Raw genomic sequence first — 114399 nt, forward strand, 5'->3', positions numbered from 1 at the left:
ATTCACCATGGTAATGACCTGTTAACTATGAAACTGCAGATGTCAAATATTTCCAGGAGGGCTGGGTACAAAGGACCATCTGTCCACCTGAGCACAGGTGGGCAGTGCAAACCCTATGGCCAGCAGAGGTATACCATCTCCTCAGATGTTTCTCAAAGCCCTGCTTCCAATGGCGGGGGGGGGCAGGGGGTGGAAGGGAAGGAATATATTCCAATTTTTTTTTCCTTGGCTCAAGGTGACAATCTCTCCTTGAAGCTTTGGACATGGAATGTCTTTTTTGACTGGGAGCATGTTAAGGCCTGTTGGTTTCTTCAACATGTCTGGTGGTGGTAATTATTACAGACTTGGGAAACCTTTTTCCAGGTAGGCATGTCAAGGCCTCAGTCTGAGTGACTGAAATCACACATGCACAGGCAGTAAGACTTAAATCTGCTGGTCTGGACTTAATGCAAGTCCACAAAGACAAGGTTGATCAAAAAGGCAAACGTGAAAGGTCTGGGGCTCTTCTCATGTTGTGTCCAATTTCAGAAACATGCCCACTGGGAAAAGCTTTGACCTCTGACCCTGCACAAGGCAACCAGGTACGAGATCTTTAAGATTAGGCTATTTACCAAATTTTAAAACTTTAATCCTGTAACATTAAGAAAGCGCTGATACCAAGTGGGACTAAAAATGACCCCTTTTTGAGCCTTCCCTAGGCAGACCTTCCTGAAGTGTGTGGAGCCTGACTCAGAATGCCCACCCCAGGGAGCACTCAAGAGTTCCACACAAAGGGGATTCAGAAGGTACAGGCCATGGTGACAGGTTCTCCAAACAGCAGCCCTCACTGCAAACCACACAGGCCTGTGCTGTGATGTCCCCTTGACCCAGTTCAGGGTCAGAGTGACGCCAGCTCCCTTACCCTTGCCTGCAGCACTGTCACCACCAACGCGGCTGTGCTTGGTTTTCATGTTATTACCATTTCAAATTTTCCCACATGTGACACACGAGCCATTTATCTGGAGGGCACCCCACTCCCTGCTCCTAGTAGACATGCAGTGACTTTGGAACAGAGGCTGAGAAGAATGACTGTTTATAAACATTTGGAATTTTATTTAAAAAAAAAAAAAGACATCACAACCATGAACATTGTTACAGTTAGTTAGAGGCCTTCTTGGTTCTCCACAATGATACTGAGCATGCTCACAAGGGGTTCCCACTGTTTAGTCTTAAACAACCATCTTTAAAAGGAAAAAAAAGAACTCCGCACACTACCATTTAACTTGTTTTAATGTTTCTTCACAAATGGTGAAAAATACTAAAGTACAGACAAGGAATAATCATAATGTTGTGGCCAACATTATAAATATGGAATTATAAATTTAAAACATTTTCTGGTTTAAAAAATAAATCTGGTAGTCAATGCAGCTCTGCGGGGTCTCTGCATCTAGTAGGGCCGGTCTCTGCGTTCCTGACGGTGTTCACCTCTGTAAGTCGGAAAAGGGGGTGGAGAGGAAACAGGTTAAAATGGGGTATGGAGTGGAAGCCCCCCTTCCCCCACCGGAGTTCTGGGCTGAGCTTCCCACTTGCTAACATTGGACTGCTCCAGGCAAAGATGGCCAGGGGCTGCCCCCAGCTGGTTTTCACCACCACATACTTATCCATTTTTCCAGGTCCTCCACGCCCGCCTCGTCTTCCTCCCATCTGTTCCATCAAAGGTCCAGGAGGAACCCCAGGGCCACCTCGTCTTCCTCCACCAAAGCCACCTCGGTCCATGCCTCGGCCGCCACGGAAGCCACCTCTGTCTCCACCACGACCACCTCTGAACATTCCACCACCAGGACCCCCGCGATCCATGAGGCCACCTCTTCCTCCCCGCATGCCACCAGGGCCACCTCTGCCACGGTCACCGCCTAGGGAAAGAACAGGAAAAGACTGATCAGTGGCAAGAGAGAGAGAATGGGTGGATGCAGAGATCCTCAGGCTGCCTAGGATCTGCTCTTCTCCCAGAGCAGACACAAAGATCCAAAATTTGATCTGACACTGGGGTCAGTCACCATTTAGAAGAGATAATGGAACTTAAAGAGCCCCAGCACTGCACTCTGCACTCACTGAAACCACCGACCTAGTTCTTAGTGGGCGCTGTAGATTACCAAGCCAACAAAGTTTAACAGAAGGTTTAGTACCACGAAGCTGAGGAGACACTCCCCAAACCTGTACCTACCCGGGGGTGGAAAGGGTGGCGGGAGGAAGCCTTCAGGCTTCGGGGCCTTACACTGGTTGCATTCTGTTCTCCAGGCGAAGTTCTGGTTTCCACACCCCCTGCATAAAATCATATCAACAGAAATCACCAATTAATTGAAGCTGAACAAACAAAGGTGACATGTAAGTAGGCACACACTGTACTCCATCAAAAACAATGGGTCTTGGGTTAAACACCATTAAGAGGACGTGTCCACTGAAAATATACTCATGCCTGACCTGTGGTGGTGCAGTGGATAAAGCGTCGACCTGGAAATGCTGAGGTCGCTGGTTTGAAACCCTGGGCTTGCCTGGTCAAGGCACATATGGGAGTTATGCTTCCAGCTCCTCCCCACCTTCTCTCTCTGTCTCTCTCACCTCTCTCTCTCCCTCTCTCCCTTTCTCTCTCCTCTCTAAAATGAATAAATAAAATTAAAAAAAGAAAATATACTCAGGTAGCAATGCACCCATAGGACCAGCGTTGATCCACCAAAATGTCTGTACAACCACATACATGTGGACCCTATCCAGTGACCTTTAGAAGGTTCTGAAGCAGCTGGTAATGATGATTAGGCGACCCCCTACCCAACAGATCAATGAGTCATCATTATGCTCCTTAAGATAAAGAACCCCCCCCCAAAAAAGAAATAAAGAACCCACCATTCCTCTTCAGAATGGGAGTGAGGTAAGATGTAGAGTGACTCACTAGTAGCACCAATCTGTGAAAAGAAGTACATACGGATTGGGGCACTGCCAGTCTCCAGCTCGGTGTTGGACATTTCCTCCTCCGGATGGGTTCCCCCGGGAACCCCGGGGCCCTCTTGGGGGAAAGCCGCCTCTGTCTCCTCCACGGCCTCCCATGCGACCCATGGGCCCCCCAGGGCCTCCTGGGCCCCCTGGACCTGCAATAAGAAACAGCAATCACCTCTTTGTAGCATTGGATTTGATATAGGGAAATACATAAGAAATACACCACTAAGGGCATTGCCCTATCACCTGCCCCAAACTTTCCCACAGGTCCAAGGACACAGCTCTGCACTTTGCATGTAGAGCTGCCCCTTAACGATGTGAGTTTGAATTGTGTGGTTAGGAACCCATGTATGTGGAGGATCAACTTGTTATGTGCAGATGCGGTATAGCCAATCTAAGCCCTGTGCTGTGCAAGGGTCAACTGCACATTACTTCAGTTAGCTCCCACAACAGTCGTATGAGGGCAGGTGTTTTCATACAGATAAAGAGACCAAAGCAGCAAAATGGCAGCAGCCCTGGGGCTGATCCAGGCAGAGCTCGCACTGGGATGCCAGCTTGCTTGACCAGCCAGGCCACGCTCTTTGCTTCCTTTTACCCCCATTGGCCTTTACTATCAGCATTCAGCAGTCTAGTACTGATTCTACATCCCTTTTTACTATTTCTAATTGGCTTGTCTTCACTCTAGAAATAAGCGTCTCAAAGACAAGTGTATTAAAAAACTTTCAAAACAGTACAGGAATACCTCCACGGAGCGGCGGCGGCATTCCCCTGCCCTCTCGCGGTGGCATGCCCCCCCGCATGCTGTTCATCGGAGGCTTCTTCCGAGCAAGAGAAACTTTAATTTTGCTCCCTTGAAAATCTTTCCCTGGAACAAGATAACAGAACACCCATTACTCCCAACCACCAACTCTTCTCTCGAGGGACTAGACCACCACTCCTGACCAACCCCGCCACCCTGCTGCACCAGTGTGCCTGCCCTGTCTTCTCTAAGAGATTTCCTGCAAGGCCAGAAAAGCCTTGGAAACATACTTAAAACCCCTCTGTGTTAAGAACAAAAAAAAAAAGCTGGAAAGGGACTGCTGCCCAGCACAGCATGAGAAGCAGGGACATGAAGTGTTCCGAAGAGGAGGGCCAGGACCTGTTGGACACTTTCAGGTTGGTTTTGCCTGTAGTGAAATTTCAGGGTCAATGTTGAGGTCGTATATATATATACTGCTCACAAAAATTAGGGGATATTTGAAATGAAGCGATAAAATACCCCTAATTTTTGTGAGCAGTAAACACTCAAATGTACAGTGGCTAAAATGTTCATGGAGTTTTCTTTTTTCATTTTTTTTTTTTTAACAGAGTGAGAGTCAGAGAGAGGGATAGATAGGGACAGAAAGAGATGAGAAGCATCAATCATTAGTTTTTCATTGTGACACCGTAGTTGCTCATTGATTGCTTTCTCATGTGCCTTGACGGCAAGCCTTCAGCAGACCGAGTAAGCCCTTGCTCAAGCCAGCGACCTTGGGTCCAAGCTGGTGAGCTTTGCTCAAACCAGATGAGCCTGTGCTCAAGCTGGCGACCTCAGGGTCTCGAACCTGGGTCCTCCGCGTCCCAGTCCGATGCTCTATACACCGCACCACCGCCTGGTCAGGCCATTGAGTTTTCGGTACCTTCTCTGTGCTCAGAGAACCACTTCAGAGAATCATGCCCCAATAGTCAAATATATTAGCAAAATCCTCTTACCATGCAAGCTGACACATGCAACATCTGGTACAAGGCCCTTTGTGTGCCCCAAAGCAGGCCGTTAAGAATGCAGACCCGTGACACTAAGGCTCTTACCATCAAACCATTCCACAGCAGCCTTGGCAGTTGGTGGGTCTTCATAGGACACTGTAGCATCGCCTTTGGGCTTTCCCGTTTCCTTGTCCAAGTAGATATGAATCATGGGCTGTCCGGTTCTCTTGTTCATCTAGGCATAAAATAGCATAGTTAGGCTGTGATCAGAATATACTAGTTTTTTTGGGAAAAAACTCCATGTGAAATTCAGAGAAGTCCCTCAAACTGTTAAAAGCACCAGTTTGTCACAGATACACATTCTGTAAGATGTTAATTTATCTGAGTAGAATTATGGGTGACTAATTTCCTAAACTGCTGCAACAAATACATACTTAAATGATCCCCACTCCCTAGATGTATTTTATCACAGGAACCAAATTAGGCTCAAATTTTCAAAGTGTGGAAGTGAACAGTATGGTCTGGGCTCCACTCCTCCCCCAGCCATCCCCTCCTGGTGTCCATGTACCTGTCCCAACATTTTCTACGTCCACTACAGGCACCCAGTGAGAGCAGCCACCTCTTAGAAGAGGCAGTCAGGCACAGATACCACCACGTAAGATATGACTTGCATAAAGTAAAAATAACCTTGAAATCATTAAGTACGGTATACAAGATTGTGCGTACACTAAAAGGATTCTTGATTAAGCCCAACACAGTTAATTTTTCCTCCAAAACTAGGACAGATCACTAGTTTCTCAGCTGAATACCAGATATAGTTGGCTTGAATTCAGGAGCCAAATAATTCAAGAATATGGCTTCATGTGTGTGTTTTCTATTAGATGCAAAAATGATCAAAGTCTAATCTATATGTTTATGTATCTAGTGATACTTGACTGATTATGGTCTTTTTTTTTTTTAAATGATATCCTTTTTTTAACATTTATTTATTCATTTTAGAGAGGAGAGAAGGGGGGGGGAGAGAGAGAGAGAGATAGAGAGAAGGGGGAGGAGCAGGAAGCATCAACTCCCATATGTGCCTTGACCAGGCAAGCCAGGGTTTTGAACCGGCAACCTCAGTGTTTCCAAGTTGACACTTTATCCACTGTGCCACCACAGGTCAGGCCTGATTATGGTCTTTTTTAAAAAAGGAGCAATGGTGATACATATATATGTAACTGTTTTTATAAGAAACATATACATTATGACAGAAAGAGCGGAATGAATGATGGGATATGTAGTTTTAAACTCTCCTTTATAAACAGAGACATAATATAATGTTTATGAGAAAAAAGACCACTCAGTATTATAAAATTATTAATTCTCAAATTGTCTTACAGATTCAGTAAACACTCAATTGGAGTTTTTAAGGAATATCATAAACTGATTCCAATATATATAAGGAAGAACAAGGAGTAAATAACAAAACATTCCTGAAGAAAAAGCAAAACAAAATAATGTGCCTTACTAGATACCAAGATTTAGCACGAATACATAGTAATTAACAGTGCCATTAATACAGATTAATACAAATTAACCAAAAGTATATGAGAGCCAAGAAATAGACCCAAGTATGGATGGAAATTTCTATGTGACAGATATAGCTTTATATACCACTGGGGAAAGGGTAGCTCTTTTAAAAAATGTTGCCAGAACTAAGGATCTTGCAAACAGAAAAAATAAAGACATATACCAGTAAGGAAAAAACTGTTAAGTTCAACTGTCTTAAAATTAAGAATTTCTGTTCATCCAAAGAAAATGAAAAAAGGGAGACATGAACTGGGAGAATTATTTTGCATTCAATCTAAACTTCAGATTCTAAAGAAAAGTGAGTATAATACAAATAAACATTTCATAGAAGATGGTATGCAGTTATAACAATTAGCAATTAGGAAAAAAGAAAATTGAAAAATCACACTTCCATTTTCTTCTACCAGATTAGCAAAGGTTGAGACATGATTCCTAGTAGTGGTAAGAATGTGTTCATCAGTAATACTGGTAGGCATCTAAGTGGTGGGCCATACTACTATCTTGTGAAGTTAAATGTACATAAACAATTTAAGCAATTTTATCCTCATCATTTGTGGATTCAATACTTGGAAATTTGCCTACTCACTAAAATTAAAAATTATAAACCCCAAAATCAGTACTAGTGGCACTTTTGTGGTTTCGCAGATATGCAGAGTTGCAAAAAAATTTAAGCTGCCTGATGTACATGCTCACTCAGCTAAGGTCACACAAGATAAAACTCTGCCCTCTCAATCCTCTCCCTCTCTACAGATGATCAGAGGATGGAGACTGTAGGGGACAGGGCAGGCAGTGTAAGAAGCTCCGACTCTGAGACCAGCTTGGTAAATCTGAATACCAACTTAGCAGTCAATACTTTTGAACCTCCCTGCTTTTTTTTTTTTTTACAGAGACAGAGAGTCAGAGAGAAGGACAGACAGACAGGAACGGAGAGATGAGAAGCATCATCAATTATTAGTTTTTCGTTGCGTGTTGCGACTTCTTAGTTGTTCATTGATTGCTTTCTCATATGTGCCTTGACTGCGGGCTTTCAGCAGACTGAGTAACTCCTTGCTGGAGCCAGCGACCCTAGGTCCAAGCTGGTGAGCTTTTTGCTCAAGCCAGATGAGCCCGTGCTCAAGCTGGCGACCTTTGGGTCTCGAACCTGGGTCCTTCCACAACCCAGTCCAACGCTCTATCCATTGCGCCACCACCTTGTCAGGCTGAACCTCCATGCTTTTTAAAAAAAAATTAAAAAATTTTCAACCTGGATTAAGAAAAAAAATTTTTTTTCACTGAATTTATTAGGATAACACTGGTTAATAAAATTATATAGGTTTCAGGTGTACAAATCTGTAACATCTTTTTCTGTCTGTACATACTTCTCTCCAAGGAGTAGTTCAGCATACACTAATCAGTGTTTGTACCAAGTTTTAGAACTTAGTTGTAAATAACAAGAAAGAACTGCATCAAAAAAAAAAAAAAAAAAAAGAAAAGAAAAAAGAAAAGAAAGAACTGCATCCACACAAGGCACTGACACAGTGCACCAGGAAGTGTGCACACAAATGCTCACTGCAGCATGGCTTATATACTAGAAACCCAGAGACAAACCACCCAACTGTTTATAGAGAATGTATGACTAACTTGTGATGTACTTAGCAGTACAGGATTCCCAAACTTTTTTTTTTTTTTTTTTCATTTTTCTGAAGCTGGAAACAGGGAGAGACAGTCAGACAGACTCCCGCATGCGCCCGACCGGGATCCACCCGGCCCGCCCACCAGGGGCGGTGCTCTGCCCCCCAGGGGGCGATGCTCTGCCCATCCTGGGCATCGCCATATTGCGACCAGAGCCACTCTAGCGCCTGAGGCAGAGGCCACAGAGCTATGCCCAGCGCCCGGGCCATCTCTGCTCCAATGGAGCCTTGGCTGCGGGAGGGGAAGAGAGAGACAGAGAGGAAAGCGCGGCGGAGGGGTGGAGAAGCAAATGGGCGCTTCTCCTGTGTGCCCTGGCCGGGAATCGAACCCGGGTCCTCCGCACGCTAGGCCGACGCTCTACCGCTGAGCCAACCGGCCAGGGCGGATTCCCAAACTTTTGAGCTTCTAACCAGGGGACTCTCCTTCCTGTGTCAAAACCGGTTTCTTAGTCTTCCCTAACAACCCCACCATCATTCCAGTAGCTCAGACCAAAACTTTCTGGCCACACCAGCTTCTTGAAATTGCCAGGCAATCTCCTGCCCAAGAATCTTTGCCTTGTTATTCCACCCATCATTCTGAAATACCTTCCCCCCTCTGACCTTTACAGATGGCTTCATTCCTCATTTTTTCCCTGCCTTTTTGCTGTATTTTCCTCTGTAACTCAGATGGTTAGAATGTGGTCGTGAACCACCAAGGTCGCGGATTTGATCCGCAGTCAGGGCACATACAAGAACCAATTGGTGAATGAACAACAAAGTGGAACAAATGAATGCTTCCCTCTTTTTTGCTCCCCTTTCCTCTCTAGAATCTATCAATTTAAAAAAAAGAGTAGGTTTGCCCTGGTCGGCCTGGCGTGCAGGAGTCCCGGGTTCGATTCCCGGCCAGGGCACACAGGAGAGGTACCCATCTGCTTCTCCACCCCTCCCCCTCTCCTTCCTCTCTGTCTCTCTCTTCCCCTACCGCAGCCAAGGCTCCAATGGAGCAAAGTTTGCCTGGGCGCTGAGGGTGGCTCTGTGGCCTCTGCCTCAGGCGCTAGAATGGCTCTGATTGCGGCAGAGCGATGCCCCAAGATGGGCAGAGCATCACCCCCTGGTGGGCACGCCGGGTGGATCCCGGTCAGACGCATGTGGGAGTCTGTCTGACTGCCTCCCCGTTTCCAGCTTCGGAAAAATACAAAAAAACCCAACAACAAAACAAAAACAAAAGAGTAGGTTTACAGTTGTATAAAAAAGACATGGAGGTTATGATTTTAATAACACAGGAACAAATGGTATTCTGTGTAATTGTAACTGCATACCTACTTTTGCCCACCCCTGTACATCCAGAAAAAAAACTTCAGAAACTGCTCTTATCAATTTAGTCTCTAAAATGTTCTATGGTTGGAAGATCCCCAGATTGTACAGTTATGCTTTTACTTACTTACCTTAACAACTCCACACTGCTTAAAGAAGTCTGCCAGATCATCTAGAGTCACACTGTCATTTAATCCTTGCACATAGATTGCACTGTTGTCAGAGTCTTCATCTGGATCAACAGGGGGGCCTTCCAGAAAAAAGAAGATGAAAGGAGTTACTATCATGTAGGTTTAGGGGCTCATTAACCAACTGGTCCCTACTGCCCAATGGAATTCATGACAAATTAAGCAAACTACCAACCACCATACTAACAAGAAAGCCATGGCACTTTAAAAAAAAAAAAATTATTTCTTGATTTTAGTGAGAGAAGAAGGGAGACAGGAACATTGATTTGTTCCTGTATGTGCCCTAAGGATCGAACTGGCAACCTCTGTGCTTCGGGATGACATTCTAACCAACTGAGCTATCCGGCCAGGGAATCCATGGCACTTTTGATTCACTTTGTTTAAGGCTATTATGATATTAGATAAAGGAAACCCCAAACTGCCCTCAACAGCAAGAATAAACATCATATTGATCTATCAAGCTGCTGAACTCTAACACACTTTTACTTTTGTGCTATTCATGTATAAGAGTGCAACGTAAAATACAAAATTGAACAATACCTAGATCAAGATCCGGTCCTTCGTCCATGGGTCCTGCCAACCAGGAAAGATCACATAAAATATTATTAGTGCACGTCTTGCAAGCTACAAACCTTACAAACACACATAACTATCTACTACACCACCATTTGATGGGGCTTCATTAAATTCAAAATGACCCGCACTGCTAAAATGGAGCAGTGCCCCTTTAACATTTGTGAAAGGTTTGCTAGGGTTTTTTTTTTTTCTTTGCTGGTTTGCTTTTAAACCATTAACCAAATACACTCTCAAAGCTTATGTGCCAAATTAGGGTTAAATTTAAGTAAAAAATTTTCCTCCAAATAAACCAAATTTTAAAAATGTATTCTCCCCCACATTACAAAAGCAGTTGCTCAATACTTCAAGTTACCCTTTGTTTTGTAACCATAGGTTAACCTTATTACCCCTAAGACAATGCCGGCAGTACCCATTAGTCTCTTTTGTATAGATCATTTTTAAACCACTTATGAAACTAATAAAAAATTATAGTTTTCTAAAAACTGACTTTATTTTTTTTAAACACTATCCATGGTAATACTCAAAAACTTACCACCAGGCTTATTGAAGCCACCTCGCTCTCCAGCGCTGCTGGGGGGATAAACGAAGAAATGAAGGCCTTTCCCTTTAAAAGCCAGTACCGCTCTGAGCCTTGCGGGGGCTCGTGGGGAAGAAGGGCACTGGCTAAACACATCTCCAAACAATGCATCTCTCTCATCTTGTCACTATGCCTTTCTTCAGGGCAGCTTGCTCAAATTTCCTTTATATACAACCTTGCTTGTCTGATTGTACACACCAGTGTGGTTGGTTCCTTTCATTTCAGGGGCTGGTATTAATAGTGCAATACTTGGCAAATGAGGGGGAAAAAATAGATCCCAAACACCCACCCCATCAGCTGAAAAACAGAGAGAGCTTGGTGTAGAGGGGAATAGCAAGCTGAGGCAACTTGAACCTTTTCCATGTTCATAAAGGTGCACCCTCAACCTCTCCCAGCAGAGAGCCAAGTGAGGCCCTGGGCTTCCTAACAAGTCACAGTATAATAAAGCAGGAAACAACTACATTAAATGTCTACAATACACACCAGAGGACACATCCAACCAATCTCCAGCATAAAGCTATACACATTTCAGGGCACTAAGGAATTTAACAATCTCTGTGAAAGAATAATTTATAACTAATACCAAGGCTCAATGGACTGGGGGTGCAACTTTATAGACATATCAGTTGAGAATAATAACAACAGCAGAACAGAGTTACTGCCTTACATACTTTAAAGGGGAAGGAAATAAGAATTGGGTCATTTTTTTCCTTTAAAATTAAATAAAGGCAGCTCCCCAGTGGGAGGCCCTGAGCTTTTTCTAACCAGTATTGCACCTTTAATACCTGAATATACAATTTCAAGCTGTTGCATGCAGCTTTGTCTCCTTTTTAAAAGTACACACCACAAAATGTTCTCTCTCTTTAAAAACAAAAGTTTACACTTTAAGGTTACACAATTCTAGTATTATACCTCCTCTGGTTCATTACCAAACAACAAGTATGCAGTTACCAAAGTTACAGAAGGATTCCATTTATACAATGAATACATTTTGTTAAAAATATTCTATGTATATTTTTCCTCTCCATATGGACACCGTGTCTAGTCCCACTTTTCATTATGCTGCCGGCTGAGTACTGAGTACGGGTACTTTTTAAGTATTGAAGTGTATACAAGGCTCTCACTTTGTAACCTGTAGCATATAAATGCGACAAAGCATGTTAAAAAGTTTCCACGTTTAACAGCCAATGAAAATAATCAAAATACTGAGGCAATGAAAAAGGGCATGTTAACAACATTTGAGTGCCTTACCTGCAGACGACACTGAAAACCATCATCACACCACAATAAAAAGAAAGGAGGGGGAAATGCCCCTGTCCTGTCCCCAAAGGATCCAACTGACTGCTTCACAGTCCGTTGAAAAACCTCAGGGGAAAGCCATAATTTTTTTCAATGGCTCCAGGAGACTTATCCAGAAAGAAGGGACCCCTCTACTAGTAATGTCTAGCAAAATCAGAATTATTACTTTGTAGTATTAAAATGAATAAATTTGAAATTGCTTTTGCAACCGAAAAATACCAAGACTTCTAGGTGATTGGAGACGTGATGATAGTAATTTCAAGCGTCTATGTCTATTTTAAAACATCCATAAAGTGAAACCTTTATGATGGAATGACATTCTTCAAATCAGAAGAGTGATTTTACTTTATACCAAATTGTTCATAAATTTTGCATGTTGTTGTAAAATAATTGTTTCTTCCACTAAAGATTTCACTAGACTTTTAAGTTATGCAGAATATGAAAAACAGTACTTTCAATCAGTATCTTTCAACAGTAGATTTTCTAATTCAAAAGTTAATTTTTAATCTATTTAATTTTAAAGCCCATTTCTATTACAAAAAAAAGGAATCTTATTCGACTTTTCCTTGAACCAACCAATCCAATTTATACTTAATAAAACATTCTGCATAACTTTTAAACTAGTTTATATCGGGACAGAACACACACAGAACTAAGCCTTCTGGATTATGTTAACCACCAACATTGTATTATACCTCAACTTCATTAAAGTACAGATACCAGGAAAGAGGGGATGGGAAAAAAGGGAGGGGGAGGGCAGGCACAGGCAGCAGGGTTATGTTATTGATCTAAACAGTTTTCTAAACCAGATTGTGCCATCAATCAAAATGGTCAAACCGATTTAGACTTCTTAAAATCTCCAATGGGGAATAATCCTATAATTAATGATATACATTAATCTATAAAACACTATTGGATTTTTCTGTGTAGCAGGTGCACCTCAGGCCATAGTTCAAGGATTACGGGACCAAGATCTTCCGCATTATGTTCAACAGTTCCGAGTACAAACAGAAAGAAGTTGGGGACAAACATTGTGGAAAACAGCTGCATTCCTTTTCTGCAGTATATACACCAGGTATTTCAAGACAACCATTCAGAGACAGTTAGTTAAAAACCTACATTGTTAGAAAGGTTGTGTGTGTTCCATCCCAAGTCTATTATTACCCGGAGAGGCTTTTCACCTCTGGAAACCATGAAGGGAACTGAAAGCTCTAATTTCAAAACCATTCTTTGTTCTCCCCAACCCAACCAAGTAGATTGGCAGGGAAAAAAAGCAAACTGCCACATAATATATGCCATAAAGGTGACATTTCCATGTTTTAGAAGATAGCATGGGCTCAACAGATTGTCCATGGAAATGCAGAAATAAATTTATTATGTCTTTCAGTCCCTTCTTTCCATTGAAAATCCTATGGATGAAACAAAATTAGGTAAAAGGAGAAAAGGTTTGCTCTTACCCCATTCCACCGCGTCCTCCTCCCCGCCCACCTCTGCTCATGCCTCCACGATCAAATCCCCCTCTTCCCCTGCCCCGGTTATCAGGGCCACTCATGCTCCGGTTCTCTCCTGGTCCGGAAAATCCTCCAGACTCCTGCCCATAAACACCCATGCTACTGGGGTGGTCCTGTCGGAATGAACCTGAGGAAAGAGTCACATCTGTAAGCCATGGACCAGCATTTACACCACTGCCTGTTGTATACTCTCCTGGAATCACAGACTTCTCAATTGCAAGGCAGTAACCAAGGCATCATCCTCTTTACACTTGATAAAGCACCCCTAATCATAAGCTCTTTTAAGTTCAACAAAAACTGCTGGTTCATCAAAGCTGAAGTAACCTTACATAGTAAGGTTAGCCTAGTAAACCTCTCCCAAAAAAACAAAAAGCCCTCTGGCCAATAGTTTACAGGGTTCTGTAACTAGTAAGAGGTCTCTAAAAGATGCTTCTTAAAACTACACTCAACAAACAAGAAGGGGCTTGTTTCTTAGGGGCTTAGCATGTTGCTAAGGCTGGGCTCCATCAAGTGGTACTACTTATTTCACGTTCTTAGTAAGACATGCCCATGACTGGAATTTAATTAAACAACAACCTGGGTAGAGATTCAACTGTGAAGACAGTTTGAGGTTTTTTTTTTACTTCTTCACAGAAATAAAACTATTCTATAGGAAGGATTTTCTTCCCCTTTTTAGGTGTAAATGTTTAAAACAAAACCAAAACATAGTATTTACTTGACTATCAAAATTGCAGTAGTGTTCAGTAACTACCTGCTCCCTGTCAGTGAGTTGCAGTGGGAGGCCATAAGGAATACTGGCTTCACTCACTGCCTTTAACCTCCTCAAAGAGAGCAGAGTGGTAGTAAAACACTTTTTCTAGTCAGTTATGAACTCTCTTCCCTTTTTTTCTTGCAAGGCATAGTAGTAACAATTAAATTGAAGAAAAGCACTGAAGTCTTTATTAGGACTATTACCCAAGATGTTATACACTCAAGATGCATCCTGGAGTCCAAAAGTAAACAATGGTAAAGAACATCTATGTTCAGAAACTCCAAACGTAATTAATCACTTTTATTTGGTTTTCTCTCTTAGCAACTCACTCTGCTGCCCGTAGCTGCTGCTCTGTTGGCTATATTGACTTGGAGCCTGGCTGTAGGATCCAGTTTGGGGGGGGTAACTAGTGGGCGGCTGCTGCCCATAGCTGCTTTGTTGACCATAGCTACTCTGCTGTCCATAGCTGCTCGGCTGACCATAGGTGTTCTGCTGAGAGTAACTGCTCTGATCATAACTAGTCGGCTGTGTAGAAGAATAGCTGAAAGAAAGAAAGAAAAAAAGCTTTTTAGTAAGGAGAAGCTTGTTTCTTTAAGCCCCCTAAATATAAGACATTCATAGCATATGACAGAAATTAAAAAAAAAAAAAGGTTACTTTCTACATACCAATAATTTGAATTTAAAATAAACAATTATACAAAGCTTTAAATGAGAGGGGAAAACTATTTTAAAAAATCCCAACTGTAAGACCCCAGCCGGTTGGCCCAGTGGTAGAGCGTCGGCCTGGCGTGCAGGAGTCCCAGGTTCAATTCCCGGCCAGGACGCACAGGAGAAGAGCCCATCTGCTTCTCAACCCCTCCCACTCTCCTTCCTCTCTGTCTCTCTCTTCCCCTCCTGCAGCCAAGGCTCCACTGGAGCAAAGTTGGCCCTGGTGCTGAGGATGGCTCTACGGCCTCTGCCTCAGGCGCTAGAATAGCTCTGGTTGCAGCAGAGCATTGCCCCCTGGTGGGCATGCCGGGTGGATCCCGGTCGGGTGCATGCGGGAGTCTGACTGCCTCCCCGTTTCCAACTTCAGGAAAAAAAAATAATAAAAATAAATAAATAATTAAATTAAAAAAAATATCCCAACTGTAGCCTGACCAGGTGGTGGAGCAGTGGATAGAGCGTTGGACTGGGATGCGGAAGACTCAAGTTCCAGACCCCGAGGTCGCCAGCTTGAATGTGGGCTCAGCTGGTTTGAGCAAAAAGCTCACCAGCTTCAGCCCAAGGTCAAGGCACATATGAGAAAGCAATCAATGAACAACTAAGGTGTTGCAATGCGCAATGAAAAACTAATGATTGATGCTTCTCATCTCTCCATTCCTGTCTGTCTGTCCCTGTCTATCTCTCTCTGACTTTGTCTCTGTAAAAAAACCCAACTGTATAATATACAACCCTTAGAGAGCCTCTCCTTTTACCCTCTACCCCAGGGGTTGGGAACCTTTTTGGCTGAGAGAGCCATGAACGCCACATATTTTAAAATGTAATTCCGTGAGAGCCAGACAACGACCTATGTACGTTACGCATTATTCAATAAAAATTTGGTGCCCCAGAGGACAGCTGTGATTGGCTCCAGCCACCCACAACCATGAACATGAGCAGTAGGAAATGAATGAATTGTAATACATGAGAATGTTTTATATATATATATTTTTTCATTTTTCTGAAGCTGGAAACAGGGATAGACAGACAGACTCCTGCATGTGCCCGACCGGGATCCACCCGGCACGCCCACCATGGGGCGATGCTCTGCCCATCCTGGGCGTCGCCATGTTGCGACCAGAGCCACTCTAGCGCCTGAGGCAGAGGCCACAGAGCCATCCCCAGCGCCCGGGCCATCTTTGCTCCAATGGAGCCTTGGCTGCGGGAGGGGAAGAGAGAGACAGGGAGGAAAGCGCGGCGGAGGGGTGGAGAAGCAAATGGGCGCTTCTCCTGTGTGCCCTGGCCAGGAATCGAACCCGGGTCCTCCGCACGCTAGGCCAACGCTCTACCGCTGAGCCAACCGGCCAGGGCCTATATTTTTAACGTTTTTTTTTTAACTTAAAAATTTGTCTGCAAGCCAGATGCAACCATCAAAAGAGCCATATCGGCTCATGAGGTATAGGTTCCCGACCCCTGCTCTACCCCATTTAAACAAGTCCTTCTCTGCCAGACCAGGTGGTGACGCAGTGGATAGAGCATCAGACTAGGATGAGGAGGACCCAGGTTCGAAACCCCGAGGTTGCTGGCTTGATCGTGGAATCATAGACACGACCCAACGGTTGCTGGCTTGAGTCCAAAGGTCGCTGGCTTGAGCAAGGGGTCACTTGCTCTGCTGTAGCTCCCCCACCCCCAGTCAAGGCACATACGAGAAAGCAGTCAATGAACAACTAAGGAGACAACGGAGCTTCAATGAAGAATTTATGCTTATCTTTCTCCCTTCCTGTCTGGCTCTTCTAATCTGTCCCTCTCTCTGTCTCCCTCTGTGTCACAACAACAACAAAACAAGTTATTCTCAACTCAATACAAGGCAGATTTGGGAGCCCAACAGGAGGTATACATGTGCGCTCAGGGAAGATGGCCTCCATAAAACAGACACTGAGGAAAAAAAGCAATTAAGTGTGTCACTCAGTTCCAAGTCTGCCTTGAACGATGACAAGGATTTTTCTGAAGGTACCAGGCCAGTTGGTGGTGTGTGTCCACATAAAACGGGAAAATTTTCTCTTGAAGAGTCATCTAGTTTCAAATTGCTTTGCTATATATATGTAGTTTCAAACTTTACGAAATACCAATTGTATATGAAATTTGGGCATTAATAAAGAAAAGATACCCTGGCCGGTTGGCTCAATGGTAGAGCGTCAGTCTGGCGTGCAGGAGTCCCAGGTTCAATTTCCAGCCAGGGCACACAGGAGAAGCACCCATCTGCTTCTCCACCCCTCCCCCTCTCCTTCCTCTCTGTCTCTCTCTTTCCCTCCCGCAGCCAAGGCTCCATTGGAGCAACGTTTGCCCGGGCACTGAGGATGGCTCTGTGGCCTCTGCCTCAGGCGCTAGAGTGGCTCTGGTCGCAACAGAGCATCGCCCCCCTGGTGGGCGTGCCGGGTGGATCCTGGTAGGGCGCATGCGGGAGTCTGTCTGACTGCCTCCCCGTTTCTGGCTTCAGAAAAATACAAAAAAAAAAAAAAAAAAAAAAAAAAAAAAAAAAAAAAAGGTGAATAAAGAAACTTCAGAATCAAGGCACTGTATGCAAGATGAATGTTAACCAAAAATATATTCTTACACAGAAATAAAACTTTAAAGAACTCCGGATGAACCATGCTAATGAAAAACAAACAAAAAAAATTGATAAACCTATTTGATTTTAGAGAAAAGGAGAGAGAAAAACATTGATATGTGTTCCACTTATTTATGCACTCAGTGGTTGACTCTTGTACGTACCCTGACCGGGACCGAACATGCCATCCTGGTGCATCAGGACAACACTCCAACTAACTAAGCTACCAGGTCAGGACAAAAAAACAGTTTAAAGTACAGTTAAACTGAGCTTTTATCACCATATTCCTCACCACAGCAGTAATGTATTCAAGATCCTCTCTTCATCAAGTGGACCTATTCTCACTTCCTAGGCTCTTTGGAAGAACTGCTCGAAGTCCTGCCCACTGTTACTTCAAGTTGTACAGACACCCACAGTCAGCTGTTTTTGCCTGTTGCATTTTGTGTAAATCAATGAAATGAGTGTAAACAGGTAGTTGTTTCCTCTAGCAAACTTTAGCACAATTCAGGCAATTCACTTGAAAACTTGCTTCAAATGAAATGAGCACAACTTGCAGTTCTTCCTAGACATTGTAGATACTGGTGTGGTTAACGTAAGACAAAGAATGCAAAACAAACAAACCTGTTACCAAAAGAAAAGGTCTTAGCTCAATGAACCTCTGAGTTGTTAAACATGAAATGTTTAAGGTAAAGTTCCTTTCTTTTTTAAAAAAAAATGTCCTGTAGCTTTACTTGCTTTCAAATACTTGTTTCTCAGCCCTGGCCGGTTGGCTCAGCGGTAGAGCGTCGGCCTAGCGTGCGGAGGACCCGGGTTCGATTCCCGGCCAGGGCACACAGGAGAAGCGCCCATTTGCTTCTCCACCACTCCGCCGCACTTTTCTCTCTCTCTCTTCCCCTCCCGCAGCCGAGGCTCCATTGGAGCAAAGATGGCCCGGGCGCTGGGGATGGCTCCTTGGCCTCTGCCCCAGGTGCTAGAGTGGCTCTGGTCGCAATATGGCGACGCCCAGGATGGGCAGAGCATCGCCCCCTGGTGGGCAGAGCGTTGCCCCTGGTGGGCGTACCGGGTGGATCCCAGTTGGGCGCATGCGGGAGTCTGTCTGTCTCTCCCTGTTTCCAGCTTCAGAAAAAAAAAAAAAAATACTTGTTTCTCAGCCATCTGAATTTTTTCTTAGCAAGAGAGAGAGACAAGAGAGGGACAGACAGGAAGGGAGAGAGATGAGAAGCATCCACTTGTACAGTTGCAACACCTTAGTTGTTCATTGCTTGCTTTCTCATATGTACCGCAACAGAGTGGGGGCCCTCCAGATGAGCTAGTGACCCCTTGCTCAAGCTAGTAACCATGGGATCATGTCTAAGATCCCATACTCCATCTGGCGACCCCGCAGTTTCGAACCTGGGTCCTCAGCGTCCCAGGTCTACACTCTATCCACTGCGCCACCACCTGGTCAGGCTCAGCCAACCTGAATTAACTGAGAGAGCAAAATCAAATAACCTAGAGCAGTAAAAATTTTGTTTGTACTTGGAGAGAAGAGTTATTGGCTGCCAGGTATGGCTATGGGAACCCAGGACTGAGGTTTTAAAGTAACAATATATAATCGGGTTATCACTGGGAGTCTGAGAATATGTATCACCTGAGCAAGCGAAGCAGGATGGTCCACAGCCTGAAAAAAACTTTTATTTTACTGGTTCACCTACCACAAGAACAAAGACACTGACCTGGTAGGAGGGTACGATGGCGGTGCCGTGACTGGCTGCATGGGGTAGCTCCCAGGTACCTGGGGATAACTGTAGTTACTCTGCCCATATCCCAGGCTGGGCTGGTTGTAACCCCCTGTGCTAGATTGAGGTTGACTAGTCTCAGCGGGTTTGTTACCATCCTGTGGTCTAAAAGGAGAAATAAAAGTGAGACTTTTTATTCTCAACCACCAAACTCTTGGGTAAGAACTCTAGAAATCTAAGAGCAATATGCAGTTAGGATTGAGTTGGGAGATAAATACAACTGTAAAATGAACTACATCAAACCCAGTGTCGGTCCAACTGTATTTGCGAAGAGAATACTAAGGAAGGGGATGAATTAATCACATCCACAGAAGAGACGTCAATGTGCTCCTTTCGTTCCATATTAATATAATAGCTCTAAAATGTAGTTACAGTATTTTGTGCTGCAAACTTAGATAATCTGAGAGGAGAGATAATTTGTTAGGAAAGAAAATGCTATTTCTCAAAAAGGACAGTTAAGAAACAAGACACTTTAACAATAATGCAAGTTTTAGGTTAGAGTAACATAATAAGTCCATGGCATTTACAGATTTGGACTACCTGTACATTTATGTTTGTCATTTATTAAGAACAAACCCACAATAAAACATTTTTAGCTTGGACTGTCATAACTTGCCTCAAAGTCTCCATAATGAAAAAATACCACCCCTACTCAGATGAACTAGGAAATATCCTTGTTAAGTGAGGAAAATCAGTCCCAAACCCAAGGGGAAAAAAACAGTGGTTTCTATCAGTTCTCTGCTCTAACATTTTTCAATAGCGCTATAGCAAAGTGAGCTGCCCCAAGAATCAGTAGGCAGACCAGAGAGGATGGGGAAGTACTGGTTTCTCCAAAGAGCTAAAATGGGTCACAAACCCACTCTTCTTTCCAGCAGAAAAGGGTATAGCTGTTACTGATCATGAGACAGATAGCTGTTTTAAAATGGCAAGGATTGAAAATTAAGGAAAAAGACACCAAAAGGGATGATTTATTAAAAAAAGTTACTATTGTACATAAAACCCTCCAGCTATCCAACAGGCTTGCGGATATCCTGTTGCAATGGAGCATCAAATGGGATTTCAAACATTTGTTAACACTTTTAAATGCTGATGTCAACTGGAACAGGGCACTACAGGAATCAGTTAGTTTACCTAACTACTGCACAGGCTGTCTAGCAGATTTAAACTATCAAGTAGCTCTGATTACTCACTGTGCATAGAAGTAATTTCATGAGTGTTTGCCAGAGCTAATTTCTTACCTCTACAGCAGACAAAAAGTCTAGGTTACAAGTTGATGTGTTGTTTATTCCCTAAAAAATCTTCTTTCAAATCAGAATTCAATGTTCCTTCAAGACTGTATGCAGAAGCCACCTAAGTGCATTGCCTAAAGCAAAGACCTGAAATCTTCTGTTAAGTAATAATTAATAATGTTTACCTGCTAATCAGTCATGGAGTATGAACTTTGCCCAAATTCACCCCATAGCAGGGTACCCAGTTAAGAATTTATAAATGCCTGTGGTTATTTAGATCACTGCGCCACTACATAATCTGGAGAAAATCATGTCAACTCCTTAGGCTGACTTTCCAGATATGAACATATCCTTTACTGACAATTGGACACATGACTGTTTCTTAAAACCATATGATGCCACCTCCCCTCCCCATCCCCACACTGTGTATTACCATGATTTTTACCAGAGAAAGCTGTTACCCATTCACAGGGCCAATAAAACCAAAGGTAAAAGCATCAAAAGTATAATTCTATCAGTTGTTCTGTTGTGAGAGAAACCACACACTCAATATTCTCCTCTCCTACCCCAATAGGTCTCTCTTCTGAGATTAAACCACCACTCACTGACAATTCTTATTCTGGCCCCTGAATGGCACCACTTCTCCACTAAATGGAGAATAATGTGTGATATCTTTTAGTACATTACTGTAAATGGCTAAGAACACAGTCAACACAGAAGAGTGTGTGAGAACCATTAAAAAGAAACCAAGTCATGGATTATCTAAGTGTGCACAGTTGCTCTCTCCCAAAAACTCCAGGTAGATGCACTGTAGAGTTAGGAAGAGGTGAACATGGCCTTACCTTGCAGGTGCAGTGGCTGCCGGCTGCTGCCCATAGGCCGGGTAAGCAGGCTGAGTGCCATATGCAGACTGAGCTGCATAGGAGGCCTGGGTGGTAGTGACCGTTGCAGTGGTGGTATCATAAGCACCAGTGCCATACCCCTGGACAGGCTGACTGTATGCCTGGGGGGCAGCTGGAGTAGAGTAACCTAAAACAAAAGAGAGCAATGTTAGCTTTCTGGCTCCTCAGAGATCTGCCTAGATACTAATTATCAGAACAATTTGTAAACCACCTACTTTCAACCATCACAATATTTAACCCCATTAAATATTTCCCTTTTAGTAAGAGTAGCAACAGTTCAATATTTAAAACTTAGATTCTCTTAAAACATCCAGTCTTCAGAAAAGCACATTTTTTGCTCTAAGACCACACCTAACAGAAAGGAGGGCAGAGTATGCTATAGAAAAGTGTTGGTATAGAAAACAGGGAGCCTCTGCTCCTCTTTCCCCAAGGATCTAACAGAAGACAAGTCTGCTTTTGCTAATTCTACACTGGTTTTACTACCAGGCCTCTTAACAAGTTTCTCAACTAAATATTCGAGAAAAGCCTCCCAACCAAGAATAAAAGGTCCCAGAGAAAGGGAAGTAAAAGGCAATGACATCAGTTCACGTTTACTATAAGAAAAGCGAAATTCTAGAAAATGTGCTTAATTTTTTAGTGGGAGATGTTAACCATTGATTGAATACATCTAAAAATTGCTAATTTTGTTTTAGGTAACAACTGAAAAAATGCTTGCTACCACATTAAGATATGAAGTGGCACATGAGTTATAAAGATACAATGCAGCCTGACCAGGTGGTGGCGCAGTGGATAGAGCGTCAGACTGGGATGCCGAGGACCCAGGTTTGAGACCTCGAGGTCGCCAGCTTGAGCGCGGGCTCATCTGGTTTGAGCAAAAGCTCACCAGCTTGGACCCAAGGTCGCTGGCTCGAGAGAGGGGTTACTCGGTCTGCTGAAGGCCCACGGTCAAGGCACATATGAGAAAGCAATCAATGAACTAAGGTGTCACAATGCGCAACAAAAAACTATCGATTGATGCTTCTTATCTCTCTCTGTTCCTGTCTGTCTGTCCCTGCCTATCCCTCTGTCTCTGTAAAAAAAAAAAAAGATATAATGCAGATTATATTTGCTTAAGTATAACCAACAAAGGTAATCCTATATTTAACTTCTTTGGTAAATTAAACTTTTTTTTAATTTTTTTTATTTATTCATTTTAGAAAGGAGAGAGAGAGGGGAAGAGAGCAAAGAGAGAGAAGGGGGGAGGAGCAGGAAGCATCAACTCCCATGTGCCTTGACCAGGCAAGCCCAGGGTTTCGAACCGGCGACCTCAGCATTTCCAGGTCGACGCTTTATCCACTGTGCCACCACAGATCAGGCTAAATTAAACTTTTAAAAAAAATTAAACTTAACTTAAACTTAGAAGTTGTTTTTTTTTTTTAAATCTTTTAAAAGTAAAGGTTTTCAGAAAATAAAACCATTTGTTTCTAGGCTGGACATCAAATGGCCCACTTCCATTCCTCTCTTAGTTCACTTACCACGAGCAACAAGGTCTTTTTCCTGCTCACCAATACTGGAGGGTAGACTCTAGAGCCCCCTTACTATTTCTCTAAACAAGTGTCACAGAGACCTGCTCTCAGAGACCAAGACAGATTCTTGTTCTAGTTCCTGCCTTTGCCAGACCAGGCAGAATCCATGTGTCCTTTCACCTGGAACTTGGGTTTGAAGCCTGACTACTCCCCTGCCCCCCACTCAAATCTGCAGCTCCTAACTTGAGTTCCTTTCCTGTGAGAGATGCTACAACCTTTCCTGCTGCTGGGTTTTCCTCCCTCCTAGTCAAAAAGCACAAGTAAGCCACACAATAAAGAGTCAGGTCTAGTGGTCAGCATTTATACCCTCAAAGAAAAATCTCACTGAAGTAAAAAAAAAGTTTCAGTGCTAAAAACAAATCCTGAATCAAGACTGCTGATTTTAGTTAAGATTTAGGACCTAAACTTCACAGGGCATAACTTTATTCTACATCCCAAACATTTTTGGGAAATTCTGAAATTATGTACAAGGATAGCAATTTTCTCCTCAGAACAAAACAGGAAGCCTCAAACAATGGAAGTTTTTTGAGTTGGCATGTTGTTCATTTGAACGTTTTATATTAAAACTTCTGTGCTGAGTCCTAACATCAATCATATAAAGCACTCATTTATTTAAATTTAACTGAAATCTAATTCCACCTACCCTATTACTCCTACACAGATATTTTTTTCCCTATGTGACAGGCCATCTACAAGATTTATAAGAAGAGCAATTAAAAACAAAAACAACAAAACAAAGTGATCAGGAAAATAACTGTCATAAAACTACACAGCAACAGAGCCTTGTAGTGATAAAGATTACAGTAAGAGAGAGGTTAATTAATAATCTTTTAATTAATCTATAGTACCAACACAAGCAGCCAAGCAAAATGGACAAAAATTAACAGAGCAAAATGATTTAATGACAATAAAAAAGGACCAACAGCAAAAAGACAACAGATCTACTATGTGCTGACAACTTTAAAAAAGGTACTAAAAAAATTACAAACAACCAAAATTTTTGTTCAGCTTGAACAGTAAAAATTCAAGTTCAAGATCTCTTTCCAATTAATAGAGATTTACATAGCCTCCCTTGGCATAAAATAATTTAAAATTCTAGAAGAGGAAAATTGTCTTTTTCCATTATTTCCAATAATTATTAAATTGACTTTTACAATCAATGTAAAGGCAGCATGAGGTAAGGAAAAAAATAGCAAGTGTGCTTGAACCCACTAGTAACTCTCAGGGTTCTACATAGTTTGGTTCAGTTTGTTTGCACATCAGGTTTAAATTTGGTTCCTACACACCAAAAGTTCAAGGGAGCATTAAGAGGGGTGTGTGTGAAGGGGTCCTCCATAAACCGTAAAGTGTATGCAAACATTCCTCATTATTAAGTTCAATCTCATGCTCATCAAAGTCACTGGTTTCTGTATTAGAATGTCTTATACTTTTTGTGATCACAGACTCTTAACAATGAGACTTTTTCAATCAATGACAATGTAAATACATTGAGAGTCTAGAAGACAACTGCATTTTCTGTAAGAGATTTTATCATGATCTAGATCTAGGGATTCCAGAGGCTAGATTATTTATTTTTAAATGTTTCAAAAATGGCTGAAGGTAGTAAAAAACTTCTAGTTATAAAATAAGTCATGGTGATAGCATGGTGATTAATAATACTGCATCATATAAAGCTGTCCCTTGGTTTTGGATTCCCTGTAATCTAAGGATGTTCAAGTTCCTTATATAAAATGGCATAGAACAATGCATATATATTTGAAAGCTGCTAAGAGCACAGATCTTAAAAGTTTTCATCAAAAGAAAATACATTATAACCATGTGTGGTGATGAATGCAACATACTATGGTGAACATTTCACAATATAGTAATATAAATCATTTTATGTTGTACACTTGAAACTGTTGTTAATCATATTCAATAAAAAATGTAATAGCGTGAATAAAGTTCAACTTAACAATTTCAAAATTCTCTGCTAAAATTCAACTACACAGTTCAACTTTTCCTAAAGTTGTAAATATCACTAACAAAAGTTTAAACATTTCCCAATCTATTCAAGATATGTATTAGCTAGATTAGGAAATACTCCCCATCAGTCCAGGACACAGTCACTCAATAAGCCAAATTACAAATAGGTTCCCCATACTAAAGACACTGAATCTAGTCTAAAAAAGTTTTTATATCTGTTAAGACTTCTGTATTAAATATTCTTTAATAATAACTAGTAGTAATAATAATAAAGATGGGAATGGGTGGGGAGAAGGTAGGTATCTTAAAACATTTACACAGCACTAACACAAAACTAATGTAAAATTTTCACATACTCCACTCTCAACCCCAGTATCTAAATAGTTTATTCTAATTGTTGTTTATTTTTTAGCTCCCTGAAATACTGTTTACATATGTGTATATACATGACATACTATGAATTAAAATAACTCATTAACACTTAAATATAAAATAAAATGTGTCCAGACTGGAAACCAACAGACAGACAAACATAATTAACATGCAGGGTGACAGTCTTCACCTCCAAATAAATCTAATCATGCATCTATCCTTTAGGAAATATGGGGAAATCAGCTGGGGAATAGTCATCTGAAATACCTTTGGAAAGGTGAACTTTTATTAAGGCTTGAAAAAAAAAAAAAAAAAGGTAAAATAAAACAAAGCAGAACCTTTCCCCAAATCACATAAAGAAAAAGACATGGATCTGCGAATGACACCTGAAGCAGTTTTCCATTAGCACCTTGTTGTGTATGATGTTAGAAAGTCTGAGAGTTAAACAATGAAAACACCTAGAGGGTTAACATTACAGGGTTAAACAAGATGGAAAGCATTTCCCATGCAAGAATGAGCAGGATAGTCAAACCTGTACTGGTCCCTTCTACTGTGGAAAGCACAAAACAAAAAGTAGAGGGTACACTATCAGATGAAGCAAACAGATGTAAAAATCAGTTTGATTTTTTTTTTAGCAGCTCAGTTTAAGAAGGCTCATTCTTACCCAGTATTAGCATTAGCATAATCTTTTTATATAGTCTCCATTTTGTTGTGAGATTATTCAATACACTGTATAAAATAGTTAAAAAGAAATGTTCTTTTCTCCCTTGGCATTTATCCCACCCACATTTTATTAGCTAGCTCTCAAAGAGAATATAAGGGAAAAGGAAAAATAGAAAAAAAATTGGCTCCTCCTAAGAATAAAGGATCCCCAAATGGCAAGATACACCAGAATATAAACCAAAGAGCATAAGTAACAAACTCCTTAGCAAACACCCTAGCTGGTGTGACTCAAAAGTATCTCCAAGGCAGGTTTTACCTGTGGGAGGCTGTCCGTAAGAAGTTGCATAGGCTGTCTGCCCATAGGTAGCAGTGGTCTGAGCCTGGGTATAGCTTACATCAGTGGGCTGTCCATAGGTTCCATAACTTTGTTGCCCATATGCCTGCTCGAAGAAAATGGATGCAAATACTTCATATATATAAACTTCGTATTTTAGCAAAAACAACCAAACCCAACTTACTTCTAAGTTTCTAAGTTGGGGAACCAAAGTTAAAATTACTGCTTTCAAGTAAAATGACTTTTAAAAGTGATCGCAGTATTATAAATATTTGTTTTATCTGATTCACTCATATTTTTGTGAAAAACAAAACGAAACAAATAAAAAATCCTACAAAAAAGAGTTCGTGAGATAATTAGAAGTGCAGTTAACTATACAGGAAACTAATACTCTCAAGGGATGAGCAATAAGGAAACAGGTGTATAATTTCCTGCACCAAGTGTAGCAGTTTTAGCAACTGGAAACAGTATTAGAAAGACAAAATTAAGGAAGAAAGCCTGACCAGGGGGTGGCGCAGTGGATATAACGTCGGACTGGGATGCCGAGGACCCAGGTTCGAGACTCCAAGGTCGCCAGCTTGAGCGCGGGCTCATATGGTTTGAGCAAAAGCTCTCCAGCTTGGACTCAAGGTCGCTGGCTTGAGCAAGGGCTTACTCGGTCTGCTGAAGGCCCACGGTCAAGGCACATAGGAGAAAGCAATCAATGAACTAAGGTGTCACAACGAAAAACCAGTGATCGATGCTTCTCATCTTTCTCCGTTCCTGTCTGTCTTGTCCCTATCTCTCTCTCTCTCTGACTCTCGCTGTCTGTTAAAAAAAAAACCACACACAAAAAATAAAAATGTGACTAAACTCTGTAGACAATTTTGAAAACCAGATTTTCAGCAGGACAGATTTCACTTTCAAGAAAATGAATTAGGCTCTGGCCAGTTGGCTCAGCGGTAGAGCGTCGGCCTAGCATGCGGAGGACCCGGGTTCGATTCCTGGCCAGGGCACACAGGAGAAGCGCCCATTTGCTTCTCCACCCCTCCGCCGCGCCTTCTTCTCTGTCTCTCTCTTCCCCTCCCGCAGCCAAGGCTCCATTGGAGCAAAGATGGCCCGGGCGCTGGGGATGGCTCTGTGGCCTCTGCCTCAGGCGCTAGCGTGGCTCTGGTCGCAACATGGCGATCCCCAGGATGGGCAGAGCATCGCCCCCTGGTGGGCAGAGCATCGCACCATGGTGGGCGTGCCGGGTGGATCCCGGTCGGGCGCATGCGGGAGTCTGTCTGACTGTCTCTCCCTGTTTCCAGCTTCAGAAAAATGCAAAAGAAAATGCAAAAAAAAAAAAAAAAAAAAGAATTAGAACACTGCATATCTCCTTAAGGTTACAATGTCAACAGCACTTTTTGAATTTGGACATCAGAAATACAGAAAACCTGGCAAAGAACGAGGTATCTTTCAGTTATGTAATATTTGCCAGACATCACATTTTGCCTGTCCTAGAAAGTTTCCATGGCAGAGTTATTAGTACTCATTTTAAACCACAGACCATTTCAAAATCTGAAGTCAGTTTGAGAACACTAGTAAGCTAATTTCTAGAATCTGTTGGCCTAGGTTAGGGGTCCCCAAACTACGCCCCCCTGAGGCCATTTATCCGCCCCCCCCCCCCGCCACACTTCTGGAAGGCGCACCTCTTTCATTGGTGGTCAGTGAGAGCATAGTTCCTATTGAAATACTGGTCAGTTTGTTGATTTAAATTTACTTGTTCTTTATTTTAAATATTGTATTTGTTCCCATTTTGTTTTTTTACTTTAAAATAAGATGTGTAGTGTGCACAGGGATTTGTTCATAACTTTTTTTTATAGTATGGCCCTCCAATGGTCTGAGGGACAGTGAACTGGCCCCCTGTGTAAAAAGTTTGGGGACCCCTGGCCTAGGTTTTTAAACAGACGCATGTACTGGAGAGCTCAGATGTTCCATAGCTATGTAGCTGTAAGAGCTGACCCATCATCCATTTACTATGTGCCATTGGCAAATGCCTTAACATCTATGCATTGCAACATTTTCATTTGCAAAATGTCATGATACCACCTTCCTCTGTTGACTGTTGTAGAACTGAGTAAAATAAATGTAAGTATAATTAAGTACATAGAGAAACCCAGCATAGAGCAGGGTACCTAACTTGAGAAATGACACCAGAAAAATACGGAGAGCTAGCAACTTCTCTTTTGTGGATGGTTTCATTTATAATGGCATTCCCACTGGGAAAGTTCTAAATGACTGGTTATTTTACAATTACAAGCACATTACACTTTTCTATTACCTAATTTTAAAAAAAGTTCTAGCCCTGGCTGGATGGATAGCTTAGTTGGTTAGAGCATCATCCTGACACACAAAGGTTGTGGGTTCGCTCCCGGGTCAGGGCACATAAAAGAACAGATTTGTGTTTCTGTCTGTCTGTCTGTCTGTCTGTCTCTCTCTCTCTCTCCCTTATCTCTCTAAAATCAATATAAATTTTTTAAAAAAATAAATAAAAATTTTAAAAGTTCCAATGGCTGATATAAACATTTTACTTGGGAATACAGCTACATATATTTATCTTAAAGATTACCTGGGTGGTCTGTGCATATCCTTGCGTGGGCTGAGCGGTGTAAGCACTATAGCTGTAAGAGAAATTAAATGCAAGAACTGAATACAGACATTCAGATTCCACTATGAAATTTTCCACAACTACAGCAGGTTCTGTACTCTAAAAACATCGATCACATAATATACTGTGTAAAAGACTGACTTACCCCTGCTGGGCTGCAGCTTGGCTGTAGGTACTGTAATCTAGAGAAAACAAGAGAAAATAAGTGTGAAGTCAGCAAAGACAAGAAGGGAAAAAAGGGGGAAGAAATTCAAGTGGCAGGAAGATGAATTCTTTCAACTGTTTAGAGGACTTAAAGGCCAGCAGAGATCCAAATGAGTCTTCTTTATTTCGTAACACCAACCCAAAAAATGAGTCTCAGCCAGTTAAACTCAGAAGGTTGAATAGAGTGCCAAATAATGAGGTCAAGATCAGCTGATCTGGCAGAGAAACTTTTTATGTTCCCATGACCATAGACTGTCATTTCAAATACCTGATCACCAACCTAAGACTAACAGAGAATAAGACAAACTAGTAAGATTCAAAGTTTTATCTTCATATAAAAAGGAGGCAGCCTGACCTGTGGTGGCACAGTGGATAGAGCGCCAACCTGGAAAGCTAAGGTCCCTGGTTCGAAACCCCAGGCTTGCCCAGTCAAGGAACATACGAGAAGCAATCAATGAACAACTAAAGTGAAACAACTATGATATTGCTTTCTCTCTCTCTAATTCATAAATAAGATCTAAAATAAGTAAATACCATAAAAAAGGAAAAAAGGATGCAAGTGGCATTAATGTTCAACACCAGACTTCTTATATTAATAGTCCTATCTCAGAAACTAGTTTTTTATTGCTCCCTCACTTTAGCAAATTAGACCAACCTTACTTAATTCCCAAGCAGGACTATGAAATGGAATGGCAGAAAACAGAAAAGTCATCTCAATCTAGTGTTTCAGAGGGTTTGCTGACTGTATCAGGGCTACATCTGTACAATAACTCAAAAGCTAGAACGTTATAAATCCCAGCAAAGCAGAGTGAAGGCAGACTCCTGATCACTGACAGAGAAAGCATTTAATCTTTTTAAAACTCAAAATGATTTTAATTTAAACTGCCACAATTTTTCTTCCCCTCTCTTCTTTTTCTAAGTAAAACTTCCTGTTATTTTCCTTTCCATAAGGGACAAAAAAATTCTGGCCCAGTAAAGTGTCTATAAGTAGTGAAAACAAATAGAAAATGATTAAGTTTTTACAGCACTACTGAATTAAACATATATATTTTATTTATTTTAAACATGTATTTATTTTAAAGTTAAAGTAATTATTTCTTAAAATTCTATCAATTCTTTTGCTCTCCACAAAAAATACATCTTATTCTGTTAGAAGACAGTACTACCGCCATTAGGGCCAAACAAAAAGGTTCTTTCTATTCCATTCAAATAATAGTACCTCATCTTAAAGCAACAGTTTGACATCAGAGCTTTCCATGCAGGGGGTTCCACTCCTACTCCATTCAAAAGCCTGCCTCAGAGCCTACCTGGCCTGAGAGCATTTTCCTGAATTCATCTCTTTTAAGTCAGTTCATCCTTCTACCTCTATACTATACCTGACTACTTTCTTTTCTTTGTACGCCGTGGACTCAAAACCCTGAATCATCAATATTATCAAAGCATTTGACCAAAGGATATGAATTGATTTGCCTAAAACAACCCGAAGGCATGTGAAGGTTAAACCTCAAGGTATTTTCAACAGCACTACAAGCTTTGCTCTCTCTGTGGCAATGAGAAAGTAAACTCAAATCATCTCCTTCCAATGTGGTATTCACAAAATAAACACACCAAGAAAGCATAAAAACATAAACATTTCAACCTACATTTTGCTGAGATTTCTGTGTGACATCGAAGTTCAATGTTTGCAGGAGAACTTTTATACAAGAGTGATTATGTAAAACATGAACTTGGCAAAGCTGGTATGTAACAAGCAATGTTCTCAGATCAGTGTAAAACTAGACTTAGCCACACATTGGTGCTCTAAAGGAGGTAGCAAATTTGTTTCATGAGAACTTATAGACCTAAGAGCACACACATTTATAGCTTCAAAAATGCTATAGTCACACACTGGGTCAGATTATTTAGCAATCAGTTATTTTTGTTTTTAACCTACAAAGGTGCAAATGAAGACCACTAAAAATGGAAGGCTTGAGAGAGAGGGGGCTGTGATCCACATGGGCCTATAGTGTGTGTGCAATGTTCTTTTCTTGATCTGACTGGGAGTTACTTGGTAGTTTGCTTTGTAATTCTTTGTTAAATGGACACATACTGTATTTTAGGTACTTTTAAATATATGACATAAGTGAGGAGAAAAAATACTTTACCCAAGAAAGTGGCTGTTTTAGGGTGGTCACTATCCAAACTGTATAGATTTAGAGCAGTGGTTCTCAACCTGTGGGTCGCGACCCACAGGTTGAGAACCGCTGATTTAGAGCTTTAAACTAGATAAGGAGTGCAAGTATGGAACAATTTTGTAGGTGCCAAAATGCTTTGCTTAAAGGTCAGAAGGGTTCAAAAAGCTCTGAAAAGGTCTAGCCAAACTCCTTTATTTTGAAGAAAAGGAAGCCAAAGTTCAGAAACTCCCCAAAGGTCCCACAGACCGCCCCACCACTGTGTCTACATAAACAGCAATTAGGAATTATAATATAGTAGTACATGGTGGGTAGCAGTAAACAGAGTCTGAGCAAAGTAGACATAAAAATCCTTGTCATATCTGATGAAAATTTCTACATACATATTTTGACTGTCCTTTAGAGAGGACGATCCCCCTTACAAAACTCAAACACTGCAGGGAAAAAGGAAAGTGGAAAGGGCTCTGAGGAAACCATTCCCCCCAGGACGGCTTGGACTGTGGTATTTCAAGAGTCCTATCTTTTCTAGGGGCACTCTGTATCCTGGCACCAAAAACCAGCATTTACCTGTCTGATTACTGAACATACAGCTGGGGCGAGTTCTTAAACTGCCCTTAAAAGTCGCTGGATTCTGGACTCAGTTCAATTACAACTCTGAAGGACCCACAGCACTTCCCGTCTTTCTCTGGTCTTCTCCCACTGCCTTTAAACCCTGGAGTGAGGCCGCCTAAGAATACCAAATGCCCCACCCCCCTTAATAACTTCAGGTTCGTGCAGCAACTGACTGCAAACTGCAGGTCATGTTTAGGTTACACGCAAAACCCTCCTTGCAGCAGGGACCCGACCACCCCCGCCCCGACATTACATTCGAGCTCCCACCCCGGGGCTCTCTCCAGGTCCGCTCCGCGCCTCCTTCCCTCTCCCGTTATCAATCCACAGAATTAACAAGCCAGTCGGTTTACCCTAGGGCGAACAAATGTGAGAGACGCCTGTTGAGGCCTAATTCAAATGCCAATTCGGGCCTTTTGTTTCTCCGAGGTCAAAGAAGCCAGACACATCTTTCCGCAAGGCTTTCTGGCCTCACACCCCGGTCCGGTCTTATTATACAACGGGTCTCCCTCGGCGTTGGCTGAAAAATTGCCCTGGGAAGCCACTTAATTGCTTTTTGGGGCGGGAAGGAGGTGAGATTAACGCTAAAAACGAAGAAGCCCGAGGGAACAGCCGACTTGGGGGGGGATTTCGAGGGGGAGCTCAATCCGTACAGAGCCCAGTCGGGCAGAAGTTCGGCCTGGGGCTAGAGCTCGCCAAGCGGGCAGGTAGGCGGCCCCGGCCGCGAGGATGACGGGGCTCTCGCTCATAGGCCGGCGCCCCTCGGCTCACAAGTCCGCTATGCCTTTTTTGTTTATTTGCGCCCCCCCCCCCCGTTTCTCGGTGACCAGACTCATCGCCCTTGGGCTTGGGCAGCCTCCCTGGAAACGGGGTGGGGAGAGCCTGAGGCCGCGTGCTCGCGGCTTTTCGAACCGTCCGGTTCCCCACCTCCAGTTTCGGGTCCTGGGCTCTACGCCTGCCCCCCCCCCCCCGCACGCGAGGCCCCAGAGGCCGCCGGCTCCGCCCACATGGCGGGCAGCTCGGAGCGCGAGGCCCGACGGACGCCACACAATGGAGGCCGCCCAAGGCTCCCCGCGCCCCCACCGCCGCGAGCCCTCGCACAGCGGGGGCGCTGGAAGGTTCCAGAACCGGCCTGCCAGGTGGGGGAGGGGAGAGAAACGCGGATCCTCGAGCTCGTCGGGCCTTGGCGGGTACCTCACACCCTTCTCAGAAACTCCATTCAGTCATTCCGGCCACTCCCAGAGGCAAACGACCCCCAACTCGAGTGTCCTGCCCGTCGCCGACGCGACCGCATTTTCCCCACACTCACCCGTGGACGCCATTTTCTCTCCTTCCTTCTCGTTCTCTCAACGTCCGTCTCCCTCTCGCTTTCCCTCTAGGCGCCGCACTGCGCAGGCGCGAAATCCGCAACCTTGGGCGCTACCATTGGGCCAAGCCACGGGGGTGGGGGAAGGAAGGATGAACTATAGCTTCTTCGTCCTCTCGCCCGCAACGCTTGCCTTAATCCTCTCTCAAAAGGCCGTGACGCGTGGGCTAAAATAGTACTGAAGGAACTGGAGCAGCAGATAAACGGGTCTTGGTATCACGGCGGAGTGATTCACCGCACGAGGCTAAATTGTTCGCAGTGGTCACGTCCCCTGGCACTAGGGACCGTCTCTGAAGAGTTTGCCTTGAAGGGAAACGGAGGCCGGCGGGAGGGCTGGGGGAAGGGACCTGGGCCTGGAACAACTGCTGACTAATTCGCAGACGGCGGGGGAGGGGGTACCGCGCCGGCCGGCCGACCGGGGTCTCGCGCTGCAGTGCAAGCAGAAGGGGCTCAGGGCGCTCGGGCCTCGGCGGGAAGCCAGAGTACCTACTCCCTGCTGGGGGCCTCGCCTGCCCTTCCGGGGGCGAGGGCGCGCCCCGCAGTGAGTACCCCGGAGACGTGGCCGGAGCCGGCGGGCTTGATGGAAGACCCCGAATTTAGTGCTCGGCCCCGAGAGCCCCCAGTAACGGTCGCGGTCGAGAAGGGCCTTTAATCTTCACTCATCTGATACCCTTGTTTTTACAGAAGGGGAAACTGAGGCCTAAGGATTTGGGGTAGTTTTCCTAAAGTCGCAGACCTGAGTACAACCTATTCCTTGGGACCTCCCACTCTCTCCATCACGCGGAAGAATCTTCCCGGTCCTTCCATTCCTAGTCTGTCCTGCGGCTTCCCAAAAAGGTAGGCAGGGTCCGATGGTGCATAGCCCCATTTTACAGATGAAAAGACTGTGGCCCCGACGGTTCAAGTCTCAGTTCTGTTTGTCCATGGGGGTGTCCTTCGCCCTTGCTAAGCCTAGTGAGGAGGGCGAATAGTTGTGAGGAGGCTTGCAAGTGGGTGCCATGGCTTCTGGTACGGGTGGCTCCTGACTGCTTTCCCGGACTCAACCTTCAACCCAGTCTCACCCAAATCCCTCGTCGGATGTGGTGCCAAGCTAGTGTCTTTCAGTGAGCACATAGAAAGCACCAGCTATGTGTGAGGAGCATCCTGGGGGACTTGGTAATGAGTAAAAGGGGTAACTCCCAGTCTCTCCTGCTCAGACCACCTGCCAGGGAGAAAGACAAGCTAAGCTGTGCGCATTGGCTGGGATAAGATCCGTGATGTAGGGGCAAGAGAAGGGGATGGGGATATTTCAGCTGGGCTTCAGAGGGTGCCAAGGCGTTTGCCCGTTGAAGATGGCGGCAGAGCAGCTTTTTACATTTTCCTGCAGGAAACTGGTAGGTGGGTTTTGATGCTTAGGTTGCCCTTGGCAAAGGAGCAGACGAGGTGGCCTTGTCGCTGAGATTTTGCTTCCTGCGCTGTGAAATCAGTTCAGTGGGACTCTTGAGACAGACAGGCCTGGCCAGAGGTGAGGGTGTTTAGCAGGGTTTGGAGGACAGGCTGGATATGAGGAAAGAGAACAGGAGGAAAAGCCTTGCCGTGTGGGCAGGGAATGGGCACGTTTGAAGGCCAGAGTTTGAACCGTGAGGTTGCAGCAGCTGCCTCCATGTTGAGGCCTCCTCTCGGGGCTAGTGGCTACATCTGCCTCTCACAATTAGCTGGGATGGCTACAGTTAAATGAGCAGGAGCTATGGGCTGCCTTAGTCATTCCTTTTTCTCATCCTAGGAAGAAAGGATTTTCTTAATCCCCATTTTACAGAAGAGGAAGGAAGATTGCCAGGGATATACAACAGGAAGAAGTGGGTACTGGAAGGTTCCTGTGAAAAGGAGGGTTAGGGCCACAGGGTCTGGGTTTAGGGCTCTGGAAGGGAACAGCTCAGTACATTGTCACTTTGAATGCACTCAGTGGGTGGAACTCCTGCTGCCCCTCCTCACACCCTTCTGTCCCACCCCTTCCCTAATCTCCCTGCCCTTTGGCTGGTCTCTCTACCCCTTGCCATCTGGAGATCTAAAGCAGGGCAGTGTGGCGGGGGTGGGGGTGGGGGTGTGTGTTGGGGTTGGTTTGCAGTGGGAGGGAAGCGGAGGAAAGCTAGAGAGGTCCTTGAATTTGCCTGGGGAGACTGTGTCCCTCATTTTGGGGGTTCAGGGCCTCAGTTCAAGTTCTCTGGCCCTGTACCCCTCACCCCAGGCTCTTCTTCAGGCCCCATCAGTGTTCAGGGCCCCTTTGGCCTGCCTTTTCCCCATCGTCACACACAGGCTGGGAGACTGGCAGGATGGCTAAGCACATGGTTAGGATCTGAGCTCCCCTATGGCCAAATTGCTGGGCCTGTCTCTCCAGCCTCAGTTCCTACGTCAGTAAAACGGAGCTGTTGGTAGGGTAATCAAAAGGAAGTCAGATAAAAGCTGCAATAATAACTGTTACTATTCTCCTTTATCCATAGTTCACAGCCCCAAGACGGCCCCTGACCACCTTCAACTGAGCTATGTGTGACAGAAGCCAACTGTCCCCAGCGCTGCCTCTTGCTTCCTCAGTCCTAATGTTGCTAATGAGCAGTCTGTGGCTGGTGGGGGCTGGCCCCAGCCTTACTCTGGCACCGGAGCTGTTGCTGGACCCCTGGCAGGGTGAGGACTGGCCACAGTGCCTTGGAGGAGGCAGGAGACTGGCTGTAGGGCCTGAGACCAGTTGGCAGGAGTGGCATGCTTCTTGCAGTGGTCAGGCAGGGATAGGACCTGGTACACCAGGGAGGGTCAGCCTTGGATGGGAGCATGCCCAGCTTATCCACATCCAAAGAGGGCAGAGGAGCTAGCAGAGGGGCAAGGGCGTATAGATAGGTTCTTTTCAGAAGGCTTCCCGTTCTGATGGCTTTCCACTGAGGCTTTTAGCTAAGCATAAGAATGGGGGAGAGGTGCTGGGAGTTTGAGGGGTGACTCTGGCCGAATACCTGTTTCCCAATAACAGCAGCTTCCATTTACATTTGAGGGACCCAGATGATGCTCACAGAGGTTAAGTGACTCATCTATAGTTGGTTGCTCTTGAGAAGACTGAGTGGTGGGTCTGGCTTGTTTTGTTTAACGCAATAGGGGAGCAGCCACAGTGTTTGGAAGCCCTTGGTTCCCTCCATGAGTGATTGCTGTCAGTGGGCAGACTTTAGCTCCTGGGGAGGGGAGGCTTAGCGGGTGGGCCTGGCAGAGGGTAGTTCCGAACTGGCATATCTGGGACATCCTAGGGGATTGGGGCCACTAACCTGGCACATAAACCCCTTCTCTCTCCTAGCACACCGGCTGCTGACCCATGCTCTGGGCCACAAGGCCCTTTCCAGCCTACTTTTGAGTCTGCTGCTCCTGCCTGTGCTGGGCTGGCAGCAGGAATTGCACCTGGGCACACTGCGGTTCCTGCATGCCTCCACCCTGCTCGCCCTGGCTGCTGGGCTAACGGCTGTGCTGCTGGCAGGACTTGGGGTGTCCAGTGCAGCTGGTGGCTGTGGGTACATGCCTGTCCACCTGGCCATGCTGGCGGGGCAGGGTTATTGCCCTAGACAGCCCCATGGAGCTCTGCCACCATGGCTATTGCCATGGCTGCTGCTTTCCCTGACACCGCTGCTCACCTCCGAGCCATCCTTCCTGCAGCTCTTCTGTGGCCTCCTTGCTGGCCTGGCCTGTATCCTTTGCCTGGACCCTGGGCCTTTGTGGACATGTGGGTTGCGGCTGGGACCCCAGGGTCCCTGGGAAAGAAGTGACACAAATGGGTCAGCCCCAACAGTGACAGAAAGCTGTGCACACATATTCCAGAAGCATCTCCAAGTCCTCTAGCCAGGGGGCACGTAGCCAGGTGGAAGTGCCAATTATTATTTAAAGGGGAACTCAGGAGGCCTGAGGTAGCGCAAGGAGGTACCTACCATGGACCACCCCAGTGGAGGTGGCATCTAAGCTGAGAAGTGCAGGATGAGGGGTTCAGTTAAAGAAAAGAGAGAAAGGAGAGAGTGGCCAGGCAGAGGGCGCACAGTGCAAAGGCCAGGGGTGAGAGTGAGCCGGGGCTCTCTGGGTGTTGAAAGGGGGAGCCACTTGTGGCTGGTGGTGCATGTGCATTAAACACAGGCTTTTGCTCCAAAGATACTTAACACCTGTTGAAGAAAACAGCGTAATCGGAGAGAACAGTGGGCACAGGCAGACACCCATAGCTGTTTAGGATTAGGGACATGAGCTGCTGAGGCCTTGCTGAATCCTGGAGCGGGGGGCATGTTGCTCTGCCTGAGAGGGGTAGGGGCATGTGGCAGTGGGCTCAAGGATGTGCCTCATCACAGACCTGGGCAGGTAGGTGGGGCTCTGTGAACAACTGGGCAGCAGTGGCTGCAACGGGACAAGACAGGTTTTTGGGATGAGGCACATCTGGCTCCACCCCTTACTGGCTGAGTAGCACCAGGCAGGTCTCTTTTCCTCTCGGAACTTCCATTGCTGACTAGGGTGACAACATATCCCTTGCAGGGCCATAGTGATGAGACATGAGGGAATGCCCATCATAAGCTTGGCGCAGGGCCTGGCATGTGGGGTGGGCTCCCTCATGGCTGGTTTTGGTTTTCCTTGACCAGATGCCCTTCCTTGGGCAGACAGATGCAGCCGGAGCCTTCCGGTGGCTGGAGCTCTCTGAGCTGCGTCTGCAGGCACTGCAGGAGGGCTTCCTGTGCAGGGCCTTGGCAGGGTGCTGGCCGCTCAGGCTCCTCCCAGCTCCAGGCAGTGTGGCTGAGCTGCCTGTCACCCATCCTGGAGTGAGGTGAGGCTGATGCCAAGGGCAGCAGGCCCGGTGGTAGAAGCTGTGGCCATGGCTGGCAGTCAGGCCCTCCTGTGCTTCTGCCCTCCAGGCTTTCCACCCCTGGACCTCCTTACATGGCCTCCTCTAGTCTCTGGTCCCACAGTGAAGGCTCAGCCCTATTCCCACCAGGCCTGGGGCCTGTGCAGCCCACCTGGGAGAGCTCCTCAGAGGTGGGCCTGGCCTGGACTGAGCCCAGCTTCCCCCCAGGGACTCCGCTGTGGGAAGCCCTAGATGAGCAGATGCTGCAGGAGGGCATCCAGGCCTCGCTCCTTGAGGGGCCAGCCCAAGTTCCCAACACTCCACTATGGCTGCCTACATCCTCCGTCTCCTCTCTACGGTAAGACAGGGTGGGTAGGGGTGGGGTCCCCTGGTGTGGGGCTGGAGGTGGCCCTGACACTCTCCCTGTCCCCTCCATCTCACAGGCTGCAGCAGCTGGAGCGTATGGGCTTCCCCACAGAGCAGGCAGTGGTGGCCCTGGCAGCCACAGGTCGTGTCGAGGGTGCCATGTCACTGCTGGTCAGCGGGGAGGTGGGTGCTGAGGCCTGGGTGACTCAGGGGAGGGGTGGGCCTGCCTACCCCAAGGGTCCTGGGCCCCCCTAGTATAGCAGGCCCTCACGTAACAAGATGTGTGGCCTATGGATGGGTAGCCCAAGTCCCAGCCGTGTGTGCCTAGTCACAGTGGGAGCAGGAGACACCCCGTCAGCAACCTGCACTGGTACTGTTTAGAATAAAAACCAGTTCACTTTTCAACCTGGACCCCTTTGGGAGCAGCAGTTGTATCTGACTCTTGTGTGTGGGCATAAATGAATGAACAGTGAACAAACAGCCAATTGTAGGAGTGCAGCTCCCTGATGAATGAATGAACAGTGAACAAACAGCCAGTTACAGGAGAGCAGCTCTCTGGTGTCCAGATATGGTCTACTATCCCTGCACCATGCTGCCTCTTTCTTCAGGAAGCTGTGTCCTCCACCTTGGGCCTTTGCTGGGCTGGACCCACTGCCGAGGAGCATTCTTAATCACTTGTTTCCCAGATAATTTTTACCCATCCTTTTTCTCAGCCTACACAGAAATAGCTCTCCAGGAAGCCTTCCCTGATTACCCAGGAATACTATCCCTTCACTGTGTCCCCACTGGACAGTGGCCAGTTCAGTCAGTCTCCTAGGCTTGGTCCACAGCAGGCTAGGAAGCTTGTGGCTGTGCAGTGCTGGGCCCCATGGCAGGAAGCGGTGGGTGAGGGTGCTGCCTGGGAGAAGCTTCCTCAGCTTTGAAGCAGCAGCTCCTCCCTCCTGACCCCGCCCCTCTCTGTCCCTCCCCCTTCCAGGGAGGGGAGGTACAGACAGAGCCAAGAGGGCAGAGGGTGGGGCATGGGTGTGAGTTTCAGGTGGGCTGGGGGAGGAGTAAGGCAGAGGGGCACCTGGAAGCTGGGCTGTTGGTCACCAGCTGGGAGCCAGAACCATCAGTTTTATTTCTTCAGTTGAGCAAACAGGCTCAGGAGAAGCTGCCCTGAGGTGTGGCAGCTCCTTGCTCCCCTGGCCTCTCAGAAGCCACAGCCATTGCTGACACCTGGCCGGGGGTGGCGTGGCCTGAGCCTCTGTTCTGCTCACCTACCCCCTTGTGCCGGCCCCCTCAGCCCTGTGCAGGCCAGCCTTAAACCTGCTTTGCAGGTGGGCAGTAAAGGCCACTGAGAAAAGGAAAGAGACCCTGGCCTTACCCTGCTGCCCCACATCAAAGTACACGCTGAAACCAGGCTGGGTGAGGAATCAGGCTGGTGGCCTTTATTGGCCGGTAGACACCTATCTCATGGTGTCTATCACAGGCTTTGTGGGAGCAGGTGGCTCCTCCCTTCCCATGTCCCCCCCATGGGAATGACTGGGGGTTTAGGGGACAGAACTGAGTCAAAGAGTCCACAACACCCTGTCAGCTCAGGCAGCTTGACCTCAGTATTGGGAACCCAGCACCGGAAAACGAGAGGAGGGGCGTGGGTGGACTCCTCCCAGGTTTGATGGGAAGGGAAGTGAGACTGCCCTGCCTCGGCAACCCTGCTAGCGCTGAGGGCGGGGCCAAGCTCATCTCTGGGCTCAGTGCCTGCAGGCCTGGATGCCTGGGCACCTGATGGGAGGACAGACACTCTGAACCTGCCACCCCCTCCCCACAGGCTTGCATTACCCCATTTCATAGAGGGAAGCAGGCCCAGGGTCCAAGCAGGGCCTACCCTCCCACTGGGCCACCTCTCCCTCAGGCCCCAGACCCTGTTCAGCCTCCTATGAGGCAGATGTGCCTAGGGTGCCAGGACCTAGATCCGCTTACCCCAAAGGCCTAGGTGGCAGAGGGACCCTGAGGACATTAATAAATATGGATGGGCGGTCCCTGGAGGCAGCTGGCAGAATCCAGGCTGGGAAGGGATGCCTGGCCTGGCCCACCCCGAGGGGCCGCCACTGCCCTCAGCCTCTCTCGTTGCGGCTCCTGGGGCCCACGATCTGGTAGTTGGTTGCGTGTCCTCCCCTCTTGCCCCGAAGGAGGTTGGGGGTGCCCGTGCCAGCAGGGCCTGCCCCTGACCCCTCTGGTTCTGCTGGAGGGAAGGAGAGAGGCTAGGTTAGTGAGGTCTGTGTGAGGCACCCACCTCCCCTTGGCCTTCTGGAGGAGTGGGGTGACTGGGCACTCGACCAGGTTCACTCTGCCCTGGCACCCAGGAGGCAGAGCTGTAGGAAAAAAGGGCATCTGCAAACTGGTTAATGTCCCCCACTACCCCTCAAGGAGTCATCAGCCCCCAACCCAGTGAGAGTACTCAGGGCCTCTATTTGATTTTCTGTCAAGTGGGGATAAATGAACCCACCATATTCTTGAAGTGCTTAGTGTATAGTCAGTGCTCCATAAAAATTTTTCTATATTGAGGTGAAGGTATGCCCTGAATCATCCCCATTTCACAGCTGGGTAAACTAAGGCCAAGGAACAGACTCACTTTTCCTCTCCTTAGATTAGGCCACTTGTGGGGAAGGATTAGGAGGGCCAGGATCTGCCCTTGACCTGTTCTGTGGCTCTGGGCAAACTAGACCTCTGCCGGGGCCTCAGTTGTCTCAGTTTCAGATATACTCTGAGGTCCTGGCCAATTCCTATACACTAAAGTCAGTTCCAATTTGGTGATGGTGGGATAAGCCCCAACCTGGAAATGAGCTGCACCTCAAGAACGAAATGAGTAATTGGCATTCTTGCCCCCTAAACAATTCCTATTCATCTTTCAAAACCCTGAGCAGGACCTGCCTCCTTTAGGAAGCCTTCTGTGACTATCACCTCAGTCCCTCTCAAAGCTAAATGAGCAGGTCAGCTAGGTCAGAAGAATGGGCTACTTTTCTAGAGGGAGAGCAGTGCTCAGGGAAAAGCCCCAGGATGGAGGACTAGACTAAGCCTCCAAAACCCTGTTCACAGGACACTTGGCCTGTGGTGAGCACCAGCTTCCTACTGAGGACACTACCAGGAGAGTGGGTTAGACCTCATTATCATTACTTGTTAAGTGCCCTGACCCACATACCCAATGTCTCATTCACCTCTGGACTGAGATTTGGGGGCCCTGGGGCAAATAAGCATGTGCCATCACAGTTAAGGGACATTTCATGCTTTAAATCAGGGAGCACAGGAGGAGGGTAGCACAGAGCTCAGGCTCCAACAACAGCTAGGGCCAAGTCCTGGCCCCAGGGCCCCCATGTGTCCCAGTTATGTGGCCTTGGGCAACTCACAGACCTTTGAGCCCCCACCTGGAATGTAGAGGACACACCCCCATTGTCACACCCTTTTTGTTCTAACATGACCAGAAGTGGAAAGTAGTTTTCACAGTACACACTAGATTATTGTGGTCACTAGGAGGTGACCTTCTGACCGGGTCTCCCGCAAGTCTGGTCACTGTGATTTGGTCATGAGATGCTGTTCTGACATGAATGGAAGGCCTTGGCTTCTTCTAGGCTCCACTCAGTCCATAGCAGAGCAGAAGTGTCAGTGAACCTCTGCCGATGGAACTGAAAGAGCCAGGACTTTAGAGGACAGACCTAGGGTGGACCACTAACCTCACCACCACTGTCCCTATGACCCAGGGGGAGTCACATGAGCCCTCTGAACCTCTTTCTTCATCTGTGAGATGAGCATGGTATGGCTTGCCTAGCAAGCTTGTAAGGACAGGAGGTGATCATTGTAAATCCCTCAGCCAGGTGGCTAGATGTGGGGCAGCTGTTACTATTGTCATTGTTCATTATATCCTAAACGTGTGCCCCGCCTGGGTCTTTAGTTAGCACCTGCTGTGCAGGATGGTCAGTGGGATGGTTTCATCTCCTTTGATCCCCTCCTCAAGCCACCCCTGCCAGGCCCACAACCAGAGCTCGCTTGTGGGATCTCTCTTCTAGGCCTGTGGCCACAGAGAGTGGACATGGGCCCTCCGAAGTGACCAGCACTTCCTCCCCGGGATGCTCTAGAGGGAGGGTGGGGTATAGATTCCAGAACATGACGTGTCTCTTCTGGCTCCTGCAGCCATCTTCCTATTTTAGTATATGTGCTGCCGAAGTGAGCACAGCAGCCATCTTCCTGAGAGGAGCTGGGGGCACCTGAAAAGGTGCTGAGAGCTGGGATTGGGTCCTTGGTCCTTGCTCTGTGAAAGGGAAGGAGGTCTGGGAGATGATCGGTTATGGTTCTAGAAGTTAGAAAAGCCATGTGGTGTGGTTAGAGGAGCACACTATATACCTTCCAACATCCAGGCCTCTGTCCACATAGGACTCTAAGGGTTACCCTTCCGCCTTCTCCTGGCACACTTGTTCTAACACAAGTGTCCCACCTTCCAGAAAGCTTTCCCCACTCCCCAGTGAAAAGTGACTGGTTCTCATCTCTGTACTTTGTTGCTCCTCTACCCCATGGCCCTTCTCTCTATAGCTGAGGATCCCCTGCCACTCTATGGGCAGCTCCCCAAGGCAGGTACCCTTGAGATCTGCTAAGTGCCTGCCAAGACCTGGCATTCAGTAGGTGCACCCTCTAGTTTTGCTGAATGAAGGAGGCTTGGCTCTAACCTTGGCCCTCTTTTGCATGGGGGGGCCTCAGTTCCCCCATTTGTAAAAGAGATAGGAGGTTGTTCATGAAGCCTGAGACCTGTGTGCACTGATGTGCTAGGACTGGGTTGTGAGGTGGGGGAAAGGGGCCGCTGTTGGGGCCTCTTAGCAGGTCGGTGAGGAATGTGGTTCTCCTTGAAGTCAGCCGATCTCTGCTTCTCTCCAGGGCCAGCCATTGACTCCAGGTTAATGGGGCAAGACCCTCTTAGCACCACCTTGATAAGCCAGGCACAAAGAGGGGTACTGACCACTTGATATCTAACCCTTCGAGGACTTTCTCAGATTGGGCCCTGACAGATCATGTAGCCAAATAATTTATCCCTAAGCAATTTCATGGAACAATCCCTCTAGGCTCTCTCTGGCCTCTTGGCTTTTGCCCATGCTGTTCTGCTGCCTTTTCACTCACCCCTGATCCTTGCCCTTCAGGGCTCCACTTAGCCAACACCTCCAACAGGAAGCCCTCCCTGAAATGCCTCTCACCCCTCACTGCAACCTGGGTCAGGGGCACTTGTGTGCTTTCACAGCTGCCTATACTCACTCCACTGTGATATTCCTCACCTTTGGTTTAATGGCCAGTCCCAGTGCTCCCCACTCACCCCCACAGCCTAAGCTCCTTGAGAGCAGGATTATGTCTGTCTTATCTGTTGGAGCCTGTGCCAGCAAGATGCCTGGCCCAGAGCAGGTGTTCATTCACTCAAGAACTAGTTACCAGAGCCTTCTCTGTGCCAGCCACCATTTGCTAGTTGGATGGAAGGACTAAAGAATGAGTGTCTGCTGGCCTGGGTCCAGGTTTGGGAGTTGCCGTCTGTGTCCCCACCTGCCTGCCCACCCTGCCATTACCTGGCCAGATGATGGCTTCCAGCAGGGTGACCCGTCTGGCCAGGAGCTCCAGCTGAGCCTGCTGCTGCAGGAAGCTCTGTAAGCTAGGAGCCTGATGGGAGATCGAGAAGAGCAGACGGTGCGAGTCCGGCCTCTGGGGGCTGGGCCGGGGAGCCGAGGGTGGGGTGTACGGGCCAGGTGCCAGCCGGCTTCAAGGCAGGAGCCTGGGTGTGAGTAGCTATTGAGACCTTGGTCTCCTAAGTGGGGACAGGACTTGCCTGGTTCCTCAAGTTACCAGATGGCTGATGGGTAGAGAACTGGTGGGTGAATTCCTGGGGTTAGAGTCTGGCTCTCTCAGGCCCCGAAAGGGACCTTCAGGAGAGGTTAGGAGGACCAGAGGGGAAACTGAAACTGAATATCTGAGGCCAGGAAATCCTGCCCTGAGAGCCTCTGGGGACTTATGGTGAGGGAGGATCAGAATTGGTGGGCAGTATATTACCCAGAGTCCCCTGGGGCCTTAGCCTGGCTCTGTCATTCACAGTCCCTTGCATTTCTGGAGTCCAGCTCCATAACCTATTGTCCCTGTGGGCCCGGAGACTGGCTCTGTTACCCACAATTTCTCTAGAGCTGAAACCTGATTGAAGTCTGGATCCATTACCCACAATCCTCCTGTGGGCCTGGGCTCTACCTTTATTACACATAATCACTTGCACTGTTACAATCTGGCTCTGTTACCCACAACCCCACTAGTCTAGAGTTTGGTCTTATTGCGCATAATTTCTTCCAAACTCGAAATCTGTCACCTCTGGTTTCCTCTGCAGGCCTGGAAACCACATTAACCATAATGCCTGGAGGCCCAGATTTCTCAGGCCCCCTTTACCTGTGGAGGAGGGACCAGTCATTGAGGGGTTAGGTGGTCTTATCCTCTCCAGCCTCAGGACTGGGCCCTGGAAGCTCCACCCTGGAGGGCCTGGGGAAGGCTGGTGGGCAGGGGCTGGGCTGTCTGTCCGTCTGTCTCTACTCACCATAGAGCCCAATCATTGTTTCCAAGATTAAAACCCTCTCAGCTAAAATCTTCAAAGCCTCGCGTAGTTGGTGCAACCCCTCCCCCTGCGGAGGAAAGAGACAGATGCAGCCGTGAAGGGGACAGGAGGGGGCCCTGCAAAAGCCTGTTGGTGGCCCATGCCCCACCCTGGTCATGCACCTGCAGCCTGCACCACCTGCCACAGCCCCGGGTCCATGGACAGCTGGGACAAGACCAGGAGAGGACAGGAGGGGGACAAAGCAGGCAGAAGCAGACTCCTAAGTTCTGATGGATCCCGGCTAGATGTTTTCTCCCACACCCCTGCAAATCCTGCTGCGCTGGGGGTCAGGGGATGCCAATCCACAGGGGCAGCAGTGCTGTCCCAGCGCCTGCCATGAAACCTGCCACAGAATGTGCCTTGGGAGTTGCCATAGAATCCTGCACCCCATCTCTAATATTCTTTTTTTCTCTTTTTTATTTTTTTTTTACAGAGACAGAGAGAGGGATAGATAGGGACAGAGAGACAGGAACGGAGAGAGATGAGAAGCATCAATCATCAGTTTTTCATTGCGACACCTTAGTTCATTGATTACTTTCTCATATCTTGACCGTGGGGCTACAGCAGACCGAGTGACCCCTTGCTCAAGCCAGTGACCTTGGGTCCAAGCTGGTGAGCTTTGCTCAAATCAGATGAGCCTGTGCTCAAGCTGGCTACCTCGGGGTCTCAAACCTGGGTCCTCCACATCCCAGTCCGACGCTCTATCCACTGCACCACTGCCTGGTCAGGTCCATCTCTAATAGTCTAAAAAGTGAAATACTTACTGTTTACCTCCATCAGTGGTAGAAATTGGGCTACTTACCAATATTCTTTCCATTCATGTCAAAATGAATATATACAAGTAAAATTAGAATATGTTTGAGTGGTGGTGTTGGGAAACTTTAAAATACTGGCAAAACTGAGGTGCTGGCCTGGGTACCCTTCTTCCCCATCCTTCTTACTCTGGATGCCTCCCTCCCAGGCTCCAGCTACTCTGGGGCCTGGCCCTCAGCCCCGCCCTCCCTTCTTTTTATTTATTTATTTATTTAAATTACAGAGACAGAGTCAGAGAGAGGGACAGATAGGGACAGACAGACAGGAACAGAGAGAGATGAGAAGCATCAATCATTAGTTTTTCGTTGCGACACCTTAGTTGTTCATTGATTGCTTTCTCATATGTGCCTTGATTGTGGGCCTTCAGCAGACCGAGTAACCCCTTGCTTGAGCCAGCAACCTTGGGTTGAAGCTGGTGAGCTTTTGCTCAAACCAGATGAGCCCCCACTCAAGCTGGCGACCTCAGGGTCTCGAACCTGGGTCCTCAGCATCCCAGTTCGATGCTCTATCCACTGCGCCACCACCTGGTCAGGCCCCACCCTCCCTTCTAAGCAGCATTTCCAACACCCAAGCCCAGGGATGTGGAAATGGGCCCACAAAGCCACCCTCCTAGGCCTCCCTGATCTGGGGCTCCCCAGTGCCACAGAGAACCAGCTGCTGCCAGGGGCTCATGCCAGACACCAGCAGCTGGCATTCACTTCCACTTGTTCTCAATCTGTCCTTTCTTTCCCCAGCATAGAGTCCCTAGTCTTGTCCAGATTCATGCTTCATACTCCTTTACTAGTCCAGAGTTAAGCAGGTTCTGGGACATAGATATCTTAATTCCAACAGAGCATCAGGATAGCAAACAGAACTATTCCAGCCCTGATACAACCGGGATCTTTCTGTGTTCTTTATTCAGTATGGAGCAAGTGAAGGGATGATGTATACTATGCATATTGCTATGGTTACAATCCAGTGCTTTAAAGTAGCTGCTATCCCAAAAATACCTAACAACTGAGAAGTCTCCCAATATATATTCGTGAGCCCACTTTGGTCATGCTGTGATCATTTGTTATGAGCCAGGCATCCTGTCCACATCATATGGATTGAGCTTCCCTTAGGCCAGACTGGCTATTGCAGCCTGGGGGTCACAGGGTCACCACAGGCTGTACACCAAAGTAATCCCTCTTCAGGTATTACAGGAGGAGGATGTAAAAATGGATGCCCTTCAAAATTATATTAAACTACTCCCAGCATGGACAGTGGGACAAGCTGACACTATGAGCCTCCTGATGAGATGCAGTAAGAAAGCACCACATCCTCCATGAGTGCTCCTGCCAAGAGTATTTAACCTGCATCTCATCACCAGGAAACCACCAGACAAATCTAGATGGGACATTCACAAAAAGATAGTCAAGAAAAAGAAAAAAAGGGCAGGGGGTCTATTCTAGGTTAAAAGAGACTAGGGACATGACAACCAAACATAATGCATGAATCTTGATTAGAAGTTAAAAAAGAAAACAGCTGTAAAAAGCATTTTGGGGACCACTGATCAAATCTATATATATTATATATAAAATGACATCCTTTTATTGAATTAATGTCAGCTTTCTTAGGTGTCACTTAAGTGGTATTGTGACTCTTTGGGAGAATGTCATAGTCTTTCAAGATACACGCTGATGTGTTAGGGGAGATGTGAATGAAGTTTGAACCTTACTTTCAAATGGAGTAGAGAAAAAAGGTCTATGAATATATAAAGGAAAAGATAGAGCAAATGTGGCAAAATACTACCTGGTCAGTTTAGAGGACGGGGAGAATAATCTTCATTGTACCAACACTTCTGCATACTTGAAAATTTTCAAAATAAAAATCTTGAAGAAAAATGTAAAAAAAGATCCTGCTATTTGGATTCCTCCCCGGGGGTGGGGGCTGCTGTTTGCACTGATGACTCCCATGGTCTCTTTCCCAGCCTGGCCTGAGTATACAGGGCCTGCTGGACACCCCGCTCTCGGTCATAACAGACATCTTCCATTTTTCATGGACAAAACAGTGGGCCTGCTTCTCCTGGCTCTCCTTTACTACTGTGTCTCCGTTAATTTTTTGCTCCCCCCTCACAGCCAAACTAGCATCCAAGTGTCTCTTAGCCCCATTGACATTAGTCAATCCTCATTGTCCCCACTCCCAGTTCCAAAGAGAACTATTCCAGCTCAGTTCCAGTCCCCACAGTCTCTTGCCAGGATGACCATGACAGCCTTCTACCTAGTCTCTCTCTGCCTTTCCCATTCATTCTCCACATGGCAACAGAGGGGTCTCCTGCAAACAAAAATCTGACCACGTCACTTCCCTGCTCATTATTATTTCGGTGACTCCCCACTGCCCATAAAACAAAGTTCAAATTCCTCACTATGGCCTCCTAAGTCCTGAAGGCCTTTGAGCTCTGTCTCACCTCTTGCCTGTCACACTCTGCCACTCCAAGTGTTTGCACATGACACTCCTGCTCCTCTCCCTGAATACCCTTTCCCTGGTTAATGTGTCTTTCAGGCCTCAGTACGGGTCTACACCAGGAGGATGCTAAATCCTCCCCTATCACAGCTGAGCTTCCCCTGTCCTATAGCTAGCTACTGGTTACTAGTCTGTCTCTCCTCCCCCCACCACCACTGTGCTACCCCGAGGGTGGGAACTCTGTCCAAATTGCATCTATGTCCACAGTGCCTGGGCTGCGGTCTGGCACCCATCAAGGAAGTGCTTGGGGAAATGTTAGCTGGTTCCCTTAGTCCTGAGAGCTGAAAAGCCTGCCAACAATTTGCTCTGAGGAGTTGGGCCTCAGTTTTTCCTGTCTGAATAAGAGTTACAAGCTTTGTTCTAGGCAGGCTGGCTCAGCCCAGCCACTCCTTAGCAGTGCCTCAGTGCCTGCCCATGGCCACTAGGTGTCTCTACTGAGCCACAGTGAGGCCAGAGGCTCTGAAAGCTTTGCTACGTGGAGTTGGTAGGTACAGTGTATATAGGGGTCCTCAGGGGCCCTTCCCCGCTCTTGACCTCATTCCCACCTGCCCCCAACAGAACTGCTTCCCCAGCCTCCAAAGCCTCATGCAGTCCCCAGCCCAGCAGGCCCCCTCCCAGGCAAGCGGCAAGCAGGGGCAGAAGAGCAGGTGGGTGAGGGGGAGGCAGGTGGATGGATAGGGGCCCTGCTACCTCTTGGGGCCCCACCCATAGGTAGTCCTGAGTTAGAGGCCTGATCTAGGATAGTTCAGGCATCTGTTCTGCTGGGATCCCCATGCAGGGATGGGGCTGCTTAGCTTAATTGAGACTTCACCTTCCTCCCGCCTTTCCTGGGCTGCGTAGAAAATGTGCTGAGAGGGGCCAGTGAAAGCGCTGAGGGGAGGCAGAGAGCTGGGCTCACGCTGCTCTACCTGACCCCAGCCTAGCTCATGCCCAAACTGACAGTGTACTTATGAGGCTCTGGAGCCATGCGGGGGTGGGGGCTGGGGGTGGGGTGGGACAAAAAGATGAAGGGGCAGCAGGAGCTGGCTGCCAGAAAGGTAGCAGGGCCCCAGAAGTCATGGAAAGACATGGGGGAGGACTCGTGCAGGGTGGGGGCTCCCACGGCTGTATCCATCACTGACCCCACAATCAGGAGCAGAGAGGGCAAGGCAGGAGCTGGGTGCTTCCCGTGTCCTAACTAGTACCTACCAGGAAGTAGGACATCCCAGCCAGACTGCACCAGGGAGGGGGTGGGGTAGAGGAGGGAGGCACAATATGAGCCTCCAAGAGAGCCCCCCAGTTGTTTCTCCCATAGGAGTGTCTGCCCCTACCACATCCATTTTCTAAATGTTTCCTATGTCAGTGCTGGTTTCCAAGTCTCTGCATTTTGGGGCTTTTGGTCTTCCCTCATTGTGTCTCTTGGGTAGATAGATTTCTGGCCCTGAAATTCATTCACTGCAACTATCTTCAATGATTATGAAGGTTTCTAGCACCCCACATGTGGTTGCTAGGCCCCCTTTCCCATTTACTCCATGTTTCCTGTGTATGTGACAGTTTCTAGGCCCCTCTTCCCTTTCTTCATGGGCTTCCTTTACGTATGGTGCTTTCTAGATTCCCTCATCTCATTTTTCATGGTTCTCCTGTGCCTATAACAGTTTCTAGGCGTCTCCTCACACTCCTCTTGAGTCTCCTATGTATGTGATGGTGTCTAGGATCTCATGTTAATTATAGTTCTTTTGTCATAGAGGAGTCTAGGTTCCCTGATCTCATTTACCATGTACATTATGTACATGACAGTTTATAGGCCTCTCTTTCCCTACTTCATGGAGTTCCTGTGTGTATGATGGTGTCTAGGTCCCCTGTACCTTTTAACCATAGGCTCCTGTGTACCTCAGCATTTCCATGTCTCCCTTCCTATGTGTCATGGCTTTCCTAAGGTACCATTTCCCCCTGTCCCATCCTCCTGTGTGGCTATTGTCTTCATGCTTCCCATTTTTCAGTAGACAAGGGAGCAGAAGCCCAAGCCCTTGCTTGTAGAGGGCTATGGAGGCAGGGGTTGCAGTCTGGACTGGGTCAGCCCAAACTGCCCAGGAACAGGCAGGGTCACCCTGGCCTGGAAAGGCCACAGAGGGAAGGCAGAGACAGGGACATGAAGACAGAGACAGAGAGCGTGGGGTCTGCTGATGAGGCTGGCCCTGCCCATTTGGGAGGGATAAGATAAGGGAGGGGGCTAGGGCTGAGAACTATCAAGGCTCCTCCCTGGGGGACTGGGTTGTTATGGGGGTTTGGCTGGGGTGCTCCCATTCCAAAATAATCTCCTGAGTGCCCCGGGCAGGAGGCAACAGTGGGAGGTCAGTGTGGGGCTGGAGCTTACCCAGTGGCTCTTCTCACCGGGGTCTCCTTTGGGGCCAGGCTCTCCCTGCAAGGAGAAATAGAAGTAGAGCAATGAGAGAGGGAAGGAGGAAAGGAGGAAAAAAGAGACATATTGAGAGAGTCTGAGAGAGGCAGAGATAGAGTGGCTTGTATTACATTAACAGTAGGAAAAAATGGAAAAAAAAAAACCCAACTAAACAGACAGCAATGGGAAGTGATAAAGAACAGCCAGATACTGGAGGATATTTGGTCTTTGAAAGAAGGAAACTGTACTGGGTGAAATCCATATATTTATAGCTTTACCTCTGAAGAGTAAACCCTAGCCTCCTCAGTCCAGCGAACAGCTCAAGCAGAAAATGTTAGTTTGTTTTTTTTAATTGATTTTTAGTGAGAGAGGAAGGGGGGGGGGAGAGAGAGAGAGAGAGAAAGAGAAAGAAAAACATCGGCTTGTTTGACTTGTTGTTCTGTTTATTCGTGCCATCGCTGGTTGTTTCCTGTATGTGCCCTGACTGGGGATCGAATCCACAACCTCAGCATGTTGGGACAACACTCCAACCAACTGAACTACTTAGACAGGGGCCTCAAGCAGAGGATGGAGACTGCCAAAGGAGGAGGAAACTGAGAGGAAATAACTGAAAGCAGGGAGCTACAGCAGGGGAATGAAATCTGCATAAATACTCCCCTTTAGTCCTTGGATTGTTCAGGAACTGTCCATCCTAAGGTCACAAAGCTGAGTTCAACCCACACCCTGGACCAAAAATCAACACTCTTCAGAGGAAGATAACAGAATCCTTCACTATTTAACAGATTCTTTTCATTATATTATCTATATTGTCCAAAATGCAATAAAAATTATTAGACATGTGAGAAACGTAGTTTTTCAAGAGAAAAGTCAAGTCAGTAGAAACAGATCCAAAGCCAACCCAGATGCTGAAATTAGCAGAAACAGTTTAAATTATCTATGATAAATATGTTAAAGAATCTAGTGGAATTAATACAATGGGTGATGAGCTGGGCAATTTCAGGTGGGATGTGGAAATTGTAAAAAAGAATCAAATGGAAATCCTGTAAGTAAAAATAATACTTGGCCTGACCTGTGGTGGCGCAGTGGGATAAAGCGTCGACCTGGAGATGCTGAGGTCGCCGGTTCAAAACCCTGGGCTTGCCTGGTCAAGGCACATATGAGAGTTGATGCTTCCAGCTCCCCCCCCCTTCTCTCTCTCTCTGTCTCTCCTCTTTCTCTCTCTCTGTCTCTCCCTCTCCTCTCTAAAAAAAATGAATAAAAAAACAATAATTTAAAAAAATAATACTTGAAATAAAAAATTCATTAACTGGGATTAACAGAAGATTGGCCATAACAGAAGAAAGAATCAATTAACTTGAACACAGATCAATGAAATAATTGCAGCTAAACCACAGAAAGTAGAATGATGGTTTTTTGTGTTTTTATTGTTTTTTTTTCCTAGTTGATTCAGTAGGTGAGTTATTACACACTCCTCGCCGGATTCCGACTTCCATGGCCACCATCCTGCTTGTTTTTGTTTTTAATTGACAGAGCCATGCCCTGGCCAGAGAGCTCAGTTAGTTAGAGTGTCAACCCAATATACAGAGATTGCAGGTTCGATATGTGATCAGGGCACATACAGGAACAGATTGATGTCTCTCTGTTTCTCCCTTCCTCACTCTCTACAAATCCATAAATTTAAAAAAACTGACAGAGCCTCAATAATTTGCGGGAGAGTATTAAGTGTAACTGGAGTCGCAGAAGGAGAGAAGAGAGCACACGAACAGAAAAAAAAATGTTGGAATAAATATTAACCAATTTCTTTTTTCAAATTTGATTTAAAAACAAAACAAAACAAATTACACTTTCCGGTCCAGCATACAAAGAGCTTAGACGTCACCATTCTGCCCTAACAAATAAAATGCTGAACAAACTGAAAAATCAACAACTCTTTTTAGAGCCATGAAAGATGTGAGTGCAGGGCAAACCTCTGCCTCCCAAAACGCAGAAACCGAAAGGCAGAGTCCACCGGAGAACCAGTGCCACGGTAAGAAAACCCAAACAAAACTGATGAATTGCTGGGGCTTTCGTGGGACAATTGTGAGAGTTAAAAATTCCAGGGAGACCTAATCTTCAGGGAGGCCTCCCTACTTTTGTGAGTTTTACCTACAGGAGCTCTACCAGGCCCTTACAGTGAATGTTGGAGAAAAATCCCCTCATGCTTTTAGCAGAGGGAAGGGAAAATGGAACCATTTTGAAACACACCAGAGCATTCTGCTCTTATCAAGGCTTGTCCTTGGAGAAACTATTTTATCACAGCCTAACCTGCCAGGGTCTTACTCAGAGCCTCATCGACCTGGGGTAACAAGATACCCAACTCTAGCTGGCTCCAGCTTTCCACATGTGGGAAGAAAACTACTCCCACTCCAGTGCCCTCCAGCCATCCTGTCCTACTCGAGGGGGAAAAGACGAAATAAAACTGAAAAGCACTGGTCACTGGTCAAGTTCCCAGTCCAGGGTCATAGGCTAAACCCAAGGACTGAGACCTAACTGTAGAACTGGAGAATGCCTCTGCCCCCGGCCCCTTACCACTCCATCACCAAAGGCCTATATACTACAGTTCCTTTTACCCACTATTTCATGTCTTTAAAAAAAAAAAAAATTATAAGGTGTACTAAAAGGCAGAAAACACCATTTAAGAAACTGAACAAATATCAGGACATGAGTCAGATATGGCACGAATGTTGGAATGATAGGCCAGAAAAATTTAAAACTACGATTAATACACTAAGGGCTTGAATGGAAAAAGGAGACAACATGGAAGAACAGATGGATAATGTAAGCAGAGAGATGGAAATTCTAAGAAAGAATCAAAAAGAAATGCTAGGCCCTGGCTGATTGGGTCAGCAGTAGAATGTTGGCCCGGCGTGTGGAAGTCCCAGGTTCGATCCCAGGCCAGGGCACACAGGCGAAGCGCCCATCTGCTTCTCCACCCCTCCCCCTCTCCTTCCTCTCTGTCTCTCTCTTCCCCTCAATGGAGCTGAGGCTCCATTGGAGCAAAGTTGTCCTGGGTGCTGAGGATGGCTCCATGGCCTTCGCCTCAGGTGCTAGAATGGCTCCAGCTGCAGCAGAGCAACGCCCCAGATGGGCAGAGCATCGCCCCCTGGTGGGCATGCCGGGTGGATCCCGGTTAGGCACATGCGGGAGTCTGTCTGACTGCTTCCCTGCTTCTAACTTCAGAAAAAAAAAAGAAATGCTAAAATTCAGTTGAAGGTCCTCTTCACAGAGTTACATATTTCAGGGCAATTACAGTCTTCCTAGGCCTCTTTAGAAATATTCCAACCCTACAAAAGGCCCTTTTTTTCTGGTAGCAGGAGTTATGGGCCAGAAATACAAACCTGGCAGAAGTTAAGCCATTTATCTCCCTGATCATCCCCACCCTGAAGTTCTACCTAGAGCAGAAAAAAAGTAATGAAAGCACTATCTGCAGTCACAGGTCCTTCAATTTCCTGGCCAAGATTTCATATTCTCCTGATATGTTTCAAGGAGAAAGTGACAGGGGAGGGACACATGGGGGCCTTCAAAAGGTCCTAAAAGGGTTCTATTTCTTAAGCCTGGTGTTGGGCACATGACCATATGATTTAGTATTATTGTTTAGTTTTCAGGTTCAAAATATTTTGCATGTATATATCTTTTTCCTGAGAGAGAGAGAGACAGACAGACAAGAAGGGAAAAAGATGAGAGGCATCAACTTGTTGTTGTGGCTCCTTAGTTGTTTATTGATTGCTTTCTCATATGTGCCTTGACAGAGGCTCCAGCTGAGCCAGTGACCCCTTGCTCAAGCCAGTGACCTTTGGTTTAAGCCAGTGACCTTGGGCTTCAAGCCTGTGACCTTTGAGCTCAAGCCAACTACCATGGGGTCATAGGACCCCATGCTCAAGCTAGCAATCCTGCACTCAAGCTGGATAAGCCTGTGCTCAAGCTGGTGACCTTTCATCCCTGGGTCCTCAGCATCCCAGCTGATGTTCTATCCACTGTGCCACCACCTGGTCAGGCGTTGCATGTATACATTTTTTAAAAGGAATATTAGATTTAAAAATAAATGTAACAGAATGAAGAATGCATTTTAAAGGGCTTGTTAGTAGACTGGACATGGCTGAGGAAAGAATATCTGAGCTTGAGAGTATGAAATAGATACTTCCAACACTGAAAAGCAAAGAGAAAAAAGGCTGAAAAAAGCAGAACAGACTATCCAGAACTGTGGGGTGACTACAGAAGGTATATAACATTCACAGACTGAAAAAGCCAGAGAAGAAAAAAGAAAAGAACAGAAGCAATGACTGAGAATTTCTTAGAAATGACTGAGAATGTCCCCAAATTGATAGACACCAAACCACAGTTCCAGGAAGCTCAGGGAACACCAACCAGGGTAAATGCCTCCCCCAAAACAAACAAAATCTCAGTGATGAACCCAAATCAGGATAAACACAAAGAAAAGCACACCCAACCACATCATGATCAATCTGTTGAAAAAACCAAGGGTAAAGAGCAAATCTTAAAAACTAAAGAAAACATAGACGGGAAACAACAAGAATGATGGCCACTTATGAGAAATTGTAATGGTTTATGTAAGCCAGAAGATCACGGGACATCTTCAAAGTGCTAAAAGGAGAGAAAACTGCCAACCTGTCATTTGACAGCCAGTGAAAATATCTTTCAAAAGTAAAGGTAAAATAGCCTGACCAGACGGTGGCACAGTGGATACAGCGTCGGACTGGGATGCGGAAGACCCAGGTTTGAAACCCCTAGGTCACCAGCTTGAGCGCGGGCTCATCTGGTTTGAGCAAAGCTCACCAGCTTGGACCCAAGGTCGCTGGCTTGAGCAAGGGGTTACTCAGTCTGCTGAAGGCCCACGGTCAAGGCACATATGATAAGACAATCAATGAACAACTAAGGTGTCGCAATGAAAAACTGATGATTGATGCTTCTCATCTCTTTCAGTTCCTGTCTGTCTGTCCCTATCTATCCCTCTCTCTGACTCTCTCTCTGTCTCCGTAAAAAAAAAAAGTAAAGGTAAAAAAAAGAGAGCTTTAGATAAGCAACAGCCGTGAGGATTTGTGGTCTGCAGACCCACACAAGAAAGGTTAAAGATTGACCTGGAGGCCCTGGCCGGTTGGCTCAGTGGTAGAGCATCGGCCTAGCGTGCGGAGGACCCGGGTTTGATTCCCGGCCAGGGCACACAGGAGAAGCGCCCATTTGTTTCTCCACCCCTCCGCCGCGCTTTCCTCTCTGTCTCTCTCTTCCCCTCCCGCAGCCAAGGCTCCATTGGAGCAGGGGTGGCCCGGGCGCTGGGGATGGCTCTGTGGCCTCTGCCTCAGGCGCTAGAGTTGCTCTGGTCGCAACATGGCGATGCCCAGGATGGGCAGAGCATCGCCCCCTGGTGGGCAGAGCATTGCCCCTGGTGGGCGTGCCGGGTGGATCCCGGTCGGGTGCATGCAGGAGTCTGTCTGTCTCTCCCTGTTTCCAGCTTCAGAAAAATGAAAAAAGAAAAAAAGAAAAAAAAGATCGACCTGGAAATGCTGAGGTCGCCGGTTTGAAACCCTGGGCTTGCCTGGTCAAGGCACATATGGGAGTTGATGCTTCCAGCTCCTCCCCCTTCTCTCTCTCTGTCTCTCTTTCCTTGCTCTCTCTCTCTCCTTCTCCTCTCTAAAAAAAAAAAAAAAAAAAGAAAGGTTAAAGGACAGTCTTTAGGCTGAAGGGAAGTGATACCAAGTGGAAATCTGGATCCACAGAAAGGTATAAAGAGTATCAGAAATGAGAAATACATCAGTAGTTGTAAAAGACTATTTTTCTTTGTTTTCTTCTTTAAAAATCAACTGTTCAAAGCAATAACAACTATATATTGTGGGGTTTACAACAAATGCAGAAGCAAAATAGCATCAGGACAGAAGGGGATGCAATTCGCTCAGCTGCAACGTTCCCACTTACATTTGAGGTGGCATAACATTAATTCAAGTAAACTGTGATCAGCCATGGGTGTGTGTGGTTATTTTAGAGCAAACATCAAAAAGAAGATAACATGAAGTGGTATTTAATAAGTTATTAGTAAAGGGGGGGGGAATAAAGAGATTGGGGTAAACATAGTAGATAACAAATGGCAAGATGGTTGACTTACACCCAACCATATTAACAACCAAACATATCATTAGTGTCTCCCTGGTGGTCTAGTGGCTAGGACTCAACACTTTCACCATATACCATTAAATGTAAGAGAACTCAACTGTCAGACTATTAAAAAAAAAAAGACTCAAGTCTGTGTTGTTTACAAGAGATACACTTAGAGACACAGATTGCAAGTTCAAAGAATTGGAAATGATATATCATGCAAACACTAAGCATAAGAAAGCTAGTGTGGCTATTTTAAAGTAAAAAAAAAAAGTAGAATTCAGGACAAAGAGTATTACCAGAGAGGAAGATATTCATTTCATAAAGATAAAAGGGCCAAGGAGACAATAAAATCCTAAACGCGTATATAGCTAACAACAAAGCTTAGAAATACATGAAGCAAAAATTGACCAAACTAAAGGAAGAAACAGACAAATCTATGATTATAGTTGAAGAGAAGGAGAAACAGAAGTACAGGGAGTTGGAGAAAGAGACAGAAGAAAAGAGAAAGAGAAACAGGTACAGAAACTGCGTGATGGAGGTGGCTTGACGCTGAGAGGCTAAGGAGACCCTGCAACAGGGAGGAAGGAGGAGATGGAGCATGCCCTGGACCAGACGGGGAGGGTCAGAGGCTCTGGCCATGGGGGAATGAAGCCAGGGCAGGGGTCTGTGCCTATGGGATCCTGGAGGGGGTGCTGTAGGTGGGCAGCATCACTCACCCGCTGTCCCATGGAGCCTTGGGGGCCTGGCTCTCCACGCAGTCCCTGTGTGGGATGAAGGAGAGGTATGAAGTGGGCTGTTTGGGTATCTGACCCAGGGCCCCCAAGCCTCTCCAGGGGCCAACTCGGTACTCACTCTTTCGCCCTTTTCTCCTGGGTAGCCGGAGATTCCTTTGGGTCCACTGGGGCCTGGGGGTCCCTGAGCAACAAGACAGGGCCTCAGCCTTGTGCTGGGTCAGAGTAAAATGGGCAGGGACTTGGGGGGAGAGGAGTCGAGGAGGGAGCTCCAGCTTGACATGGGCCCTTCACACATCCAATGACAGACATACAGTGGGAAGTTCATACAGCTGTGTTCGCAACTATGACTCTGGAATCAGTCTCCACCTTGATATGGAAGTTGCCCTGTGCCACAGCCCTAGGGCAGGTATCCCTCCCTCCCCTCCCTCCCTCCCTCCCTCCCTCCCTCCCTCCCTCCCTCCCTCCCACCCTCCCTCTTCCTTCCTTCCTTCCTTCCTTCCTTCCTTCCTTCCTTCCTTCCTTCCTTCCTTCCTCCCTCCCTCCCTCCCTCCCTCCCTCCCTCCCTCTCTTCCTCCTTTCCTTCTTTCTTCCCTTCTCTCTTTCTTTCTCCCTTTCTCCCTCTCTCTCTTTCTTTCTTTCTTTTTCTTTCTTCCTTTTGAGAGAACAGAGACAGACAGACAGGAAAGGAGATTAAAAGCATCAACTCATAATTGTGGCACTATAGTTGTTCATTGATTGCTTCTCATATGTGCCTTGACCAGGGAACTCCAACCCAGCCAGTGACCACTTGCTCAAGTCAATGACCTTGGGCTCAAGCCAGCAACCTTGGGCTTCAAATCAGTGACCTTTGGGCTCAAACTAGTGACCATAGGGTCAGGTCTATGATCCCACGCTCAAGTGGTGGCCTCTGGGTTTTGAACCTGGGTCTCAGCATCCCAGGTGGATGCTCTATCCACTGCGCCACAGCCTGGTCAGACATATCTCCACCTTCCTTGGCCTTAGGTGATAACACTGCTTCTTATTACATGGATTAAAAGAAAAGCTCTAAAGCTCTACAGAAAGTAGTATGAGCCTAACCAGGTGGTGGCGTAGTGGATAGAGCATTGGCCTGGGATGCTGAGGACCTAGGTTTGAACCCCCGGGGTCGCCGGCTTGAGCATGGGCTCACCAGCTTGAGCATGGGGTTGCTGGTTTGAGCATGGGATCATAGATATGACCCTATGGTCACTGGCTTGAGCCCAAAGGTCACTGGCTTGAGCAAGGGGCCACTGGCTTGGCTGGAGGCCCTGGGTCAAGGCACATATGAGAAAGTAATCAGTGAACAACTAAGGTGCCACAACTATGAATTGATGCTTCTCATCTCTCTCCCTTCCTGTCTGCCTGTCTCTTGCAAAAGAAAGAAAGTAGTTTGTATATTCAGTGCTCCATGAATGAATGAATGAACAAATGAAAGTGTGGATGTCCCTAGCCAGGTAGCTCAGTTGGTTGGAGTGTCATCTTGATATGCCAAGGTTGTGGGTTCGATCCCTGGTCAGGGCACATAGAAGAATCAACCAATGAATGCATATATAAGTAGAACAACAAAGTGATGTTTCTCTCTCTCCCTTTCTCTCCCTTCTTTTGTCTCTAAATTTTTTTTTAAAAAGTATGGATTGATGGATGGATGATGGATTGGGAATGGATGGATTGAAAGTTGACTGGGAGTACTTGGAGAAATACTCACTATAAGTCCAGGACTCCCAGGGATGCCCATGGGACCAGGAGGCCCAGGAGGACCTGAAATAAGATAGGATATCCTCAGGACCAAAACAGTACAATGGCAGGAAGTCTACCACCATCTCTCTCCTGATAACCACAGTTCTAGTCTCTCTGCCATCCCTCAACCCACCGCTCACCTCAGACCTGGACTCAACTTACCCATAGGTCCTGGGGGGCCAGGGGGCCCAGCCGGTCCCTGGGGCCAGTGGCTGCTGGTCTCAGTGAAGGTGTTAGATAGAAATGGGTCCCCTGCAGGAGTAAAGATGATGAGTGGGCATGGGTGGGGTGGGGTTTGGGCAGAGAGGGTCAGTCAGTTTTTACCTGCCACCCGTGGCAAGCCAGCTTTGACTGCCCTGTGGGACATCCTGCATCATGGCTGGGGCCACCCCACATCTGCTCCAAGGGTGGGAAGAGCATTGGCCCCACAGGCCCAGGAGACAGGAAGACCTGGGTTCTAGTCCTGCCACAGTATAGCTGGTGATACCTATTAAGACTCTCCACCTTGCTGAGCCTGTACTGTCACATGCCAAATGCGGATAGTAAAAGCTACCATTTATTGACCACCTACTTTGGGCCAGGTTTCTGTGCATACTTGTCATAGAGCTCTGGGAGGTCAGCACTGTCATTATCCCCATTTTACACACGAGGAAACTGAGGCTTGGCAAGGGAGAATGAATGGTGAGAATGAATGAACGGGACAATGAATGGTGCCTGGTCATGTACCGATATGACACAGATGGGGTTGAACGTGGCACTCCATGCTCTGACCTCTGGCATCACACATGTAGGTCAGGCTGGGGGAGGGGTGAAGGATGTACGTCAGGACCTAGCTGGGTGGAGGGGCTGGGGCCTCTCTGAGCACAGGGATCTTCCTGCTGTTGGGCCTTGAGCTTCCCTGTGCTGAGGGCTGGATCCTGGCCAGCTCCAAGGCTTGGCAGGTGGGCCTGATGCTAGGTGGTTCCAAGAACAGGCTCAGAGGCTGCCTGGGTTTGAAGCCAGCCTCCCATGCCCTGGCTGTGTGATCTCCCCTCTCTGGCCCTCAGTTTTCCTCATCAGTGAATAGCGGACAACAGCACCCATTGGAGGACTGGTTGACATGTGGCTGAACAAGGGCAAGCTATACAGAAAGTACCTGTTAGCAGTAACACTGTGGTGACAATCGTCAGCCTCACCAGACCCCGACCTGGATCTACTGTGATCCTGAGGAACTCACTCACCATGCTCAGAGATCCGGGCGTGGGGTGGTCCAATGGGGGTTGGGGGACCAGGGGTACCAGGAGGCCCTGGTGGGCCTGGAGGTCCCCTTTCTCCAGGGATGCCCACAGCTCCGTCCCGGCCAGGGCTCCCTGGGGGTCCCTGTGGACCTGCAACAGAACCAGGGGTATGGGTGGGTATGCAGGAGGCAGACGGGCAGCTGCAAAGCAGCAGGACAAGGCATCCTGGGGCAGAGGATAAGAGAGGGCTCTGGAGGCCACAGTGAGGGCAATTCCTGACTCTGACTCCCCTGGCTGTCTATTAGGAGGCTATTGCATGAGCTGTTCCCTCTATCACTCCTCCTTTTGCTATGCCTGGTATACACTTTGGGTCATCCTTTAGGCCTCTCCTGAGGTGTCCTCTCACAGGGAAGCCCTGTCCATCCTCCACCCTATCCAGGCTGGATCTGAGATTCCTTCCTTAGGGTTCCCATACCTGCGAGGTCCCCATAAGAACCCTGGTCACACGGGTGGGCACAGCTGTTTCTCTCCTGCCTAGGCCCACCCTCCCACCCATCTGGGAGCTCCAGGGGGACAGGGACTAGTTTGACCCCACCCCAGTGCCCAGCTCAGAGCCTGCTGAGAGTAGGTTCCCAGAGAACACAGGCCGAGTGAATGCAAAAGAGGGTTTGGGGGTGCCCAGGCATGAGTGGGGCATCCTTGGAGTAGGGGTAGTCAAGAGACAAGTGAGGCCACCTCTGACTATATCAGGGAAAATCCCAGCTTGGGTCCACCTGGGGGGCCTGGCCAGGAGAGTTGGGGGCAGTGCTGTGGACACTCACCTGGCAGGCCTCTCATTCCTGTTGGGCCCCGGCTGCCAGTGTCTCCCTTGGGGCCAATGGGCCCAGGAAGCCCCCGGGCACCAACTCGGTCTGGAGGAGAAATACCATTAGCTCTGGCCTTGCTCCTGTGCTGACCCCGGCCCCCCGCTAGCACCTACCATCTCGAGGGAGCAGCGGGGCCCTCATGTTTTCTCTGGCTCCTGGTAGCCCTGGAGTTGGGGGGAGGGAGGCAGGGGTCTGTGTCATCATCCCAGCTCCACCAGAAACAGAAACAGGGTCTGCTGGGCCTCCCAGGACTCCAGTGCTCAGGGGCCCCAGGAGAACTGGGAAGTCCCAAGCCCACAAGGGGGTCAAGCTGGGAGTCAGCAGCAGAGTGGAGACTGGTTTTTCATTCCCACGAGGGACTGTACTCCCCATTGACCAACTCACCTCGGAGGCCTCCATCCCCAGGGCTGCCATGGGCAGCTGGGGAGCCCCAGAGTGGGGCGGGGTCCTTGGGGGCAGCTGGGGTTGGGGGCTCTGCCTGCTCAGTGACAGTCAGCACTGCCACCTGTGGAGGAAGAGGAAGAGGAAGAAATGGGGTGGGTACCAGGGCCTCACCAGGACAGACCAGCAGAGGGGCCTAGTGTGGGCGGCAGGAGGCCCAGCGGGCCAGCAAAGCCTACCTTGGCCCAGAATTTCATCAGAAGTGACTGTGGTTTGTTTTTTTGTTTGTTTGTTTTAATTAAGTGAGAGACAGACTCCCACATGCACCCTGACCAGGATCCACCTGGAAAACTCCCTAAAGGGCAATGCTCTGCCCATCTGAGGCCACAGCTCTGCTGCTCAGCAATCAACCTATTTTAGCACCTAAGGTAAGGCCATGGAGCCATCCTCAGCACCTGGGGCCAGCTTGCTAAACCATTTGAGCCATGGCTGCTGGAGGAGAAAAGAAAAGGAGAGAGAGAGAAGAGGGGAAGGGGTAGAGAAGCAGATGGTCACTTCTTCTGTGTGCCCTGAATGGGAATCAAACCTGGGACTTCCAAATGCCGGGCTGACGCTCTACCACTGAGCCAACTAGCCAGGGCCGACTGTGGTTTTCAAACTGCACAATTCATCACATTTGTTGTAGAAAGTCATTATACACCACCACTGCCACCCAGGTTGAGTTCTGTGACCTGTCACGGTGTTTGCTGTGCTGTGCTGTGTTTTTCTTATGCTTACCTGCATAAATCATGTGAAACTTCTCTTGACTTGTTAAAGCACCATGGGCTGGAAGGATTTTTACTTAATTTGGAGGGAAGTTTGGAAGGGTCTGACATGAGGTGTTTACAAAACCACTTTGGGTGGAGCATGTGCGTGCGTGCGTGCGTGCGTACTCTCAAAGGTCAGCAGTGACCCTTGAGCCACTGACTGAGGATTGAGGAGGCCAGAATGTCCACTAAATGGGAATGGGGGATTATGTGGGCCAGTCCAGAGAAAAGAGGAACTCCGGGGCAGACCTGAGAACCACACCCCAGACCTGGGACTGAGCTGCCCTCAGGCCGGCTTCTCCTGGGAGGGAGCTTGGGCATCAGTGTGGGGTTCCTGGGGCTCCCACACCTCATCACTGGGGCTCTAGCACACGAGGCTCAGAAGCTTGGTTTTTCCACTTGATACAGATACATGAGGGACATCTTAAAATTTTTTAAATTGATTTTAGAAAGAGTGAAAGGGAAAGAGGGAGAGAGAACCATGAATTTGTTGTTCCATTTATTTATGCATTCATTGGTTGATTCTTGTATGTGCCCTTACTGAGGATTAAACCCACAACCTTGGCATATTGGGATGACACTCTAACCAACTGAGCTACTCTGCCAGGGCAGGGGCATCTTTACATATTAGAAAAACAGAGGTGCTCTTAGTAGCTGTCTAATATTCTGTACCCCTCTTCCTAATTACACAACCACCCCTTCTGTTCTCTGGTTTTCAAATTTCACGGTGAATAGTGAATACTTTGGTAAACATCTTCACATCTAATATCCTTAAGATAAAGTCCCAGAGGAAGGAATGGGGGAAAGGGTACGGAGACAAAAGGTATGTGCCTCTACATGTGCTTAGACAACCTGGAAAAAAAGATGCTTCAGTGTTGACGGTTGCTCTCCCTTGGCGGCACCGCTGACTGCTAGGCATGGGTTTCTGGTAGGCTTTTCACAGTTCTGAGTTTTTCATATTTCTGAAAACATGTCTCAATTTTTAATTGTTAAAACCTTTTTATCCTGAAACAATTTGAGATGTGCAATAGATGATTTGCTTTTAAAACCAGGAAGACAGTAGTATGGGAGATTGGGGGTAAAGGTGAAGGTGATGGGGCAAGGAGGGGCCTGGCCACAAGCTCTGGGGGTGTCTACAAATATCTGGCTGGGATGGGAATGGGGGAATATGTAGGGGAGCTTCATGGGACTGCTGGCGGAAGAACAGGCCAGGTAGTCTGATGGCAAGCAGGCTTCCCAGGGAGGGGCACTGAGGGGGAGGCCAAAGAAGCCGATGGGAACCAAGGGGAGGGCCGCGTATGCCTGGCAGGGAAGCCGCCTGCCCATGGACACTGTGGGACCGCTGAGTGGGCATGGGGTGCAGGGGGGGTGGGGAGGGGCAGCTGCTCACCCACCTTGGCCTCCAGGACCTTCAGCCGCTCCGTCAGCTCTAACACTTTGCTGCAGTTGACACAGCCTATAAGAGGGACGAGGCTGAGGCTGGGGCCGGGGGTCCCAGGTTCCCCTTGGAGCCCCTCAGCCCCTGGAGGCAGATTGGGAGAAGTGAACAGACCCCTGATGACTCCAACCCAGAAGACAGCCCAGCACAGGGATGGGGCTGCAGAGAACAGCGCCCTGCAAGTTTCTCCCAGGGCAGAACCAGGGAGCCAACTCCTGTAGCATCTGCTTTCAAAATGACTCCTTTCCAGGAAGCCAAGGCAGGAAATCCTGTCATTTCCCACCTGGGTGGGGCTGTCTGGGCTTGCTGGCTTTGGGGACTGACACATTATAGTCTGGAACAGGCAGGCCACAGAGATGCCACCCATGACCCTCCCTCCAGAACTGTCGTCCAGCGCCTCCACCTCCTCAGCGATACCCCTTAGTGCAGTTGTAACAGCTCTGGCCTATTACAGCGCCTCCTGGCCGCCGGGTCCCGCTGAGTGCTTTACAAGCCGGACTCTCCAGTCCTTACCATAATCCTGTGTTTTGGCCAAGTGTCATCCCTGCTCATACCTGAGGACACTGAGCTCAGAGCAAGGATGGGCAAGTGAGGAGCAGGCATAAAGCCTGGGGCGAGTCCCAGTACTGCCCCTCCCTGGCTGTGGGGCCTCAGGCAGGGCATGTCCTCTCTCTGACCCCCAGCCTCCTCCTCTTTAAAATGGGACAGTGATGCCTTCCTGGGGGATAGGGACACAGCTGTGAGGTTTAAACAAGTTGAGGATGGAAAGCACCTGGCACAGTGCCTCGCACATTTGCAGACGCCCAGAGAAGAGTAGTTTAAATAAAAAGATGAAACCGCAGGCTCGGACCTGCATCTGCAAGAGTCTGGGGGTCATAGGTCTCGGGATGCCTGGGCTCAGGTCAGACTCTCCTCTGGGGCCCTTTCTCTCCCCCTCTAAGTTTTCTTTCCAGCCTGGGGCAGGACAGGGCAGGGCGCTCTTCCTGACCCTCCACTGCTAGACCCGGATGCCTTTTAGGGTGGTCACCACACTGCCCATGCCCTTCCAGGCCTCCCCAAGCAGCTGCTCCAAGACCCACCTGAGAAGGCCGTGGGCTGAAGCGTCACCCGCCGCATGGTGTTGCCCAGCCACCCGGGCTCCACGAAGCTGGAGGAGCCTGCAACTGAGGGACAGTGGGGATGAGAGCCCTGCTGGCCAGTGCCAGAACCCCGTGTCCTGCCTGCTACTCTAGCCCCAGCAGGGATCTCCACCCCCTTAGTGCAGAGGGAGGCAGAGGCCCAGCGATGTGGGGCAGTTTACATGGGTCACAAAGCATGAACTGGGTTTAGCTGGGCCAAGGTCGCCAGCTTGATGGGGCTGGGGAAAGAGAACTGACAATGGGTAGGCACCACGGTTAAGGCTGGGGGCTTCCCCAGTGACCCCAGAAAGCTGCATGTGCTAAAAGCCTAGAGGTAACAAGGCAAGGCTGGGTCCCAGCCCTGTCACTTGCTGATCTGTGTGACTTGTCCTCTCTGGACCTATTTTCCCATCTGTAAAATGGGGTCATAGGGCCTCTATATCTCCCAGGCTAGTGTGAGAGGAGAGTACAGTGATGCGTACAAAGGGCCCACTGTATGCACACAGGGCCTGGCACACAGTAGGCACTCAATGAACAGCAGTCGCGACACTGCTGTCCACCCTCTCCCCTCCCCACTTGGTGAGAAGACACTGAAGTAGACCCAGACCTGGTTTTAAATGAAAACCAGAGGGAGACTGGCTGCCTGGGAGGGCAGGGGGGCCGTTCCAGGAGCCCCCCCCCCTGTCATCACCCCTACGAGGAGCGGGTTGCTGGCTGGTCTGGTTTTGGACGCCTGGTTTTTGCCATAGCTGGAGGGACGAGCTGGCCAAGCCTGGGGTGGGGGTGCAGCTAGAAGGGGTCTGGAGCCAGCAGGGCAACTGCTCCCCACTGCCCCCCGAGCCTGCCTTTTAAGGCCACGAAGTGCTGTCTAGGGGGAGACAAGATCCAAATAAGGCGCGAGCCTGGCAGCTCACAGCCAAGCTGTGGGTTGGTGCAGGGAGTGCAAGGCGCCAGGAACTCAAACCAGACTGGTCCTTCTGGCCAGCCCCCAAAACGGAGGCTGCCAGACTTGCTCTAGGTCCCACCACGGGGCCTGTGCTCAGGCTGGACCTACATGACCCACATCCCCTCCCCAGGGACCTGTGACTTGCCCCAGCGCAGGGGTAAGTCTTACCCGGGAACGAAGAAAGGTAAATTGGCAGCCCAGGGCTGAAGCAGGGGATGGGGGCTCTGTGAGCAGGAGAGAGGGATGCCAATGTGAGCCATGACCAGGGCTGTTTCACGTAGCCCAGTTGGACCCTACAGGGTAGGTAATAATAGTAACGGCTAACACTTGTTTAGCACTCACGCTGGGCCTGGCACATTCTAAGCACTTCACGTGTACAATCTGAACTCATTATCCTCGAATGAGTCGTGGCTAGTATCACCTCCACATTACAGATGGGGAAACTGAGGCACAGGGCCGCTTGGTCTTTATCGCTCCTCTGTCCCTCATGCCCAGATAAATGGATGAGTAAGTATGGCTCTTTCCCCTTGGGGGGAAACAAGACAGAGAGGTGAAGTGACTGGCCCTCGGTTGTCTACCTGAAGGCTGGAACCAGGATTTGAACCCAGGTTAATCTAACTGCAGGGCCCAATCTCCTCTCTCCTAGGCCACCAGCACCTTGAGTCAGCCCAAAGTCCCACTGGGGAGCCACCGGGAGGCCCAGTGCCAGAGGAAATGCTGGTTTCTGAGAAGAACGGCCCCGCCAAGCCCTCCTCGCCGCCTTTGCTCCAGGTGAAGATGTAAAAGGCCATTTTATTACTCTTTTCAGGAAGTTGACCAAAAGAGCGGCCAACCCTCCAAGCCCGTGAAGTTTGGATTTTCTCTCGTGGAAACTTGGGCAGAGCCTGCCCTCTGCTCTACCTTGCTATGGTTTCCCCTTTTTCTCTTCGTCACTTTCCACTCTCCAACATGTCACTGACTGTGCCAGGTCCCCATCCCACTGGCTGGAGCTTGTACCCCACCAGGGCAGGGGCCCCTCTGTCTGGTGCCTGGCCTGGAAAGGGGCCTGGCACACAGTAGGGCCCCAGTGGCCTGAATAAACCTTCTGTTGATGAATGCATGACTCACTGGCTGAACATGAATTTAAAGCAAGCAAACAAAATAAAAGGCAAAATAATGGGACAGCAGACTTAACTGTTTTGAAAATGAGCATAAATGGTCTCATGTCACACTAGGGTGTCCCTGAGTTATTATTAATCCATGAATTGGCTCAAAGTAATTGTGAGTTAAAAGTAAAAAGAAAAAAAGGAAAATTCAAAGAACTAACAAAATTGGCAAAAAAACCTAGAAAATGTTGGCTTTAAATTCAGGATTCACAAAAAATCATCCCCTAACTCCCCCAAATTCTGATAAATGGACAGAAATACTTTAAGGGACAAACCAGGTTGAAAAATACAACACAAAGAATTCCCATAGAGAAAAGCCACGGGTTGGGGGGGAGGTCTCTTATAGGACAAAAATGTCACATCCTTCCTGGTGTTAGGCCAGGGCCCCTGAGCAGGCCCCCCTCATCCCAGCCTGGTGGTCCATCCTGACAGGCCTCCTCCTATCCCCATCGTCACCCTCCTAGGAGTTCCAAGCTGGTCCGAGGACCACAAACTCCTATTCCACTCCGGGAACCTGACAGTGGACCACTTCCCACCACCCGGGAGGTCCCTCTCCACTGGCCACACACACACTGCCTTCCTACCATCACCCCCACAGCTGCTGTTCCCATGTCATCTCCTCCAGGAAGCCTTCCTGTGGACCTCAACAGACCAGGGCACCCACCCCAACTCCCTGGAAGCTCTCATCACTCTGTCTTGACCTCTATGAGGCCAATGCCATCTGCAGTCTCTAGCCCTGTGTCCCCATAAACAGCTGCCCTTCCCTCTTCCCAGTGCTGAGCCCCTTGTCATTGGCTTCTCATGGGAACACAGGCTCAGAGAGGCTGTCCAGCCACATAGCAGGACCAGGGAAGCTGAGATTCAAACGCCGACCTAAGCTGAGAATGAGGTGTGAGAAATTAGGGAGTGCCTGTGGCCTCCCCCTGACTTTCTCTCCCAGAAGAGGAGCCAAGAAAGGGGCTTCCTTGTTCACAAACCACCGGCCAGGTCAGCGGGGTCCAGTAACCACAGGCCACCGGGGAATAGCCTCCCCAGCCTCAGCCCAGGTCTCCTCCGGGGAATTCACTTTGCAAATGTAAATATTTGCTCCTGTTGGCCTGAGCCAGGGGTTGGGGTCAGGACTGGGGCCGGCAGCTCCAAGAACCCTCCAGCAGGCTTCTGGGAGCTTCAGTCTGTGACTAGCCTAGCCCTTCTTTAGGGTATAATGAGGTTCCCGTTCATTTCCTGTGCACCCACTTTACACCAGGCCCATAACAGGCACTGGAGACACCAGAAGAGTGATGGCAGGGTGGGGCCACCATAGCCAGGTTGGAGCTCCAAGGAGTCACAGGCAGAGGGCACAGCCACTGCCCAGGCCATTGGGTGGGAGCAAAGGCCAGTGTGGACTGGGAGGGCAGAGAGGGGAGCTGCCTGGCTGGGGGTGGAGGGTGCACTGGCCAAGAGTTGGGAGGTGAGGCTACCAGGTCTCCCAGACAGGAGTGGACACAGGCAGATTCATGCATTGTTTAGCCCCCGGGACTCTGAATTCGCAGAGTAAAGCACAGGGTGGGATCTGGTTAGCGTGTGAAAGATGTGTGTGGGAAGGGCCCAGCCTTGGATGGTGGAGAGACCAAGGGCTCAAGAAGGGCCCCAGGCTGGAACCTCCAATCTGCTCTTAAGCTTTTGTGCTGTGTGACCTTGGGCAAACTTCCTCCCTCTTGGTTCACTATCTTGGAAGACAAGAGATGTAGGGGCCCACAACGGGGGAAGATTCATGTGCACTGAGGACAGTGGGTCAGTGAGGGGGAAACAGAGGCAGCCTGGCTCCAGGGAAGCCCATGGGAGAGGATGGCAAGAGAGCCCCCAGTTCTTCTATCTTTCTATCTGGGAGGAGGTGGGGCTGAGATTGGCTTCTGCCAGCCTCATGGTGCCCCAAATGTCTGACCACACTCCCCCTGGAAGTCCTCAGCCAGTGCCACTACAGAAGAAAGATCTTGGCTCTGGGTCAGACTGATGGTCTTTGAATCCCGTTGTGATCCTGAATAGGCATTCCCCTCTCCCAGCCTCAGTTTCCACATCTGGACCTTCTGCACTATGACACAATGGCATGACGCAGGTGGGTACAAGTCACGCTGCTTGGCATAGAGGTTGGTGGCAACTTTCCTTCCCTTGTCATTATTACTGCAGGAGGCAGGGGACGCTGCAGACTTAGGTCAGGGTCATGATGCTTACTTGCTGTGTGACCTTATGTAAGACCCTCACCCTCTCTGAGCCTCACTTTCATTGTCTGAACAAAGGGGCTGATAGCAAGAGATCTGTCTGAAGAGAGCCCCTAGAAGCAGGATGACATGGTGTCACAGCAGAGCTCTTCAGCCCAGGCCACTCAGCAGGTCAGGACCAGCCCACAAAGTACATTCGGGCTTTTGTTCTTCCTTGCCTATTGTTTCTGAAGGAGTGGGCAGCCAGTAAGAGCCTCAGCCAGACTCCCTCCCTGCCATCCAACCCCACCTCCCACAGCCTAAATGAGGCCCACTCTAGTCCCATCCTCATGGGTTGTCATGAACATCAAAGGACCATCCTCCCACCTCACAATGAGCATTTATTTCCATTATGCAGACTGTAAGAGCCATGAAGTCTGCAGCCTCAAGGTTAAGTTTGGAGACCCAAGGCCTGTTTGCTGAGCAGCTGACTGAGAGATGGGGTCTCAGAGGTTGGAGGCAGGGCGGTCCCTGGGAGCCACCACAGAAGTCCCAGCACAGGGGCCAAAGAGAAGACATTTATGGAACATCTACTATGGGCAAGGAATGATAATAATAAGGTGTGAGGGGGGTACTTTTCAATCTCAGGTGACTTCCAGATGGAGCCAAAGTTCAGAGGTTAAATGACTTGCCCCAGGTCATACAGCAGAGCACAGATGATCCAGCGCTAGCTTCTGGAAAGGTGGGTGTTCCCTCTCCTTTAGCCCAGTCTTCCCTGGTGACGCAACTCTATGGCCCTAAGGTCATGTCATAGTACTGCACAGACCATGAGGGCAGACACCAGCAGGGGAAACAGCTCGGGAAGCCGGCTTGAACCCGGCTGTCAGAGGAAGGGCAGGGCCTGGGATAGGCCAGCAATGTCCCATGCTTCCCGACCCCCATCCCCAGAGCCCCAGTAGAGCAGTCTTCCTGAATACGCAGACCTGGTCATCCTGTTACTCAGCTTCCACCCTGTGGGTTGGAAGAGGCCAGTCATTCCTGTCCATCAGAAACAGTGCCTACCATGGGCCCCCATGCAGCTGCTTAACTTCAGCTTCACAACACCCCTGGAAGGCAGAGACTAGTATCCTGGCCACATCACAGGTCAGGACACTGAGGCTCAGTGCAGGGGTGCCCCAGGCTGCTGCAACAGCAGCTTGGTGCCCTTTAGAGAAGGTGCCCTCCCTCTGAGTGGGCACGAGATAGAATGCTGCTTGAATTGCAGCCTCCCCGCCCCCCTAGACAGGGCTCTTTTTTTTTTTTTTTTTTTTAATTTATTTATTTATTTTATTTTTTACAGAGAGAGGGATAGACAGGGACAGACAGATAGGAATGGAGAAATGAGAAGCATCAATCATTAGTTTTTCATTGTGCATTGTGACACCTTAGCTGTTCATCGACTGCTCTCTCACATGTGCCCTGACCGTGGGCCTTCAGCAGACCAAGTAAACCCTTGCTCGAGCCAGCGACCTTGGGTCCAAGCTGGTGAGCTTTTGCTCAAACCAGATGAGCCCGCACTCAAGCTGGCGACCTCGGAGTCTTGAACCTGGGTCCTTGGCATCCCAGTCCGACACTCTATCCACTGCGCCACCGCCTGGTCAGGCTAGACAGGGCTCTTGCACAACAACTTGCACAATGCACGGGGAGTCCCCGGCCTAAGGCCACACAGCTGGTGTGTGGCAGAGCTGGCCTGGCCCACGAAGCTCAGAATAACCCCGTCTCCAGGCTGGGACCTACCTGAAGGCCCTGCAGAGGGAGCTGGCAGACATCAGGATTGGCCTGACCCATCCCATCTTGTACCCCTGCCGAGCCATCATCAGAGCTCCCAGCCCTTTGCCTGGTGCCCAGATGCACGCCTCCAGCTGCTGGACTCAGGGGCATGGGTGCCGCATCCACCTGTCCTCTCTCCTCACCCCCTCCACGATGGCCCCACAGACCTGGGAAGGTCTGTCCTTGGGAGTGGAGCCAGGACAGAGTGGTCTTTGTCTGGGCAGGCCCTGCTTGGGCTCAGGCCCTTTAGGCCCAGGTGGCCCCACACCCTGGAGATTTGCCCCCTCTCTATCGCCAGCTCCTCTGTGGCCTCCTTGGCAGTAGCCCCTCCTGGCTGGCTCTCCTCCTGGCCCCCAGGGTCTTGCCTTCCCCTCTTCCTTCCACCAGGGAGGGGAGGGTGATGTCCCCAGCGGCCTTTCATGCCTGCTTCAGCCTCCCACACTGGCCTTGGTGGCTGCCTCTCTGTACAGGACCCCCACCAGGCTTTGGGCTGCTTCCTTCTCCCCGGCCACCCCACTCCTCCCCAGTTCCACTGGGGCCTCCCCCACCCCCATCAAAACCCATCAGGCCCCCTCCCTGCTCCACTTTGTGGTAAGCCCTGCCTCCACCCCACATGACTCTGGGCATTCCACTCCACATTTCCAGGCCCCTGGTGCCCCCTCTGCGAACCGGGGCTGTTGTGGGGTCCCTGGGAGGTGAAGCATGTAAATCTTTCAAGAAGCACCTATGAATGGTGACTTCTGTTAGCATTCCCTTGATTCGGAGGCCGTGTTTCACACATTCGTGTTTCTGGCATCAGAACACTCCTGCTACTGATGTTCACATTAACACGCCACTCTGGGGCCCCGAGTACCTCTTGCTGTTGAGGTGCTTTCAGTCCTGGTTCTCAGGCTGGTTTTAGGCAAGTCCATTCTCTTTAAGGCCATTCTTGGAAATACAGCCCTTGGTGCCCAAAAAGCTTCCTCTCACTGGGTTCAGCCAGGCAGCAGGAATGGGCGTGGCCTAGACCACTTAGCAGAGAGGCAGGTGGCCTCCAGGAGAGGTCATGCCGGGTAACCCTGAGGCCAAGCTCCAGGTAGGCTGCCTCCCCTGACCCCTGCTGGGGGCTCAGCCCCGAGCCACCCTCATGGCATGCAGAGAAGTGGGGTGGGGTGGGCAGGGTCCCTCTGCTTGGGACACACTCCACACATGGGGCGACCATCTGAGTCTTCCCACCCCTGCGGCCCTCTGGGGAGCCAGGCAGACCAGGGTTCCACCGTGACGGCCACTGCCTTCCTGACCGACAGTTTCCTCCCCTGCACGAAGGGTATAACTATCTTCCCTTGTTGACCCACTGACCTAAGCAGCGCTTTGCTTCCATGAGCTATTACCACAGCCCATGGAAAGCCTGGTTTTTTTCCATGTTTGGAGGAAAAGCTTGGGATGGTGACTTAAGACGTGAGCTACATAGCATGTATTAAGTTTCTCCACGGGGTCACAAGGGGGTCACAAGAGTCTCCCATGAGGCAAGCTGGTCAACACCCGTGAGACAGCAGGCACTGACTGTGTCCGAGCCAGTCCTCGCTGGAAGCTCTGAGCAGGGGCCCACAGTGTGTGTGGCACAGTCCCTGCAATATCTATGGACTTAGCAACAGTTTACTACTCCCTCCCATTCGTCCTCAGGGAAGCATGTGGCCCGAGCCTGGGGGCAGTCCTACCTTCCTCGCAGCTAGCCCCCGAGTGCCCAGGGCAGCACCTCCACTCCCGGGCGGTCACTGTCTTGTACATCACCTTGTATGTGGGTCTCACCACGGTTCTGTAGCTGAAAGAGTGTCCAGGAAGCCCAGCTCAGACAGGGTCCCTGGCTGTTTCTCCCCCTCTCCATGGGGACAAACCCAGAGCCCCCAAGGTCTTCTGCCCCCTCCTTTGGAGCCTCTATCTTCTTGCATAGAAGGATTCAGCCCTTCTATGGATTCTAGGATCCTAACCTTTCAGCCTTGGGGATTTGGATATCAACTGGACAAGAAGCCCCTACAAACTGAAACAGCTGTCCCTAGCAGTGAATGCTTACTGAGTGAAGACATGTGGGTGAATGGTGGAACTCCTCCCCCAGGAAGCCCTCCAGGGTACCCCAAGAGCACAAGGGGAGGTGCTGAGAAGGGGCACAGGGTCAATGCTCCCTTTGCTCCACCCAGTCTGGGGTGCCAGCCTTTCCCTGCACACCCTATGCACTCCCACCACCAGGCCTTTGCCCATACTGCCTCCATCTGGAATGCCATCAGCAACTTCTCTAGCACGGTCTCACTCACCTGTTCCCCGGGCAGCTCATGGGCCAGGGGCAATTCTGCAGCACTCGCTGAAGGTACGTGCCATTTTGCACATGGCACGAGATGGTGCGGGTCACCACATACGAGCACCAGTTCCTGAAACAGATCCCCAGAGAGAAAGCTCAGCCATGTGCAGTCCCCTGCCCAAGACTCTGGGAGGATGAGTGAGAAGGTCTGTGTTCTCTCCAGAATCCCCGAGTCTCCAGGCAGAGACCCCCCAGAGCTCTCAGAGTCCTTTGGGTCCCACTGGGGTCTGTGCTGCTGTGGCTGGAGAGCAAGACCTTCCTCTCGGGAAGTCTTAGGGAATGAGCTCCGGGGGACGAGATGGGAACAGGGCAATTTTGAAGGACCTCTCCCTTCTCAACATTGCTTCTCTCGCACCCTGACCCATCCAGGCCACCACTGCCTCTGTCCCTCACTTGGATAACAGCAGTGGCTCCTCAAACTTGTCCTTGAGTCTCTTCCCAGAGGGAGTATCATGAAATGGAAACCTGGCCTTGCCTCCCCTCCACTCAGCCCTCTAGGTCTCCTGTGCCCACACCTGCCACAGACCCCTCAGCCTAGGCCTCTGCTCATGCTGAGCCCACTACCTGGAGCACCTCTTCTCCACTTCCCCATCGGCAACCCCTACCTTCAAAGCTCCACCATGCTGTCACCTCTGCCCTTTCCCACCTCCACCTCCACCTGAGCAGAACTGATGGTCCCTGCCCCGGATCCTGCAGTGCTCTGTGTAACTGTCTTGCTGAATAAAGCTGATGATTCACGCCTGCCCCTTCTCTCTGCTGACAGGTGAGAGGAGAGGCCCTGTCTCACTTATCCTTATGTCCCCTCTGTGTGACAGCCAGGATGTACAATGTCCCAGGCATGGAGGACTGACTTCTTCAAATGCTAACTAATAATCATATTGCACTGCATATATTGAGTACCTACTGTATGCTAAGGGTATTTATATCATCTTCCCACAGTGATCCAGGAACACACCCCTCCCCATTTTACAAAGGGGTAAATTGAGGCTCGGGAGGGGAAAAAAACACCCATGTCACAGAGCTGATGTATGGTAGAGCCAGACTTGATCCTAGGAATATGGATGGCCCAGCTTGGCCCCTAACTCCATCTCAAAGGCCTCAACTCCTCTCCCCTCTCCATCTCCCGAGCCATGGTCTATGGCTCTGTGAAGGCTCTGGCCTGGGAACCAGCTGACCCCAGGCTCCGGGCCACAAAGGAAATTCTGGTGGGGTGGAGGGCTCAGGCTGAGAAAGGTCACCTGAAACAGTCCCTCCTTTCCCAGCCTCAGAAAAAACACAGGTTCCATGACCCTGTGCAAGGCTGAGGGCCACTGAGCACCTGGAATGTCCCAGCCGTCATAGAGGGGCCTGCCGCCACTGAACTCCTGCCCCCTAACTGCTGCTCCACCCCCACCCAGGTCTACCTAAAGGAGAAAGTCCTGGGCTGGGACCAGTCTTCTATTCGATGTGGGACCCTGGGGAAGTCCTTTTCCAGTTCTCTGTCACGCTGGAACCAGTCCAGGAGGTGGGAACAGCTTAGCCAAAGGCATGGAGGTGTGGAAGCCGGAGAAGGGATGGCTCTGACGTGGCAGAAGCTCAGCCGAGCCCTGGGCCAGCCACCCTATGGAAGAGGTGACAGGTGCTCGCTGCAGTGCCATTGGGAATAGTGAGAAACTGGGAACAGCCTAAGTAGGACCACTAGACACGGATGCTCTGAAAGAGCCCAAGGTCTCCATGTGCCTGGTTAAGGGGGAGAAAGGCCTGTGCAGATCAACAGAGAAAGGTTGCATTTCTATTACACTAAGAAAGGAAGAGAAAGTCAGAGGACTACTTATGCATGTATGCTCATATATAGCATGTATGAACAAAGTTAGGGAAAATCACATGCTCACATAAAATTGCCACCTCTGGGGGTGCAGAGGGGTTTTTCATAGGTCCCATCTCCTGTGCTCACAGCAGCCTCTGGTTATGGCTGCTGGGCCCAGGGCCTTCCATGCACCTGATTATTAGTGCCACTTTACAGAAGGGAAGACTGAGGCTCTGGGGTCTGGGATGTACCCATGATGAGTGACACAGTCATATTTGGAGCTCAGGTCTGTTTGACCCCAGAGCTTGTGTTCTTTTTATTATTATTATTATTTAATTTTTATTGTATGTTTCTTTTTTTTATTTTATTTTATTATTATTATTTTTTTTTTAGAGAAGAGAGACACACAGAGAGAGAGAAGGGGGGAGAAGCAGGAAGCATCAACTCCCATATGTGCCTTGACTGGGCAAGCCCAGGGTTTTGAAATGGCGACCTCAGCGATCCAGGTTGATGCTTTATCCACTGTGGCACCACAGGTCAGGCCAGAGCTTGTGTTCTTTTTTTTTTTTTTTGTATTTTTCTGAAGCTGGAAACGGGGAGGCAGTCAGACTCTCGCATGCGCCCGACCGGGATCCACCCCGCACACCCACCAGGGGGCGATGCTCTGCCCATCCGGGGCGTCGCTCTGTTGCGACCAGAGCCACTCTAGCGCCTGGGGCAGAGGCCATGGAGCCATCCCCAGCGCCCAGGCCATCTTTTGCTCCAATGGAGCCTTGGCTGCGGGAGGGGAAGAGAGAGACAGAGAGGAAGGAGAGGGGGAGGGGTGGAGAAGCAGATGGGCGCCTCTCCTGTGTGCCCTGGCCGGGAATCAAACCCGGGACTTCCGCACGCCAGGCTGACGCTCTACCACTGAGCCAACCGGCCAGGGCCAGCTTGCGTACTTAACCTTATGCTGAATACGTTTTTCCTAATGAACATGTGGGGATTTTATAAGTTTAAAGAGATATATTCCCAAAGGCTCCCTACCCTTTAAAGCCTTTGGGTCCCTAGAACTGTGGTTTTAAACCTGTTGGGGTTTTGTTTGGAGGAAGATAAGCCCCTGTGGGAAAGTAATGCGAGTTGTGGCTCCTCCTCAGAAAAATGCACAGAATTTGGGGTTTAAGTTCAGGGTGGCTCAGGTGGTTCAGCCTGTCTCCCACGATGGCCCAGGGCTTTGTGAGTGAAGGAAGAAGGGAGGGAGGGAGCAACCCAGGCAGAAGACAGAGGTCTAGACACAGGAGGGGGCCCTGGGCACAGAATGAAGACCACATGCCACTGGACAGGCTCATACGTACAATATTCAGGCACATGCATCAATATGCACACACAGTGTACACAGGTATATACAGATGCACGTGTGCACACTCACATATGCGTATATGCACACACACAGACCCATCTAAGGACACACACACACACACACACACTCACAACCCTGAGCATTTGGGGGAGCATACAGTCACACCGAAGCAAATCCTACAGAATGGCTGTCCTGTTTGCACTAGGGTCCCCACGGCAGACACAGGGCTGTGCACCCTCACACACTCACATGGACTGTGCTGGGGGAAATGGCCCCGTGACCGCCCACAACGGCACTAGCTGCCCCTCTTTGGGGAGCTAGAGAAAACATTTTTCTTCCTTAATTAAAATCTCCCCCTTGTGGATTGCTGCATGGTTTATTTCCCACAAGTTAGAGTTGGCTTGAATCTTCTGTTTTAGGAGACACGAAGCTGGCTGCCAGCTAGCTAGACATTATAGACAGGAGAGGACACTCAGGCCAGGGGGGTTCAAGGTCAGCCCTTTGTTCTCTCCCTCTGGGGGTCACAGGTAACCACACTTCACCCCTCCCCGGCCTTGGAGACCTCAGCCCCACTGCCCCCAGGATGAGCCTGAGATCCCTTACAGGGTCCCAGCCTGGTCCTGCTGCCCTCTCGCCCCTGGTCCACTTTCCACAGGCAGCGGGAGCTCTTTGTAAAGCACAGACCTAATGCTGCCACGGTCGCCATGGAGTCCACAGCCCACAGTGGCTCCCAGCGCCCTGGGAGCCCTGACTGCTCTGTCCCACATGCTGCCCCTCTCTTGCACACTCCTGCTGCCTCTCTGACCTTCCTACCCTGCCTCCCATGTGCTGCATTCCCACCCCTCACATCTTCGGATACTAGGTTCTCTGCCTGGAAAGTCCTCCCGCTGCTCCGGCAAACTCCTATTCACCACTGAGGTCTTAGTTTCTGAGGACCCCAGCAGAGGCGGACACCTCCAGGGGTCCCAGCTGCCCTGAGCATTTGGGGGAAGGACATGTGCCAAGCCAAGATGGGGTTCAGCCTGAGGGCACTCAGAGAGATTTGCTTAGAGACTGAGAGTCACGGCCCTGAGCAGAGGAGCCAGGACCCAGGTTCCCAGAGACGTCTGCAGCCCCTGGAATCCTGCTGTCCCTGCGGGCTTCCTTTCCTGGACTGTGGTAGGTGATAAGCTACCCAAGAACCTGATGAGGCTGGGCCACTTCCTGTGGGATGGGCAAGGGCAGGGGCCGGGAGGAGGCAGCCCTTCTGTCCTGGGCCTGTCACTTCTGCCCACTCAGCACCTTCTGGGTCCCCAGAGGCCACCGGGGGAGAGAAAACAGGCCAGACCAGCTCAGCCTGGCACCAGCTGCCCCCACTGGTCCCCCTACACACACCTGCCTTCCACCCTCTGCCACGAGGGGCCCAGGGGACTTTGTCTCTGCGGGGCCCAGGGCTGCGATCCGGAACAGTGATAGGGGCTAATTGCAGGAGGCAGCCAAGCAGGCTGGGGGCCAAGGGCCGTTATGAAAAGGAGAGGAAAGAAAGGAGATGTACCGGGTGGGGGTGGGGTGACTAGAGCCAGAACCCCCGCACTGGAGGCCAAGTTCCATTCCTAGCTCTGCTGCTTCCTAACACGGTGACCTTGGACAAGGTCCTGATCTTCTCTGGGCCTCACTTTGTCCACCTGCAAATGGGGACAGCAGATTCTCCTCTGGTAGGGGAGGTTTCACACAAAATGCTTAGCATGGTATTGAAAATTCTTGTTCCTGGACTATGACACAGGCCCCACAGCTCACAGCTGTGGTCCAGGGCCTTCCCTGGGGCTTGGGGACACTAGCACGGAATCTTCTACACTAAGTCCTCCTCTCGACTGCAGAATAGAGATGGTCAGGCTCTGCATTTTACAGAGGGAGCAACTGAGGCTCTGAGAGAAGTCACCTACCTAGGCCACTCATGTGGGAATGGAGCTGGGATTTGAGTTCTCTGGAGAGGGGCTGGGAAGAGTATTCTCCACTCTCCCTGATCTCACAGGAAGCCAGGACTGCAGGGGGAAGAGGCCTGGGCCAGGACATTGGTGAGGGCTTTAACTCTAGAGGAGGGCTCAGGCTGGAAGGGACCTCAGAGGGGCAGGAAGCAGCCCAGCAGGGACTGGAGGAAGAACAGGGGTAGGGGGGAGCCCAGGCAGCTCTGCACAGCCCTGGGGCACCCTGGTTGGGGGGGTCTCAAAGTCTCACCACATTCCTGGGGCTGGGGGCGGCCCCTTGGATGCCTTCCCGGGCCTCCCCCTCCCCAGGCACAAAGCCTCTTTTCTGCCTCTTGTCCCTTGGCTGCCAAGGGGCGCCTGGGGCGTCGGGCTGGGGTGGAGGGAGGGCTGATGGGGCAGAGACATCCCCTTGCTGTTTCCAACGATGCTGGGATGGGGCCACAAGGGGAAGTCCTGGCAGCTGAGGACCACAGATTCCTCCAGCTAGGGGTCCCTTCCCCCACCCAGTGTTGGTGATAGCAGGAACTACTATATGTCAGGGCCAGTGCTGGTCCTTTCCATGGGGACTATCCATCCTGAGAACAGGCTGCGAGCAGGGGATGAGGGGAGGAAACTGAGAAGAAAAGTGAGACCTAGGGCTGTGAAATGACCTGCCTGAGGTCACACATTGAGTGAGTGAGGCAGCCAGGGCCAGAACCCCTAACTTCTATCCATGACTGCACACCTTACCAAACCTGCAAGCTGATAACCTCTGCTGGGTGAAGAGGACACTGGATTTGAAAACTGTCTGGCCTGGACTGTGGAGCGTCTATTCCTTTCTAGGGCTGTCTGTAACATGGGAGCCATGGCAGTGCCCCCGGGGCTTTTGTGATGCTAGGCTACTGTGAGCCTTCTGTGAACAGATAGAGTGACAGTCTCGAGTGACCACCAGATATCTACCCACAATCACTATCCTGCTCCCATCCAGGATGCCCAAAGCACGAGGGACCCAGCTTGGAGGGCCCTGGCTGGCTAGACGGCAGTCTGGACCTTAACTCCTCTCAGTCATCACCCTGATTCTGACAATGGAATTCTCAGTTCAGAGTCTTGGTCATCTTAGCATCTGGGATCCTGGGGAGTTCACATCCATGTCCTGGGCAGGCTGGGCAGGTCATATCCCCTCTCTGAGCCTCAGTTTCCTCCTCTATGAAAGAGAACACAAAAATGCATCATTCCTAAGGTAGCCGGGAAGGTTCTAGAGCAATGGAGGCAGGTGGAATACCCAGCCTGTGTAGGCCAGTGGTGGTCAGCATGCAGTAGGTGGTGGCTGTCGCACTGTGCCTATCCCATACAACTGCTCTTCTGGCCTCTGATGCCTCAGTCACCTCTCCCAGCTCTGCCTATGTCACCTGCTCTTGCTAGTCCAATGTGGGCCTGCTGGCCCCAACCACTGGGCAAGGAGAATTTCTGAAAAGAACTAAAGCAAAGCTGTAGGAGGTGGGGGCTGGGTAGGCATTTAAATGTGATGAAAAGGCCTGGAGAGGCCTGGCTACTCCATATTGTCTGCCCAGCTAGCCCTTAAGACCCTTAAGAGGGGACCCCAGTAGGGATGGAGCTTGCAGCCAGGACAGGGGCCAGGCAGGTTTAAACAGTGCCATTAAGGCCAGAAAGACACAGATTTGAATCCCAGCTGTTCTATTAATGGCCCATAAGCCTAGACAATTATGTTAATTTTCTGGGGCCTCAGTTTGCTCATCTGCGAAATGGGAACAAATGCTCCCAAACCTCATTCAATCCTTGAAGGATTAATGACACTGCATAGAAAGGGCCCCCCTCACTGGTACTGGAAGATGCTCCACAAACACCAGCAGAGAGAATGTCCCCAGCTCCTGAAAGAGAGGCAGGAAGACAGAGTACTACCTCCTATCTCTGTCCAAAATGCCAGGCCCCTGGGGGCCGACACTGACCCAGGGCCACTGAAACTCCACCCCAGTCTTCTTCCTCCCAGGGAAATAATAAATAGCTGGTACTAAAAAAAGCTAGGAGCAAGGAAAAGGAAGGAGAGTCCCCAGACGTCAGCTAGGGGGTGTCCTGGGCTTTCTTATGTGCCGGGCGGGGGTGGGAAGTGGCGGTTTGCGTTAGGGAGACCCAAGTCCCGGGGGAAGGGTTGTTCTCCTTCCCCTCCTCTGTGGCTCTAGGGGTGAAATGGTTAGGGGGGCGTGGAGGAGGCTGTTGAGGCAGGCTGGCTCCGGACACATGAAGAAGGGAACCCCCATTTCTGGGAGCCTCTGCCAGATAGTGAGGTGGCCCAGGATCCCTGCCCCCACCCAGGATGGCACTTTGGTGGGGGATCAGGTCCTTTTTCCAAACCCAGGCTCGTTGCGGGGGGAGGGGGACGAGGCGGGGTGGGAAGGGATGCCTGAAGTCTGGCCCCAAACCCGGGCTGGCAGAGCACAGAGGTGGTGGTAGGAGCCAGCCCTTACCTGCGTCCGGCGAACGGGGCTCCCCCGACGCTCCACGCGGCGCTGCCTCCCGGGAGCAGGAGCCCGAGGCAGAGCAGCACCCAGGCTAGCGGGCCGCCCATGCTGCGCCCGGCGCCCTCCGCGCGAGGCCCCTCGCCGTCGCCGCCCCCAGCCTGCAGTCCACGCCCGCCCGCGCCGCCAGCCGCCCCGGACGCACGGATCCCGGTTCCCAGCGCTGTGGCGGGAGGGCGGCAGGGAGGCGGGCGCGGGGCGGGGGCGCGCCTCCGGGCCTCGCCCGGCCCCTCGGCGCGGCCCCCCGCCCCCTGCGCTGCCGCTGCCAACCCGGAAGGAGCCCCGGGGGGCCGGGCGCCCCCGCCAGGAGGCCCGCCAGGTGGCCCACCTGGTCCTGGTGCTCTGCTCCGCGTGGTCCTTTTGGGGGCGGGGTGCCAGTACCGAGATGCCCTCCCACGTGTTGCAGAATCGGGGACTGAGTCCCTGGGCCGCGGTCTCATAGCGGCCATGACCCGAGGCCACCAAGCCTGAGCTAATGATATAGGAGCCTCCCCTCTTTTTTTGAGGGATCCAGTCCCTAAGGCACGTGGGATCCGTACCTCCATGCAACAAAGGCTTCCTGAACAGCGATGGCCCCGGTGTGCAGGACACATCATCTCCGCTTCTCATCCTGCTTCGGTTTAATCTCACCATTCTGGGAGATGTGAGCACAATTATCCTCACTGTGCAGAGAAAACCGAGGCCCAGGCACTCATACTCTCCCTGGGAGGAGAAGACCTGGGTGATCCCATCAGGTCAGTGTCCTCTCATTGCCATATTACAGATGGAGAAACCGAGGCACAGAGAAGAGTCATCATTCGCCACAAGCCCTCCATCAGTGGTTGGAAGAGCTAGGTTTTGAACAGAGATCTCCTGACTTCAGAGGGGGTCAGCTCTTAGCACAATTAGGGAAGAGTGTAGACAGCACATTGGTCTGGGGCTCGGTTTTCCCATCTGTAACAAGGAAAAGATTGGCTTAGAGTGGAGTTTCTTCATCTAGGGTACATGGATGAGCTGGCCTCTGGGGACAGGGCTGTGAATACCACCAAGATGTATGCAAATATGTTTGTGATGCATGTGTGTGTGTGTGTGCACATGCAGGTATGATGTGTGTGTGTTAATGGGGAGAGACCACAGCTCTCATCAGAGGGGACCCAGAGCCCTCCAAAACTAACCACAGTTTCTAACATCCTTCTGCCTGGATTGACATGCACAGGCAGTCCTGGGCTGGGGAGCACCCTGTCTAATTTAATGGTACACTAGGCACCTGTCCCTCGGAATCCTGCCTTGGGTTTTTTCAATCCAAGATCTCTGCTAGAAACATGCCCACAGGAAGAATCTGCCAGCCTCTACCTCTCATCTTTGAGAACTGCCTTTCCTGGACTCACCAGGGCTGGGCAGCACCAGGTCCTGGGCCTGAATCGGGATGAGGGAGGGTGTGCTGACATAGAGAGAACTGCCCTGTGTCACCCTGAGGGGGCAAACCCTGCCTCTGCCACCTCTGCCTGAGTTAACTTGGGCAAGTCCTGCCCTTTTCTGAGCCTCAGTTTCTCTTTGTAAGAGGGACGTTCCTTATGGGAGTGTGGGCAGGAATAAGATATCACAGTAATGCTCTGACACCCACTTCCCCCTGCTTCACATGATCCCCTAAGGGCAACCCACTTGCTCCAATGACATCATCATGGTGCCAACTTTGCCCCCTTGGGAAGCTCCCTTCTATGTGCGATATTTGGGCACCTACTATGACACCTATCTGACCCCTAAGAAATGCAGCTTTGTGCCTCTCTGGTTAGCTGTTCTTTTTTTAAAGAAAAATTTTCATTTTTTTAAAAGGGGGTGGGATGGGAAAGAGAGACAAGCACCAACTTGTTCCACTTAGTTGTTCCATTTAGTTGTACATACTCATTGATAGCTTCTCCTGTACACACCCTGACTGGGGAATTGAACCTATGACCTTGGCGTGCCTGAACCATTGCTCTGTCCATTGAACCACCTGGCTATGGTCCGGTTATCCCTTTTTTTTTTTTTTTTTTTTTACAAGGACAGAGAGTCAGAAAGAGGGATAGATAGGGACAGACAGACAGGAATGGAGGGAGATGAGAAGCATCAATCATCAGTTTTTTGTTGCGACACGTTAGTTGTTCATTGATTGCTTTCTCATATGTGCCTTGACCGTGGGCCTTCAGCAGACTGAGTAACCCCTTGCTCGAGCCAGTGACCTTGGGCTCAAGCTGGTGAGCTTTTTGCTCAAGTCAGATGAGCCTGCACTCAAACTGGTGACCTCGGGGTCTCGAACCTGGGTCTTCTGCATCCCAGAGCAACGCTCTATCCACTGCGCCACCACCTGGTCAGGCTATCCCACCTTTTTGGCACATCTAGATCAGTGACTTAATCCCTTGGATGACTTGTCCTTTTTAAGGGGCTATCTTCTGAGAGGCTCCCAGGGCCACCTTCAGCCTGGTCAAGTGGCCAGGATCAAAAGCCATCTTTCCAAAGGGCACTTTGAGGAGCATGCAGCTCTTTAAAAAGGAGAAAACCTGAGCAGTGGCTTCTGCCCTGCGGAAGGTCTTAGAGGCCTCTGAGGTGACTGCGACCCCTGATGGGCACCCCAGAATGAGGAGGCACCACCAGGTCTGTTTGGAACATGTCTGAGATGTCCCTGTGATTAATGGGGTGCACATTCCTTTACCAGCAAACCCATGGGAGCTCCAGGCCACTGTGGAATTTCTCTATCAAGGGACCTTCTCAGCAAAAGCTGCTATCAACATTTTGACAAGAGAGGATCTTGTCTTTACTGCAGCTGGGATCCCTTTGTCTAGGGCGCTTATTTATGAGTATAGTCACATTCCATGATGAGGTAATGCCTGGGTTAGTGATAAGGCTCAAACCTCCATAGACCTAGATGTTAATTCCTGTGTGACCTGGGACAAGACACCTTCCCTCTCGGAGCCTCATTTCCTTATGGGAAAAACAAAACAAAACAAAACTCATAGGACCTTTTTAAGATCTGTCTGGGAAAATATGAAGGCTTTGGGTTTCCCTAAGGGCACAGCCCAAACCCTCCTTTTAAAGGTGCATTTTCCTGGTGAATATCAGCCTGTTTTCTGGTCCTCTTTTCCACCCTGAGAAGGAAATGCAGGAAATGCCAAGGGGACCTGGGTCTTGGTCATTTGAGGTTTCAGTATTTGCTGAGACAGGGAGGAGAGGGGCCTCGGGCTTGAGATCTCAGGCCTGTCCCTGTGGGCAGGGCCTCCTTCCTGGGGGCTGGTCCTCTCTGCTGCCAACACCAGACCACAGCCGCCAGAGTAAGGACAGCAGCTTCCGTTCGGAGCTCTGACTGTGCCAGGCGCTGTGCTAAGCATTTTGCTTACATTGTCTCCTGCCCTCCGCTCCACCACCCCGGGGGCCATCTTATTATCCCCAGGTGTGGGGCTCATCCCAGTCCACAGCTGGTGAGTTATGGTTACCTATCAGGCCACACCGCCATCCTCTGCCTGAGCCCCGCAGGGGGACTTTTTTGGGGGACAAAATGATAACTCAGCTCAGATTTAGATTCCCATCTGGGAGCTGATGAGGTGAGAGAAAACACACGGACCACACAGGGACATGGACGCAAATGTGTGTGTGTATGTGTGTGCGCGCACACACACATCCTCCTCAGCAGGCCTTCTGGTATGGATTCACTGACACATCCACCCTGGCCTAGTCCAAACAGGAAATGCTGTTCTCCCACAGCAAACAAACCTGGTCACAGCCTCCTTTTCCTGTCACTTCCCATGGGCCTGCACTAAGTGCCTCCTTCCTCTGCCTGTGTCCCACAGGATGGCCTCTCCAGCTTGGGGGGCCCATGTCAGCCCTGTTCATACACCAGCTTGTGTGAGCTGGGGTACTTCACCTGATTTGCACCCATGTTGTGCCCATTCTATAGGTGAGGAAGCAGCCCAAGGGTGTGGAGCTTTGCCTAGAGCCCGTGGTGGCAGCCCTGGATGTCATGAAAGAGAAGGGGCCACGAAACAGTCAGTGGCCTTCAAAGCCTCTGCCCAGACAAAGGGACTGGCTGGAGGGCGGGGCTTTCCTCAAGCTTCCAGGTTGGGGAACAATGCCCTCTTTCTGTGCCTTTGATCTGGAGGCCTGGCCCTGCTGCCCCTTGTTCGCAGAGTAGGGGGCACCCTGTTGGGCCAGAGCAGGGGTGCTGGGGGCCCAGAGAGCCTGCAGCTGCCAGGCCAACTTATTTATGCTCCATGGAGCTGCTCTTCTCACCCAGCTCAGTCCTTCCTCGCGGAGCTGGGACTGGGCTGAAAGGGAGTGATGGGAGGAAGGAAGCACCCGGGAAATCATAAATTAGGGCTCTGAGAGGGCCTTCCTGCCCTCCTCCGGAATCCTGGTGTTGGGGGAGGATGACAGGGCAGGGCACTAGTCCCTGTGGGTTAGACCAGTTTTTCAACAGCCAGTCCACGGACACGAGTCTGTCCACTAGAAATTTTGTGCCGGTCTGCGAAAGAGTTAACCACCCTGATGTTGTATGACTCCATAATTGTTAACTCTTTTGCAGGCCAGCAGTTGCAAACCACTGGAGGATCTGGCGTGTGTGAAGGGCAGGCAAGAGAAGCCACTCAGAGTGGAGACCTTGGGGTAGCCCACCTGACCTGCCCGTCAGGAGGTGCCTGCTGGGCCAGGAGCACGTGGGTCTGTCCCACTTGACACCCCCAGTATAAATGGTTCTTACCTCTGAGGAAGTGATTCTGAGAGGAGTAGAAGATGAAGAGTCAGGGAGAGACACACACACAGAGATATTCAGAGAATGAGAGCCAGCAAACCAGAGACAGAGAGAGACAAGTGGGCCAGAGAGATGTAGAAGGAGACAGATGGAAAGATACTGAGAGTAAGAGAGACCGGAAAAGAGATAGGCAGACAGACACAGAGAGAAGGATGTTTCTGGAAGAGGACCCCAGGGTATTGGTCTCAGCTCCTGTGGGAGTTAAGTGGAGGGACCAGCATGTCAACCCAGCACCACACCAGGGACCTCATCCATCCCTCTGCACCCCCTGGGCTCCGGCCTCCCCCAGACCTGCACCCCCACAGCCCAAGGATGGGGAGCCAGTCCTTCCTCTCCCACCCATGACTGGCACTGGCTGAGCAGTGGGCTCTGAACTGCCTGCAGCTGGTATAAATTATGAATGGGCAGCCCTGTTTGGCAGACGGAGCCACTGGAGAAATAGATTCCTAGCCTGCAGCTTGGCCCGGGGACTCTTAAGTGGATGGACAGCCTCATGGGCGATGTGTATTTCTCAGGCACCTGGACTCCAGGCTCTCCCTGCCCCGCCCTCCCGTCCAGCCCTGCAGGGCTGAGCCTGGATCCTCTCTCTCTGCCTATTCCTTGGCTCCGTCCCATCCAGTTTCCATGGATGTGGCCTTAGTCTCCTTGGTGGCCTCTCACCTCCTCTCTGATGGCTCCAGTACTTTAGGATCTTCCCAAGGAACCCTAAGACGGAAAACTTCAGCCTCCCTGCTGCTCTCAGGTTAGGAACTGAATGTGGCCGAGCCTGCTCACTCTCCCTCTCTTCTAGATCTTGGACATCAAACATCTCTCAGTTCCCCAGCCTACCCTGTGCTCTCCAATTGGCCTCCGGGCTTTCCTTTCCTGTCCTCTCTGCCTGCCAGTGCCCACTCAGCCTTCAGTCTCAGCTCAGACATTGCCCCCACACCCCTAGACTGGGCCATGTGTCCACTGGGCTTCCCCACCTGCAGCATTCTATGCTGCCACCATCTGTTGTTGATTTGTCTGGTTCCCCTGATGGATCATACAAGGGATAGATGCTGGGTCCTTTTTGGAATTTTTCTAAGAGTTTTAGGAAAGATATATACACCAGAAGCCATAAAAGAGGCCCTGGCTGGGTTTCTCAGTGGCTAGAGCATCATCCCAGCACACCAAGGATGCGGGTTTGATTCCCGGTCAGGGCACATATGAGAAGCAACCAATGAGTGCACGACTAAATGGAACAACTAAGTGGAACGAGTTGATGCTTCTCTCTCTCTCTCCCTGTCCATGTTAAAGGATGAATTTTGTGGTATACGAAATGTGTTTATAAAGATGAGGTAGAGCTCAGTGTTTTGTTATGGAACAATTTCCAAGATCAATTGTTAAAGTGAAAAAAGCAAGTGCCCCTGTGTGTAAAGGATGCTGCTATTTGCGGAGAAATTGCAGGAATATACACCCACAAACACTTGAATCATGCACTCACTGTCTCTAGAAGAATTCAAGAAACTCATAACTGGCTGCTTTGGGAAGATGAACTGCTGGACTGAGGGTGTTAGGTTTTTTTTTTGTTGTTGTTTTTTTTACAGGAACAGAGAGAGAGAGAGAGAGAGAGTGATAGATAGGGAAAGACAGACAGGAATGGAGAGATGAGAAGCATCAATCATCAGTTTTTCGTTGCGGTGCCTTAGTTGTTCATTGATTGCTTTCTCATATGTGCCTTGACTGCGGGCCTTCAGCAGACCGAGTAATCCCTTGCTCAAACCAGTGACCTTGGGTCCAAGCTGGTGAGCTTTTTTTTTTTTTTTGCTCAAGCCAGATGAGCTCACACTCAAGCTGGCAACCTCGGGGTCTCGAACCTGGGTCCTTCCGCATCCCAGTCCAACGCTCTAACCACTGCGCAACCGCCTGGTCAGGCGAGGGTATTAGTTTTTATGTGAATTATTTGCCCTAAGAATTAAATACGTGTGTGTGCACATATAAAATGGCAGCTCTTACAATTTCATTTCCACTGCCTGCAGCCTTTGAGGGCCCCTAGGTGCTGGGGTGAGGTTTCTACTCAGATTTCTGCCTCTGGGCAGGCAGAGGGTCTATAAGGCCCAGGGTCTGATCAGGAGGAATACCTCTGAATCAGGCATACCTTGGAAAAAACCCTGGTCCCTGTCCTCAGCAGAACTGGCCCAGGGTTCCTGGTTGCTCAGGACACACCCGAATGGAGGCTGTTCAGGGAGGTGATGGGGAGGTGGGGGCCCTGGCCAGTGGCAAGGGCCTGCCCCAGGAGCTAGGCTGCAGACAGCCAGAGCTGCCTCCCACCCTCATGTCTGCAAGCTGAAGCCAGAGAAGCTGAGATCAGCTGGGTCCTCCTTTCATTCCAGGGAAGGAGGAAGAGACAGAGATAAGGAGGAAAGACAGAGACAGAGAAGAGGAGGGCAAAAAAAGGCAGAGAGAGAGAGAGAGAGAGAGATAGAAAAGGAGGGAGGGAGAAAGGAAAACTGAATGTGAAAGAGAGATAACAGAGAGAGAGAGAATAAATGTCAGAGACAGAGAGATGAACACAGAGAAAAACAGGGGGACTGAACCCTAACATCAACACAGCTTGAGCCTGAGTTGGAGAGAGAGCTGTTCAGAGTAGTTACACAGGCAGAGAGAGACGCTGAGAGAAGAGTGGCCAGAGGAAGACAGACCGTGGAGAAGGGGCCAGTATTGACCTGTTTCCTACTGGGACAGCCCTGAGCCTTAAACATGCAACTGCAGACTGCATGCATTAGCACAGCCATCCATGCAGATGTATTTTGCCCAGAAAGAGAGGCCAGGGAGGTCGATAAACTGCACAGCTAGCAATAGTAGAGTGGCTGCAGCACCCTAGAGCAGGTGGTCAGGATAGTTCAGGTCCAGAACTGGCCCTGGGACCCTGCATTGTGCCTATTTCCTCCTGACAGGGGCCTGTTGGCCCCTGGGAGGCTTGGGCCCAGCCCTGGTGGTACGTTCCTAGGAGTACAGCTGTCCTGCCTTGGGCTCCTCCAACATGAAAAAAGGGGCCCAACATTGGGCTAACATTGTGAGTTCTGTGGCTTCAGTTTGGCCAGGAGGAGGTTTCAGTCCTACCTATGTCTTCCTCACTCTGTGACCTTGACCAAGTTGCTTCCCCTCTCTGAGCCTCAGTGTTCCCACCTGGAAAATGGGGATAGCAGCACTCGTCTCAGGGCAGGTTGCTGTGGGGAACATATAAATGAGCTCCTTGTCCAGAACACAGTACATATTGCTCAGAAAAAAAACGTACCCATATTGAGTCCAAAGAATGTTACATATAGTTGAAAAAATGAGAAGTCTTCACAGCCTGGGCTGCCAAGTCCTGGGACAGACAAAAGGGTTGGTCTTTGGTGAGTAGAATAATGGGTAATGATCTGGGGGTTCCTAAAGGTCCTTTGTTACTACTAATTGTTGCCTGAAATGCTTCTGTTGGCCAATCTCTTGGGATAAAGCAAAGAAAACTCATGTTGAAATTCAAAACTCTTCCCTAGGAGGGCTACTGTATTTATGCAAAACCATACAGAATCGTTCATTTACTGTCGTTTTTGGTTTTGGTAGCCCAGGAAATCGTTCTTCTTTATAGGTACTCTGCCTGCAATTAGAAAGATCCGCCACTAGGTGGCGTCTTGTACTTGTACCGGCATAGAAATAAGATTTACTTACTTACTTATTATTTATTTTTTTGGCCTCCTCTGATCCACTCCTAGAAGCTGCCTTTTGAGAAGAAATAAACGAGGATACAGAGACAATCTTCAGAATGGTGGAAATGAGTGCTGTGATCAATTAGAAATGTCTGCCCAGGTGAATGAGTAGAAAATAGCAGCTTTCAAGCCAGGCATCTAGACTGTGCTGAGTAGACAAGTATGTGTTTCTATTTAATGGTACTTTTTAGAATAAGTAGGACTCTTCAGAACATTTGCACATAAATATTAGAGTTACTAATTACTGTTTAAGAAGGGATGCTTATAATAATGATTTCTGCAATAAAGAACATATAATTTGGGAATGGATAGGCAGCAAGATACTTAAAGCAAACAGCCTTTCTTACTGGTCATGAATGGTTAAGAATTTCTATATATTTTTTACAATAGTTTTAAAAAGAGAAATCTGCAACACCTTTTTAAATTTAATTTATTTCTTTTTTTTAAATCGGCTCTTTACTTTGTGTTCATAAGCCACTCTTGTCCTTGCTGTCGAGATGTTCACAGCTTTGCTCAGATCTGTAGCTGTCTGCTCGCTTGGCCTCTGTCTCAGTGAGCCGGTTCTTGGAAGAAACTTTAAAGAAGCAAGAGAACCCTTTTTGGCTGCATTCTTCTTAAGAATTGCTGAGTTTTATAAAATCGTTCTTTTTCATCAGTAATCCCTCAAAGGCTTTTTACTCTTTTTAGTGGTAAAACATTATAATAATATAATATTATTAAAAATTTTTTTAAAGAAATCACTTGTAATCCATTCACCTTGATATAATAATTCACCTAGTTTTTGTGTGAGGTTTTTGCCTCCTTTCTTTTTAGTGTTGACTTTTTTTTTTAATTTTTATTTATTGATTTTAGAGACAGAGGAACGGGGAGAGAGACAGAAAGACAGAGAGACAGAGAGGAAGGAAGAGAGAGGGAGAGAGTGAAATGTCGATTTATTGTTTTGTTTATTTGTGCATCATTGATTGATTCTCATATGTGCCCTGACCAGGTATCAAACCTGCAACCTTGGTGTATTGGGATGATGCCGTAACCAACTGAGCTACCTGGTCAGGGAGTTTTTTGTTGTTGTTGTTTTTGCCATAAAAAAAGAGGTTCCACCCCCTTATAAATCTTTTCCCCATCTCCGGGCACATGAAAATTTTTCTTTCTCTTACTCTTTGTCCTTTGAAGTCAAAGCTGGTTTTATTTCTAATCTGTACTGAATGGTTCTTTATTGACAATCATATGAGGGATCAGAGGGAGCCAGACACAGGCTGTCTTCTGCAAGGGTAGGGAGTTGTCAGTTTCCACACACACACTACTGCCTGTTCACACTCCATGTAAGTAAACACGTGCAAAGGGACATTTGCAGGGTCACATACCAGGTATCTTTGTTGGTGAGAATTATGGGTGTGTCTATAATTTCTTATTTTTAATTTGTAGCTTTGGTGATCTCTAATGCATTGGGTTTGTAACTTAAAACATAATATTTTTTAAATTTAAAATTTAAAAACACATTCACTACTTCAAGGTATATACCCGAGAAGTAAAAACATATACTCACACAAAAACTTGCATGTGACATAGCAGCATTATTCAACATAGCCAGAAAATAGAAACAGCCAAATGTCCATCAACTGATCAATGGATAAATAAAATGTGGTCTATCCATACAGTGGACTATTATTCAGCCATGAAAAGGAGTAAAGTACTGCTATATGCCACAATGTGGATGAATCGCAAACACATTATGTTAAGTGAAAGGGGCTGATCACAAAAGGCTACAGAGTGCACCAATCCATTCATATGAATTGTCCAGAACAGGGAAACCTGTAGAGATAGAAAGCAGATTAGTGGCTGCCCAGGGCTCGTGAAGAGGGTATAGTTGGAGGGAAATGGGAAGTGACTGCTAACACACACAGGATTTCTTTTTGAGATGATGAAAATGTTCTAAAGTTGACTGTAGTGATGGTTGCTCAGTCCAAATACACTAAAAATTATTGACTCAAACACTTTAAATAGTGTGGCAAGTAAATTATATCTCAATAAAGCTGTTATCTGTAAGACACAACATAGAGTCAACCAGAACTTGAGATTTTATTTATTTATTTATTTATTTATTTATTTATTTATTTATTACAGAGACAGAGAGAGAGTCAGAGAGAGGGATAGATAGGGACAGACAGACAGGAACGAAGAGAGATGAGAAGCATCAATCATTAGTTTTTCATTGTGACACCTCAGTTGTTCATTGATTGCTTTCTCATATGTGCCTTGACTGTGGGGCTACAGCAGATTGAGTAACCCCTTGCTTGAGCCAGCGACCTTGGGTCCAAGCTGGTGAGCTTTGCTCAAACCAGATGAGCCCGTGCTCAAGCTGGCGACCTTGGGGTCTTGAACCTGGGTCCTTCGCATCCCAGTCCGACGCTCTACCCACTGTGCCACTGCCTGGTCAGGCCAGAACTTGAGATTTTAAAGGTGAGAAAAAGTGTTCCCCAAGACTCTGAGGAAGGACGATGGGCAGGGGTGGGAGGCGGAAGGAAAGGTTCAGCCATGTTTGACCTTCCTGCACCCCCCCTTTCCCCAAGACATACTACAAGACACCAGTTGTGCCCTGCCGTGGATGGTGGCCATTCTGTGGTGAACAAGATGGACCTGAAGACAGGGTCCCTGCCCTGGCTGAGCTTCTAGTCCAGAGAGCAAAGACAGGTGAACCCACAATATAATCCACTTCAATAACTCATGACATTGACAGCCCAGGGGCTGCAGGAGCCCAGGCCCCAGCTTGGCCTGGGTTGGCAAGGATGGGGAAGAAAAGGGGTGTCTAACTTATGGCTTGTCAGATGAGCAAGCCATCCAGGTGAAACCCAGAAGCAGAGTTCTAGGTAGAGGGAACAGCAGGACCAGCATGGGGGCGGCCTGAAGGCAAGAGCAGGCTTGCACCCCTGCAGGAAACAAGGGGGAGGAGAACAGAGAGACCAGCAGAGCCAGGCCATGCGAGCTTTTGCAGGCCAAGTCTGGGCTGCTTCCTGAGGCCCTGGGAACCACTGTGAGACTTTAAGGAGGAAGGAACATGTGTCTACTTTTGAAACATGCCTTTTGAAAGGAGAGTAGAGAGGGACAAATAGATGATGACAGAAAAGGGTTTGACTTTGGGTGATGGGCACACAATGCAATTAACACTTCAAATGCTGTAGAGATGTTTACCTGACACCTGTGTACTTTTATTGATCAGTGTCACCCCATTAAATTTAATTTCTAAGTAAAAGAAAGAAAGATGCCTCTGGCCACAGGACTGGAGGCCAGGAAACAGGGGTAGTTGCAGTGGCCCAGCTTGCCTGACAGTGGCAGGGACTATACAGAGAGGTTGAATGGTGGTCCCCAAAAGATATATCCATGTTCTGGAATCTATGAATGTGTCCTTATTTGGAAAAAGAATCTTTTCAGATGTAATTAAGGATCTTGAGATGAGATCATCCTGGATTACCTGGGTGAGCCCTCAACCCAATGACAAAAAAATCTCCATAAAAAGACACCTAGAGGAGCGACAGAGAAGGCCACGTGAAGACAGAGGCAGAGATTGGAGTGGTGCAGCCCCAAAGAGAGAAATACCTGGAGCCCTCAAAAGCTGCAACAGGCAAGGAAGGATCCTCTCCTGGAGCCTTCAAAGGGGGCTCGGTCCTGCTGATATCTTGACTTCAGATTTCTGGCTTCCAGAAGTATAGGAGAAGAAATTTCTGTTGTTTTAAGCCACCAAGTTTGTGGTAATTCGTTATGACAGCCCCAGGACACTAATGCAGGAAGTCACCAGGGGGATGGAGAGAAGTTACCAGATTCTAGGCATTTTTTAGGTGGTAAAAATAAACCTCTTCCCATACATCTCTCCTGCCTGAATTCCCAAGCATGGCCTTTTACTCTAACTGCAATAATTTCAGCCTCATTCCTCCAACTGTGAGCTGTGTCTCACCTGTAAAGAGAGACGTTAACAGCTGCCCTGCAGCCAAGGACCCGGGAGAATGTATGCCCAGTGCCTGGCGCACAGCAAGCATTCAGTCCACGATGGCAATGGTTATAAATTCATAAAACCTTAGAGAGTATGGGAAACATCATTTCACTTTGCAAACATCCCTGACACTCAGAGCCTTCCCCACTGGTCTCCTAGGAGGCAGAGAGGAGTAGCAGCATCATGAAACAGAGTTGTGGGTTGAATTGTGTCCCCCCCAAGAGGTTGAAGTCCTCATCCTGGGTGCTTCTTATTTAGAAATAGTCTTTGCAAATGATCAAGTTAAGATGAGGCCATGAGGTCATGTGGGCTCTAATCTAATATGATTGTGTCTTTATGAAAGGGGAAATTTGGACACAGAGAGAGATGCAAGCCAAGGACCACATGAGGACACCAGAGGCTAGGAGAGAAACATGGAACCAATCCTCCCTTATCACCCTTAGAAGGAACCAATCTAGCTGACACCTTGATTTCAGATGGCCCGCCTCCTGAACTGTGAGACAATACATTTCTGTTGTTTAAGCACTCAGTTTGTGTTACCTTGTTACGGCAACCCCAAAACACTAATACAGGCAAGAATAAGATGAATCTCACCATGGGAGGAAACTGGGCATTCCAGGGCCTGAGGGACTACCTGGGGGCTGGTGCCACCACCAATGCTACCCTCCAACCGTCATTGTTTAGACTGTGGCCAGGCTTGGCCACCTCTCTGCCCCACACTGCTCTAGCAGGAGGGTACCAGACACTTCCAGGACAGAAGTCTGGGATGCATTTGGAAATCCTGGCAGAGGGGTTTCAAGTTCAGCTCCATCTTGGTCAGCGGTGGAACCGCCATCTGGATCCTGTTTGCTGTCCCTTGGCAGGGAAATCTGAGCAGAATTGTGGAAAATGGTCAGGGAGGGGATGGCTCCCTTTGTGGCCTGGGCCTCGAGTGGAGAGACAGCAGGCCCTGTGGTCAGGCCCTGGGTTGGACCCTGGCCCTGCCACTTACTTGCTGGGTGACATCAGGCCACTCATGTCTCTCCACTCATCTTGGTTTTCTTACCTATATAATGAAGACAAGAGTAGAATTTATCTCCAAATGTTGCTGCCAGGATGCAATGAGATATCGCAAATGGGATCCCTGATGAAGGAAAACTTTACATAATTTTTATTATTCTCTTTGAAAAACTGTACTAATAAAATACATGTAACATTAAATTGACCGTTTTAACTATTTTAAAATGTGCAGATCGGTGGCATTAAGTATAGTCACATTGTTGTGAAATATTACCACCATCATCATCAGAATGCTCTTCCTCCTACACAACTGAAACTGTGTCCCCGTGTAACACTAACTCCCCATTTCCCCCTCCCCCAGCGCTGGCAACCACCATTTCTCTGTCTCTATGAACATGACTATTCTAGTTTCCTCATGTAAGTGGAATCAGCTAGATGCGGGCCACCCCTGACCTGAGCAGGGTGACTCACCTCCCCTCACTAGCTCAGTGTTCACCTGTCAGCTGGAGATAATAATAGCTGTGGCCACCTGATGGGGTGGGCCAGGATTCAGTGGGGTGATGCACAACGTCCAGCCTGCGCCCAGCGGGTTATGAGTCAATGGCTCTATTGCCATTAGGAGGGAGGACAGCTGCCCGAACTGAATGTGCATCAGGAAGCCCCCTGGAATTTTTTTTTTTGGATGTGCCAGCTCACTTTCTAGCTACTGGCCTCTTCGAGAAGTTGCACACAGATAAAAGGTCCCAGTTAATGAGGATCCTCGTTAAAGTTTTAAAATGCATAGCAAGCCCACTCTGCATAATAATGTATCAGAAACACAACAATCCTTTAATCTAGAAGGAATTAATTGCTGGGCCCAGAAATTCAGGGCACGCTGACAGAATCCTTAATTTCTTGAGCTAATGGTTTCAAAAAGCGACTGATTTTAGACTGGCTTTTTTCTACGCATAACTAAGACTCCCACAGTTCTGACAAAGGGTTGGATTGTCTTGATGCCTTGCTCGGTAAGAATCATGTATGTGGGGTCTGAATTAATGTCAACTCTGAATTTTGCCTTCTGGGTGGAACGTGGCAGACTTGAATTAGACACTGCACAGATCATGTCCTCTTGCGTTCTACACAAGCTTGCTGAGTGAGCACTTGGAGCCCAAGTTCAGGTTCGGTGTTGGCAATGCAGAAACATACATGCCCAGCTGTAAAGACAGACCACAAATAAACCCACATTCAGATCACTGTAACTGCACAATGTGATAAGGAAATGATGCGAAAGAATGAGGCAGGGAATCAGAATACCAGAGACCTACTTTATATGTAAATGGGCTTGGTGGGGGTCAGTGGTGCAGGTTGAAGAAAATCTTTGTAAATTGGAAGCTGAAGGATGAGGGGAATTAACTGGTAAAGAGTGAAGACACTGGTGGCTCTGGGTGATGAAATGACCTGTGCAAAGGCCCTGAGGTAGGAATATACTGTTATAGAAGCAAGGAGCTGTTCTCAAGGACCTTATAGTGACTGAGGCACATGGGACAAGAAAAGAAAAATGACCATTCTCATAATAAACAAATATGAAGCATCATAAAAGCTTCACAAGGCTCATGCATTTTGGGTGCTGTGCTGCACCTAGGAGAAGACCCCAAAAAGGCCTGACCAGGCTCTGTTAAGACCCCAAAAAGGCCTGACCAGGCGATGGCACAGTGGATAGAGCGTCAGACTGGGATGTGGTGGACCCAGGTTCGAGACCCCGAGGTTGCCAGCTTGAGCACAGGCTCATCTGGTTTGAGCAAAGCTCACCAGCTTGGAGACCCCGAGGTTGCCAGCTTGGTCACCGGCTCGAGCAAGGGGTTACTGGGTCTGCTGAAGGCCCACGGTCAAGGCACATATGAGAAAGCAATCAATAAACAACTAAGGGGTTGCAATGAAAAACTAATGATTGATGCTTCTCATCTCTCTCTGTTCCTGTCTATCCCTATCTATCCCTCTCTCTGATTCTCTCTGTCTCTGTAAAAAAATTAAAAAATTAAAAAAAAAGAAGACCCCAAAAAGGATCATCCTTGGTACAAATTTGAGGTGGAAGACAGCTGAGGGCACAGGCTCTGGGTCAGATGACCTGACTTTGCCTGCTGACGCCCCATTTAAGACAGAAGAGAAGGCCTCCAACTCTGAGCAGAGCATTTCTTTATTTTAAAATTTATATTATGCCATATATCATATGCCATTATTTACTTTAAACTGTTTTAATGAGGTATAATTGACATAAACTGTGCCCAGAATGTCCAATTTGATCATATTCTATACCTGGAAAACCACCTTCACAATCAAGATAATGAATCTATCTTCCTAATCCCCAAGTTTCGTTGTGCCCTTCATAATCTTTTGTCCCCTCATCCCTATCTCCCCAGGCATCCACTGATCTGCTGTCTGTCACTATAGTTATTTTGCATTTTATAGAATTTTATATAAATGAATTATACTATCTGTACTCTTTTTTGATCTGGCTTCTTTTACTGTATGTAATTATTTTTAAGATTCACCCATTGTGTATATACCAATAGTTTTTTGTTTTTTTTTTTTTTTTTTTTTTTTACAGAGGCAGAGATAGGGACAGAGAGAGATGAGAAGCATCAATCATCAGTTTCTCGTTGCGCGTTGCGACTTCTTAGTTGTTCATTGATTGCTTTCTCACACGTGCCCTGATCCCGGGCCTTCAGCAGACCGAGTAACCCCCTGCTGGAGCCAGCGACCTTGGGTCCAAGCTGGCGAGCTCTTTGCTCAAGCCAGATGAGCCCGCGCGCGACCTCTGGGGTCTCGAACCTGGGTACTTCCGCATCCCAGTCCGACGCTCTATCCACTGCGCCACCGCCTGGTCAGGCCCAGTAGTTTGTTTTTTTTTAAAATGAGAACCTAGATCTTTTTTTCCTTCTCAAAAATAATTAATTCAAAAATCTTACTCATCCCCCAGCCCCCTCCTCTTTAGCAAACATCAGCTGGTTCTCCATATCCGTGGGTCAGTTTCTGTTTTGTTTTGTTTATTCATTTGTTTTGTTTTTTAAGATTCCACAATATTAGTGAAACCATATGGTATTTGTCTTTCTTTAATTTATTTCACTTAGCATAATACCCTCTGTGTCCATCCACGTTGTTGCAGATGGCAAGACTTCATTGTCTTTTGTTGCTGAGTAATATTCCATTGTGCATATATAGACCACATCTTCTTTATCCACTCATCTGTTGATGGACACCTACGTTGCTTCCGTAGCTTGGCTATTGTAAATAATACCGCAGTATACATAGGGTGCATATATCTTTTCAAATTAGTGTTTTTGGATTTCTCTGGATAAATACCCAAAATTTCTGGGTCATATGACAGCTTTATTTTCAATTTTTTGAGGACTCTCCATACTGTTTTCCACAGTGGCTGCACCAATCTGCATTCCCACCAGCAGAGCAGAAGGGTTCCCTTTTCTTTCACACCTGCCCAACACTTGTCTTTTATTTTTTATTTTTTTAAAATTATTTTTATTTATTTATTCATTTTAGAGAAGGGAGACAGAGAGAGAGAGAGAGAGAGAGAGAGAGAGAGAGAGAGAGAAGTGGGGGAGGGGCAGGAAGCATCAACTCCCATATGTGCCTTGACCAGGCAAGCCCAGGGTTTTGAACCGGCAACCTCAGCGTTCCAGGTCAATGCTTTATCCACTGCGCCACCACAGGTCAGGCTGTCATTTATTTATTTATTGATGAGTGCCATTCTGACCAGTGTGAGCTGATACCTCATTGTGGTTTAAATTGCATTTCTCTGATGTCAAACATCTTTTCATATGTCTCCTGGCTGTATGTTCTCTTTGGAGAATATTCAGGCCATCTGCCCACTTTTTAAAATTTTTATTTATTTTAGAGAGGCAAGGGCAGAGAGAGAGAGAGAGAGAGAGAGAGAGAGAGACAGGGGGAGGAGCAGGAAGCATCAACTCCCATATGTGCCCCAACCAGGCAAGTCCAGCGTTTCAAACTGGTGACCTCAGCGCTCCAGATTGATGCTTTTTCCACTGCGCCACCACAGTTCAGGCTGCCCATTTTTAAACTGAATTATTATCATTATTATTTTTTAAGTGTTAAAGTTCATTCCCTTTTATTGCTAAGTATATTCCACCACTTGTTTATCCATTCATCTGTTGATGATATAAATGGTAGTTTCCAGTTTGGGGCTGTTATGAATAAAGCTGTATGAATATTTACACACAAGTTTTTCTGTGGACATACATTTTAATTTCTCTTGGGTAAAGACCTAGGTATGGAATTCCTAGGTCATAGGGTAGATGCACATGAACTTTTAAAGAAACCGCCAGACTCTTTTCCAGAGAAGTTGTAAAACAGTCTATGAGAGCTCTAATTGCTCTTTATCCTCACCAACACTTGGTATTGCCAGTCATTAATTTTAGCCATTCTAATAGGTGTGCAGGGCCACTCTGTGGTTTTAATTTGCATTTTCCTAATGATTGATGATGTTGAGCTTCTTTTCATGTACCGACTTATCCATACATGTGTTTTTTGTTTTTGTTTTTTGGTGACAGAGGGAGAGACAGAGAGAGACAGATAGTGACAGACAGGAACGGAGAGAGATGAGAAGCATCAATTCTTCATTGTGGCACCTTAGTTGTTCATTGACTGCTTTCTCATATGTGCCTTGACTGGGGAGCTACAGCAGACTGAGTGACCCCTTGCTCAAGCCAGCAACCTTAGGCTCAAGCTGGTGAGCCTTGCTCAAACCAGATGAGCCTGCGCTCAAGCCGGCAAACTCAGGGTTTCAAACCTGGGTCCTCCATGTCCCAGTTTGACACTCTACTACGCCTCTGCCTGGTCAGGCCATACATGTTTTATGGTTGTCTATCTTTTTAAAAATTAAGTTGTTTTTAATATTATTGAGTTTTGAGCATTTTTTAAAAAGATTTTATTTGTTCATTTTAGAGAGGGGGAGAGAGAGAGAGAGAGGAGAAAGAGAGATAGAGATAGAGAGAGAGAGGGACAGGGGGAGGAGCAGGAAGCATCAACTCCCGTATGTGCCATGACCAGGCAAGTCCAGGGTTTTGAACTGGCGACCTCAGCATTCCAGGTTGATGCTTTATCCACTGTGCCACCACAGGTCAGGCTGAGCATCCTTTATAAATTCTGGATGCAAGTCTTTTATCAGATATGAGATTTACAAATATTTTCTTTAAATCTGTGACTTGTCTTATGCTCTTAACAGTCTTTAAAAAGCAGATATAAGAATATTAATTTTGGAGAAGTTCAGTTATTGATATTTGATTTGTGGATCATGTTTTTGGTGTGATAGCTAAAAAATCTTTGCCTAAACCAAAGCTACCAAGATTTTCCCCCGTTTTCTCCTAGAAATTTTAAAGTTTTAGGTTTCACATTTAGGTTTATAATCTATTTTTTAGTTAATTTTTATATATAGTGCAAGATGTTGGTCAAAATCCTTTAAAAAATAATTTATATGGGTGTTTCCTGAGGATGCCATAACAAATTATCACATACTTGGTGACTTAAAACCACAGAAATTCATTTTCTCACAGTCTGGTGGTTTGAAATCTGAAATTGAGGTGTTGGCACTGCTTTGCTCACTTTGGAGGCTCTATGGGAAAATCTGTTCCTCACATCTTCTAGTTTCTAGTGGCTGCATGGCATTCCTTGGGCTGTGGTAACATCACTTGCATCTCTAACTCTGAATTCAAACCAGCTTTTCCCATGTGTCTCTCCTCTATGTGTCTCTTATAAAAAATACTTGTCACTGAATTTAGACACCACCCAGATAATCCAGGATGACCTTCTCATTTCAAGATTCTTAACTTAATTACACCTGCAAAGACCATTTTTTCAAATAAGGTAATGTTCACAGGTCCCAAGAATTAGGATATGGATATATCTTTTTTGGGGGCAGGGAGGAAGGGTACTAGTCAGCATATCATAATTGTTTCAGCACCATTTGTTGAAAATCAATTGACCATATACATGCGGGCCTATTTCTGGACTCGTTGTGTTCTTTTTTTTTTTTATAGAGACAGAGAGTCAGAGAGAGGAATAGATAGGGACAGACAGGAATGGAGAGAGACGAGAAGCATCAATCATCAGTTTTCCGTTGTGACACCTTAATTGTTCATTGATTGCTTTCTCATATGTGCCTTGACTGTGGGCCTTCAGCAGGCCGAGTAATCCCTTGCTCAAGCCAGCGACCTTGGGTCCAAGCTGGTGAGCTTTGTTCAAAGCCCGCGCTCAAGCTGGTGACCTCAGGGTCTTGAACCTGGGTCCTCCACATCCCAGTCTGATGCTCTATCCACTGCACCACTGCCTGGTCAGGCTGGACTTGTGTTCTATTAACTACTTGTCTATTTTACACCAGTGCCAGATGGTCTTAATTGCTGTAGCTTTATAAATAAGCCTTGAAGTAAGGTATTTAAATCCTCTGTTTTTAAATGACTATTCTATGTCCTCTGCATTTGCACATATATTTTAGAATAAATTATTAATTTCTACAAAAAAATGCCTTCTAGGATTTTGACTAGAACTTTGTTGAATCTATAGCTTGATTTAGGGAAAACTGCCATCTTAACAATGTTATCTTTCAATCCATGAACATGGTATACCTTTTATTTAGACTTATTAAATTTCTCACAATATTTGTATATCTCATACTTTCTGTTGTATTTATCCCTGTTTTTAAATACTTTATGCTATTATAAATAGTATTTAAATTTAAAATTTTCCAATTTTTGTTGATAGTAATACTATTGATTTTTTATATAGTGATCTTGTATTTTGCATCATTATTATATTTATTAGTTCTAATAGCTTTTTGGGGGGTAAATTTCATCAGAGATTCAACATAGATATGTTGTTTGCAAGTAAAGGCAGTTTTTATTCTTTCCCTCAAATATGGATGCTTTTTTTTGTTTGTTTTTTTTTGTTTTTTTGTATTTTTTCTGAAGCTGGAAACGGGGAGAGACAGTCAGACAGACTCCCGCATGCGCCCGACCGGGATCTACCCGGCACGCCCACCAGGGGCGATGCTCTGCCCACCAGGGGGCAATGCTCTGCCCCTCTGGGGCGTCGCTCTGCCGAGACCAGAGCCACTCTAGCGCCTGGGGCAGAGGCCAAGGAGCCATCCCCAGCGCCCGGGCCATCTTTGCTCCAATGGAGCCTTGGCTGCGGGAGGGGAAGAGAGAGACAGAGAAGAAGGAGGGGGTGGGGGTGGAGAAGCAAATGGGCGCTTTTCCTATGTGCCCTGGCCGAGAATCGAACCCGGGTCCCCCGCACGCCAGGCCGACGCTCTACCGCTGAGCCAACTGGCCAGGGCCGTATTTTTCCAAAGTTAGAAGCAGGAAGGCAGTCAGACAGACTCCCGCATGTGCCTGACTGGGATGCACCTAGCATGCCCACCAGGGGGCGATGCTCTGCCCATCTGGGGCGTTGCTCTGTTGCAGCCAGAGCCATTCTGACGCCTGAGGTGGAGGCCATGGAGCTGTCCTCAACCCCTCCCCCGGGGCCAACTTTGTTGCAATAGAGCCTTGGCTGCCGGAGGGGAAGAGAGATAGAGAGATAGAGAGGGGGAAGCAGATGGGCACTTCTCCTGTGTGCTCTGACCCGGGAATCGAACCTGGGACTTCCACATGCCGAGCTGACACTCTACCACTGAGCCAACTGGCCAGAGCCAAATATGGATGCCTTTTATTTCTTTATCTTCCCTGATTATATTTGTTAGAACTTCCAGTACAATACTAAATAGAAGTGGTGAGAATAAAGAGGCCTGTCTTGTTCATGATCTTAGGAGAAAATCATTTAGTCTATCCCCATTAAAATGATGCTAGCTATGTAGCTTTAAAAACTTTTATTTGGTAGATGTCTTTTATTAGGTAAGGTAGTTAGTTCTCTTTGATTCCTGGTTTGCTTAAAAATTTTTTTAAATTGCAAATTAATGTTTTTCTGCATTTATTGAAATAATCTTAAGTTTTATTTTTAAGTCTATTAATATAAAAAAACAACTATAATTGGTAAAAATTATTTGGGGGAAAAAATTCAGCTAGAACCTCCAGGAATGTCCAAATCCTCCTTCCTATGAGATCCCCTGGAGAAATATATGCACAAGGACATTTACAAATAGGGCATCAATATGCAACTTGGTTCTGGGACACTCAGAAGAGCCTGCTCTGGGCCCATGGCCCTTTGACATCACTGAGTGCCAGGCCCCTTTTGGAACTGAAAGACTGGGACCACTGAGCTTGAGCAAGCCACAGAAGGCTTTATGTGCACCTTCTGGATGATAAGACATATTGCAATCAGTGCTGAATTTCTGTGGGATGCCCCTCCCTCTGCCCTGGCATTTGTGGCTTGCTGTGTGCTGTTTCAATGATAGAACAAAGCGAGACTCACTTCTGAAGGTCCCAGATGAGGGAAGAAAGGTATGACCTACCTCTGTGAGTCAGACAGCTGTGACTGGCTGTTCTGAGCTCACCGTTTCTGTCAGAGGAGGGGTAATAAAGACATCCCCTCTGTCCTTTGAAGCTGTCACCAGTTGTGGCCACAGAGCATGGCTGTGGAGAATTACGTCACTGCCTATTCCTGTCTTGCTCTTTTAAAGAAATCCCACTGTGGGATGTACGGGCGATCTGTCTACGACATCTGTCACCCCATTGATCACCAGGGTTGATTCGGCTGATCTGGCTGGCTAAGCGGGTGTCCCCTTCCTCCCTCACCGCTCCATGTGTGTCCCTCCCAAAGCTGCGCGCTCGGTCAAAGAGGACGACCTTCCCCGCTAGAGGACAGGACCGTTCTTCGGTCAAGGGTATACAAGTAGCTGCACTCCCCTGCTAGAACCTCCAAACAAGTCTCAAGATATCCCACTGCCAGCAGAGGGCAGGAAGCAGAACTAGTCACGTCTGAAAGCTGCTTAACACAGTCTTGGGCAAGGAAGGAAGGAAGAAGAAAACCAGTAAAAACCATTTAGTCTTTGTCTCTGATTTCTGGAAAGTTCCATCCCATTGTGATTTAAAGAGTCAAGAGAAGATGGACATCTCTAACTTTGGCAGGCTCTAAAATTATGTTGTTATTAACCAGGCTAATGATCGATTCCATACTGTGGACCTCTGGTAAACCGAGTGGAGTCCAAGGCTCAGGCTCCAGGTCTAGGGGCATCCCAGATGCCTGTGGGGGCTAGTTAAATGTGGTGGATGTGAGAGAAGGGACCTCCAGAAGGCCAGGCCCACTCAGGATGCATGACCACAGGCTTTGTGAGACGGAGACCATGTCCTATTTTTAGTTCTAGAGCAGTTTTAGGTTCACAGCAAACTTGAGAGGAAGAAACAGAGATTTCCCATATACCCCCGGCCCCTACACATGTACAGCCTCCCTCATAATCAACATTTCCCACCACAGTGGTGCATTTGTTGCAATTGATGAAACTACATTGACACATAATCACCCAAAGCCCATAGTTCATATTATAGTTCACTATTCTGTACATTCTATGGGTTTGGGCAAATGTAAAATGACATGTATCCACTATCATAGTGTCCCACAGAGTATTCTCACCATCCTCTGGGTTCCACCTATTCTTCCCTCCCTTCCCCAACCCCAGACACCATTAAGCTTTTTTACTGTCTCCATAATTTTGCCTTTTCCAGGATGTCATATAGTTAGAATCATACAGTATGTTGACATTTCAGAATGATTTCTTTCATTTCATAAAATGAATTTAAGTTTCCTCTATGTCTTTTCATGGGTTGGTAGCCGATTTCTTTTTTTAGTACTGAATAATATTCCATTGTCTGCGTATACCACCCTTATCCAGTCTCCCACTGAACATCTTGGTTGCTTCCAAGTTCTGGCATTTATGAATAAAGCTGCTGTGAAGATTTGTGTGCAGGTTTTTGTGTACATAAGTTTTTAATCTCTTTTGATAACTACCAAGGACCATGACTGCTGGATCATATAGTAAGAGTATGTTTAGTTGTGTAAGAAATCACCAAACTATCTTCCAAAGTGGTTATATTGCGTTGTGTAACCACCAGCAATGAATGAGAATTCCTGTGGCTCCATGTCCTCGCCAGTATTTGGTGTTATTAGCGTTCCAGATTTGATTCATTGTAATGGATATGTAGTGGTCGCTCATGGTTGTTTTAATTTGCACTTACCTGATGGTGTATGATGTGGAGCATCTTTTCATATGCTTATTTGTCATTCGTATGTCTTCTTAGACGAGGTGTATGTTTAGGTTTTTGGACCACTTTTTATATTGTTTTTTTACTGTTGCTAAAGAATTCTTTGTGTGTGTGTTTGTGTAATATATATATATATATATATATATATATATATATATATGTGACAGAGACAGAGAGAGGACAGATAGGGACAGACAAACAGGAAGGAAGAGAGATGAGAAACATCAATTCTTCGTTGCGGCTCCTTAGTCTCCTTGGTCGTTCATTGATTGCCTTTTCATATGTGCCTTGACCCAGGGGCTGCAGCAGAGAAAGTAACCCCTTGCTCAAGCCAGCGACCTTTGGGCTCAAGCCAGTGACCATGGGGTTATGTCTATGATCCAGGCTCAAGCCAGCAACCCCTCACTCAAGGTGGTGAGCCTGCACTCAAGCCAGATGAGCCTGCAATCAAGCCAGCAACCTTGGGGTTTTGAACCTGAGTCCTTCTCATCCCAGTCCAACACTCTATCCATTGCACTACCGCATGGTCAGGCTGTATATTTTTTTATAATAGTCTTTTTTTTTTTTTTAAAGTATAGCTTGTTTTTATTTTTATTTTTATTTTTTTTAATTTTTATTTATTTATTCATTTTAGAGAGGAGAGGGAGAGACAGAGAGAGAGAAGGGGGGAGGAGCTGGAAGCATCAACTCCCATATGTGCCTTGACCAGGCAAGCCCAGGGTTTCGAACTGGCGACCTCAGCATTTCCAGGTGGACGCTTTATCCACTGCACCACCACAGCTCAGGCTATAATAGTCTTTTATTTTTTATTTTATTTTTTGTACTTTTCTGAAGCTGGAAACGGAGAGAGACAGTCAGACAGACTCCTGCATGCGCCCGACCGGGATCCACCCGGCACGCCCACCAGGGGGCGACGCTCTGCCCACCAGGGGGCAATGCTCTGCCCCTCCGGGGCGTCGCTCTGTTGCGACCAGAGCCACTCTAGCGCCTGAGGCAGAGGCCAAGGAGCCATCCCCAGCACCCAGGCCATCTTTGCTCCAATGGAGCCTCGGCTGCGGGAGGAGAAGAGAGAGACAGAGAGGAAGGAGAGGGGGAGGGGTGGAGAAGCAGATGGGCGCCTCTCCTGTGTGCCCTGGCCGGGAATCGAACCCAGGACTTCTGCTCGCCAGGCCGACGCTCTACCACTGAGCCAACCGGCCAGGGCCAACAGTCTTTTATTAAATGTGTCTTTTGCAAATACTTTCTCCTAGTCTATGACCTGTCTTCTCATTCTCCTGACATTGTCTTTGCAGAGCAGAAGTTCTTAATTTTAATGAACTTCAGCTTATTTATGATTTCTGTCATAGATTGTGTTTGGTGTTGTATCTAAAAAAGTCATTACCATATACAAGGTCACCTAGGTTTCTCCTATGCTATCTCCTAGGAGTTCTAGAATTTTTTACTTTACATTATGTCTGTGGTCCATTTTGAGTTAATTTTGTGAAGGATGTAAGGACTATATTTAGATTCATTTCTTTCACATGTTGATATCCAGTTGTTTCAGCACCATTGGTTGACATTTTTTTCTCCATTGTATTACGATATTTTTTCAAGATTTATTTATTGATTTTAGAGAGAGAGGAGGGGGGAACGAGAAGTATCAACTTATAGTTGCTTCACTTAAGTTGTTCATTGTTTACTTGTTATATGCTTCTTTACTGGGCAAGCCCATTGTTTTGAACTGGCGACCTCAGCATTCCAGGTTGGAGCTCTATCCACTGCACCAGGCCAGGCCAGGCCTACCTTTATTTTTTTTTTTTGTATTTTTCTGAAGTGAGAAGCAGGGAGGCAGAGAGACAAGACCAACTGGGATCCATCTGTCATGCCCACTAGGGGGTGATGCTCTGCCCATCTGGGCCATTGCTCTGTTGCAACCAGAGCAATTCTAGCGCCTGAGGTGAAAGCCATGGAGCCATCCTCAGCTCCCAGGGTCAACTTTGCTTCAATGGAGCCTTGGCTGTGGGAGGGGAAGAGAGAGATAGAGAGAAAGGAGAGAGGGAAGAGTGGAGGAGCAGATGGGTGCTTCTCTGATGTGTCCTGACCGGGAATTGAACCCGGGACATCCACATGCTGGGCAGATGCTCTACCGCTGAGCCAACTGGTCAGGGCCTACCTTTGTTATTTTTAATCAAAGATCAGTTAATTATATTTATGAGGGTCTATTTCTTGGCTCTCTATTCTGTACCATTTAGTTATTTGTTTATTCTTTCCCCAATACCACATAGTCTTGTTTACTGGAGCTTTATAGTAAGTCTTGAAATTGGAGTGTCAATCCTCTAACCAACTGAGCTACTTGGCCAGGGCCCAGATAAAAAAAACACTGAGAATTCTATCTCCCTCTCTCTTGCATTACTTGCTCCAGTGAAAGCCAGCTAACATGTGTTGAGGATGCTTAAGCAGCCACTGGAGAGGTTCAAGTGGTGAGGAACTGAGGTCACCTGTCAATAGCCAGTATAGACTTGCAGCTATGTGAGTGTGCCATCTTGGACATGGATCCTCCAGCCCTGGTCAAACCTTCAGATTAGTGCCACCCTGGCTAACATCTTGATTATAACCTCATGGAAGAGTCTAAACCAAAACCACTCAGCTAGCCTGACCTATGGTGGCACAGTGGATAAAGCATCGACCTGGAATGCTGAGGTTGCCAGTTCAAAACCCTGGGCTTGCCTGGTCAAGGCACATATGGGAGTTGAAGCTTCCTGCTCCTCCCCCCTTTCTCTCTCTCTCTCTCCCCCCTCTAAAAAAATGAATGAATAAATAAATAAAAATAATTTTAAAAAAACACCACTCAGCTAAACTGCTCCTGAACCCTGACTCAGAAAAACTGTAAATAATACATATTCATTGTGTTAAGCTGCTAAATTCTGGAGATATTTGTTACACAGCAGAGGCTAACTAATACATGTGTGTAGCACAATGCCTGGTACAATATGGGCTTAACAAACAATTGCAAGGTGCTATTATTAATCACTACTATTTGGAATTATGTTTTATAACTAGATTGAGTTCATTGTACCAGGTTCTTTATTCTCTTTGGATGGTCCCATCAATTTGCCAGCCATGTTTGAATCTGTTCTTGACTTGAAGAGGATCCCCACTACCATGTCTACAGCATTTCCATTTGGGTTACTTAATCTATTTCCTGCTCTTGTAATGTCTCCAATCAGGGTTGTTTTAAAAAAAAATGTACAGGCCCCCTTGAATGCCTCTTTGAATATAGAAGTAGAGACTCCTAAGGTTAAGAGGAATGTGTCCTAGTCTAATCTCTCTCCCACTTTTAATCCAATGCCCCCATTTTCTCATCTGGGCTCCTGGACTTCATCTTATCTGTCATCCTCATCATCACACCTCTTTCAGAGTTCCTCATTCTCCATTTTGAAAAACCTCTCACCAGTAAGCACCTTTTTCTTCCCAATCTAGCTCCTAGAGTAAGTAGAATCTGAAGCCAGTTCCTCCTAAATATTTATACCTGAGAGCATTAAGGCGCAAGTTTCTCCTGAGCCAACCACCCCAACTCCTCTTCTTCCACATCCATTTCCCGGTGTCTTGCTCTCCCGTCAGGCAAGAAAGTAGTCCTGTCAGCAACACGCCACACCCTGGAGGCAGGGTCATCTGGAACCAATGCTCATATCTCCAGACATAGAACTGTTTACATAATTTGTAGGGTCCAATACAAAATGAAAATGTGGGCCCCCTTCTTCAAAAATTATTAAGAATTTTAAGATGGTGAGGCCCTAGCTAGTTGGCTCAGTGGTAGTGCATTGACCAGGTGTGTGGAAATCCTGGGTTCGATTTCTGGTCAGGGCACACAGGAGAGGTGACCATCTGTTTCTCTGACCTTGAGGTACTTCAGACCCTGACACAACTTGACTATGAGCTTTTGAATAGTGTGGCAGAGACAATGCCATGGATTCACCAATTTTACTTCCCATACCTCCTAGCTTATAAGACTACATTTCCCAGAGGCCCTTGCATCCAGGTGAGCCAGTGTGACTGGTTACAGCTAATTGGATGTGGGAGGAAGTCAACTATGGTAAAGGAGTACATTCTTAGTTCACACCACTAAAATCTCCTAGAGATCTTCTTTCTGCCCACACTCCTTACCCCTTCTGCCTGTTTGTGATGCTAAAGGTGCCTTAAATCCACAAGATGGTGGAGCTAAGGATGGAAGTAATCCATGACTGATATTGCATAAACAAGAACCACCTATAGAAACCACAAGATGCTCTCCTCCCAACCTAGGACCCAGAGAACACTCCAGGAAGATCAGCTTCTTCCCATTTTTCCATTCTAGTCCTACATGTAGCCATGGAAAAACACACTGACTGTGGAGGCAAAATCATGGTAGGGCCTTGGGCATGAATTCTTCTCTCTTGGTTTGTTTCCCCATTGGAAAGATGGAGGGTGCATATCCGTCCAGATCCCCCAGCCTCTCTTGATGGCATTCTAGAGCTAGAAGCAGCTGACAGTTGCCCCTCTCACTCCCTCTGGCTACACCCAAAAAGAGACCTGATTGTGATCTTTGCACTGATCTCCCACAGGTCAGCTTCTTTGGGTTTGTCATTGCTTCTGGAAGTCTGAAAGGTGGTAACTGTCATTTGAGTTTGTGAACACAAATGGAAAGGGACAGGTGGATTTGACTTTAAAGGCATAAAGCCCTGGGTATCAGCCCTAGCTTTTCCATTACTCACCAGCTTGATGACCACAGGCAAGGAACACATTCTGCTTGAAGAGTAGAGTCTATCAAGCTGAAATTAAATGATGCCAGCAGCAGACTTGATTTCTCTGAGACTCAATTTCTTTATCTGTAAAATGTGAATATAACCATTCTCACCTCACCGGGTTGTAGAAATGTCAAATGAAATGATGCACAGTGTGTACAGTTTTGCAGGGAGCCTGGTCCTTAGGCATTTAATAGATGTTTGCCATTGATAAGACCAACTACCTGCCCTTTAGCAAATGTTAGTCTGTGGCAAGGCTGGCTCCTCCCAGCTGTGTGCACACCCATCACCTGGGGTTTCCCCCAGAGTGGTTTGAATGCTACGGCTGCTTACAACCCTTCACCTGTAGTGAGTGCTGGGGAGCCAGAAGCTTTCTGGGGTTAGGTCCCTTGTACCTAATTCAGAGTTTTAAAGATACAGCAACTGTCCTTTCCAGAGAATATTCCAAGGCCTCATAGGCCCATCAAATGCAAAGCTATAGCATAAGCACCCATCAGCCACCCCACTAACCTACTGCAGACTCATTGGCGGAAGATCAGACATCCACTTGCTGAGGGTTAATTACTGACTTGGCACCCATCTGGTTGGGGAGAACTTGCAAGAGACTCTTTTTTCTCTTTCCAAAGGTATAAACATTTGTATGGCAAGTAGCCCGGGGCCTGGAGATGTTTATTTTGTAGTTAACAAAGAGAAGGGCCTTTTTGTTTGGGGACTGAGTGTCCTTCTGGTCCATGGTAGAAGCCTTTGGGAGACATCCTACACTAGCAGGTGTCTCTGGGGGTGAGTCAAGGTGAGGTGGGGCAGCTACATTCCCCACTGATGGAATAAGTTCCTTCTATCAGCAGAAAAAGGATGCTCTTATACAAGATCTTCTTGTTCCTGGATCCCATGGAGTCATAGCCCAGAGGACTGACCTTCCCGAAGAGTTAGCAAACCAGAGAGTTTCTAGGTGCCATGGTGAGTGAGAGTCCTGGCTTAATGACCTGGGTTAAGTTTAGGGCCTGGAGGGTTGTGTAGAGTCCCTGGTTTAGATCCAACCTTCTTCCCGCAGTTCTCTATTCTTACCACTGGGTGGCGCCGGTGAGCAAGGCTGCGCCAGAATGGCTTCTGCAGAGAAAGCAAGGGTGCAGGAGGCAGGGTCCCGGGTCTATGCAGAGGGGGAATCCAGCGGGCAGAGAGCTGCTGGTTCCTTCCCTCTGCGAGCTGGGCCTGGGCGCTTAACCTGCCTGTTTGCCTACCTGGGGCCAAAAGGTAAATATGAAGACATCCAAATTCTCTATATTTGTTCCTGACCTGAAGTAATATGTAGGCTTCCAGCCAGCAGAGAAGGGTATTTTCATCCAACAGAGATGTTGCTCAGAAGGTGAAGGTCAGTAGGTACAGTTGGGGAAAACTAATTACTTCAAGGAACTGGGTCAGGAATTATTTTCTAGGGAGAGATTACCCTTACTTTGGGCACTGTGTGCTTGGAGTTTGATAAATGGGTTCTCAAGTCCAAAGGCAGAGCACATCTGAGGTCCCCCATGCTTTTGGTGGTCCTGTGAGGTCTGGTAAGAACCGTGTGATTCAACTCCCGTTTGCAAAGTCAGGACTACGCACCAGGCCCTTGACATACTGACTCCTCTCCAGATCTTTGTGGTTAGAAGTAACATCACCCTTAGTTTACTAATAAAAATCATTAAAATGCTGGTGACAGAGCTAAACACTTTACCTTTATTATAATATTATTTAATTTCACAACACTCTATGAGAAACTACTGTTACACCTATTTTATAGCTGGGTAAACTGAGGTTAGGAAGGTAAAGTAACTCACCTGAGGTCTGGGAATTAGTGATGGTAGAACATACATTGATCCCAGGACCTTGAGTACCAAGTTCATAGTCTCAAGGCTCCTTTGATGAGGAATCAAGGTTTCCTAAGTGAAGCTAGGTCACTTGGCCAAGGTTACTGACACAGGGTGTGATATCAAGCCTGATTCATTCTCTAACCCAGTGGTCCTCAACCCCTGGGCCACGGACCGGTACCGGTCCGTGGGCCATTTGGTACTGGTCTGCAAAGAAAGAATAAATAACTTATATTATTTCCATTTTATTTATATTTAAGTCTGAACGATGTTTTATTTTAAAAAAATGACCAGATTCCCTCTGTTACATCTGTCTAAGACTCACTCTTGACGTTTGTCTCGTAAGTTCGACAATTATGTTTAAAAATACCACTTTTTACGCCGGTCGCATAATTTTATTTTGTGCATTTATCCGTCCCACCCTAAAGGCCGGCCCGTGAAAATACTTTCTGACATTAAACCGGTCCATGCCCCAAAAAAGGTTGGGGACCACTGCTCTAACCCCTCATGCTACCACCTTCCTCAGCCCCAGCCTCCAGGCCCGGTCACCCCCCAAAATAGACAGGGACAGCCTAAAGAGTGTTTCTGATATAGAGAGCTTGTTCCAAAGTCTTGGGCTCAAGTTGCAAAGAGCTAAGGCAGGAATGGAGAAATGGTGATGTGCACCAAGAAGACCACTCTTGGCCATCTCCTTGAGCCTAAGAGTCAGCCAGAATGGTGAGGAGCTGGAAAAAGTTAAGCAGGTACTGTCTCCCCCTTTGCTAAGAGATTTGGATGGCAAATCTCAGCCAAGCAAGGCAGCATGCAAAAGGGTGGGCCTAACCCGCCTCATAGGACTGAGAAGAAAAGCAAGTTTCTAAGAGACTGGGGCTCCCTACATGGGAAAGGGAAGTGATTTTAGCCAAACATTTGGCTGGAAGTCTGGCTCATGGTTCCAACTCATGGGTATTAGCAAAGGAGAACAAGGAATTGCTGAGGGTGGCAAACTGGTTATAATTAAGAGAACCTGGGAGACGCAAAACAATGTCAAGGCCACCAGCTGTCCTGGATCTGGGTCTCTGTCTGCTGAACAGCTCAGGAAACCAGCCACCCTCCCCCGCTGTGCAGGCCTTTCAAACAAAGAGCCTCTCCCCGCCCTCCTGTATGCTCCCAGGGCCCAGAGTGCCGCCAAGCATTAGGGTCTTCCTTTCCCCTCCACCAGCACCTTTTCCTTTCCTTTCTCCACAATTTAAACTCACTAAGTTTCGCCTCTCAGGAAAGTAACCAGGCTTGGGGACAAGTTCGAGTCCTAACTCCTGTCCTTATTGCACGAGTTATTTAACCTTTCTGAGCCTCAGTGTCCTCATCTGACAAATGGGGATAACAATGCTTAATGCACACAGTTGTTGTGAGCATTAAATATGACATGTGAAAGTGGTTGGCACAATGCAGGGGCGGCCAACTCTGACCTGTGGGCTTGCCACCTATTTTTGTATGGTCCACGAGCTAAGAATGGTTTTAATAGATTTAATTGTTGAGGTAAAAAAAATCCAGAGAATACTATTTGGTGACAATTAAAAGTGATATAAAATTCAAGTTTTAGTGTCCATAAATTAAGTTTTATCAGAACACAGCCTGCCATTTGTTTAGAGATTGTCTGTGGCTGCTTACGTATGGGCCCTAGTACCCCCTCCCAATGGCAATCCCCTGCCCCTCTTGGAGTCACCTGGATGGCTCCAGGTACTTGCAGTGATGGGGTCCTTGAGAGTCTCAGTGCATGGGCACTGGTTCTAGTGGTTAGCCCCCAACAACCAATGCAGGCAGAGTTAGGTAGCTGTGGCAGAGCTCAGAGGCTTTTGGTTCACAAAGGGTAAAATAGTTACCATTTAGCCCTTTGCACAAAAAATTTACCAAACCCTAGAATAAGTGCCTGACAATAAGTGATCAGTTAAATGTATTTACAGTTACTATTATTATATTAATACTCTTGTTGTTGTCCTCTTTAGGTCTAGTTTAAACTTTCAGGTGCTGATGCTTATGGCTTAATAGAGAGATTCTAAACCTGAAGCTCATGGAAGGGTTTTGGGGGTCTTTAAATCTCCAGAATTTCTATGTACATTTTTGTAGGTGGGATCTTTGGGGGGGGAGGGGCTTGATAACGTTCCTCTGATTTTTTAAAGAGGTTTGTGTCCTCAAATAGTTCAGGAAGTGTAGGTTTGACGCCTTCCTTGCCCCAGGTAAGTTGATCTGTACTATACCTGGGCTGTCTGGATGCTACATCTGTGAGGGTGAGATATTTGGGATGCTTTGGGGCCCCACCTGCCTGCTTGGAGGGGCCTGCAGTGCAACAGGAATAAGGAGCCCCGGCTTTGGAGCAGGCTGAATCCGGGCACTGCCCTGGGCCCCTTCTCTGAGCCTCCATTCCCGGGCTGGGTTGTCACAGGAATAAATTCAGTACTGTCGAGTGCTCGCACACATAGGTACTGCAGAAATTTTAGCTGCTGTTATTAAATTCATCACTATCACTGCACATTCAGAAGCTCTTTCCTCAGCTCGGTCCGGGGCCCATAACAAGCTGCCTCATATTTGGTTCAATGTGAGGTATGAATACCCCTTTAAGTGCTCTTGAATCTATTTATCTGTGGTATTATCAACTAAGGCAAGTCCATTAAACATACTCACGCAATCAATGTGCAAAATAGCAGGCTCCCAATTAAGTTTTTAAAAGTCCAGTGGCCTTATTTGAACAGGGACAATGGTAAACATTCCTAAGAGTGAAATAAGTGAAATCTGAAACTTCTCTGTTGCAAAAAGCCTTGGCTGTTTCAGACCTTTCTGTTTTTTTCCCCCAAGGAGTCAGCCTGGACCTCAAACTTGGATCTATTTTCCTCCTAAAATGCTTCTCTGTGGAGCCTGGTTCCCCAGCCCAGTCATTTCCAGCCAGCAGGTTCATTTCAAAGCCCAGTGACCACCACCAGGAGGGCCAAGGGTGC

The 114399-nt window shown here is 48.1% G+C and overlaps 3 protein-coding genes across 15 annotated transcripts; 1 reads left to right on the forward strand and 2 right to left on the reverse strand.

Moving 5' to 3' along the window:
* Positions 1-1251: 1251 nt before the first annotated feature.
* On the reverse strand, positions 1252-33279 carry EWSR1 (EWS RNA binding protein 1). Of its 2 annotated transcripts, none has more exons than XM_066260211.1 (17): positions 33146-33279; positions 28998-29034; positions 28814-28865; positions 26206-26329; positions 21265-21451; positions 19131-19298; positions 14456-14667; positions 13322-13502; positions 10521-10555; positions 9953-9985; positions 9356-9474; positions 4798-4927; positions 3713-3835; positions 2960-3122; positions 2204-2301; positions 1637-1892; positions 1252-1466 (listed from the first exon to the last, which is right to left on the reverse strand). In XM_066260211.1, exons 1-17 carry the CDS (start codon positions 33156-33158, stop codon positions 1427-1429), a joined length of 1971 nt encoding a protein of 656 aa, XP_066116308.1. In that variant the 5' UTR covers positions 33159-33279; the 3' UTR covers positions 1252-1426. The 2 variants fall into 2 exon arrangements, with proteins under 2 accessions (XP_066116308.1, XP_066116307.1); XM_066260210.1 differs by having other exon boundaries at positions 10521-10558.
* On the forward strand, positions 32853-38801 carry RHBDD3 (rhomboid domain containing 3). Of its 3 annotated transcripts, none has more exons than XM_066260224.1 (8): positions 32853-32975; positions 33887-34039; positions 34965-35037; positions 35680-35860; positions 36513-36896; positions 37847-38006; positions 38095-38382; positions 38468-38801. In XM_066260224.1, the coding sequence occupies exons 4-8, from the start codon at positions 35722-35724 to the stop codon at positions 38643-38645; spliced, it is 1149 nt and encodes a 382-aa protein (XP_066116321.1). In that variant the 5' UTR covers positions 32853-32975; positions 33887-34039; positions 34965-35037; positions 35680-35721; the 3' UTR covers positions 38646-38801. The 3 variants fall into 3 exon arrangements, with proteins under 3 accessions (XP_066116321.1, XP_066116318.1, XP_066116320.1); XM_066260221.1 differs by lacking the exon at positions 32853-32975 and adding an exon at positions 33426-33743; XM_066260223.1 differs by lacking the exons at positions 32853-32975; positions 34965-35037 and adding an exon at positions 33426-33743.
* A 73-nt stretch (positions 38802-38874) lies between these two features.
* Positions 38875-81329, reverse strand: EMID1 (EMI domain containing 1). Of its 10 annotated transcripts, none has more exons than XM_066260214.1 (17): positions 81124-81329; positions 73529-73642; positions 72938-73041; positions 65125-65208; positions 64002-64063; positions 61805-61925; positions 61534-61584; positions 61376-61465; positions 60558-60704; positions 59500-59589; positions 59306-59358; positions 57701-57763; positions 57565-57609; positions 50678-50722; positions 44971-45055; positions 43967-44169; positions 38875-40611 (listed from the first exon to the last, which is right to left on the reverse strand). In XM_066260214.1, exons 1-17 carry the CDS (start codon positions 81222-81224, stop codon positions 40339-40341), a joined length of 1731 nt encoding a protein of 576 aa, XP_066116311.1. In that variant the 5' UTR covers positions 81225-81329; the 3' UTR covers positions 38875-40338. The 10 variants fall into 10 exon arrangements, 8 of the variants coding, with proteins under 8 accessions (XP_066116311.1, XP_066116310.1, XP_066116313.1 ...); XM_066260213.1 differs by having other exon boundaries at positions 38875-40614; XR_010729281.1 differs by having other exon boundaries at positions 40578-40611; positions 43967-44057.
* Between the last annotated feature and the right edge of the window lie 33070 nt (positions 81330-114399).

The sequence above is a fragment of the Saccopteryx bilineata genome, chromosome 2 (assembly GCF_036850765.1).
Source record: "Saccopteryx bilineata isolate mSacBil1 chromosome 2, mSacBil1_pri_phased_curated, whole genome shotgun sequence".
Lineage (NCBI taxonomy): Eukaryota > Metazoa > Chordata > Mammalia > Chiroptera > Emballonuridae > Saccopteryx > Saccopteryx bilineata.

What these genes read in the sequence shown, in the direction of transcription:
- EWSR1 (XM_066260210.1), bottom strand. An exon ending in CAGCAGCTACGGGCAGCAGA is followed by an intron (nt 13,503 to 14,455) that starts GTGAGTTGCTAA and finishes CTCTTTCCTCAG; the next exon opens with GTTCATTCCGACAGGACCAC. An exon ending in AGCAGTGTGGAGTTGTTAAG is followed by an intron (nt 4,928 to 9,355) that starts GTAAGTAAGTAA and finishes TTTTATGCCTAG; the next exon opens with ATGAACAAGAGAACCGGACA.
- RHBDD3 (XM_066260224.1), top strand. Translation starts at nt 35,722, where the DNA reads ATGTGTGACAGAAGCCAACTGTCCCCAGCGCTGCCTCTTGCTTCCTCA. An exon ending in GTTGCTGGACCCCTGGCAGG is followed by an intron (nt 35,861 to 36,512) that starts GTGAGGACTGGC and finishes TCTCTCTCCTAG; the next exon opens with CACACCGGCTGCTGACCCAT. An exon ending in CCTCCTTGCTGGCCTGGCCT is followed by an intron (nt 36,897 to 37,846) that starts GTATCCTTTGCC and finishes TTGGGCAGACAG; the next exon opens with ATGCAGCCGGAGCCTTCCGG.
- EMID1 (XM_066260213.1), bottom strand. Translation starts at nt 81,224, where the DNA reads ATGGGCGGCCCGCTAGCCTGGGTGCTGCTCTGCCTCGGGCTCCTGCTC. An exon ending in TCAGCCCACGGCCTTCTCAG is followed by an intron (nt 64,064 to 65,124) that starts GTGGGTCTTGGA and finishes TCCCTCTTATAG; the next exon opens with GCTGTGTCAACTGCAGCAAA. An exon ending in TGGGGATGGAGGCCTCCGAG is followed by an intron (nt 61,585 to 61,804) that starts GTGAGTTGGTCA and finishes CCCCAACTCCAG; the next exon opens with GGCTACCAGGAGCCAGAGAA.